Source organism: Cetorhinus maximus, unplaced genomic scaffold (assembly GCF_964194155.1).
Source record: "Cetorhinus maximus unplaced genomic scaffold, sCetMax3.hap1.1 HAP1_SCAFFOLD_616, whole genome shotgun sequence".
NCBI lineage: Eukaryota > Metazoa > Chordata > Chondrichthyes > Lamniformes > Cetorhinidae > Cetorhinus > Cetorhinus maximus.
This window is the reverse complement of record NW_027596558.1, coordinates 97,474-231,614: the sequence shown is the minus strand read 5'-3', so window position 1 is coordinate 231,614 and position 134,141 is coordinate 97,474. Positions and strand designations below refer to the sequence as shown.

Below are 134,141 nucleotides of genomic sequence, written 5' to 3'. Positions count from 1 at the left end.
AGAGAGAGAGAGACAGACAGAGAGAGAGAGAGACAGACAGAGAGAGAGAACAAGAGAGAGAGGAGAACAGATCAAGAGAAGAGAACAGATCAGAGAGAGAGAGAACAGATCAGAGAGAGAACAGATCAGAGAGAGAGAGAGAACAGATCAGAGAGAGAGAGAACAGATCAGAGAGAGAGAACAGATCAGAGAGAGAGAGAACAGATCAGAGAGAGAGAGAACAGATCAGAGAGAGAGAACAGATCAGAGAGAGAGAGAACAGATCAGAGAGAGAGAACAGATCAGAGAGAGAGAGAGAACAGATCAGAGAGAGAGAGAACAGATCAGAGAGAGAGAACAGATCAGAGAGAGAGAGAACAGATCAGAGAGAGAGAGAGAACAGATCAGAGAGAGAGAGAACAGATCAGAGAGAGAGAGAGAACAGATCAGAGAGATAGAGAGAACAGATCAGAGAGAGAGAACAGATCAGAGAGAGAGAGAACAGATCAGAGAGAGAGAGAGAACAGATCAGAGAGATAGAGAGAACAGATCAGAGAGAGAGAGAACAGATCAGAGAGAGAGAGAGAACAGATCAGAGAGAGAGAGAGAACAGATCAGAGAGAGAGAGAACAGATCAGAGAGAGAGAGAGAACAGATCAGAGAGATAGAGAGAACAGATCAGAGAGAGAGAACAGATCAGAAGAGAGAGAGAGAGAACAGATCAGAGAGAGAGAGAACAGATCAGAGAGAGAGAGAGAACAGATCAGAGAGAGAGAGAGAACAGATCAGAGAGAGAGAGAACAGATCAAGAGAGAGAGAGAACAGATCAGAGAGAGAGAGAGAACAGATCAGAGAGAGAGAGAACAGATCAGAGAGAGAGAGAACAGATCAGAGAGAGAGAGAGAACAGATCAGAGAGAGAGAGAACAGATCAGAGAGAGAGAGAACAGATCAGAGAGAGAGAGAACAGATCAGAGAGAGAGAGAACAGATCAGAGATAGAGAGAACAGATCAGAGAGAGAGAACAGATCAAGAGAGAGAGAGAACAGATCAGAGAGAGAGAGAGAACAGATCAGAGAGAGAGAGAACAGATCAGAGAGAGAGAGAACAGATCAGGAGAGAGAGAACAGATCAGAGAGAGAGAGAGAACAGATCAGAGAGGAGAGAGAACAGATCAGAGAGAGAGAGAGAACAGATCAGAGAGAGAGAGAGAACAGATCAGAGAGAGAGAGAACAGATCAGAGAGAGAGAACAGATCAGAGAGAGAGAGAGAACAGATCAGAGAGAGAGAGAGAACAGATCAGAGAGAGAGAGAGAACAGATCAGAGAGAGAGAGAGAACAGATCAGAGAGAGAGAGAGAACAGATCAGAGAGAGAGAGAACAGATCAGAGAGAGAGAGAGAACAGATCAGAGAGAGAGAGAGAACAGATCAGAGAGAGAGAGAACAGATCAGAGAGAGAGAGAACAGATCAGAGAGAGAGAGAACAGATCAGAGAGAGAGAGAGAACAGATCAGAGAGAGAGAGAGAACAGATCAGAGAGAGAGAGAACAGATCAGAGAGAGAGAACAGATCAGAGAGAGAGAGAGAACAGATCAGAGAGAGAGAACAGATCAGAGAGAGAGAGAGAACAGATCAGAGAGAGAGAGAGAACAGATCAGAGAGAGAGAGAACGAGATCAGAGAGAGAGAGAACAGATCAGAGAGAGAGAGAGAACAGATCAGAGAGAGAGAGAGAACAGATCAGAGAGAGAGAGAACAGATCAGAGAGAGAGAGAGAACAGATCAGAGAGAGAGAACAGATCAGAGAGAGAGAGAGAACAGATCAGAGAGAGAGAACAGATCAGAGAGAGAGAGAGAGAACAGATCAGAGAGAGAGAGAGAACAGATCAGAGAGAGAGAGAGAACAGATCAGAGAGAGAGAACAGATCAGAGAGAGAGAGAGAACAGATCAGAGAGAGAGAGAGAACAGATCAGAGAGAGAGAGAGAACAGATCAGAGAGAGAGAGAACAGATCAGAGAGAGAGAACAGATCAGAGAGAGAGAGAGAACAGATCAGAGAGAGAGAGAACAGATCAGACAGAGAGAGAACAGATCAGAGAGAGAGAACAGATCAGAGAGAGAGAGAGAACAGATCAGAGAGAGAGAATAGATCAGAGAGAGAGAACAGATCAGAGAGAGAGAGAACAGATCAGACAGAGAGAGAACAGATCAGAGAGAGAGAGAACAGAGAGAGAGAGAGAACAGATCAGAGAGAGAGAGAACAGATCAGAGAGAGAGAGAACAGATCAGAGAGAGAGAGAACAGAGAGAGAGAGAGAGAACAGAGAGAGAGAGAGAACAGATCAGAGAGAGAGAGAACAGATCAGAGAGAGAGAGAGAACAGATCAGAGAGAGAGAGAACAGATCAGAGAGAGAGAGAACAGAGAGAGAGAGAGAACAGATCAGAGAGAGAGAGAACAGATCAGAGAGAGAGAACAGATCAGAGAGAGAGAGAACAGATCAGAGAGAGAGAACAGATCAGAGAGAGAGAGAACAGATCAGAGAGAGAGAGAACAGATCAGAGAGAGAGAACAGAGAGAGAGAGAGAACAGATCAGAGAGAGAGAGAACAGATCAGAGAGAGAGAGAGAACAGATCAGAGAGAGAGAGAACAGATCAGAGAGAGAGAGAACAGATCAGAGAGAGAGAGAACAGATCAGAGAGAGAGAACAGATCAGAGAGAGAGAGAACAGATCAGAGAGAGAGAGAACAGAGAGAGAGAGAGAACAGATCAGAGAGAGAGAGAACAGATCAGAGAGAGAGAGAACAGATCAGAGAGAGAGAACAGATCAGAGAGAGAGAGAACAGATCAGAGAGAGAGAGAACAGATCAGAGAGAACAGAGAGAGAGAGAGAACAGATCAGAGAGAGAGAGAACAGATCAGAGAGAGAGAGAACAGATCAGAGAGAGAGAGAACAGATCAGAGAGAGAGAACAGATCAGAGAGAGAGAGAGAACAGATCAGAGAGAGAGAGAACAGATCAGAGAGAGAGAGAGAACAGATCAGAGAGAGAGAACAGATCAGAGAGAGAGAGAGAACAGATCAGAGAGAGAGAACAGATCAGAGAGAGAGAGAGAACAGATCAGAGAGAGAGAGAGAACAGATCAGAGAGAGAGAACAGATCAGAGAGAGAGAGAACAGATCAGAGAGAGAGAGAGAACAGATCAGAGAGAGAGAACAGATCAGAGAGAGAGAGAGAACAGATCAGAGAGAGAGAACAGATCAGAGAGAGAGAGAGAGAACAGATCAGAGAGAGAGAGAGAACAGATCAGAGAGAGAGAGAGAACAGATCAGAGAGAGAGAACAGATCAGAGAGAGAGAGAGAACAGATCAGAGAGAGACAGAGAACAGATCAGAGAGAGAGAGAGAACAGATCAGAGAGAGAGAGAACAGATCAGAGAGAGAGAACAGATCAGAGAGAGAGAGAGAACAGATCAGAGAGAGAGAGAACAGATCAGAGAGAGAGAACAGATCAGAGAGAGAGAACAGATCAGAGAGAGAGAGAGAACAGATCAGAGAGAGAGAACAGATCAGAGAGAGAGAGAACAGATCAGAGAGAGAGAGAACAGATCAGAGAGAGAGAACAGATCAGAGAGAGAGAGAGAACAGATCAGAGAGAGAGAACAGATCAGAGAGAGAGAGAGAACAGATCAGAGAGAGAGAACAGATCAGAGAGAGAGAACAGATCAGAGAGAGAGAGAGAATAGATCAGAGAGAGAGAACAGATCAGAGAGAGAGAGAACAGATCAGACAGAGAGAGAACAGATCAGAGAGAGAGAGAACAGATCAGAGAGAGAGAACAGAGAGAGAGAGAGAGAACAGAGAGAGAGAGAGAACAGATCAGAGAGAGAGAGAACAGATCAGAGAGAGAGAGAGAACAGATCAGAGAGAGAGAGAACAGATCAGAGAGAGAGAGAACAGAGAGAGAGAGAGAACAGATCAGAGAGAGAGAGAACAGATCAGAGAGAGAGAACAGATCAGAGAGAGAGAGAACAGATCAGAGAGAGAGAACAGATCAGAGAGAGAGAGAACAGATCAGAGAGAGAGAGAACAGATCAGAGAGAGAGAACAGAGAGAGAGAGAGAACAGATCAGAGAGAGAGAGAACAGATCAGAGAGAGAGAGAACAGATCAGAGAGAGAGAGAACAGATCAGAGAGAGAGAGAACAGATCAGAGAGAGAGAGAACAGATCAGAGAGAGAGAACAGATCAGAGAGAGAGAGAACAGATCAGAGAGAGAGAGAACAGAGAGAGAGAACAGATCAGAGAGAGAGAGAACAGATCAGAGAGAGAGAACAGATCAGAGAGAGAGAGAACAGATCAGAGAGAGAGAACAGATCAGAGAGAGAGAGAACAGATCAGAGAGAGAGAGAACAGATCAGAGAGAGAGAACAGAGAGAGAGAGAGAACAGATCAGAGAGAGAGAGAACAGATCAGAGAGAGAGAGAGAACAGATCAGAGAGAGAGAGAACAGATCAGAGAGAGAGAGAACAGATCAGAGAGAGAGAGAGAACAGATCAGAGAGAGAGAGAGAACAGATCAGAGAGAGAGAACAGATCAGAGAGAGAGAGAACAGATCAGAGAGAGAGAGAGAACAGATCAGAGAGAGAGAGAACAGATCAGAGAGAGAGAGAACAGATCAGAGAGAGAGAACAGATCAGAGAGAGAGAGAACAGATCAGAGAGAGAGAGAACAGATCAGAGAGAGAGAGAACAGATCAGAGAGAGAGAACAGATCAGAGAGAGAGAGAGAACAGATCAGAGAGAGAGAACAGATCAGAGAGAGAGAACAGATCAGAGAGAGAGAGAACAGATCAGAGAGAGAGAGAACAGATCAGAGAGAGAGAGAACAGATCAGAGAGAGAGAGAGAACAGATCAGAGAGAGAGAGAACAGATCAGAGAGAGAGAACTGATCAGAGAGAGAGAGAACAGTTCAGAGAGAGAGAACAGATCAGAGAGAGAGAGAACAGATCAGAGAGAGAGAGAGAACAGATCAGAGAGAGAGAACAGATCAGAGAGAGAGAACAGATCAGAGAGAGAGAACAGATCAGAGAGAGAGAGAGAACAGATCAGAGAGAGAGAGAGAACAGATCAGAGAGAGAGAGAGAGAACTGATCAGAGAGAGAGAGAACAGTTCAGAGAGAGAGAACAGTTCAGAGAGAGAGAACAGATCAGAGAGAGAGAGAACAGATCAGAGAGAGAGAGAACAGATCAGAGAGAGAGAGAACAGATCAGAGAGAGAGAGAACAGATCAGAGAGAGAGAACAGATCAGAGAGAGAGAACAGATCAGAGAGAGAGAGAACAGATCAGAGAGAGAGAACAGATCAGAGAGAGAGAGAGAACAGATCAGAGAGAAAGAGAGAACCGATCAGAGAGAGAGAGAACAGATCAGAGAGAGAGATCAGATCAGAGAGAGAGAGAGAACAGATCAGAGAGAGAGAACAGATCAGAGAGAGAGAGAGAGAGAACAGATCAGAGAGAGAGAGAGAACAGATCAGAGAGAGAGAACAGATCAGAGAGAGAGAGAGAACAGATCAGAGAGAGAGAGAGAACAGATCAGAGAGAGAGAGAACAGATCAGAGAGAGAGAGAACAGATCAGAGAGAGAGAGAACAGATCAGAGTGAGAGAACAGATCAGAGAGAGAGAGGGAGAACAGATCAGAGAGAGAGAGAACAGATCAGAGAGAGAGAGAGAACAGATCAGAGAGAGAGAACAGATCAGAGAGAGAGAGAGAACAGATCAGAGAGAGAGAGAGAACAGATCAGAGAGAGAGAACAGATCAGAGAGAGAGAACAGATCAGAGAGAGAGAACAGATCAGAGAGAGAGAGAACAATCAGAGAGAGAGAACAGATCAGAGAGAGAGAGAGAACAGATCAGAGAGAGAGAGAACAGATCAGAGAGAGAGAGAACAGATCAGAGAGAGTGAGAACAGATCAGAGAGAGAGAACAGATCAGAGAGAGAGAACAGATCAGAGAGAGAGAGAACAGATCAGAGAGAGAGAGAGAACAGATCAGAGAGAGAGAACAGATCAGAGAGAGAGAGAACAGATCAGAGAGAGAGAGAACAGATCAGAGAGAGAGGACAGATCAGAGAGAGAAGAGATCAGAGAGAGAGAGAGAACAGATCAGAGAGAGAGAACTGATCAGAGAGAGAGAACAGATCAGAGAGAGAGAACAGATCAGAGAGAGAGAGAGAACAGATCAGAGAGAGAGAACAGATCAGAGAGAGAGAGAGAACAGATCAGAGAGAGAGAGAACAGATCAGAGAGAGAACAGATCAGAGAGAGAGAACAGATCAGAGAGAGAGAGAGAACAGATCAGAGAGAGAGAGAACAGATCAGAGAGAGAGAACAGATCAGAGAGAGAGAACAGATCAGAGAGAGAGAACAGATCAGAGAGAGAGAGAGAACAGATCAGAGAGAGAGAGAGAACAGATCAGAGAGAGAGAACAGATCAGAGAGAGAGAACAGATCAGAGAGAGAACAGATCAGAGAGAGAGAACAGATCAGAGAGAGAGAGAACAGATCAGAGAGAGAGAACAGATCATAGAGAGAGAGAACAGATCAGAGAGAGAGAGAGAACAGATCAGAGAGAGAGAGAACAGATCAGAGAGAGAGAGAACAGATTAGAGAGAGAGAACAGATCATAGAGAGAGAACAGATCAGCGAGAGAGAGAACAGATCAGAGAGAGAGAACAGATCAGAGAGAGAGAGAGAACAGATCAGAGAGAGAGAGAACAGATCAGAGAGAGAGAGAGAACAGATCAGAGAGAGAGAGAACAGATCAGAGAGAGAGAGAACAGATCAGAGAGAGAGAGAGAACAGATCAGAGAGAGAGAGAACAGATCAGAGAGAGAGAGAGAACAGATCAGAGAGAGAGAACAGATCAGAGAGAGAGAGAACAGATCAGAGAGAGAGAACAGATCAGAGAGAGAGAGAACAGATCAGAGAGAGAGAGAACAGATCAGAGAGAGAGAGAACAGATCAGAGAGAGAGAACAAATCAGAGAGAGAGAGAGAACAGATCAGAGAGAGAGAGAGAACAGATCAGAGAAACTCAGTTGAAGGCTATTGAGATAGAAACTGGGCACAGTGACTGCAAAACGAATAAATACCTGTACAGTCGCCATCACTGGAGAGGATAAATAACAGCGTGAATCACTGCAGCTGCTAATTGGAATGGGTAGAGTGTACCCAGGAACACAGCGGGTATACTGTACCCAGACACACAGCGGGGACACTGTACCCAGACACACAGCGGGTACACTGTACCCAGACACACAGCGGGGACACTGTACCCAGACACACAGCGGGGACACTGTACCCAGACACACAGCGGGTACACTGTACCCAGACACACAGCGGGGACACTGTACCCAGACACACAGCGGGTACACTGTACCCAGACACACAGCGGGAACACTGTACCCAGATACGCAGCGGGTACACTGTACCCAGGAACACAGCGGGTATACTGTACCCAGACACACAGCGGGGACACTGTACCCAGACACACAGCGGGTACACTGTACCCAGACACGCAGCGGGGACACTGTACCCAGACACGCAGCGGGTACACTGTACCCAGACACGCAGCGGGGACACTGTACCCAGACACGCAGCGGGGACACTGTACCCAGACACGCAGCGGGTACACTGTACCCAGACACGCAGCGGGGACACTGTACCCAGACACACAGCGGGGACACTGTACCCAGACACACAGCGGGGACACTGTACCCAGACACACAGCGGGTACACTGTACCCAGTCACACAGCGGGTACACTGTACCCAGACACACAGCGGGGACACTGTACCGAGACACACAGCGGGGACTGTGTACCCAGACACACAGCGGGTACACTGTACCCAGACACACAGCGGGGACACTGTACCCAGACACGCAGCGGGGACACTGTACCCAGACACGCAGCGGGTACACTGTACCCAGACACGCAGCGGGTACACTGTACCCAGACACGCAGCGGGTACACTGTACCCAGACACGCAGCGGGTACACTGTACCCAGACACGCAGCGGGACACTGTACCCAGACACGCAGCGGGTACACTGTACCCAGGCACGCAGCGGGGACACTGTACCCAGGCACGCAGCGGGGACACTGTACCCAGACACGCAGCGGGGACACTGTACCCAGACACGCAGCGGGGACACTGTACACAGACACGCAGCGGGGACACTGTACCCAGACACGCAGCGGGGACACTGTACACAGACACGCAGCGGGGACACTGTACCCAGACACGCAGCGGGGACACTGTACCCAGACACGCAGCGGGTACACTGTACCCAGACACGCAGCGGGTACACTGTACCCAGACACGCAGCGGGGACACTGTACCCAGACACAAAGCGGGGACACTGTACCCAGACACGCAGCGGGGACACTGTACCCAGACACACAGCGGGGACACTGTACACAGACACACAGCGGGGACACTGTACCCAGACACACAGCGGGGACACTGTACCCAGAACACAGCGGGAACACTGTACCCAGACACACAGCGGGGACACTGTACCCAGACACACAGTGGATAAACTGAACCCAGACACACAGCGGGTACACTGTACCCAGACACACAGCGGGTACACTGTACCCAGGCACACAGCGGGGACACTGTACCCAGGCACACAGCGGGGACACTGTACCCAGGCACACAGCGGGTACTCTGCACAAACACTCACAGCGGGGACACTGTACCCAGGCACACGGCGGGTACTCTGCACAAACACTCACAGCGGGGACACTGTACCCAGGCACACAGCGGGTACACTGTACACAGACACACAGCAGGGACACTGTACCCAGACACGCAGCGGGTACACTGTACCCAGACACGCAGCGGGTACACTGTACCCAGACACGCAGCGGGGACACTGTACCCAGACACAAAGCGGGGACACTGTACCCAGACACGCAGCGGGGACACTGTACCCAGACACACAGCGGGGACACTGTACACAGACACACAGCGGGGACACTGTACCCAGACACACAGCGGGGACACTGTACCCAGAACACAGCGGGAACACTGTACCCAGACACACAGCGGGGACACTGTACCCAGACACACAGTGGATAAACTGAACCCAGACACACAGCGGGTACACTGTACCCAGACACACAGCGGGTACACTGTACCCAGGCACACAGCGGGGACACTGTACCCAGGCACACAGCGGGGACACTGTACCCAGGCACACAGCGGGTACTCTGCACAAACACTCACAGCGGGGACACTGTACCCAGGCACACGGCGGGTACTCTGCACAAACACTCACAGCGGGGACACTGTACCCAGGCACACAGCGGGTACACTGTACACAGACACACAGCAGGGACACTGTACCCAGACACACAGCGGGGACACTGTACCCAGACACAAAGCGGGGACACTGTACCCAGACACACAGCGGGGACACTGTACCCAGACACACAGTGGGTAAACTGAACCCAGACACACAGCGGGGACACTGTACCCAGACACACAGCGGGGACACTGTACCCAGACACGCAGCGGGGACACTGTACCCAGACACGCAGCGGGAACACTGTACCCAGACACACAGTGGGGACACTGTACCCAGACACACAGCGGGGACACTGTACCCAGAACACAGCGGCAACACTGTACCCAGACACACAGTGGGGACACTGTACCCAGACACACAGTGGGGACACTGTACCCAGGCACACAGCGGGGCCACAGCACCCAGACACACAGCGGGGACACTGTACCCAGACACACAGCGGGGACACTGTACCCAGGCACGCAGCGGGTACACTGTACCCAGACACGCAGCGGGTACACTGTACCCAGACACGCAGCGGGTACACTGTACCCAGACACGCAGCGGGGACACTGTACCCAGACACAAAGCGGGGACACTGTACCCAGACACGCAGCGGGGACACTGTACCCAGACACACAGCGGGGACACTGTACACAGACACACAGCGGGGACACTGTACCCAGACACACAGCGGGGACACTGTACCCAGACACACAGCGGGGACACTGTACCCAGAACACAGCGGGAACACTGTACCCAGACACACAGCGGGGACACTGTACCCAGACACACAGTGGATAAACTGAACCCAGACACACAGCGGGTACACTGTACCCAGACACACAGCGGGTACACTGTACCCAGGCACACAGCGGGGACACTGTACCCAGGCACACAGCGGGGACACTGTACCCAGGCACACAGCGGGTACTCTGCACAAACACTCACAGCGGGGACACTGTACCCAGGCACACGGCGGGTACTCTGCACAAACACTCACAGCGGGGACACTGTACCCAGGCACACAGCGGGTACACTGTACACAGACACACAGCAGGGACACTGTACCCAGACACACAGCGGGGACACTGTACCCAGACACACAGCGGGGACACTGTACCCAGACACAAAGCGGGGACACTGTACCCAGACACACAGCGGGGACACTGTACCCAGACACACAGTGGGTAAACTGAACCCAGACACACAGCGGGGACACTGTACCCAGACACACAGCGGGGACACTGTACCCAGACACACAGCGGGGACACTGTACCCAGACACGCAGCGGGGACACTGTACCCAGACACGCAGCGGGAACACTGTACCCAGACACACAGTGGGGACACTGTACCCAGACACACAGTGGGGACACTGTACCCAGACACACAGCGGGGACACTGTACCCAGAACACAGCGGCAACACTGTACCCAGACACACAGTGGGGACACTGTACCCAGACACACAGTGGGGACACTGTACCCAGGCACACAGCGGGGCCACAGCACCCAGACACACAGCGGGGACACTGTACCCAGACACACAGCGGGGACACTGTACCCAGGCACACAGCGGGGACACTGTACCCAGACACACAGCAGGTACACTGCACAAACACTCACAGTGGGTACACTGTACCCAGACACACAGCGGGGACACTGTACCCAGACACACAGCGGGTACACTGTACCCAGACACACAGCAGGTACACTGCACAAACACTCACAGTGGGTACACTGTACCCAGGCACACAGCGGGTACACTGCACAAACACTCACAGTGGGTACACTGTACCCAGGCACACAGCGGGTACACAGCACCAAGGCATGAACACAGCCGCAAGCACAGCTTAAATAAATGGTCCCGTCAAATCACAGAATTTATTTTAAAACCATAATCAGGCAGCAAACACAATCAAAATACAAACGGAATATTCCATCCCAATCAGAGTGCAAATATTAACTCTCAAAACAGATTCGACTCTGTTCACAAATTCTGTCCTTTAAATAAATACAATTCAAATGTATAGTCAGGTTATTACACTGTCCCCATCAAACACTCCCAGGACAGGTACAGCACGGGATTAGATACAGAGTAAATCTCCCTCTACACTGTCCCCATCAAACACTCCCAGGACAGGTACAGCACAGGGTTAGATACAGGGTAAAGCTCCCTCTACACTGTCCCCATCAAACACTCCCAGGACAGGTACAGCACGGGGTTAGATGCAGAGTAAATCTCCCTCTACACTGTCCCCATCAAACACTCCCAGGACAGGTACAGCACGGGGTTAGATACAGAGTAAAGCCCCCTCTACACTGTCCCCATCAATCACTCCCAGGACAGGTACAGCACGGGGTTAGATACAGAGTAAAGATCCCTCTACACTGTCCCCATCAAACAATCCCAGGACAGGTACAGCACAGGGTTAGATACAGAGTAAAGCTCCCTCTACACTGTCCCCATCAAACACTCCCAGGACAGGTACAGCAGAGGGTTAGATACAGAGTAAAGCTCCCTCTACACTGTCCCGATCAAACACTCCCAGGACAGGTACAGCACGGGGTTAGATACAGAGTAAAGCTCCCTCTATACTGTCCCCATCAAACACTCCCAGGACAGGTACAGCACGGGGTTAAATACAGAGTAAAGATCCCTCTACACTGTCCCCATCAAACACTCCCAGGACAGGTACAGCACGGGGTTAGATACAGAGTAAAGCTCAGTGTGATATTTTTGACCTTATAAAACTCTCTCCGTTGCACTGTAAGTTTGGGAGTGAATTGTGATGGTATCAGTCCAATGGGAGGTGCTTTGACAATTTACCAATGCAACCCTTGGGGCAGGGGACGAGATCTTATGTGTACCCATGTTCGCCAGCCTTTGTAACCACCTGTAACCACCTCCCACACACCCCCCTGCCCAGCTAGCATCCTCGCCCTGTCAATCCTGCTCTCCTGGGAACTCAGGTCTCTGCACTCCATCCCTGGTGTCCCTCCGCTGATCAAACACAGCTTGATGTTGAGAAACATCTTGGCCAAGAGATTCCAGGTCATCGTCCGCTCCCCACCGTCCTTGGGATGTTCTGGCAGGATAAGGTCGCTCTCCCTCTTTCTCTCGCTCTGTCTCGTCTGCTGTTTCTCTCACTCGATCTGTCTCTCTCTTCCACTCTGTCTCAGTCTCGGCTGCTGTTTCTCTCACTCTTTCTCTGTTTCTCTCTGTCTCTCTCTCTCTGCCTCTATCTGCCCACCTCCATCATCCACACTCAGTCTCTCTCCATCTCCCTCTCTGTCTGTCTGCTGGTGTCTCCCTCTCTCTCTCCATTTCCATTCTCCGTCTCTCTCTCTCTGTCTCACCATCTCCCTCTCTCAGTGTCTCTCTCTCTCTCTCGCCTTCTCTCTCTCGTTCCCCGTCTCCCTCTCTCACTCTCGCCATCTCCCTCTTTCTCTGTCTTGTTCTCCGTCTCCCCCTCTCTGTCTCTCTCTCGCCACCTCCCTCTCTCTTTCTGTCTCTCTTTCTGTCTCTCCATCTCCCACTCCCTCTCTCTGTCTTATTCCCAATTTCCCTCTCTCAGTCTGTCTCTTTCTCTCTCCATCTCCCTCTCTCCCAATCTTGTTCCCCATCTCCCTCTCTCTCGCCATCTCTCTCTCTCTGTCTCGTTCTCCGTCTCCCTCTCTCTCTGTCTCGTTCTCCGTCTCCCTCTCTCTCTGTCTCGTTCTCCGTCTCCCTCTCTCTCTGTCTCGTTCTCCGTCTCCCTCTCTCTCTGTCTCGTTCTCCGTCTCCCTCTCTCTCTGTCTCGTTCCCCGTCTCCCTCTCTCTCTGTCTCGTTCCCCGTCTCCCTCTCTCTGTCTTGTTGTCCGCCCTCTCTCTCTGTCTCGTTCTCCGTCTCCCTCTCTCTCTGTCTCGTTCCCCGTCTCCCTCTCTCTCTGTCTCCATCTCCCTCTCTCTCATTCTCCGTCTCCCTCTCTCTCTCTGTCTTGTTCTCCCTCTCTCTCTCTCTGCATTCCCCTTGGTGGACAGGGAGGTGATGAAGCCTCAGTCGCTGGGGGCTGGAGGTAGGACGTTGTTGACTGTGGTGTCCACCTGCTCACGGTGAAGGCTCTGGTGGGACTGCAGGCTTGCCCACTGCTGGAAGCTATCCCCGCACGTGTCACAGATGAAAGAGTTAGCGGGTTGAGGCTGGGGTTGGAGCTGGGGCTGGGGCTGGTGCGCCCTATCCAGCTCAGGCTCCCCCCGGTGCAGCCTCATGTGCCAGCGGAGGTAGTGAGGCCTGGCAAAGCCCTTCCGGCAGGTCGAGCAGGCGAAGGGCTCGGGCAGAGCTGGGCGGCTGCGCTGGTGCCTCTCGGAGCCAGGGAGCCCGCACCGGGGGCACCGGCGGGGGGTCTGCCCTGGGGGCCAGCCCTGCTGCCTGGACAGGGCCCAGGCGGCGCCGCACAGCTGGCAGCTGGGGGAGGGGCTGGGCGGGGGGTCCCGCTGGCCCACGTGGACTCGCTGGTGCTGCTGGAGGGCCTGGGTCCGGCTGAAGGAGTCTCCGCACACCTTGCACGACAGGCGCTGCCCCACGGCGGAGGAGGAGGGCCCCACGGCGGAGGAGGAGGGTCCAACAGCGGAGGAGGAGGGTCCAACGGTGGAGGACGAGGGTCCCACGGCGGAGGAGGAGGGCCCCACGGCGGAGGAGGAGGGCCCCACGGCGGAGGAGGAGGGCCCCACGGCGGAGGAGGAGGGCCCCACGGCGGAGGAGGAGGGCCCCACGGCGGAGGAGGAGGGCCCCACGGCGGAGGAGGAGGGCCCCACGGTGGAGGAGGAGGGCCCCACGGTGGAGGACGGCTCCACGGCAGAGGAAGGCCCCACTGTGGAGGACGACGACCCCACGATGGAGGATGACCCCACGGTGGAGGAAAGACCCACTGTGGAGGAGAGGGGTCCCACTGCAGAGGAGGAGGGAGGCTCCACGGTTGAAGAGAAGGGCCCCATGGTGGAGGAGGGCCCCATGGTGGAGGAGGGCCCCACGGTGGAGGAGGGCCCCACGGTGGAGGAGGGCCCCACGGTGGAGGAGGGCCCCAAGATGGAGGAGGAGGGCCCCACGGTGGAGGAGGAGGGCCCCACGGTGGAGGAGGGCCCCACGGTGGAGGAGGAGGGCCCCACAGTGGAGGGAGAGGTCCTGACGGTGGAGGCGATCGTGCTGGGCCTTGTGACGGGGTTGGCAGTGGAGCCGGGCTCTGTGGTGGAGGAGCTGGTGTGTCCAGCGACTGAGGAGTTTGAAGGCTCAGTGGCGGAGAAGTTGGAGAGCCCCACGGTGGAGGAGTTTGCAGGTCCACCGATGGAGCAATTATAGAGCCTGGCAGCGGAAAAGCCGGACTGACCAGCGATGGAGGAGTTTGAACATCCAACAATGGAGCAGCTGGAGAGTCCGGCACTGGGAGAGTTTGAAGGTCTGATGGTGGAAACATTAACAGCTCCATTGGTGGAGGAGTTAGGCGGCCTGGTGAATGCAGGGTTTGAAGATCCAGTGATCGCAGAATTTGATGATCCGGTGATTGCAAAGTCTGAAGATCTGGTGATCGCCGAATCTGAAGATCTGGTGATCGCCGAATCTGAAGATCTGGTGATCGCCGATTCTGAAGATCTGGTGATCGCTGAGTCTGAAGATCTGGTGATCGCCGAATCTGAAGATCTGGTGATCGCTGAGTCTGAAGATCTGGTGATCGCCGAATCTGAAGATCTGGTGATCGCCGATTCTGAAGATCTGGTGATCACTGAGTCTGAAGATCTGGTGATCGCCGATTCTGAAGATCTGGTGATCGCCGATTCTGAAGATCTGGTGATCACCGAGTTTGAAGATCTGGTGATCGCCGATTCTGAAGATCTGGTGCTCGCCGAGTTTGAAGATCTGGTGATCGCCGAGTCTGAAGATCTGGTGCTCGCCGAGTTTGAAGATCTGATGCTCGCCGAGTCTGAAGATCTGGTGCTCGCTGAGTTTGAAGATCTGATGCTCGCCGAGTCTGAAGATCTGGTGCTCGCCGAGTTTGAAGATCTGATGCTCGCCGAGTTTGAAGATCTGGTGATCGCCGAGTTGGAAGGTCCGTTGAGGGAAGATTTGGAAGTTCTGTTGGTAGATAGGTTTGAAGATCTGGCTATGGAGGCTTTGGCGTTGTCCAGTAGCTTCAGGCCGGCGTGAACGGGCATGTGCCACTGCAGGAACCGCTCCTGGGTGAACCCTTTGCCACACGCCTGGCAGATGAAGGACTCGCGGAGGCCGTGGCTGCGCTGGTGCTGCACCAGCTGCTCCTGCTGGACGAAGCAGCTCCCGCACTGGTCGCACCGGTATGTCTCCGCCGCAAAGTGCAACCGGCGGTGCTGCTGGTAGTTGGCGGCCAGGGCGAACGTCTTGCCACACAGGCCGCACTCGTGGGCCTCCTGGCCGGTGTGCGCCGCCTGGTGCCGAGCGAGCAGGGCTGCCACCGTGAAACCCTTGCCGCAGACGTCGCAGACGGCCAGGCGCTCGCCCCGGTTGCACTGCTCGTGGGAGGAGACGGCCGCCGAGCGGGTGAAGCTCATCTCCCCGAAGGCCCGCTGGCCGGCGTGGACTCGCAGGTGCTGCTGGAGGGCGTGCGAGCGGCTGAACTGGTCCCCGCACGTGGCACAGGTGAAGGCCCCCGTGGTCCGTGCAGCCGGGGTTGGAGGCGGCAGAGTCTGGCCAGCCCCCTCCATCTCCACTCGACTTCTCACCGCAACCTAGAAAGACCAAGCAGATCACTGACAGACTAACGTCGGCTCGCAGGTTAGGGCAGGCAGCGACACTGGAGTACAGTCCGAGAGGAACTGGCACAGTCAGCTGTTGTTGTATGACCACCCCGACCATCAGTTGTTGTTGTATGACCACCCCGACCATCAGTTGTTGTTGTATGACCACCCTGACCATCAGTTGTTGTTGTATGACCACCCCGACCATCAGTTGTTGTTGTATGACCACCCCGACCATCAGTTGTTGTGTGACCACCCCGACCATCAGTTGTTGTTGTATGACCACCCTGACCATCAGTTGTTGTTGTATGACCACCCCGACCATCAGTTGTTGTTGTATGACCACCCCGACCATCAGTTGTTGTGTGACCACCCCGACCATCAGTTGTTGTTGTATGACCACCCCGACCATCAGTTGTTGTTGTATGACCACCCCGACCATCAGTTGTTGCTGTGTGACCACCCCGACCATCAGTTGTTGTTGTATGACCACCCCGACCATCAGTTGTTGCTGTGTGACCACCCCGACCATCAGTTGTTGTTGTATGACCACCCTGACCATCAGTTGTTGTTGTATGACCACCCCGACCATCAGTTGTTGTTGTATGACCACCCCGACCATCAGTTGTTGTGTGACCACCCCGACCATCAGTTGTTGTTGTATGACCACCCCGACCATCAGTTGTTGTTGTATGACCACCCCGACCATCAGTTGTTGTGTGACCACCCCGACCATCAGTTGTTGTTGTATGACCACCCCGACCATCAGTTGTTGTTGTATGACCACCCCGACCATCAGTTGTTGTTGTGTGACCACCCTGACCATCAGTTGTTGTTGTGTGACCACCCCGACCATCAGTTGTTGTTGTGTGACCACCCCGACCATCAGTTGTTGTTGTGTGACCACCCCGACCATCAGTTGTTGTTGTGTGACCACCCCGACCATCAGTTGTTGTTGTGTGACCACCCTGACCATCAGTTGTTGTTGTCTGACCACCCCGACCATCAGTTGTTGTTGTATGACCACCCTGACCATCAGTTGTTGTTGTATGACCACCCTGACCATCAGTTGTTGTTGTATGACCACCCTGACCATCAGTTGTTATTGTATGACCACACTGACCATCAGTTGTTGTTGTGACCACCCTGCCCATCAGTTGTTGTTGTGTGACCACCCTGACCATCAGTTGTTGTATGACCACCATGACTGTCAGTTGTTGTTGTATGACCAACCTGACTATACGTTGTTGTTGTATGACCATCAGTTGTTGTTGTATGACCACCCTGACCATCAGTTGTTGTTGTGACCACCCTGCCCATCAGTTGTTGTTGTGTGACCACCCTGACCATCAGTTCTTGTTGTATGACCACCATGACTGTCAGTTGTTGTTGTGTGACCACCCCGACCATCAGCTGTTGTTGTGTGACCACCATGACTGTCAGTTGTTGTTGTAGGATCATCAGTTGTTGTTGTATGAACACCCCACCCATAAGTTGTTGTTGCATGACCACCCTACCCATAAGTTGTTGTTGTATGACCACCCTGACCATCAGTTGTTGTCATGTGACCACCCTGACCATCAGTTGTTGTTGTATGGCCATCAGTTGTTGTATGACCACCCTGACCATCAGTGGTTGTATGACCATCCGTTGTTGTTGTATGACCACCCTGACCATCACTTGTTGTTGTGTGACCACTCTGACCATCAGTTGTTGTTGTAGGGCCACACCATCAGTTGTTGTATGACCACCCTGACCATCAGTTGTTGTTGTATGAGCACCCTGGCCATCAGTTGTTGTTGTAAGGCCACCCTGACCATCAGTTGTTCCTGTATGACCACCCAGCCCATCAGTTGCTGCTGTATGACCACCCAGCCCATCAGTTGTTGTTGTATGACCATCAGATGGTGCTGTATGAACACCCTACCCAGCAGTTATTGTTGTGAGCACACTGCCATCAGTTGTTGTATGACCATCCTGAGCATCAGTTCTTGTTGTATGATCACCCTGACCATCAGTTGTTGTTGTATGACTACCCTGACCATCAGTTGTTGTATGACCACCATGCCCATCAGTTGTTGTTGTATGACCATTAGTTGTTGTATGACCACCCTGACCATCAGTTGTTGTTGTTTGACCACCCTGACCATCCGTTGTTGTTCTGTGACCACCCTGACCATCAGTTGTTGTTGTATGACCACCTGACCATCAGTTGTTGTTGTATGACCACCCTGACCATAAGTTGTTGTTGTATTACCACCCTGACCATCAGTTGTTGTTGTATGACCACCCTGACCATCAGTTGTTGTTGTATGACCACCCTGACCATAAGTTGTTGTTGTATGACCACCCTGACCATCAGTTATTGTTCTGTGACCACCCTGACCATCGGTTGTTGTTGTATGACTACCCTGACCATCAGTTGTTGTATGACCACCATGACTGTCAGTTGTTGTTGTATGACCACCCTGCCCATCAGTTGTTGTTGTATGACCACCCTGACCATCAGTTGTTGTTGTATGACTACCCTGACCATCAGTTGTTGTTGTATGACCACCCGACCATCAGTTGTTGTTGTATGACCACCCTGACCATAAGCTGTTGTTGTATGACTACCCTGACCATCAGTTGTTGTTGTATGACCACCATGACTGTCAGTTGTTGTTGTATGACCACCCTGACCATCAGTTGTTGTTCTATGATCACCCTCACAATCACTTGTTGTTGTATGACCACCCTGACCATCAGTTGTTGCTGTCTGACCATCAGTTGTTATTGTATGAGCACCCTGACCATCAGTTGTTGTTGTGTGACCACCCTGACCATCAGTTGTTGTTCTATGAACACCCTCACCATCAGTTGTTATTGTATAACCACCCTGACCATCAGTTGTTGTTGTATGATCACCCTGACCATCAGTTGTTGCTGTTTGACCATCAGTTGTTGTTGTATGACCACCCTGACCATCAGTTGTTGTTGTGTGACCACCCTGACCATCAGTTGTTGTTGTGTGACCATCCTGACCATCAGTTGTTGTTGTGACCACCCTGACCATCAGTTGTTGTTGTATGACCACCCTGACCATCAGTTGTTGTTCTATGACCACCCTCACAATCACTTGTTGTTGTATGACCACCCTGACCATCAGTTGTTGCTGTCTGACCATCAGTTGTTATTGTATGAGCACCCTGACCATCAGTTGTTGTTGTGTGACCACCCTGACCATCAGTTGTTGTTCTATGACCACCCTCACAATCACTTGTTGTTGTATGACCACCCTGACCATCAGTTGTTGCTGTCTGACCAACAGTTGTTATTGTATGAGCACCCTGACCATCAGTTGTTGTTGTATGACCACCCTAACCATCAGTAGTTGTTCTATGAACACCCTCACCATCAGTTGTTATTGTATAACCACCCTGACCATCAGTTGTTGTTGTATGACCACCCCGACCATCAGTTGTTGTTCTATGAACACCCTCACCATCAGTTGTTATTGTATAACCACCCTGACCATCAGTTGTTGTTGTATGACCACCCTGGCCATCAGTTGTTGTTGTATGATCACCCTGACCATCAGTTGTTGCTGTTTGACCATCAGTTGTTGTTGTATGACCACCCTGACCATCAGTTGTTGTTGTGTGACCACCCTGACCATCAGTTGTTGTTGTGTGACCACCCTGACCATCAGTTGTTGTTGTATGACCACCCTGACCATCAGTTGTTGTTGTATGACCACCCGGACCATCAGTTGTTGTTGTATGACCACCCTGACCATCAGTTGTTGTTGTATGACCACCCTGACCATCAGTTGTTGTTGTATGACCACCCTGACCATCAGTTGTTGTTGTGTCTGGGCCACCGCCTTCCTCAGACCCGCCTCCGTTCCTCCCGCCTACACCCCCGGGGTCTCCCCTGGCCTGTCCCCCTCCCTGACCCTCTCAAACCCCCTCCGGCCCCCGGGACCTACCGTCCGTCCACCGACTCGCCCTCCGCCGCCGCTCCGACTCCCACTCTCCGGCGCAGGCGCACCCACCGGCCCCGCCCCCTTCCGCACCAACGCATGCGCAACCCCAGTCCCCCTCTCTCTTCCCGTCAGGCGCATGCACCAGCTCGGGCCGCGCCCCCTTTCCGGAACGGCGCATGCGTGGGACTCGTCCCCTTCCCGTTCAGCCACACGCATGCGCAGCCCCCCAGAATGGGGGACAACCCCGCGCCCGGGGCAGTCTGGGTAACCACTACCGCCATTGACGGGCGGGGCCCAGCCCGTTACATTGAGGAGGAAGAGATGCGAAAGGGGTGAAAGGGGAAAGAAGGGATAAGGGGGAGAAAGAAGGGATAAGGGGGGAAAGAAGGGATAAGGGTGGAAAGAAGGGATAAGGGGGGGCAAGAAGCGATAAGGGGGGGAAAGAAGGTATAAGGGGGAGATGGGGAAGGGATTGGGGGGTAGATAAGGGGCCGGGGGGACAGAAGGGGCCAGGGGTGGCGAAGGGATCTGGGAGGTGAGGGGGGTAAGGGGTCGGGGTGGTAAGGGGTCGGGGTGGGAAGGGGTCGGGGTGGGAAGGGGTCGGGGGTAAGGGGTCGGGGGGGAAGGTTTCGGGGAAGTGGGGGTGGAAGGGGTCGGGGAAGTGGGGGGGGGAAGGGGTCGGGGAGGTGGGGGGGGAAGGGGTCGGGGAGGTGGGGGGTAAGGGGTCGGGGAGGTGGGGGGGGAAGGGGACGGGGAGGTGGGGGGTAAGGGGTCGGGGAGGTGGGGGGGGAAGGGGTCGGGGAGGTGGGGGGGAAGGGGTTGGGGAGGTGGGGGGGGGAAGGGGTCGGGGAGGTGGGGAGGGGAAGGGGTCGGGGAGGTTTGGGGGAAGGGGTCAGGGTTGGGGGGGAAGGGGACAGGTTTCCCCATGGGGACTGAACCCTTGATGTGGGGCCTGGTCTCCACAAAGGGATTGTCCCGTGGGGGGAGTGGGTCGGTTGCCATTCAATTTCCTCACATGTGGGCCCGTGGTTCCTGCATTCAATTCTGGGATGGACAGGAGGTTAGATACAGAGTAAATCTCCCTCTACACTTTCCCCATCAAACACTCCCAGGACAGGTACAGCACGGGGTTAGATACAGAGTAAAGCTCCCTCTACACTGTCCCCATCAAACACTCCCAGGACAGGTACAGCACGGGGTTAGATACAGAGTAAAGCTCCCTCTACACTGTCCACATCAAACACTCCCAGGACAGGTACAGCACGGGGTTAGATACAGAGTAAAGCTCCCTCTACACTGTCCCCATCAAACACTCCCAGGACAGGTACATCACGGGGTTAGATACAGAGTAAAGCTCCCTCTACACCGTCCCCATCAAACACTCCCAAGGCAGGTACAGCACGGGGTAAGATACAGAGTAAAGTTCCCTCTACACCGTCCCCATCAAACACTCCCAGGACAGGTACAGCACGGGGTTAGATACAGAGTAAAGCTCTCTCTACACCGTCCCCATCAAACACTCCCAGGACAGGTACAGCAGAGGGTTAGATACAGAGTAAATCTCCCTCTACACTGTCCCCATCAAACACTCCCAGGACACGTACAGCACGGGGTTAGATACAGAGTAATTATCTCCATCGCTTCACTCTGGTCTTTATTTGAGTCCTGCTCTTGAACATTTCAAACAGACAGCACACCCTTCTCCCCTCCAGCCTCCCAAACGTCCGGATGAGTCCCGTCGCACCAGCCTCTATATTCCTGAAGTGCCTCCTCTCGCGTTCGGCTGTGGTGGTGAAGTGTCAACGCCGAGCTTGACCAGCTGGTGAATGGTCCCGGCTTCAGTCTCCCTCTTCCTCTGGCACTTTCCGCTCGGCGCTGCCCCCCGCAGGCACTGAGCTAGCCCGGAGCTACAGCAGCCTCCGGCTCACTTGTCGGGGCTTCCGGCTGCTCCCTGCTCCCCTTCTGGCCGCCCGGTGGGATCAGGCTGTGCGCAGCGGTGCTGCCGGAGGCTGCACCAGCGGCTGAAACTGTCTCCGCAGAGGTGGCAGATGAAGGAGGCGGTGCCGGCAGCAGCAGCTGAGGCGGGCGCCGGGCCCTCGGGGGGAGGTGGCGCCCGCGGCGGCGTCGGCGTCGGCGGTTCAGCCTCGTGCAGCCGGGCGTGGCGGTCCAGGTAGTGGCTGCGGCTGAAGCCTTGGCCGCACTGCCGGCAGACGAAGGAGAACTGCAGGGCGTGCCGCCGGCAGTGCAGCTCCAGCTGCCGCCGGTCGCCGAAGCGGAGCTGGCAGACGCTGCAGCGGTGGGCGCCGCTGTGGCAGTGCGTGAGGCGGTGCCGCCGGTAGTTGGCGCCCAGGGCGAACGTCTGCCCGCAGCGGCCGCAGGAGAGCGGCTCCTCGCCGGTGTGCACCGCCTGGTGCCGAGCCAGCAGCGCCGCCACGGTGAAGCCCTTGCCGCAGACGTCGCAGACGGAGAAGCGCTCGCCGTTGTTGCACAGCTGGAAGGATCCCAGCGCCGCCGATCGAGTGAAGCTCATCTCGGGCAGCGCCCGCTGCCCCGCGTGGATGCGCTGGTGCTGCTGCAGGGCGTGAGGCCGCATGAAGTGGTCCCCGCAGGTTGGGCAGGTCAGGGGCTTTCCACCGCCGGCGGCTCCTGGCGTTAGCGTCTGGCCGGCGCGCTGCATCCCTGCTCCGACCTGCTCAAACTGGGAAAACACAAGTCAGTCAGGGTGACCGTCCTCCCACCACACTCACCTCATACAACTGCCTGCCCCCAAACGCAAACAGATAACCCTGAGCTCCACATGTCATACAGCACAGGAGGAGGCCATTCGGCCCCTCTACCGGGACTATCCAATGGGTGTCGGCCCTCCCACCACACTCACCTCATACAAACCGTCTGCCCCCGAACGCAAACAGATAACCCTGAGCTCCACACGTCATACAGCACAGGAGGAGGCCATTCGGCCCCTCTACCGGGACTATCCAATGCATCTCACTTCTCTGCTCCTCCCCCATCTCCCTCTTCCCTGAGGCAGAGTTTAAACCCCAAAATGAACAATTGTCAATTTAAATTCGATAAGATTGTGACTGATCTGATTGTGGTCTCAGCTCCGCTCTCCTGTCTGTCCCTCCATAACCCTTGCCTCCCCCCCTTTCGATCAGAAACCTGTCTAACTCAGCCTCGAATATATTCAGTGCCCCGGCCCCCCCACTGCTCTCTGGGCGGGGGGAGGGAGAGAATTCCACAGACTGACCACCCTCGGAGAGAAGAAATTCCCCCTCATCTCCGTCTTCAACAGGAGACCCCTCATTCTGAAACTGTGTATTTCCTCCCCAGCCCTCAGTTGTTGTTGTATTTCCTCCCCGGCCCTCAGTTGTTGTTGTATTTCCTCCCCAGGCCCTCAGTTGTTGTTGTATTTCCTCCCCTCGCCCCAGTTGTTGTTGTATTTGTTGTTGTATTTCCTCCCCTTGCCCCCAGTAGTTGTTGTATTTGTTGTTGTATTTCCTCCCCTTGCCCCCAGTAGTTGTTGTATTTGTTGTTGTATTTCCTCCCCTGGCCCCAGTAATTGTTGTATTTGTTGTTGTATTTCCTCCCCTGGCCCCAGTAGTTGTTGTATTTGTTGTTGTATTTCCTCCCCTGGCCCCAGTAGTTGTTGTATTTGTTGTTGTATTTCCTCCCCTTGCCCCCAGTAGTTGTTGTATTTGTTGTTGTATTTCCTCCCCTTGCCCCCAGTAGTTGTTGTATTTGTTGTTGTATTTCCTCCCCTTGCCCCCAGTAGTTGTTGTATTTGTTGTTGTATTCCCTCCCCTTGCCCCCAGTTGTTGTTATATTTGTTGTTGTATTTCCTCCCCTTGCCCCAGTAGTTGTTGTATTTGTTGTTGTATTTCCCCCCTTGCCCCAGTAGTTGTTGTATTTGTTGTTGTATTTCCGCCCCTTGCCCCCAGTTGTTGTTGTATTTGTTGTTGTATTCCTCCCCTTGCCCCCAGTAGTTGTTGTATTTGTTGTTGTATTTCCTCCCCTGGCCCCAGTTGTTGTTGTATTTGTTGTTGTATTTCCTCCCCTTGCCCCCAGTAGTTGTTGTATTTGTTGTTGTATTCCCTCCCCTTGCCCCAGTTGTTGTTATATTTGTTGTTGTATTTCCTCCCCTGGCCCCAGTAGTTGTTGTATTTGTTGTTGTATTCCCTCCCCTTGCCCCCAGTAGTTGTTGTATTTGTTGTTGTATTTCCTCCCCTGGCCCCAGTAGTTGTTGTATTTGTTGTTGTATTCCCTCCCCTTGCCCCCAGTAGTTGTTGTATTTGTTGTTGTATTTCCTCCCCTGGCCCCCAGTTGTTGTTATATTTGTTGTTGTATTTCCTCCCCTTGCCCCCAGTTGTTGTTATATTTGTTGTTGTATTTCCTCCACTGGCTCTCAGTTGTTGTTGTATTTCCTCCCCTTGCCCCAGTAGTTGTTGTATTTGTTGTTGTATTTCCTCCCCTTGCCCCAGTAGTTGTATTTGTTGTTGTATTTCCTCCCCTTGCCCCCAGTAGTTGTTGTATTTGTTGTTGTATTCCCTCCCCTTGCCCCCAGTTGTTGTTATATTTGTTGTTGTATTTCCTCCCCTTGCCCCAGTTGTTGTTGTATTTGTTGTTGTATTTGTTGTTGTTGTTGGGTGACTCTGCATTTCCGGTCTGCTGCTGCTGCTCCTTCCCCCACCGGATGTCCCGTCCTGTATTTCCCTCCCCCTCGCTACCTGCCCCCGGTTCAGTCCCGTGGGTTCCCCGGTCAAACTGGTCCCTCCCCCCACCCCCGCTCGCGGCCGCGGACAATCGTTCCCCCTGCCCCGCCCCCCCGCGGCCTCGCCCCGCCCCGCCCCCTTCGGCCCCGCCCCCTCCCCCGCCCCCTCCCCCGCCGCCCCGGGGTTTCTGACCTTCCCCCTGGAATCTCGGCTCCGGCTCCGCTGCGCCCGCCGCCGCTCCCAGTCGTACCGCGCATGCGTCCTCCCTGCCTCCCACACCCGCATGCGCAGTACACCCCGCCCGCCGCGGCCATAGGGCGCTTTCTGGCGCGCGCTGCACTCTGGGTATCCTGGCCCTCCATTGCTCCCGCCGGTCGTGTCGCATTCGTCCTTCAGCCGCCAGCACCTAGAAAACCGGGATTGAGGGTTGGGAGGGCTAATGCGGGAATGGGGGGGTATTGAGATGGTGGTGGTGGGGGGTAGTGGGGTGGGGGGTATGGGGTGGGGGGTGGGGGGTGGGGGTGCATTGTTGGGTCGGATTGGGTGGTGGGGGTCGGGGGTGGTGGGGGATGGGGTCGGGGGTTGGGTGGTGGCGGGTAGGGGGTGGGTTGGGTGGTGGGGGGTATGGGGTGGGTTGGGTGGTGGGGGGTAGGGGGTGGTGGGGTGGCGGGTGGGGGGTAGGGGGGTGGTGGGGGTAGGGGGGCCGTGGGTGGTGGGTGTGGTTGAGGGGAGAAACAAATCAACTGATTTCAGGGGAGGAATGGTGTGGCGATAATGTCACACAGAGTGCAGCCGCCTAACTGAGTGATGGCTTGGAGCTTGGTGAGAGGGGAGTCCGGTGAAGTGGGGTGGGGTGGGGGGGAGTTATTCATTTCCTCTTTCTATATTTCGCCCCCCCTAGAAATTGGTTCTTGCTCTACTACAGGTGAGGTATTTGGTGAGTATCTGGTAAGTAGGTAAGTCCTATTCTGTCCCTAATGTTTTTCATAGTACACAATTTGGTGGTAAAGTTATAAAAGATATAAGAAAGTAACGTAAATAAATGATTAATATAACTAAGTAATTATTTAAAACACATTAAGGATGGCAGGACAGGTGATGTATCAAGGCTGCAGCATGTGGGGGCTCCTGGATAACATTGTGATCCAGGACAAACACATCTGCAGTAAGTGTCTGCAGCTCGAGGAACTTCGGCCCAGAGTCATTGAGCTGGAGGCTGAGCTGCAGACACTGCGACACATCAGGGAGGGGGGAAGTTACCTGGATGCTCTGTAGCAGGAGGCAGTCACACCACTTAGGATAGAGTCTTCTAATCTGGTCAGTGGTCAGGGACAGGAGTGAGTGAGGCAGGTAAGGGGACCCAGAGGGCAGGAGTGTGAGCCTCAGCAATTGTCCAATAGGTTTGAGGTTACCTCAGCTTGTTTGGATGAGAGTGGGGGCTGCAGGATGGATGAGCAAATTGACCATGGCACCGTGGTACAGGAAGCCATTCAAGTGGGGGGATCAAAAAGGAATGTAGTGGTAGTGGGGACAGTATAGTGAGGGGGATTGACACTGTTCTCTGCAGCAAAGAGTGAGAGTCCAGGCAGCTGTGTTGCCTGCCCAGTGCCAGGGTTCGGGACATTTGCTCAGAGCTGGAGAGGAACTTGCAGTGGGAGGGGGAGGATCCAGTGGTCGTGGTCTATGTAGGCAGGATGAGGAATGATGCTCTGCATAGTCAGTATGAGGAGCTAGGCACCAAATTAAAAAGCAGAACCTCAAAGGTAATAATTTTTGCATTATTAGCAAATTGGCCTGGGATAAATAAGATTAGAGGAATGAATGTGTGGCTCAAAGACTGGTGTGGGAGAAGTGGGTTCCGGTTTGTGGGGCGCTGGCATCAGTATTGGGGAAAGCGGGATCTGTACCATTGAGACAGTCGACACCTGAGCCGTGCTGGGGCTGGTGTCTTCATGAGCTGCCTCACTAGAGAAGTAGAGAGGGTTTTAAACTGAATAGTGGGGGCAAGGGATCAAATTGGGAAGATGTGGTAAACCAAAGAGTAGAGACAAGACAAGAGAGACCAGTATTAATATGGGAAATGATAAACAGACTGTGACAGGAAGGGACAGAGATACAAATCTCAGAGTAAATCAGCAGGTAAGGCCAGATGCTACAAAAATAATAAAAGGACAAAACTAAAGACTCTGTAGCACAAAGTATTCAAAGCACAACAGATGAACTGATAGTGCAAATAGAAATAAATAAGTACAATCTGAAAGCCATTACAGAGATATGGCTGCAGGATGACAAAGATTGGGGCCTAAATATTGAAGGGTATGTGACTTTTAAGGAAATTAGGGAAGTTAGGGAAAGGTGGAGGGGTAGCTCTGTTAATTAATGATGGTATTAGCACATTAGAGAGGGATTGATCTAAGCTCAGGAAACCAGGATGTAGAAGCGGTTTGGGTTGAGATAAGGAATGGTAAAGGCAAGGAGTCACTTGTGTGAGTGGCGTACAAGCCCCCTAATTGTAACTACACAGTAGGACAGAGCATAAAAGAAGAGATAATGGGAGCTTGTCAGACAAATGCAGCAATAATCATGGGGGATTTTAATCTACATATAGACTGGAAAAATCAGATGAGCAAAGGTAGCGTAGATGAGGAGTTCATAGAATGTTTTTGGAGTAGTTTCTTAGAACAGCACATTCTGGAACCAATCAGGGAGCAGGCTTTACTAGGCCTGGTATTGAGCAACGAGACAGGATTAGTTGATAACCTCATAGTGAAGGCTCCCCTTGGTAGCAGCGATCATAATTTAATTGAATTTTACATTCATTTTGAGGGAGAAATGAGTGTGTCCAAGATGAGTGTTTTAAATGTAAATAAGGGCAAGTATGAGGGCATGAAAGCAGAGCTGGCTAAAGTGAACTGGCAAAGGAGGTTAAGGGATAGGTCAATAGAGGTTCACTGGCAGACAGTTAAAGGGATTTTCAGAATACACAGAATAGATACATTCCAATGAGAAAGACAAATCCCAAGGGGAGGGGCCACCATCCTTGGTTAACTAAAAAAGTTAAAGACAGTATCACACTTAAAGAAAAAGCATATAATTACACAAAGCAGGCCAGAAGATTGGAAAGAATATAAAGAACAGCAAAGCCTGAAAGGATTAATAAGGAGGGAAAAATTAGATGATGAGAGAAATCTAGCTGGTAATATAAAGACAGAGTCAGAGTTTCCAGAGATATTTAAATAAGAGTTAACAAAGTGAGCGTTGGTCCTATAGAGAGCGCGTCTGGGGAATTGATAATGGAAAGTAGGGAGATGGTGGATGAATGAAACAGGTATTCTGCTTCGTTCTACACTATAGAGGACACAAGTCACATCTCAGAAATAGCTGTAAATCAGGAAATGGAAGGGAGGGAGGAACTCGGGAAAATTACAATCACCAGGGAAGTGGTATTGAGCAAATTGTTGGGGCTGTGGGCTGGCAAATCTCCAGGTCCAGATGGACTTCACCGTAAGGTCTTGAAAGAAGTGGACAGTGAGATAGTTGATGCACTGGTTTTAATTTTCCCAAATTCCCTATATTTGGGGAAGGTTCTATTAGATTGGAAAATAGCAAATGTAACTCCTTTATTCAAAAAGGGTGGGGGACAGAGAGTAGGTAACTGCAGGCCAGTTAGCCTAATATCCATCATAGGGAAAATGTTAGAAGCTATTATTAAGGATGTTGTAGCAGAGCGCTTAGAAAAATTCAGGGCAATCAGGCAGATTGTGTTGAACCAATTTATTGGAGCTCTTTGAGGGAGTTACATGTGCTCTGGATAAAGGAGAACCAGTGGATTTACTGTACTTAGATTTCCAGAAGGGATTTTGTCAGGAAACAGAGATAGTTTAAGTAAGTTATATTGGTATTTCTGAGTGTTAGGAATGAGCTTAGCTTTAATGTTTACGTTTGATTTGTTTTTCTGTATCTGAGTGTTAAGAAAAGGTCAAGTTGAGTTTTAGTTTCATTTTAAATGGCACCTGCATTTCTAATGAGAGTTTACGACCATAGAGGAAGTTAAGCAAACACAAGGGTAGAAAAACTGGGTTGTTGCCTAGCAACATGGGTCCAGAGAGGCAGGTCCTTCCCACAGACACACACACACAAGAAACTAGAAACAGCGGTTTTTGAGTTCAGTTTTGATGACAGCTGCCAGGCAGAGGCAGCCTGGAAGGCTCAGATAGCCAGTCACAAGCTAAAGAAGAAAGCCCCTAAGAATCCAGGGAAGTGGAACAGGAGAAAGTCCCAAGCAGACCTTCCAGTCAAAGGAAAGACAGGAACCTGGAAAAGGTCCTGTTAAGTGAAGTTAAGAGTGAGGGGTGGAGAAAGGCTCCAAGCTTCAAGCTGCTGGAAGCAGAGTCAAAGCGAGATAAAGGCTTGTGAGAAGTCAGAAGGTCCAAAGAGGCAACTGAAGGTTTGTAACTCTTTGCTATGGGCATGTGAAGCAGTGGTGTACTGTTGACAGCTGAGTCAGTGAGAGAGAGTGCATGGAAGAAAGCTTGAATGCACGTGGTGACCCAGGGGAGAGGAACATCGGAAGGAGAGTTCGAAACCCCGGAGGCGAACCCTTGCGAAAGGTGTTTGAGAGAGAGCATCATTTTGGGAACAGATTCCAAGGCGCGTTCTTAGAAAATGGAGATTGGAAACCCTCATGTGAGACTGGGTTGCTCATGGTGTAACAAACATCTGGGGGGAGTTGAGGAGAGGTCCACAGCATCTGTCTGGGGTGGCATCTGTCGCTTGGGTTCAGTGTGCGGCGTGTCTGACCACAGGTCACCGGTTGGTTTACATGGACTGTACTTCCTGTGAACATTAGCTTTGTAACTTGTGTTATCCTTACAAATCTGTATCTATCTGTAACGGTATAGTTGTGGGTGAAGGAGTATTGTAGTATAGTTCATCTTTTCTTGTTTAATAAATGCTTTATGCTTTTGTTAAAAGTTGATTAGCTGACTCTGGTGACTCTGTTCAGTAGCCCCTCTCCACGTATCTAAACAAACAGATAAAAGTTACGATCTACCGAGCTGGGTTCCACCCTGGGATGAGACTTGTCCAGCGGTAACCCCAGCTGGGGATCATAGCAAAGTGGGGGCTCCTGCGGGATTTGAAATGTGGACAGCGGGTGATTGGATGCAGAATAATATTTTGTCCAGGATTATTGGTTTTAAGGTGGGATTGGAAATCCTTGACATTGGGACCTGTGAATCCTTTTCATGAATACTTGGATGTACACAGGTACTGGACATAGCAATCGGAGTTGCTGTGAGGTATGTTGTACGGGTTGGAATCCAAAATTGCTTTGGAGGCTACAAAGACTTTTCTATAGGTGGGAAATGCAACCGTGACTGGTTTACAGAAATTAACCAAGAGTAAACCGATGGAATTCGTGGATAAATTGGAGTTAGAATTACCCAAAGGGGTGAAGAAAGCAGACATAGTTGAGATAATAACACAGCATTTAAAACTGGAAGGGATGCTAGAAGGAGATACTAGGTAGGGAAAGTAGTGGAAAAAATTCTGAGGGACAGGATTAATCTCCACTTGGAGAGGCAGAGATTACTCAGGGATAGTCAGCATGGCTTTGTCAGGGGGAGGCCATGTCTAACAAATTGGATTGAATTTTTCGAGGAGGTGACTAGGTGTGTAGATGAGGGTAGTGCAGTTGATGTAGTCTACATAGACTTCAGTAAGGCTTTTGACAAGGTCTCGCATGGGAGACTGGTCAAGGTGATAAGAGCCCATGGGATCCAGGACAATTTGGATCCAAAATTGGGTTAGTGACAGGAGACAGAGGGTGATGGTCAAAGGTTGTATTTGAGATTGGAAGCCTGTGACGTGTGGTGTACCACAGGGATCGGTGCTGGGACCCTGGCTGTTTGTAGTGTACATTAATGATTTAGACGTGAATATAGCAGGTACGATCAGTAAGTTCACAGATGACATGAAATTTGGTGGGGGGTGTCGTAAATAGTGAGGAGGGAAGCCTTAGATTACAGGACGATACAGATGGGCTGGTAAGATGGGCAGAGCAGTGGCAAATGGAATTTAATCCTGAGAAGTGTGAGGTGATGCATTTTGGGAGGACTAACACAGCAAGGGAATACACAATGAATGGTCAGACCGTAGGAAGTACAGAGGATCAGAGGGACCTCGGTGTACATGTCCATAGATCCCTGAAGGCAGCAGCACAGATAGATAAGGTGGTTAAGAAGGCATATGGGATACTTGCCTTTATTAGCCAAGGCATAGAATATAAGGGCAGGGAGGTTATGCTGGAACTGTATAAAACGCTGGTCAGGCCACAGCTGGAGTACTGTGTGCAGTTCTGGTCACCACATTATAGGGAGGATGTGACTGCACCTGGAGAGGGTGCAGAGGAGATTCACCAGGATGTTGCCTGGGCTGGAGTATTTCAGCTATGAAGAGAGATTGGATAGACTGGGGTTGTTTTCCTCAGAGCAGAGAAGGCCGAGGGTGGGGGGCCTGATCGAGGTGTTCAAAATTATAAGGGACGTAGATAGGAAGAAACTTTTCCCCTTGGCGGAGGGATCAATAACCAGGGGGCATAGATTTAAGGTGAGGGGCAGGAAGTTTAGAGGGGATTTGAGGAGGGATTTTTTCACCCAGAGGGTGGTGGGAATCTGGAACACACTCCCTGAGGGGGTGGTAGAGGCAGGAACCCTCACAACATTGAAGAAGTATTTAGATGAGCACTTGCAACGCGGCAGCATACAGGGCTACGGGCCGAGTGCTGGGAAATGGGATTAGCTACTCGATGGCCAGCATAGACACAATGGGCCGAAGGGCTTGTTTCTGTGCTGTATAACTCTATGCCCCTATGAGCACGTTCTCGATGGGATGAGTCAGTTTAGTTGGCTAAGATCCAGTTGGGAATGAAGCAAGATGGAACATGGAAAGGAACTGAAAAGTGAGGTAAAGGGAAAGAAAGCGAAGAAAATAGAGAGAATGAAGGAAGCTGGAACTGGAATTTCAGACAAGAAAGACAGAACGAGAAAGGGGATATCAAGCTCAGAAGGCTGGAAGTTTAAAAATAGACACTGAGGAAAGTTCTGATGATGAAAAAAATCTTTCAACCCAAAACCTCGTGGGGAGGTGTTTAATTTTGTACAAACTCTCCCAGAGTCTGAGGAAAGGAATGTCGAGGCATTCTTTATCTGGTTTGAAAAGGTGGCTAAGCAAATGAAGTGGCCAAAAGAGATCTGGACATTGCTCCTACAGAGTAGGTTGGTGGGTAGAGCACATGAAGTTGACGCTAGAGTATGACGTCCTGTTCTGGTCACTCACACTTTCCAGAGGAAACCAGAGTTAACATTTTGAGTCCGTATGACTCTTCTCCAGAGCTCTGAAACTCTGAAGAAGAGTCATCAGGACTCGAAACGTTAACTCTGTATTTTTTCTCCCCTTCCACAGATACTGTTAGACCTGCTGAGTTTTTCCAGCATTTTCTGTTTCTGAAATGTGTGTACATGTTCTTTCTGCCTGCAAACAAAAGGGCCCCGTGTACTAATATATGAAGCTTCCAGTACATGCAAATAAACCACACTGTGAGGCGGAGTGACAATCTTAAATTGCTTGTCAGTGTAATTCTTAGCACACAGAGGAATATTTAGCAAATGTTGTCCAATCGCGGAATCACATTTAATGCTGGACACTGTGTTTTGAGTTTTACAAGCCCGGTCTGGTTGGGTCTGATCTGTACCCTGCCCATCGTGAACAGTGGCTGGAACATGCTATTTGATATGATCTGCCAGTCTTTGGGACATACGGCCTACATACCTAGCATCAGACTGGCACTGAAATACATATAGCACCTTACTCATTTGTGTGAGAGGCAGTATGTCTTTTTGACTTGACAGCAGCATCCTGTTAGTGGTGAGGACCACTCATGTTGCTACTGCATCGGAGCAGCATGAAACCTGTTGAGAAAAGTTTTGAGACACCTTGGCCCTTCCAGGGTAATCCATAAGAACATAAGACCATAAGACATAGGAGCAGAAATTAGGCCAATTGGCCCATCGAGTCTGCTCCGCCATTCAATCATGGCTGATAAGTTTCTCAACCCCATTCTCCCGCCTTCTCCCCGTAACCTTTGATCCCTTTACCTATCAAGAACCTATCTATCTCGGTCTTAAATACACTCAATGACCTGGCCTCCACTGCCTTCTGTGGCAATGAATTCCATAGATTCACCACTCTCTGGCTAAAGAAGTTTCTCCTCATCTCTGTTCTGAAAGGTCTTCCCTTTACTCTGAGGCTGTGCCCTCGGGTCCTAGTCTCTCCTACGAATGGAAACATCTTCCCCACGTCCACTCTATCCAGGCCTTTCAGTATTCTGTAAGTTTCGATCAGATACCCCCTCATCCTTCTAAACTCCATCGAGTATAGACCCAGAGTCCTCAAACGTTCCTCATATGTTAAGCCTTTCATTCCTGGGATCGTTCTCGTGAACCTCCTCTGGGACCCTCTCCAGGGCCAGAACATCCTTCCTGAGATACGGGGCCCAAAATTGCTCACAATATTCTAAATGTGGTCTGACCAGAGCCTTATAAAGCCTCAGCTTCACATCCCTGCTTTTACATTCTAGTCCTCTCGAAATAAATGCCAACATTGTATTTGCCTTCCTAACTACCGACTCAATCCGAGGTAGACTGGGCACGTTTCAGTGCCGAAGGTGACAGCCAAATGTCCATTCATAAGTTTGAGTGATATACAGAGTGAAATGATCCTATCAGCAAAGCCATTATCCCACAGGGTGTTGTTGATATGCCCTATTTCAGTATCAAACTTGCACAGTGAATAAATGGCTTGGGCCCTATTTATGAGGCTGCCAGGTGGATTGCTCTGAGATTGGCCACAGCTTGGCCGCTGTTAGGGAGGGAGTTCCAGGATTTTGTCCGTGTGGTGCAGGTACACCCACGGCGCTGTTAGGGAGTTCCAGGATTTTGTCCGTGTGGTGTAGGTACACCCACTGCGCTGTTAGGGAGGGAGTTCCAGGATTTTGTCCGTGTGGTGTAGGGACACCCATGGCGCTGTTAGGGAGGGAGTTCCAGGATTTTGTCCGTGTGGTGTAGGTACACCCACGGCGCTGTTAGGGAGGGAGTTCCAGGATTTTGTCCATGTGGTGTAGGTACACCCACGGCGCTGTTAGGGAGGGAGTTCCAGGATTTTGTCCGTGTGGTGTGGGTACACCCACGGCGCTGTTAGGGAGGGAGTTCCAGGAATTTGTCCGTGTGGTGTAGGTACACCCACGGCGCTGTTAGGGAGGGAGTTCCGGGATTTTGTCCCTGTGGTGTAGGTACACCCACGGCGCTGTTAGGGAGGGAGTTCCAGGATTTTGTCCGTGTGGTGTAGGTACACCCATGGTGCTGTTAGGGAGGGAGTTCCAGGATTTTGTCCGTGTGGTGTAGGTACACCCACGGCGCTGTTAGGGAGGGAGTTCCAGGATTTTGACCCAGCGACAGTGAAGGAACGGCCGATATATTTCCAAGTCAGGATGGTGAGTGACTGGGAGGGGAACTTCTAGGTGGGGGTTCCCATGTGTCTGCTGCCCTCGTCCTTCTGGATGGTAGTGGTCGTGGGTTTGGAAGGTGCTGTTGAAGAAGTGACCAAAGCCTTCACATCCTAACCCAAGTTGGTGCCTAGAACCGGACACAATACTCCAGCCGTGGCTGAACTAGAATCACACACAAGCTCAAAGTAATCATCTCCTCATGTGGGCTGGGGATCAGTTTGGGCGGTCAGGCCCTTGGGAGGTTGAAAAGACGCCAAACGGCATTTTGTTCCGGGCTCAGGGCAGCCCAGAGCCGCCGTCCGGCTGTTAAACAGTTGTTGGTGTTGTTGTTGCCGGACATGGCGGCGCGGATCCCGGCGGGCACCGCGGGCGTGCAACTCCCCAAGGCCGGCAGCGGCCGCGCGGGATTGTGGGACGTCGACGTCCCGCGCCTGCGCACTTACGGTCACCGCCCCCCAGGGAGTGGGGGAGTTAAAGCAGCCGCGGCGGATTGTGGGCCGGTGGCAGGAAGACGGAGGAGTCCAGAGGAGGAGGCGGAGGGTGAGAACCGGCGCTGGGGTCGCTGGGGGAGGGGCAGGGGGCCCCGGGGGTGGGGAACAAGGGGGAGGGGACCTGAGGGAGGCAGGGAGTCATTCCCAGCCCTTTGCCCCCGCCCTCTGTGACCCCCAAACTCTGACAGTGGGGCACCCCTATGTAAACATGTCACGCTGCAGTTCTAGCCTCCGACCACTGGGGGCGCTGCAACTGGAGGAACAGGTTAAACTCGAGGCTCCCAGCGTCAAATATAAACCTTTGAGGGGGAGAGGGTTGATTTACACAGTTTTACTCTGTATCTAACCCCGTGCTGTACCTGTCCTGGGAGTGTTTGATGGGGACAGTGTAGAGGGAGCTTTACTCTGTATCTAACCCCGTGCTGTACCTGTCCTGGGAGTGTTTGATGGGGACAGTGTAGAGGGAGCTTTACTCTGTATCTAACCCCGTGCTGTACCTGTCCTGGGAGTGTTTGATGGGGACAGTGTAGAGGGAGCTTTACTCTGTATCTAAGTCCGTGCTGTACCTGTCCTGGGAGTGTTTGATGGGGACGGTGTAGAGGGAGATTTACTCTGTATCTAACTCCGTGCTGTACCTGTCCTGGGAGTGTTTGATGGGGACGGTGTAGAGGGAGATTTACTCTGTATCTAACCCCGTGCTGTACCTGTCCTGGGAGTGTTCGATGGGGACAGTGTAGAGGGAGCTTTACTCTGTATCTAACTCCGTGCTGTACCTGTCCTGGGAGTGTTTGATGGGGACAGTGTAGAGGGAGCTTTACTCTGTATCTAACCCCGTGCTGTACCTGTCCTGGGAGTGTTTGATGGGGACAGTGTAGAGGGAGATTTACTCTGTATCTAACTCCGTGCTGTACCTGTCCTGGGAGTGTTTGATGGGGACAGTGTAGAGGGAGCTTTACTCTGTATCTAACCCCGTGCTGTACCTGTCCAGGGAGTGTTTGATGGGGAGACTGTGGAGGGAGATTTACTCTGTATCTAACCCCGTGCTGTACCTGTCCTGGGAGTGTTTGATGGGGAGACTGTGGAGGGAGATTTACTCTGTATCTATCCCCGTGCTATACCTGTCCTGGGAGTCTTTGATGGGGACAGTGTAGAGGGGGCTTTACTCTGTGTCTAACCCTGTGCTGTACCTGTCCTGGGAGTGTTTATTGGGGACAGTGTAGAGGGAACTTTACTCTGTATCTAACCCCATGCTGTACCTGTCCTGGGAGTGTTTGATGGGGACAGTGTAGAGGGAGCTTTACTCTGTATCTAACCCCGTGCTGTACCTGTCCTGGAAGTGTTTGATGGGGACAGTGTAGATGGAGCTTTACTCTGTATCTAACCCCGTGCTGTACCTGTCCTGGGAGTGTTTGATGGGGATAGTGTAGAGGGAGCTTTACTCTGTATCTATCCCCGTGCTGTACCTGTCCAGGGAGTGTTTGATGGGGAGACTGTGGAGGGAGATTTACTCTGTATCTCACCCTGTGCTGTATCTGTCCAGTGAGTGTTTGATGGAGACAATATGGAGGGAGCTTTACTCTGTATCTACCCCCGTACTATACCTGTCCTGGGAGTCTTTGATGGGGACGGTGTAGAGGGAGCTTTACTCTGTATCTAACCCCGTGCTGTACCTGTCCTGGGAGTGTTTGATGGGGACAGTGTAGAGGGAGATTTACTCTGTATCTAACCCCATGCTGTACCTGTCCTGGGAGTGTTTGATGGGGACAGTGTAGATGGAGCTTTGCTCTGTATCTAACCCTGTGCTGTACCTGTCCTGGAAGTGTTTGATGGGGACGGTGTAGATGGAGCTTTACTCTGTATCTAACCCCGTGCTGTGCCTGTCCTTGGAGTGTTTGATGGGGACAGTGAAGAGGGAGCTTTACTCTGTATCTAACCCCGTGCTGTACCTGTCCTGGGAGTGTTTGATGGGGACAGTGTAGAGGGAGCATTACTCCTGTATCTAACCCCGTGCTGTACCTGTCCTGGGAGTGTTTGTTGGGGACAGTGTAGTGGGAGCTTTACTCTGTATCTAACCCCGTGCTGTACCTGTCGTGGGAGTGTTTGATGGGTACAGTGTAGAGGGGGCTTTACTCTGTATCTAACCCCTTGCTGTAGTTGCCCTGGGAATGGTTGTCGGGGTCAGTGTAGAGGGAGTTTTACTCTGTACCTAACCCCATGCTGTACCTGACCTGGGAGTGTTTGATGGGGACAGTGTAGGGGGAGCTTTTCTCTGTATCTAACCACGTGCTGTACCTGTCTTGGGAGTGTTTGATGGGGACGGTGTAGAGGGAGCTTTACTCTGTATCTAACCCCGTGCTGTAGCTGTCCTGGGAGTGTTTGTTGGGGACAGTGTAGAGGGAGCTTTACTCTGTATCTAACCCCGTGCTGTAGCTGTCCTGGGAATGTTTGATGGGGACAGTGTAGAGGGAGCTTTACTCTGTATCTAACCCCGTGCTGTACCTGTCCTGGGAGTGTTTGATGGGGACAGTGTAGGGGTAGCCTTACTCTGTATCTAACCCCGTGTTGTACCTGTCCTGGGAGTGTTTGATGGGGACAGGGTAGACGGAGCTTTACTCTGTATCTCACCCTGTGCTGCACCTGTCCTGGGAGAATTTGAAAGGTACAGTGTAGAGGGAGCCTTACTCTGTATCTAACCCCGTGCTGTACCTGTCCTGGGACTGTTTGAAAGGGACAGTGTAGAGGGAGCTTTACTCTGTATCTAACCCCGTGCTGTACCTGTCCTGGGGGTGTTTGATCGGGACGGTGTAGAGTGAGCTTTACTCTGTATCTAACTCTGTGCTGTACCTGTCCTGGGAGTGTTTGATGGGGACGGTGTAGAGGGAGCTTTACTCTGTTTCTAACTCCGTGCTGTACCCGTCCTGGGAGTGTTTGATGGGGACAGTGTAGACGGAGCTTTACTCTGTATCTAACCCCGTGCTGTACCTGTCCTGGGAGTGTTTGATGGGGATGGTGTAGAGGGAGCTTTACTCTGTATCTAACCCCGTGCTGTACCTGTCCTGGGAGTGTTTGATAGGGACGGTGTAGATGGAGCTTTATTCTGTATCTAACCCCGTGCTGTACCTGTCCTGGGAGTGTTTGATGGGGACAGTTTAGAGGGAGCTTTACTCTGTATCTAACCCCGTGCTGTACCTGTCCAGTGAGTGTTTGATGGGGACGGTGTAGAGGGAGCTTTACTCTGTATCTAGCCCCGTGCTGTACCTGTCCTGGGAGTGTTTGATGGGGAGTGTAGAGGGAGCTTTACTCTGTATCTAACCCCTTGCTGTACCTGTCCTGGGAGTGTTTGAAAGGGACAGTGTAGAGGGAGCTTTACTCAGTATCTAACTGCGTGCTGTACCTGTCCTGGGAGTGTTTGATGGGGACAGTGTAGAGGGAGCTTTACTCTGTATCTAACCCCGTGCTGTACCTGTCCTGGGAGTGTTTGATGGGGACAGTGTAGAGGGAGCTTAACTCTGTATGTAATCCCATGCTGTACCTGTCCTGGAAGTGTTTGATGGGGACGGTGTTGATGGAGATTTACTCTGTATCTAACCCCGTGCTGTACCTGTCCTGGGAGTGTTTGATGGGGATAGTGTAGTGGGAGATTTACTCTGTATCTAACCCTGTGCTGTACCTGTCCTGGGAGTGTTTGATGGGGACGGTGTAGAGGGAGCTTTACTCTGTATCTAACCCCGTGCTGTACCTGTCCTGGGAGTGTTTGATGGGGAGTGTAGAGGGAGCTTTACTCTGTATCTAACCCCTTGCTGTACCTGTCCTGGGAGTGTTTGAAAGGGACAGTGTAGAGGGAGCTTTACTCTGTATCTAACTGCATGCTGTACCTGTCCTGGGAGTGTTTGATGGGGACGGTGTAGAGGGAGCTTTACTCTGTATATAACCCCGTGCTGTACCTGTCCTGGGAGTGTTTGATGGGGACAGTGTAGAGGGAGCTTAACTCTGTATGTAATCCCATGCTGTACCTGTCCTGGAAGTGTTTGATGGGGACGGTGTTGATGGAGATTTACTCTGTATCTAACCCCGTGCTGTACCTGTCCTGGGAGTGTTTGATGGGGATAGTGTAGTGGGAGATTTACTCTGTATCTATCCCCGTGCTGTACCTGTCCTGTGAGTGTTTGATGGGGACAGTGTCGAGGGAGATTTACTCTGTATCTAACCCCGTGCTGTAGCTGTCCTGGTAGTTTTTGATGGGGACAGTGTAGAGGGAGCTTTACTCTGTATCTAACCCTGTGCTGTACCTGTCCTGGGAGTGTTTATTGGGGACAGTGTAGAGGGAGCTTTACTCTGTATCTAACCCCATGCTGCACCTGTCCTGGGAGTGTTTGATGGGGACAGTGTAGATGGAGCTTTATTCTTTATCTAACCCCGTGCTGTACCTGTCCTGGGAGTGTTTGATGGGGACAGTGTAGATGGAGCTTTGATATGTATCTAACCCCGTGCTGTACCTGTCCTGTGAGTGTTTGATGGGGACGGTGTAGAGGGAGCTTTACTCTGTGTCTAACCCCGTGCTGTCCCTGCCCTGGGAGTGTTTGATGGGGACAGTGTAGAGGGAGCATTACTCTGAATCTAACCCCTTGCTGTACCTGCCCTGGGAGTGTTTAATGGGTACAGTGTAGAGGGGGCTTTACTCTGTGTCTAACCCCGTGCTGTAGTTGCCCTGGGAATGGTTGTTGGCGTCAGTGTAGAGGGACTTTTACTCTGAATCTAACTCCGTGCTGTAACTGCCCTGGGAGCGTTTGATGGGGACGGTGTAGAGGGAGATTTACTCTGTATCTAACCCCGTGCTGTACCTGTCCTGGGAGGGTTTGATGGGGACGGTGTAGAGGGAGCTTTACTCTGTATCTATCCCCGTGCTGTACCTGTCCTGGGAGTGTTTGATGGGGAGACTGTGGAGGGAGATTTACTCTGTATATAACCCCGTGCTGTACCTGTCCTGGGAGTGTTTGATGGGGATAGTGTAGAGGGAGATTTACTCTGTATCTAACCCCGTGTTGTACCTGTCCTGGGAGTGTTTGATGGGGAGACTGAGGAGGGAGATTGACTCTGTCTCTCACTCTGTGCTGTGTCTGTCCAGTGAGCGTTTGATGGAGAAAATATGGAGGGAGCTTTACTCTGTATCTATCCCCGTGCTATTCCTGTCCTGGGAGTCTTTGATGGGGATGGTGTAGAGGGAGATTTACTCTGTATCTAACCCCGTGCTTTACCTGTCCTGGGAGTGTTTGATGGGGATGGTGTAGAGGGAGCTTTACTCTGTATCTAACCCCGTGCTTTACCTGTCCTGGGAGTGTTTGATGGGGACACTGTGGAGGGAGATTTACTCTGTATCTAACCCCGTGCTGTAGTTGCCCTGGGAATGGTTGTTGGGGTCAGTGTAGAGGGAGCTTTACTCTGTATCTAACTCTGTGCTGTACCTGTCCTGGGAGTGTTTGATGGGGACAGTGTAGAGGGAGCTTTACTCTGTATCTAACCCCGTGTTGTACCTGTCCTGGGAGTGTTTGATGTGGACAGTGTAGTGGGAGCTTTACTCTGTATCTAACTCTGTGCTGTACCTGTCCTGGGAGTGTTTGATGTGGACAGTGTAGAGGGAGCTTTACTCTGTATCTAACCCCGTGCTGTAGTTGCCCTGGGAATGGTTGTTGGGGTCAGTGTAGAGGGAGCTTTACTCTGTATCTAATGCCGTGCTGTACCTGTCCGGGGAGTGTTTGATGGCGACAGTGTAGAGGGAGCTTTACTCTGTATCTAACCACGTGCTGTTCCTGTCCTGGGAGTGTTTGATGGGGACGGTGTAGAGGGAGCATTACTCTGTATCTAACTCCGTGCTTACCCGTCCTGGGTGTGTTTGATGGGGACAGTGTAGAGGGAGCTTTACTCTGAATGTAACCCGTGTTGTACCTGTCCTGGGAGTGTTTGATGGGTGCAGTGTAGAGGGAGCTTTACTCTGTATCTAACCCCGTGCTGTACCTGTCCTGGGAGCGTTTGATGGAGACAGTGTAGAGGGAGCTTTACTCTGTATCTAACTCTGTGCTGTACCTGTCCTGGGAGTGTTTGATGTGGACACTGTGGATGGAGCTTTACTCTGTATCTAACTCCGTGCTGTACCTGTCCTGGGAGTGTTTGATGGGGACGGTGTAGAGGGAGCTTTACTCTGTATCTAACCCTGTGCTGTACCTGTCCTGGGAGTGTTTGTTGGGGACAGTGTAGAGGGAGCTTTACTCTGTATCTAACCCCGTGCTGTAGTTGCCCCGGGAATGGTTGTTGGGGTCAGTGTGGAGGAAGCTTTACTCTGTATCCAACCCCGTGCTGTACCTGTCCTGGGAACGTTTGATGGGGACCATGTAGACAGTGATTTACTCTGTATCTAACCCCGTGCTGTGCCTGTCCTGGGAGTGTTTGATGCGGACAGTGTCGAGGGTGATTTACTCTGTATCTAACCCCGTGCTGTACCTGTCCTGGGAGTGTTTGATGTGGACAGTGTAGAGGGAGATTTACTCTGTATCTAACCCCGTGCTATACCTGTCCTGGGAGTGTTTGATGCGGACAGTGTCGAGGGTGATTTACTCTGTATATAACCCCGTGCTGTACCTGTCCTGGGAGTGTTTGATGGGGACGGTGTAGAGGGAGCTTTACTCTGTATCTAACCCCGTGCTGTACCTGTCCTGGGAGTGTTTGATGGGGACAGTGTAGAGGGGGCTTTACTCTGTATCTAACCCCGTGCTGTAGTTGCCCTGGGAATGGTTGTTGCGGTCAGTGTAGAGGGAGATTTACTCAGTATCTAATGCCGTGCTGTACCTGTCCGGGGAGTGTTTGATGGGTGCAGCGTAGAGGGAGCTTTACTCTGTATCTAACCCCGTGCTGTACCTGTCCTGGGAGTGTTTGATGGGGATAGTGTAGAGGGAGATTTACTCTGTATCTAACCCCGTGTTGTACCTGTCCTGGGAGTGTTTGATGGGGAGACTGAGGAGGGAGATTGACTCTGTCTCTCACTCTGTGCTGTGTCTGTCCAGTGAGTGTTTGATGGAGACAATATGGAGGGAGCTTTACTCTGTATCTATCCCCGTGCTATACCTGTCCTGGGAGTCTTTGATGGGGATGGTGTAGAGGGAGCTTTACTCTGTATCTAACCCCGTGCTGTACCTGTCCTGGGAGTGTTTGATGGGGACAGTGTAGAGGGAGCTTTACTCTGTATCTAACCCTGTGCTGTACCTGTCCTGGGAGTGTTGGATTGGGACAGTGTAGAGGGAGATTTACTCTGTATCTAACCCCGTGCTGTACTTGCCCTGGGAATGGTTGTTGGGGACAGTGTAGAGGGAGCTTTACTCTGTATCTCACCCCTTGCTCTACCTGTCCTTGGAGTGTTTGATGGGGGCAGTGTAGAGGGAGCTTTACTCTGTATCTCACCCCTTGCTCTACCAGTCCTTGGAGTATTTGATGGGGACGGTGTAGATGGAGCTTTACTCTGTATCTAACCCCGTGCTGTACCTGTCCTGGGAGTGTTTGATGGGGACGGTGTAGAGGGAGCCTTACTCTGTATCTAACTCCGTGCTGTACCTGTCCTGGGAGTGTTTGATGGGGACAGTGTAGAGGGAGCTTTACTCTGTATCTAACCCCGTGCTGTACCTGTCCTGGGAGTGTTTGATGGGGACACTGTGGAGGGAGATTTACTCTGTATCTAACCCCGTGCTGTAGTTGCCCTGGGAATGGTTGTTGGGGTCAGTGTAGAGGGAGCTTTACTCTGTATCTAACCCCGTGCTGTACCTGTCCTGGGAGTGTTTGATGTGGACAGTGTAGAGGGAGCTTTACTCTGTATCTAACCCCGTGCTGTAGTTGCCCTGGGAATGGTTGTTCGGGTCAGTGTAGAGGGAGCTTTACTCTGTATCTAATGCCGTGCTGTTCCTGTCCTGGGAGTGTTTGATGGGGACGGTGTAGAGGGAGCATTACTCTGTATCTAACTCCGTGCTTACCCGTCCTGGGTGTGTTTGATGGGGACAGTGTAGAGGGAGCTTTACTCTGAATGTAACCCCGTGTTGTACCTGTCCTGGGAGTGTTTGATAGGGACAGTGTAGAGGGAGCTTTACTCTGTATCTAACTCTGTGCTGTACCTGTCCTGGGAGTGTTTGATGGGGACAGTGTAGAGGGAGCTTTACTCTGTATTTAACCCCGTGCTGTACCTGTCCTGGGAGTGTTTGATGGGTGCAGCGTAGAGGGAGCTTTACTCTGTATCTAACCCCGTGCTGTACCTGTCCTGGGAGTGTTTGATGGGTGCAGTGTAGAGGGAGCTTTACTCTGTATCTAACCCCGTGCTGTACCTGTCCTGGGAGCGTTTGATGGAGACAGTGTAGAGGGAGCTTTACTCTGTATCTAACTCTGTGCTGTACCTGTCCTGGGAGTGTTTGATGTGGACACTGTGGAGGGAGCTTTACTCTGTATCTAACTCCGTGCTGTACCTGTCCTGGGAGTGTTTGATGGGTACAGTGTAGAGGGAGCTTTACTCTGTATCTAACCCTGTGCTGTACCTGTCCTGGGAGTGTTTGTTGGGGACAGTGTAGAGGGAGCTTTACTCTGTATCTAACCCCGTGCTGTAGTTGCCCCGGGAATGGTTGTTGGGGTCAGTGTAGAGCGAGCTTTACTCTGTATCTAATGCCGTGCTGTACCTGTCCGGGGAGTGTTTGATGGCGACAGTGTAGAGGGAGCTTTACTCTGTATCTAACCACGTGCTGTTCCTGTCCTGAGAGGGTTTGATGGGGACGTTGTAGAGGGAGCATTACTCTGTATGTAACTCCGTGCTGTACCCGTCCTGGGAGTGTTTGATGGGGACAGTGTAGAGGGAGCTTTACTCTGAATCTAACCCCGTGTTGTACCTGTTCTGGGAGTGTTTGATGGGGACAGTGTAGAGGGAGCTTTACTCTGTATCTAACCCCGTGCTGTACCTGTCCTGGGAGTGTTTGATGTGGACAGTGTAGAGGGAGCTTTACTCTGTATCTAACTCCGTGCTGTTCCTGTCCTGAGAGTGTTTGATGGGGACGGTGTAGAGGGAGCATTACTCTGTATCTAACTCCGTGCTGTACCCGTCCTGGGAGTGTTTGATGGGGACAGTGTAGAGGGAGCTTTACTCTGAATCTAACCCCGTGTTGTACCTGTCCTGGGAGTGTTTGATGTGGACAGTGTAGAGGGAGCTTTACTCTGTATCTTACCCTGTGCTGTACCTGTCCTGGGAGTGTTTGATGGGGACAGTGTAGAGTGGGCTTTACTCTGTATCTAACCCCGTGCTGTACCTGTCCTGGGAATGTTTGATGAGGACAGTGTCGAGGGTGATTTACTCTGTATATAACCCCGTGCTGTACCTGTCCTGGGAGTGTTTGATGGGGACAGTGTAGAGGGGGCTTTACTCTGTATCTAACCCCGTGCTGTAGTTGCCCTGGGAATGGTTGTTGCGGTCAGTGTAGAGGGAGCTTTACTCTGTATCTAACCCCGTGCTGTACATGTCCTGGGAGTGTTTGATGGGGACGGTGTAGAGGGAGCTTTACTCTGTATCTAACCCTGTGCTGTACCTGTCATGGGAGTGTTTGATGGGGACAGTGTAGAGGGAGCTTTACTCTGTAACTAACCTCATGCTGTACCTGTCCTGGGAATGTTTGATGGGGACAGTGTAGAGGGAGCTTTACTCTGTATCTAACCCCGTGCTGTACCTGTCCTGGGCGTGTTTGATGGGGACAGTGTAGAGGGAACATTACTCTGTATCGAACTCTGTGCTGTACCTGTCCTGGGAGTGTTTGATGGTGACGGTGTAGAAGGAGATTTACTCTGTATCTAACCCCGTGCTGTACCTGTCCTGGAGTATATGATTGGGACGGTGTAGATGGAGCTTTACTCTGTATCTAACCCCGTGCTGTAGTTGCCCCGGGAATGGTTGTTGGGGTCAGTGTGGAGGAAGCTTTACTCTGTATCCAACCCCGTGCTGTACCTGTCCTGGGAACGTTTGATGGGGACCATGTAGACAGTGATTTACTCTGTATCTAACCCCGTGCTGTGCCTGTCCTGGGAGTGTTTGATGCGGACAGTGTCGAGGGTGATTTACTCTGTATCTAACCCCGTGCTGTACCTGTCCTGGGAGTGTTTGATGTGGACAGTGTAGAGGGAGATTTACTCTGTATCTAACCCCGTGCTATACCTGTCCTGGGAGTGTTTGATGCGGACAGTGTCGAGGGTGATTTACTCTGTATATAACCCCGTGCTGTACCTGTCCTGGGAGTGTTTGATGGGGACGGTGTAGAGGGAGCTTTACTCTGTATCTAACCCCGTGCTGTACCTGTCCTGGGAGTGTTTGATGGGGACAGTGTAGAGGGGGCTTTACTCTGTATCTAACCCCGTGCTGTAGTTGCCCTGGGAATGGTTGTTGCGGTCAGTGTAGAGGGAGATTTACTCAGTATCTAATGCCGTGCTGTACCTGTCCGGGGAGTGTTTGATGGGTGCAGCGTAGAGGGAGCTTTACTCTGTATCTAACCCCGTGCTGTACCTGTCCTGGGAGTGTTTGATGGGGATAGTGTAGAGGGAGATTTACTCTGTATCTAACCCCGTGTTGTACCTGTCCTGGGAGTGTTTGATGGGGAGACTGAGGAGGGAGATTGACTCTGTCTCTCACTCTGTGCTGTGTCTGTCCAGTGAGTGTTTGATGGAGACAATATGGAGGGAGCTTTACTCTGTATCTATCCCCGTGCTATACCTGTCCTGGGAGTCTTTGATGGGGATGGTGTAGAGGGAGCTTTACTCTGTATCTAACCCCGTGCTGTACCTGTCCTGGGAGTGTTTGATGGGGACAGTGTAGAGGGAGCTTTACTCTGTATCTAACCCTGTGCTGTACCTGTCCTGGGAGTGTTGGATTGGGACAGTGTAGAGGGAGATTTACTCTGTATCTAACCCCGTGCTGTACTTGCCCTGGGAATGGTTGTTGGGGACAGTGTAGAGGGAGCTTTACTCTGTATCTCACCCCTTGCTCTACCTGTCCTTGGAGTGTTTGATGGGGGCAGTGTAGAGGGAGCTTTACTCTGTATCTCACCCCTTGCTCTACCAGTCCTTGGAGTATTTGATGGGGACGGTGTAGATGGAGCTTTACTCTGTATCTAACCCCGTGCTGTACCTGTCCTGGGAGTGTTTGATGGGGACGGTGTAGAGGGAGCCTTACTCTGTATCTAACTCCGTGCTGTACCTGTCCTGGGAGTGTTTGATGGGGACAGTGTAGAGGGAGCTTTACTCTGTATCTAACCCCGTGCTGTACCTGTCCTGGGAGTGTTTGATGGGGACACTGTGGAGGGAGATTTACTCTGTATCTAACCCCGTGCTGTAGTTGCCCTGGGAATGGTTGTTGGGGTCAGTGTAGAGGGAGCTTTACTCTGTATCTAACCCCGTGCTGTACCTGTCCTGGGAGTGTTTGATGTGGACAGTGTAGAGGGAGCTTTACTCTGTATCTAACCCCGTGCTGTAGTTGCCCTGGGAATGGTTGTTCGGGTCAGTGTAGAGGGAGCTTTACTCTGTATCTAATGCCGTGCTGTTCCTGTCCTGGGAGTGTTTGATGGGGACGGTGTAGAGGGAGCATTACTCTGTATCTAACTCCGTGCTTACCCGTCCTGGGTGTGTTTGATGGGGACAGTGTAGAGGGAGCTTTACTCTGAATGTAACCCCGTGTTGTACCTGTCCTGGGAGTGTTTGATAGGGACAGTGTAGAGGGAGCTTTACTCTGTATCTAACTCTGTGCTGTACCTGTCCTGGGAGTGTTTGATGGGGACAGTGTAGAGGGAGCTTTACTCTGTATTTAACCCCGTGCTGTACCTGTCCTGGGAGTGTTTGATGGGTGCAGCGTAGAGGGAGCTTTACTCTGTATCTAACCCCGTGCTGTACCTGTCCTGGGAGTGTTTGATGGGTGCAGTGTAGAGGGAGCTTTACTCTGTATCTAACCCCGTGCTGTACCTGTCCTGGGAGCGTTTGATGGAGACAGTGTAGAGGGAGCTTTACTCTGTATCTAACTCTGTGCTGTACCTGTCCTGGGAGTGTTTGATGTGGACACTGTGGAGGGAGCTTTACTCTGTATCTAACTCCGTGCTGTACCTGTCCTGGGAGTGTTTGATGGGTACAGTGTAGAGGGAGCTTTACTCTGTATCTAACCCTGTGCTGTACCTGTCCTGGGAGTGTTTGTTGGGGACAGTGTAGAGGGAGCTTTACTCTGTATCTAACCCCGTGCTGTAGTTGCCCCGGGAATGGTTGTTGGGGTCAGTGTAGAGCGAGCTTTACTCTGTATCTAATGCCGTGCTGTACCTGTCCTGGGTGTGTTTGATGGCGACAGTGTAGAGGGAGCTTTACTCTGTATCTAACCACGTGCTGTTCCTGTCCTGAGAGGGTTTGATGGGGACGTTGTAGAGGGAGCATTACTCTGTATGTAACTCCGTGCTGTACCCGTCCTGGGAGTGTTTGATGGGGACAGTGTAGAGGGAGCTTTACTCTGAATCTAACCCCGTGTTGTACCTGTTCTGGGAGTGTTTGATGGGGACAGTGTAGAGGGAGCTTTACTCTGTATCTAACCCCGTGCTGTACCTGTCCTGGGAGTGTTTGATGTGGACAGTGTAGAGGGAGCTTTACTCTGTATCTAACTCCGTGCTGTTCCTGTCCTGAGAGTGTTTGATGGGGACGGTGTAGAGGGAGCATTACTCTGTATCTAACTCCGTGCTGTACCCGTCCTGGGAGTGTTTGATGGGGACAGTGTAGAGGGAGCTTTACTCTGAATCTAACCCCGTGTTGTACCTGTCCTGGGAGTGTTTGATGTGGACAGTGTAGAGGGAGCTTTACTCTGTATCTTACCCTGTGCTGTACCTGTCCTGGGAGTGTTTGATGGGGACAGTGTAGAGTGGGCTTTACTCTGTATCTAACCCCGTGCTGTACCTGTCCTGGGAATGTTTGATGAGGACAGTGTCGAGGGTGATTTACTCTGTATATAACCCCGTGCTGTACCTGTCCTGGGAGTGTTTGATGGGGACAGTGTAGAGGGGGCTTTACTCTGTATCTAACCCCGTGCTGTAGTTGCCCTGGGAATGGTTGTTGCGGTCAGTGTAGAGGGAGCTTTACTCTGTATCTAACCCCGTGCTGTACATGTCCTGGGAGTGTTTGATGGGGACGGTGTAGAGGGAGCTTTACTCTGTATCTAACCCTGTGCTGTACCTGTCATGGGAGTGTTTGATGGGGACAGTGTAGAGGGAGCTTTACTCTGTAACTAACCTCATGCTGTACCTGTCCTGGGAATGTTTGATGGGGACAGTGTAGAGGGAGCTTTACTCTGTATCTAACCCCGTGCTGTACCTGTCCTGGGCGTGTTTGATGGGGACAGTGTAGAGGGAACATTACTCTGTATCGAACTCTGTGCTGTACCTGTCCTGGGAGTGTTTGATGGTGACGGTGTAGAAGGAGATTTACTCTGTATCTAACCCCGTGCTGTACCTGTCCTGGAGTATATGATTGGGACGGTGTAGATGGAGCTTTACTCTGTATCTACCCCGTGCTGTACCTGTCCTGGGAGTGTTTGATGGGGACAGTGTTGAGGGAGGTTTACTCTGTATCTAACTCCGTGCTGTACCTGTCCTGGGAGTGTTTGATGTGGACAGTGTCGAGGGAGCTTTACTCTGTATCTAACTCTGTGCTGTACCTGTACTGGGAGTGTTTGATGGGGTCAGTGTAGAGGGAGCTTTACTCTGTATCTAACCCCGTGCTGTAGTTGCCCTGGGAATGGTTGTTGGGGTCAGTGTAGAGGGAGCTTTACTCAGTATCTAATGCCGTGCTGTACCTGTCCGGGGAGTGTTTGATGGCGACAGTGTAGAGGGAGCTTTACTCTGTATCTAACTCCGTGCTTACCCTTCCTGGCAGTGTTTGATGGGGATAGTGTAGAGGGAGCTTTACTCTGAATCTAACCCCGTGTTGTACCTGTCCTGGGAGTGTTTGATAGGGACAGTGTAGAGGGAGCTTTACTCTGTATCTAACTCTGTGCTTTACCTGTCCTGGGAGTGTTTGATGTGGACAGTGTAGAGGGAGCTTTACTCTGTATCTAACTCTGTGCTGTACCTGTCCTGGGAGTGTTTGATGGGGACAGTGTAGAGGGAGCTTTACTCTGTATCTAACCCCGTGCTGTACCTGTCCTGGGAGTGTTTGATGGGGACAGTGTAGAGGGAGCTTTAATCTGTATCTAACCCCGTGCTGTACCTGTCCTGGGAGTGTTTGATGGGTGCAGTGTAGAGGGAGCTTTACTCTGTATCTTACCCCGTGCTGTACCTGTCCTGGGAGTGTTTGATGGGTGCAGTGTAGAGGGAGCTTTACTCTGTATCTAACCCCGTGCTGTACCTGTCCTGGGAGTGTTTGATGGAGACAGTGTAGAGGGAGCTTTACTCTGTATCTAACCCCGTGCTGTACCTGTCCTGGGAGTGTTTGATGGGGACAGTGTAGAGGGAGATTTACTCTGTATCTAACCCCGTGCTGTACCTGTCCTGGGAGTGTTTGATGGGTACAGTGTAGAGGGAGCTTTACTCTGTATCTAACTCTGTGCTGTACCTGTCCTGGGAGTGTTTGATGGGGACAGTGTAGTGGGAGCTTTACTCTGTATCTAACCCTGTGCTGTACCTGTCCTGGGAGTGTTTGATGGGGACAGTGTAGAGTGGGCTTTACTCTGTATCTAACCCCGTGCTGTACCTGTCCAGGGAGTGTTTGATGGGGACGGTGTGGAGGGAGCTTTATTCTGTATCTAACCCCGTGCTGTACCTGTCCTGGGAGTGTTTGATGGGGACAGTGTAGAGGGAGCTTTACTCTGTATCTAACCTCGTTCTGTAGTTGCCCTGGGAATGGTTGTTGGGGTCAGTGTAAAGGGAGCTTTACTCTGTATCTAACCCCATGCTGTACCTGTCCTGGGAGTGTTTGATGGGGACAGTGTAGATGGAGCTTTGCTCTGTATCTAACCCCGTGCTGTACCTGTCCTGGGAGTGTTTGATGGGGACAGTGTAGAGGGGCCTTTACTCTGTATCTAACCCCGTGCTGTAGTTAACCTGGGAATGTTTGTTGGGGTCAGTGTGGAGGGAGCTTTACTCTGTATCTAACCCTGTGGTGTACCTGTCCTGGGAGTGTTTGATGGGGACTGTGTAGAGGGAGTTTTACTCTGTATCTAACCCCGTGCTGTACCTGTCCTGGGAGTGTTTGATGGGGACAGTGTAGAGGGAGATTTACTCTGTATCTAACCCCGTGCTGTACCTGTCCTGGGAGTGTTTGATGGGGACAGTGTAGAGGGAGCTTTACTCTGTATCTAACTCCGTGCTGTACCCGTCCTGGGAGTGTTTGATGGGGACAGTGTAGAGGGAGCTTTACTCTGTATCTAACCCCGTGCTGTACCTGTCCTGGGAGTGTTTGATGGGTGCAGTGTAGAGGGAGCTTTACTCTGTATCTAACCCCGTGCTGTACCTGTCCTGGGAGTGTTTGATGGGTGCAGTGTAGAGGGAGCTTTACTCTGTATCTAACCCCGTGCTGTACCTGTCCTGGGAGTGTTTGATGGAGACAGTGTAGAGGGAGCTTTACTCTGTATCTAACCCCGTGCTGTACCTGTCCTGGGAGTGTTTGATGGGGACAGTGTAGAGGGAGCTTTACTCTGTATCGAACTCTGTGCTGTACCTGTCCTGGGAGTGTTTCATGGGGACGGTGTAGAAGGACATTTACTCTGTGTCTAACCCCGTGCTGTACCTGTCCTGGAGTATTTGATTGGGACGGTGTTGATGGAGCTTTACTCTGTATCTAACCACGTGCTGTAACTGTCCTGGGAGTGTTTGAATGGGACAGTGTTGAGGGAGCTTTACTCTGTATCTAACTCCGTGCTGTACCTGTCCTGGGAGTGTTTGATGGGGACAGTGTAGTGGGAGCTTTACTCTGTATCTAACCCTGTGCTGTACCTGTCCTGGGAGTGTTAGTTGGGGACAGTGTAGAGGGAGCTTTACTCTGTATCTAACCCCGTGCTGTAGTTGCCCTGGGAATGGTTGTTGGGGTCAGTGTAGAGCGAGCTTTACTCTGTATCTAATGCCGTGCTGTACCTGTCCGGGGAGTGTTTGATGGCGACAGTGTAGAGGGAGCTTTACTCTGTATATAACCCCGTGCTGTACCTGTCCTGGGAGTGTTTGATGGGGACGGTGTAGAGGGAGCTTTACTCTGTATCTAACACCGTGCTGTACCTGTCCTGGGAGTGTTTGATGGGAACAGTGTAGAGGGGGCTTTACTCTGTATCTAACCCCGTGCTGTAGTTGCCCTGGGAATGGTTGTTGCGGTCAGTGTAGAGGGAGCTTTACTCTGTGTCTAACCCCGTGCTGTACCTGTGCTGGGAGTGTTTGATGGGGACGGTGTAGAGGGAGCTTTACTCTGTATCTAACCCTGTGCTGTACCTGTCCTTGGAGTGTTTGATGGGGACAGTGTAGAGGGAGCTTTACTCTGTATCTAACCTCGTGCTGTACCTGTCTTGGGAATGTTTGATGGGGACAGTGTAGAGGGAGCTTTACTCTGTATCTAACCCCGTGCTGTACCTGTCCTGGGAGTGTTTGATGGGGACAGTGTAGAGGGAGCTTTACTCTGTATCGAACTCTGTGCTGTACCTGTCCTGGGAGTGTTTGATGGGGACGGTGTAGAAGGAGATTTACTCTGTATCTAACCCCGTGCTGTACCTGTCCTGGAGTATTTGATTGGGACGGTGTAGATGGAGCTTTACTCTGTATCTAACCCCGTGCTGTACCTGTCCTGGGAGTGTTTGATGGGGACAGTGTTGAGGGAGGTTTACTCTGTATCTAACTCCGTGCTGTACCTATCCTGGGAGTGTTTGATGGGGACAGTGTCGAGGGAGCTTTTCTCTGTATTTAACTCTGTGCTGTACCTGTCCTGGGAGTGTTTGATGGGGTCAGTGTAGAGGGAGCTTTACTCTGTATCTAACCCCGTGCTGTAGTTGCCCTGGGAATGGTTGTTGGGGTCAGTGTAGAGGGAGCTTTACTCAGTATCTAATGCCGTGCTGTACCTGTCCGGGGAGTGTTTGATGGCGACAGTGTAGAGGGAGCTTTACTCTGTATCTAACTACGTGCTGTTCCTGTCCTGGGAGTGTTTGATGGGGACGGTGAAGAGGGAGCATTACTCTGAATCTAACTCCGTGCTTACCCTTCCTGGGAGTGTTTGATGAGGACAGTGTAGAGGGAGCTTTACTCTGAATCTAACCCCGTGTTGTACCTGTCCTGGGAGTGTTTGATAGGGACAGTGTAGAGGGAGCTTTACTCTGTATCTAACTCTGTGCTGTACCTGTTCTGGGAGTGTTTGATGTGGACAGTGTAGAGGGAGCTTTACTGTGTATCTAACTCTGTGCTGTACCTGTCCTGGGAGTGTTTGATGGGGACAGTGTAGAGGGAGCTTTACTCTGTATCTAACCCCGTGCTGTACCTGTCCTGGGAGTGTTTGATGGGGACAGTGTAGAGGGAGCTTTACTCTGTATCTAACCCCGTGCTGTACCTGTCCTGGGAGTGTTTGATGGGTGCAGCGTAGAGGGAGCTTTACTCTGTATCTAACCCCGTGCTGTACCTGTCCTGGGAGTGTTTGATGGGTGCAGTGTAGAGGGAGCTTTACTCTGTATCTAAACCCGTGCTGTACCTTTCCTGGGAGTGTTTGATGGAGACAGTGTAGAGGGAGCTTTACTCTGTATCTAACTCTGTGCTGTACCTGTCCTGGGAGTGTTTGATGTGGACAGTGTAGAGGGAGCTTTACTCTGTATCTAACTCTGTGCTGTTCCTGTCCTGGGAGTGTTTGATGGGGACAGTGTAGAGGGAGCTTTACTCTGAATCTAACCCCGTGTTGTAACTGTCCTGGGAGTGTTTGATGGGGACAGTGTAGAGGGAGCTTTACTCTGTATCTAACCCCGTGCTGTACCTGTCCTGGGAGTGTTTGATGGGTGCAGTGTAGAGGGAGCTTTACTCTGTATCTAACCCCGTGCTGTACCTGTCCTGGGAGTGTTTGATGGGTGCAGTGTAGAGGGAGCTTTACTCTGTATCTAACCCCGTGCTGTACCTGTCCTGGGAGTGTTTGATGGGGACGGTGTAGAAGGAGATTTACTCTGTATCTTACCCCGTGCTGTACCTGTCCTGGGCGTGTTTGATGGGGACAGTGTAGAGTGGGCTTTACTCTGTATCTAACCCTGTGCTGTACCTGCCCTGGGAGTGTTTGATGGGGACAGTGTAGAGGAAGCTTTACTCTGTATCTTACTCTGTGCTGTACCTGTCCTGGGAGTGTTTGATGGGGACAGTGTAGAGGGAGCTTTACTCTGTATCTAACCCCGTGCTGTACCTGTCCTGGGAGTGTTTGATGGGGATGGTGTAGAGGGAGCTTTACTCTGTATCTAACCCTGTGCTGTACCTGTCCTGGGAGTGTTTGATGGGGACAGTGTAGAGGGAGCTTTACTCTGTATCTAACCTGGTGCTGTACCTGTCCTGGGAATGTTTGATGGGGACAGTGTAGAGGGAGCTTTACTCTGTATCTAACCCCGTGCTGTACCTGTCCTGGGAGTGTTTGATGGGGACGGTGTAGAGGGAGCTTTACTCTGTATCTAACCCTGTGTTGTACCTGTCCTGGGAGTGTTTGATGGGGACAGTGTAGAGGGAGCTTTACTCTGTATCTAACCCCGTGCTGTACCTGTCCTGGGAGTGTTTGATGGGTGCAGTGTAGAGGGAGCTTTACTCTGTATCTAACCCCGTGCTGTACCTGTCCTGGGAGTGTTTGATGGGTGCAGTGTAGAGGGAGCTTTACTCTGTATCTAACCCCGTGCTGTACCTGTCCTGCGAGTGTTTGATGGAGACAGTGTAGAGGGAGCTTTACTCTGTATCTAACCCCGTGCTGTACCTGTCCTGGGAGTGTTTGATGGGGACAGTGTAGAGGGAGCTTTACTCTGTATCGAACTCTGTGCTGTACCTGTCCTGGGAGTGTTTCATGGGGACGGTGTAGAAGGACATTTACTCTGTGTCTAACCCCGTGCTGTACCTGTCCTGGAGTATTTGATTGGGACGGTGTTGATGGAGCTTTACTCTGTATCTAACCACGTGCTGTAACTGTCCTGGGAGTGTTTGAATGGGACAGTGTTGAGGGAGCTTTACTCTGTATCTAACTCCGTGCTGTACCTGTCCTGGGAGTGTTTGATGGGGACAGTGTAGTGGGAGCTTTACTCTGTATCTAACCCTGTGCTGTACCTGTCCTGGGAGTGTTAGTTGGGGACAGTGTAGAGGGAGCTTTACTCTGTATCTAACCCCGTGCTGTAGTTGCCCTGGGAATGGTTGTTGGGGTCAGTGTAGAGCGAGCTTTACTCTGTATCTAATGCCGTGCTGTACCTGTCCGGGGAGTGTTTGATGGCGACAGTGTAGAGGGAGCTTTACTCTGTATATAACCCCGTGCTGTACCTGTCCTGGGAGTGTTTGATGGGGACGGTGTAGAGGGAGCTTTACTCTGTATCTAACACCGTGCTGTACCTGTCCTGGGAGTGTTTGATGGGAACAGTGTAGAGGGGGCTTTACTCTGTATCTAACCCCGTGCTGTAGTTGCCCTGGGAATGGTTGTTGCGGTCAGTGTAGAGGGAGCTTTACTCTGTGTCTAACCCCGTGCTGTACCTGTGCTGGGAGTGTTTGATGGGGACGGTGTAGAGGGAGCTTTACTCTGTATCTAACCCTGTGCTGTACCTGTCCTGGGAGTGTTTGATGGGGACAGTGTAGAGGGAGCTTTACTCTGTATCTAACCTCGTGCTGTACCTGTCTTGGGAATGTTTGATGGGGACAGTGTAGAGGGAGCTTTACTCTGTATCTAACCCCGTGCTGTACCTGTCCTGGGAGTGTTTGATGGGGACAGTGTAGAGGGAGCTTTACTCTGTATCGAACTCTGTGCTGTACCTGTCCTGGGAGTGTTTGATGGGGACGGTGTAGAAGGAGATTTACTCTGTATCTAACCCCGTGCTGTACCTGTCCTGGAGTATTTGATTGGGACGGTGTAGATGGAGCTTTACTCTGTATCTAACCCCGTGCTGTACCTGTCCTGGGAGTGTTTGATGGGGACAGTGTTGAGGGAGGTTTACTCTGTATCTAACTCCGTGCTGTACCTATCCTGGGAGTGTTTGATGTGGACAGTGTCGAGGGAGCTTTTCTCTGTATTTAACTCTGTGCTGTACCTGTCCTGGGAGTGTTTGATGGGGTCAGTGTAGAGGGAGCTTTACTCTGTATCTAACCCCGTGCTGTAGTTGCCCTGGGAATGGTTGTTGGGGTCAGTGTAGAGGGAGCTTTACTCAGTATCTAATGCCGTGCTGTATCTGTCCGGGGAGTGTTTGATGGCGACAGTGTAGAGGGAGCTTTACTCTGTATCTAACCACGTGCTGTTCCTGTCCTGGGAGTGTTTGATGGGGACGGTGAAGAGGGAGCATTACTCTGAATCTAACTCCGTGCTTACCCTTCCTGGGAGTGTTTGATGAGGACAGTGTAGAGGGAGCTTTACTCTGAATCTAACCCCGTGTTGTACCTGTCCTGGGAGTGTTTGATAGGGACAGTGTAGAGGGAGCTTTACTCTGTATCTAACTCTGTGCTGTACCTGTTCTGGGAGTGTTTGATGTGGACAGTGTAGAGGGAGCTTTACTGTGTATCTAACTCTGTGCTGTACCTGTCCTGGGAGTGTTTGATGGGGACAGTGTAGAGGGAGCTTTACTCTGTATCTAACCCTGTGCTGTACCTGTCCTGGGAGTGTTTGATGGGGACAGTGTAGAGGGAGCTTTACTCTGTATCTAACCCCGTGCTGTACCTGTCCTGGGAGTGTTTGATGGGTGCAGCGTAGAGGGAGCTTTACTCTGTATCTAACCCCGTGCTGTACCTGTCCTGGGAGTGTTTGATGGGTGCAGTGTAGAGGGAGCTTTACTCTGTATCTAAACCCGTGCTGTACCTTTCCTGGGAGTGTTTGATGGAGACAGTGTAGAGGGAGCTTTACTCTGTATCTAACTCTGTGCTGTACCTGTCCTGGGAGTGTTTGATGTGGACAGTGTAGAGGGAGCTTTACTCTGTATCTAACTCTGTGCTGTTCCTGTCCTGGGAGTGTTTGATGGGGACAGTGTAGAGGGAGCTTTACTCTGAATCTAACCCCGTGTTGTAACTGTCCTGGGAGTGTTTGATGGGGACAGTGTAGAGGGAGCTTTACTCTGTATCTAACCCCGTGCTGTACCTGTCCTGGGAGTGTTTGATGGGTGCAGTGTAGAGGGAGCTTTACTCTGTATCTAACCCCGTGCTGTACCTGTCCTGGGAGTGTTTGATGGGTGCAGTGTAGAGGGAGCTTTACTCTGTATCTAACCCCGTGCTGTACCTGTCCTGGGAGTGTTTGATGGGGACGGTGTAGAAGGAGATTTACTCTGTATCTTACCCCGTGCTGTACCTGTCCTGGGCGTGTTTGATGGGGACAGTGTAGAGTGGGCTTTACTCTGTATCTAACCCTGTGCTGTACCTGCCCTGGGAGTGTTTGATGGGGACAGTGTAGAGGAAGCTTTACTCTGTATCTTACTCTGTGCTGTACCTGTCCTGGGAGTGTTTGATGGGGACAGTGTAGAGGGAGCTTTACTCTGTATCTAACCCCGTGCTGTACCTGTCCTGGGAGTGTTTGATGGGGACGGTGTAGAGGGAGCTTTACTCTGTATCTAACCCAGTGCTGTACCTGTCCTGGGAGTGTTTGATGGGGACAGTGTAGAGGGAGCTTTACTCTGTATCTAACCTGGTGCTGTACCTGTCCTGGGAATGTTTGATGGGGACAGTGTAGAGGGAGCTTTACTCTGTATCTAACCCCGTGCTGTACCTGTCCTGGGAGTGTTTGATGGGGACGGTGTAGAGGGAGCTTTACTCTGTATCTAACCCTGTGTTGTACCTGTCCTGGGAGTGTTTGATGGGGACAGTGTAGAGGGAGCTTTACTCTGTATCTAAGCTCGTGCTGTACCTGTCCTGGGAGTGTTTGATGGGGACAGTGTAGAGAGGGCTTTACTCTGTCTCTAATCCCGTGCTGTAGTTGCCCTGGGAATGGTTGTTGGGGTCAGTGTAAAGGGAGCTTTACTCTGTATCTAACCCCATGCTGTACCTGTCCTGGGAGTGTTTGATGGGGACAGTGTAGATGGAGCTTTGCTCTGTATCTAACCCCATGCTGTACCTGTCCTTGGAGTGTTTGATGGGGGCAGTGCAGCGGGGGCTTTCCTCTGTATCTGACCCCGTGCTGTCCCTACCCTGGGAGTGTTTGATGGGGACAGTGTTGAGGGAGCTTTACTCTGTATGTAAGTCCGTGCTGTACCTGTCCTGGGAGTGTTTGATGGGGACAGTGTAGAGGGGGATTTACTCTGTATCTAACCCCGTGCTGTACGTGTCCTGGGAGTGTTTGATGGGGACAGTGTAGAGGGGCCTTTACTCTGTATCTAACCCCGTGCTGTAGTTAACCTGGGAATGTTTGTTGGGGTCAGTGTGGAGGGTGCTTTACTCTGTATCTAACCCTGTGGTGTACCTGTCCTGGGAGTGTTTGATGGGGACAGTGTAGAGGGAGTTTTACTCTGTATCTAACCCCGTGCTGTACCTGTCCTGGGAGTGTTTGATGGGGACAGTGTAGAGGGAGATTTACTCTGTATCTAACCCCGTGCTGTACCTGTCCTGGGAGTGTTTGATGGGGACAGTGTAGAGGGAGCTTTACTCTGTATCTAACCACGTGCTGTTCCTGTCCTGAGAGTGTTTGATGGGGACGGTGTAGAGGGAGCATTACTCTGTATCTAACTCCGTGCTGTACCCGTCCTGGGAGTGTTTGATGGGGACAGTGTAGAGGGAGCTTTACTCTGAATCTAACCCCGTGTTGTACCTGTCCTGGGAGTGTTTGATGTGGACAGTGTAGAGGGAGCTTTACTCTGTATCTAACTCTGTGCTGTACCTGTCCTGGGAGTGTTTGATGTGGACAGTGTAGAGGGAGCTTTACTCTGTATCTAACTCTGTGCTGTACCTGTTCTGGGAGTGTTTGATGGGGACAGTGTAGAGGGAGCTTTACTCTGTATCTAACCCCGTGCTGTACCTATCCTGCGAGTGTTTGATGGGGACAGTGTAGAGGGAGCTTTACTCTGTATCTAACTCTGTGCTGTACCTGTCCTGGGAGTGTTTGATGGGGACAGTGTAGAGGGAGCTTTACTCTGTATCTAACCCCGTGCTGTAGTTGCCCTGGGAATGGTTGTTGGGGTCAGTGTAGATGGAGCTTTACTCTGTATCTAATGCCGTGCTGTACCTGTCCGGGGAGCGTTTGATGGCGACAGTGTAGAGGGAGCTTTACTCTGTATCTAACCACATGCTGTTCCTGTCCTGGGTGTGTTTGATGGGGACAGTGTAGAGGAAGCTTTACTCTGTATCTAACCCCGTGCTGTAGTTGCCCTGGGAATGGTTGTTGGGGTCAGTGTAGATGGAGCTTTACTCTGTATCTAACTCCGTGTTGTACCCGTCCTGGGAGTGTTTGATGGGGACAGTGTAGAGGGAGCTTTGCTCTGTATCTAACCCCGTGCTGTACCTGTCCTGGGAGTGTTTGATGGGTGCAGTGTGGAGGGAGCTTTACTCTGTATCTAACCCCGTGCTGTACCTGTCCTGGGAGTGTTTGATGGGTGCAGTGTAGAGGGAGCTTTACTCTGTATCTAACCCCGTGCTGTACCTGTCCTGGGATTGTTTGATGGAGACAGTGTAGAGGGAGCTTTACTCTGTATGTAACTCTGTGCTGTACCTGTCCTGGGAGTGTTTGATGGGGACGGTGTAGAAGGAGATTTACTCTGTATCTTACCCCGTGCTGTACCTGTCCTGGGCGTGTTTGATGGGGACAGTGTAGAGTGGGCTTTACTCTGTATCTAACCCTGTGCTGTACCTGCCCTGGGAGTGTTTGATGGGGACAGTGTAGAGCAAGCTTTACTCTGTATCTTACTCTGTGCTGTACCTGTCCTGGGAGTGTTTGATGGGGACAGTGTAGAGGGAGCTTTACTCTGTATCTAACCCCGTGCTGTACCTGTCCTGGGAGTGTTTGATGGGGACGGTGTAGAGGGAGCTTTACTCTGTATCTAACCCTGTGCTGTACCTGTCCTGGGAGTGTTTGATGGGGACAGCGTTGAGGGAGCTTTACTCTGTATCTAACCTGGTGCTGTACCTGTCCTGGGAATGTTTGATGGGGACGGTGTAGAGGGAGCTTTACTCTGTATCTAACCCCGTCCTGTACCTGTCCTGGGAGTGTTTGATGGGGACGGTGTAGAGGGAGCTTTACTCTGTATCTAACCCTGTGCTGTACCTGTCCTGGGAGTGTTTGATGGGGACAGTGTAGAGGGAGCTTTACTCTGTATCTAACCTCGTGCTGTACCTGTCCTGGGAGTGTTTGATGGGGACAGTGTAGAGAGGGCTTTACTCTGTCTCTAATCCCGTGCTGTAGTTGCCCTGGGAGTGTTTGATGGGGACAGTGTAGAGGGAGATTTACTCTGTATCTAACCCCGTGCTGTACCTGTCCTGGGAGTGTTTGATGGGGACAGTGTAGAGGGAGCTTTACTCTGTATCTAACCACGTGCTGTTCCTGTCCTGAGAGTGTTTGATGGGGACGGTGTAGAGGGAGCATTACTCTGTATCTAACTCCGTGCTGTACCTGTCCTGGGAGTGTTTGATGGGGACAGTGTAGAGGGAGCTTTACTCTGAATCTAACCCCGTGTTGTACCTGTCCTGGGAGTGTTTGATGTGGACAGTGTAGAGGGAGCTTTACTCTGTATCTAACTCTGTGCTGTACCTGTCCTGGGAGTGTTTGATGTGGACAGTGTAGAGGGAGCTTTACTCTGTATCTATCTCTGTGCTGTACCTGTTCTGGGAGTGTTTGATGGGGACAGTGTAGAGGGAGCTTTACTCTGTATCTAACCCCGTGCTGTACCTGTCCTGGGAGTGTTTGATGGGGACAGTGTAGAGGGAGCTTTACTCTGTATCTAACTCTGTGCTGTACCTGTCCTGGGAGTGTTTGATGGGGACAGTGTAGAGGGAGCTTTACTCTGTATCTAACCCCGTGCTGTACCTGTCCTGGGAGTGTTTGATGGGGACAGTGTAGAGGGAGCTTTACTCTGTATCTAACCCCGTGCTGTAGTTGCCCTGGGAATGGTTGTTGGGGTCAGTGTAGATGGAGCTTTACTCTGTATCTAATGCCGTGCTGTACCTGTCCGGGGAGCGTTTGATGGCGACAGTGTAGAGGGAGCTTTACTCTGTATCTAACCACATGCTGTTCCTGTCCTGGGTGTGTTTGATGGGGACAGTGTAGAGGAAGCTTTACTCTGTATCTAACCCCGTGCTGTAGTTGCCCTGGGAATGGTTGTTGGGGTCAGTGTAGATGGAGCTTTACTCTGTATCTAACTCCGTGCTGTACCCGTCCTGGGAGTGTTTGATGGGGACAGTGTAGAGGGAGCTTTACTCTGTATCTAACCCCGTGCTGTACCTGTCCTGGGAGTGTTTGATGGGTGCAGTGTGGAGGGAGCTTTACTCTGTATCTAACCCCGTGCTGTACCTGTCCTGGGAGTGTTTGATGGGTGCAGTGTAGAGGGAGCTTTACTCTGTATCTAACCCCGTGCTGTACCTGTCCTGGGATTGTTTGATGGAGACAGTGTAGTGGGAGCTTTACTCTGTATCTAACCCCGTGCTGTACCTGTCCTGGGAGTCTTTGATGGGGACAGTGTAGAGGGAGCTTTACTCTGTATGTAACTCTGTGCTGTACCTGTCCTGGGAGTGTTTGATGGGGACGGTGTAGAAGGAGATTTACTCTGTATCTTACCCCGTGCTGTACCTGTCCTGGGAGTGTTTGATGGAGACAGTGCAGTGGGAGCTTTACTCTGTTTCTAACCCCGTGCTGTACCTGTCCTGGGAGTGTTTGATGGGGACAGTGTAGAGGGAGCTTTACTCTGTATCGAACTCTGTGCTGTACCTGTCCTGGGAGTGTTTGATGGGGACGGTGTAGAAGGAGATTTACTCTGTATCTAACCCCGTGGTGTACCTGTCCTGGAGTATTTGATTGGGATGGTGTAGATGGAGCTTTACTCTGTATCTAACTCCGTGCTGTACCTGTCCTGGGAGTGTTTGAATGGGACAGTGTTGAGGGAGCTTTACTCTGTATCTAACTCCGTGCTGTACCTGTCCTGGGAGTGTTTGATGGGGACAGTGTAGAGGGAGCTTTACTCTGTATCTAACCCTGTGCTGTACCTGTCCTGGGAGTGTTTGTTGGGGACAGTGTAGAGGGAGCTTTACTCTGTATCTAACCCCGTGCTGTAGTTCCCCTGGGAATGGTTGTTGGGGTCAGTGTAGAGCGAGCTTTACTCTGTATCTAATGCCGTGCTGTACCTGTCCGGGGAGTGTTTGATGGCGACAGTGTAGAGGGAGCTTTACTCTGTTTCCAACCACGTGCTGTTCCTGTCCTGAGAGTGTTTGATGGGGACGGTGTAGAGGGAGCATTACTCTGTATCTAACTCTGTGCTGTACCTGTCCTGGGAGTGTTTGATGGGTGCAGTGTAGAGGGAGCTTTACTCTGTATCTAACCCCGTGCTGTACCTGTCCTGGGAGTGTTTGATGGGTGCAGTGTAGAGGGAGCTTTACTCTGTATCTAACCCCGTGCTGTACCTGTCCTGGCAGTGTTTGATGGGGACGGTGTAGAAGGAGATTTACTCTGTATCTTGCCCCGTGCTGTACCTGTCCTGGGCGTGTTTGATGGGGACAGTGTAGAGTGGGCTTTACTCTGTATCTTACCCTGTGCTGTACCTGCCCTGGGAGTGTTTGATGGGGACAGTGTAGAGGAAGCTTTACTCTGTATCTTACTCTGTGCTGTACCTGTCCTGGGAGTGTTTGATGGGGACAGTGTAGAGGGAGCTTTACTCTGTATCTAACTCTGTGCTGTACCTGTCCTGGGAGTGTTTGATGGGGACAGTGTAGAGGGAGCTTTACTCTGTATCTAACCCCGTGCTGTACCTGTCCTGGGAGTGTTTGATGGGGACGGTGTAGAGGGAGCTTTACTCTGTATCTAACCTGGCGCTGTACCTGTCCTGGGAATGTTTGATGGGGACAGTGTAGAGGGAGCTTTACTCTGTATCTAACCCCGTTCTGTACCTGTCCTGGGAGTGTTTGATGGGGACGGTGTAGAGGGAGCTTTACTCTGTATCTAACCCTGTGCTGTACCTGTCCTGGGAGTGTTTGATGGGGACAGTGTAGAGGGAGCTTTACTCTGTATCTACCCTCGTGCTGTACCTGTCCTGGGAGTGTTTGATGGGGACAGTGTAGAGAGGGCTTTACTCTGTCTCTAACCCCGTGCTGTAGTTGCCCTGGGAATGGTTGTTGGGGTCAGTGTAATGGGAGCTTTACTCTGTATCTAACCCCATGCTGTACCTGTCCTGGGAGTGTTTGATGGGGACAGTGTAGATGGAGCTTTGCTCTGTATCTAACCCCGTGCTGTACCTGTCCTTGGAGTGTTTGATGGGGGCAGTGTTGAGGGAGCTTTACTCTGTATCTAACTCCGTGCTGTACCTGTCCTGGGAGTGTTTGATCGGGACAGTGTAGAGGGGGATTTACTCTGTATCTAACCCTGTGCTGTACCTGTCCTGGGAGTGTTTGATGGGGACGGTGTAGAGGGAGCTTTACTCTGTATCTAACCCTGTGCTGTACCTGTCCTGGGAGTGTTTGATGGGGACAGTGTAGAGGGAGCTTTACTCTGTATCTAACCTCGTGCTGTACCTGTCCTGGGAGTGTTTGATGGGGACAGTGTAGAGAGGGCTTTACTCTGTCTCTAACCCCGTGTTGTAGTTGCCCTGGGAATGGTTGTTGGGGTCAGTGTAAAGGGTGCTTTACTCTGTATCTAACCCCATGCTGTACCTGTCCTGGGAGTGTTTGATGGGGACGGTGTAGAGGGAGCATTACTCTGTATCTAACTCCGTGCTGTACCCGTCCTGGGAGTGTTTGATGGGGACAGTGTAGAGGGAGCTTTACTCTGAATCTAACCCCGTGTTGTACCTGTCCTGGGAGTGTTTGATGTGGACAGTGTAGAGGGAGATTTACTCTGTATCTAACTCTGTGCTGTACCTGTTCTGGGAGTGTTTGATGGGGACAGTGTAGAGGGAGCTTTACTCTGTATCTAACCCCGTGCTGTATCTGTCCTGGGAGTGTTTGATGCGGACAGTGTAGAGGGAGCTTTACTCTGTATCTAACTCTGTGCTGTACCTGTCCTGGCAGTGTTTGATGGGGACAGTGTAGAGGGAGCTTTACTCTGTATCTAACCCCGTGCTTTAGTTGCCCTGGGAATGGTTGTTGGGGTCAGTGTAGATGGAGCTTTACTCTGTATCTAACTCCGTGCTGTACCCGTCCTGGGAGTGTTTGATGGGGACAGTGTAGAGGGAGCTTTACTCTGTATCTAACCCCGTGCTGTACCTGTCCTGGGAGTGTTTGATGGGGACGGTGTAGAGGGAGCTTTACTCTGTATCTAACCCTGTGCTGTACCTGTCCTGGGAGTGTTTGATGGGGACAGTGTAGAGGGAGCTTTACTCTGTATCTAACCTGGTGCTGTACCTGTCCTGGGAATGTTTGATGGGGACAGTGTAGAGGGAGCTTTACTCTGTATCTAACCCCGTGCTGTACCTGTCCTGGGAGTGTTTGATGGGGACGGTGTAGAGGGAGCTTTACTCTGTATCTAACCCTGTGCTGTACCTGTCCTGGGAGAGTTTGATGGGGACAGTGTATAGGGAGCTTTACTCTGTATCTAACCTCGTGCTGTACCTGTCCTGGGAGTGTTTGATGGGGACAGTGTAGATGGAGCTTTACTCTGTCTCTAACCCCGTGCTGTAGTTGCCCTGGGAATGGTTGTTGGGGTCAGTGTAAAGGGAGCTTTACTCTGTATCTAACCCCATGCTGTACCTGTCCTGGGAGTGTTTGATGGGGACAGTGTAGATGGAGCTTTGCTCTGTATCTAACCCCGTGCTGTACCTGTCCTGGGAGTGTTTGATGGGGACAGTGTAGAGGGAGCTTTACTCTGTATCTAACCCTGTGCTGTACCTGTCCTGGCAGTGTTTGTTGGGGACAGTGTAGAAGGAGCTTTACTCTGTATCTAACCCCGTGCTGTAGTTCCCCTGGGAATGGTTGTTGGGGTCAGTGTAGAGCGAGCTTTACTCTGTATCTAATGCCGTGCTGTACCTGTCCGGGGAGTGTTTGATGGCGACAGTGTAGAGGGAGCTTTACTCTGTATCTAACTACGTGCTGTTCCTGTCCTGAGAGTGTTTGATGGGGACGGTGTTGAGGGAGCATTACTCTGTATCTAACTCTGTGCTGTACCTGTTCTGGGAGTGTTTGATGGGGACAGTGTAGAGGGAGGTTTACTCTGTATCTAACCCCGTGCTGTACCTGTCCTGGGAGTGTTTGATGGGGACATTGTAGAGGGAGCTTTACTCTGTATCTAACTCTGTGCTGTACCTGTCCTGGGTGTGTTTGATGGGGACAGTGTAGAGGGAGCTTTACTCTGTATCTAACCCCGTGCTGTAGTTGCCCTGGGAATGGTTGTTGGGGTCAGTGTAGATGGAGCTTTACTCTGTATCTAACTCCGTGCTGTACCCGTCCTGGGAGTCTTTGATGGGGACAGTGTAGAGGGAGCTTTACTCTGTATCTAACCCCGCGCTGTACCTGTCCTGGGAGTGTTTGATGGGTGCAGTGTAGAGGGCGCTTTACTCTGTATCTAACCCCGTGCTGTACCTGTCCTGGGAGTGTTTGATGGGTGCAGTGTAGAGGGAGCTTTACTCTGTATCTAACCCCGTGCTGTACCTGTCCTGGGAGTGTTTGATGGACACAGTGTAGAGGGAGCTTTACTCTGTATCTAACCCCGTGCTGTACCTGTCCTGGGAGTCTTTGATGGGGACAGTGCAGAGGGAGCTTTACTCTGTATCTAACTCTGTGCTGTACCTGTCCTGGGAGTGTTTGATGGGGACGGTGTAGAAGGAGATTTACTCTGTATCTTACCCCGTGCTGTACCTGTCCTGGGAGTGTTTGATGGAGACAGTGTAGTGGGAGCTTTACTCTGTATCTAACCCTGTGCTGTACCTGTCCTGGGAGTGTTTGATGGGGACAGTGTAGATGGAGCTTTACTCTGTATCGAACTCTGTGCTGTACCTGTCCTGGGAGTGTTTGATGGGGACGGTGTAGAAGGAGATTTACTCTGTATCTAACCCCGTGCTGTACCTGTCCTGGAGTATTTGATTGGGACGGTGTAGATGGAGCTTTACTCTGTATCTAACCCCGTGCTGTACCTGTCCTGGGAGTGTTTGATGGGGACAGTGTAGAGAGGGCTTTACTCTGTCTCTAATCCCGTGCTGTAGTTGCCCTGGGAATGGTTGTTGGGGTCAGTGTAAAGGGAGCTTTACTCTGTATCTAACCCCATGCTGTACCTGTCCTGGGAGTGTTTGATGGGGACAGTGTAGATGGAGCTTTGCTCTGTATCTAACCCCATGCTGTACCTGTCCTTGGAGTGTTTGATGGGGGCAGTGCAGCGGGGGCTTTCCTCTGTATCTGACCCCGTGCTGTCCCTACCCTGGGAGTGTTTGATGGGGACAGTGTTGAGGGAGCTTTACTCTGTATCTAACTCCGTGCTGTAGTTAACCTGGGAATGTTTGTTGGGGTCAGTGTGGAGGGTGCTTTACTCTGTATCTAACCCTGTGGTGTACCTGTCCTGGGAGTGTTTGATGGGGACAGTGTAGAGGGAGTTTTATTCTGTATCTAACCCCGTGCTGTACCTGTCCTGAGAGTGTTTGATGGGGACAGTGTAGAGGGAGATTTACTCTGTATCTAACCCCGTGCTGTACCTGTCCTGAGAGTGTTTGATGGGGACAGTGTAGAGGGAGCTTTACTCTGTATCTAACCACGTGCTGTTCCTGTCCTGAGAGTGTTTGATGGGGACGGTGTAGAGGGAGCATTACTCTGTATCTAACTCCGTGCTGTACCCGTCCTGGGAGTGTTTGATGGGGACAGTGTAGAGGGAGCTTTACTCTGAATCTAACCCCGTGTTGTACCTGTCCTGGGAGTGTTTGATGTGGACAGTGTAGAGGGAGCTTTACTCTGTATCTAACTCTGTGCTGTACCTGTCCTGGGAGTGTTTGATGTGGACAGTGTAGAGGGAGCTGTACTCTGTATCTATCTCTGTGCTGTACCTGTTCTGGGAGTGTTTGATGGGGACAGTGTAGAGGGAGCTTTACTCTGTATCTAACCCCGTGCTGTACCTGTCCTGGGAGTGTTTGATGGGGACAGTGTAGAGGGAGCTTTACTCTGTATCTAACTCTGTGCTGTACCTGTCCTGGCAGTGTTTGATGAGGACAGTGTAGAGGGAGCTTTACTCTGTATCTAACCCCGTGCTGTAGTTGCCCTGGGAATGGTTGTTGGGGTCAGTGTAGATGGAGCTTTACTCTGTATCTAATGCCGTGCTGTACCTGTCCGGGGAGCGTTTGATGGCGACAGTGTAGAGGGAGCTTTACTCTGTATCTAACCACATGCTGTTCCTGTCCTGGGTCTGTTTGATGGGGACAGTGTAGAGGAAGCTTTACTCTGTATCTAACCCCGTGCTGTAGTTGCCCGGGGAATGGTTGTTGGGGTCAGTGTAAAGGGAGCTTTACTCTGTATCTAACCCCATGCTGTACCTGTACTGGGAGTGTTTGATGGGGACAGTGTAGATGGAGCTTTGCTCTGTATCTAACCCCGTGCTGTACCTGTCCTGGGAGTGTTTGATGGGGACAGTGTAGAGGGAGCTTTACTCTGTATCTAACTCTGTGCTGTACCTGTCCTGGCAGTGTTTGATGGGGACAGTGTAGAGGGAGCTTTACTCTGTATCTAACCCCGTGCTGTAGTTGCCCTGGGAATGGTTGTTGGGGTCAGTGTAGATGGAGCTTTACTCTGTATCTAATGCCGTGCTGTACCTGTCCGGGGAGCGTTTGATGGCGACAGTGTAGAGGGAGCTTTACTCTGTATCTAACCACATGCTGTTCCTGTCCTGGGTGTGTTTGATGGGGACAGTGTAGAGGGAGCTTTACTCTGTATCTAACCCCGTGCTGTAGTTGCCCTGGGAATGGTTGTTGGGGTCAGTGTAGATGGAGCTTTACTCTGTATCTAACTCCGTGCTGTACCCGTCCTGGGAGTGTTTGATGGGGACAGTGTAGAGGGAGCTTTACTCTGTATCTAACCCCGTGCTGCACCTGTCCTGGGAGTGTTTGATGGGTGCAGTGTAGAGGGAGCTTTACTCTGTATCTAACCCCGTGCTGTACCTGTCCTGGGAGTGTTTGATGGGTGCAGTGTAGAGGGAGCTTTACTCTGTATCTAACCCCGTGCTGTACCTGTCCTGGGAGTGTTTGATGGAGACAGTGTAGAGGGAGCTTTACTCTGTATCTAACCCCGTGCTGTACCTGTCCTTGGAGTCTTTGATGGGGACAGTGTAGAGGGAGCTTTACTCTGTATCTAACTCTGTGCTGTACCTGTCCTGGGAGTGTTTGATGGGGACGGTGTAGAAGGAGATTTACTCTGTATCTTACCCCGTGCTGTACCTGTCCTGCGAGTGATTGATGGAGACAGTGTAGTGGGAGCTTTACTCTGTTTCTAACCCCGTGCTGTACCTGTCCTGGGAGTGTTTGATGGGGACAGTGTAGAGGGAGCTTTACTCTGTATCGAACTCTGTGCTGTACCTGTCCTGGGAGTGTTTGATGGGGACGGTGTAGAAGGAGATTTACTCTGTATCTAACCCCGTGCTGTACCTGTCCTGGAGTATTTGATTGGGACGGTGTAGATGGAGCTTTACTCTGTATCTAACCCCGTGCTGTACTTGTCCTGGGAGTGTTTGATGGGGACAGTGTAGAGAGGGCTTTACTCTGTCTCTAATCCCGTGCTGTAGTTGCCCTGGGAATGGTTGTTGGGGTCAGTGTAAAGGGAGCTTTACTCTGTATCTAAACCCATGCTGTACCTGTCCTGGGAGTGTTTGATGGGGACAGTGTAGATGGAGCGTTGCTCTGTATCTAACCCCATGCTGTACCTGTCCTTGGAGTGTTTGATGGGGGCAGTGCAGCGGGGGCTTTCCTCTGTATCTGACCCCGTGCTGTCCCGACCCTGGGAGTGTTTGATGGGGACAGTGTTGAGGGAGCATTACTCTGTATCTAACTCCGTGCTGTACCTGTCCTGGGAGTGTTTGATGGGGACAGTGTAGAGGGGCCTTTACTCTGTATCTAACCCCGTGCTGTAGTTAACCTGGGAATGTTTGTTGGGGTCAGTGTGGAGGGTGCTTTACTCTGTATCTAACCCTGTGGTGTACCTGTCCTGGGAGTGTTTGATGGGGACAGTGTAGAGGGAGTTTTACTCTGTATCTAACCCCGTGCTGTACCTGTCCTGGGATTGTTTGATGGGCACAGTGTAGAGGGCGATTTACTCTGTATCTAACCCCGTGCTGTACCTGTCCTGGGAGTGTTTGATGGGGACAGTGTAGAGGGAGCTTTACTCTGTATCTAACCACGTGCTGTTCCTGTCCTGAGAGTGTTTGATGGGGACGGTGTAGAGGGAGCATTACTCTGTATCTAACTCCGTGCTGTACCCGTCCTGGGAGTGTTTGATGGGGACAGTGTAGAGGGAGCTTTACTCTGAATCTAACCCCGTGTTGTACCTGTCCTGGGAGTGTTTGATGTGGACAGTGTAGAGGGAGCTTTACTCTGTATCTAACTCTGTGCTGTACCTGTCCTGGGAGTGTTTGATGTGGACAGTGTAGAGGGAGCTTTACTCTGTATCTATCTCTGTGCTGTACCTGTTCTGGGAGTGTTTGATGGGGACAGTGTAGAGGGAGCTTTACTCTGTATCTAACCCCGTGCTGTACCTGTCCTGGGAGTGTTTGATGGGGACAGTGTAGAGGGAGCATTACTCTGTATCTAACTCTGTGCTGTACCTGTCCTGGCAGTGTTTGATGGGGACAGTGTAGAGGGAGCTTTACTCTGTATCAAACCCCGTGCTGTTGTTGCCCTGGGAATGGTTGTTGGGGTCAGTGTAGATGGAGCTTTACTCTGTATCTAATGCCGTGCTGTACCTGTCCGGGGAGCGTTTGATGGCGACAGTGTAGAGGGAGCTTTACTCTGTATCTAACCACATGCTGTTCCTGTCCTGGGTGTGTTTGATGGGGACAGTGTAGAGGAAGCTTTACTCTGTATCTAACCCCGTGCTGTAGTTGCCCTGGGAATGGTTGTTGGGGTCAGTGTAGATGGAGCTTTACTCTGTATCTAACTCCGTGCTGTACCCGTCCTGGGAGTGTTTGATGGGGACAGTGTAGAGGGAGCTTTACTCTGTATCTAACCCCGTGCTGTACCTGTCCTGGGAGTGTTTGATGGGTGCAGTGTAGAGGGAGCTTTACTCTGTATCTAACCCCGTGCTGTACCTGTCCTGGGATTGTTTGATGGAGACAGTGTAGTGGGAGCTTTACTCTGTATCTAACCCCGTGCTGTACCTGTCCTGGGAGTCTTTGATGGGGACAGTGTAGAGGGAGCTTTACTCTGTATGTAACTCTGTGCTGTACCTGTCCTGGGAGTGTTTGATGGGGACGGTGTAGAAGGAGATTTACTCTGTATCTTACCCCGTGCTGTACCTGTCCTGGGAGTGTTTGATGGAGACAGTGCAGTGGGAGCTTTACTCTGTTTCTAACCCCGTGCTGTACCTGTCCTGGGAGTGTTTGATGGGGACAGTGTAGAGGGAGCTTTACTCTGTATCGAACTCTGTGCTTTACCTGTCCTGGGAGTGTTTGATGGGGACGGTGTAGAAGGAGATTTACTCTGTATCTAACCCCGTGGTGTACCTGTCCTGGAGTATTTGATTGGGATGGTGTAGATGGAGCTTTACTCTGTATCTAACTCCGTGCTGTACCTGTCCTGGGAGTGTTTGAATGGGACAGTGTTGAGGGAGCTTTACTCTGTATCTAACTCCGTGCTGTACCTGTCCTGGGAGTGTTTGATGGGGACAGTGTAGAGGGAGCTTTACTCTGTATCTAACCCTGTGCTGTACCTGTCCTGGGAGTGTTTGTTGGGGACAGTGTAGAGGGAGCTTTACTCTGTATCTAACCCCGTGCTGTAGTTCCCCTGGGAATGGTTGTTGGGGTCAGTGTAGAGCGAGCTTTACTCTGTATCTAATGCCGTGCTGTACCTGTCCGGGGAGTGTTTGATGGCGACAGTGTAGAGGGAGCTTTACTCTGTATCCAACCACGTGCTGTTCCTGTCCTGAGAGTGTTTGATGGGGACGGTGTAGAGGGAGCATTACTCTGTATCTAACTCTGTGCTGTACCTGTCCTGGGAGTGTTTGATGGGTGCAGTGTAGAGGGAGCTTTACTCTGTATCTAACCCCGTGCTGTACCTGTCCTGGGAGTGTTTGATGGGTGCAGTGTAGAGGGAGCTTTACTCTGTATCTAACCCCGTGCTGTACCTGTCCTGGGCGTGTTTGATGGGGACAGTGTAGAGTGGGCTTTACTCTGTATCTTACCCTGTGCTGTACCTGCCCTGGGAGTGTTTGATGGGGACAGTGTAGAGGAAGCTTTACTCTGTATCTTACTCTGTGCTGTACCTGTCCTGGGAGTGTTTGATGGGGACAGTGTAGAGGGAGCTTTACTCTGTATCTAACTCTGTGCTGTACCTGTCCTGGGAGTGTTTGATGGGGACTGTGTAGAGGGAGCTTTACTCTGTATCTAACCCCGTGCTGTACCTGTCCTGGGAGTGTTTGATGGGGACGGTGTAGAGGGAGCTTTACTCTGTATCTAACCTGGTGCTGTACCTGTCCTGGGAATGTTTGATGGGGACAGTGTAGAGGGAGCTTTACTCTGTATCTAACCCCGTTCTGTACCTGTCCTGGGAGTGTTTGATGGGGACGGTGTAGAGGGAGCTTTACTCTGTACCTAACCCTGTGCTGTACCTGTCCTGGGAGTGTTTGATGGGGACAGTGTAGAGGGAGCTTTACTCTGTATCTAACCTCGTGCTGTACCTGTCCTGGGAGTGTTTGATGGGGACAGTGTAGAGAGGGCTTTACTCTGTCTCTAACCCCGTGCTGTAGTTGCCCTGGGAATGGTTGTTGGGGTCAGTGTATAGGGAGCTTTACTCTGTATCTAACCCCATGCTGTACCTGTCCTGGGAGTGTTTGATGGGGACAGTGTAGATGGAGCTTTGCTCTGTATCTAACCCCGTGCTGTACCTGTCCTGGGAGTGTTTGATGGGGACAGTGTAGAGGGGGATTTACTCTGTATCTAACCCCGTGCTGTACCTGTCCTGGGAGTGTTTGATGGGGACGGTGTAGAGGGAGCTTTACTCTGTATCTAACCCTGTGCTGTACCTGTCCTGGGAGTGTTTGATGGGGACAGTGTAGAGGGAGCTTTACTCTGTATCTAACTCTGTGCTGTACCTGTTCTGGGAGTGTTTGATGGGGACAGTGTAGAGGGAGCTTTACTCTGTATCTAACCCCGTGCTGTATCTGTCCTGGGAGTGTTTGATGGGGACAGTGTAGAGGGAGCTTTACTCTGTATCTAACTCTGTGCTGTACCTGTCCTGGCAGTGTTTGATGGGGACAGTGTAGAGGGAGCTTTACTCTGTATCTAACCCCGTGCTGTAGTTGCCCTGGGAATGGTTGTTGGGGTCAGTGTAGATGGAGCTTTACTCTGTATCTAATGCCGTGCTGTACCTGTCCGGGGAGCGTTTGATGGGGACAGTGTAGAGGGAGCTTTACTCTGTATCTAACCACATGCTGTTCCTGTCCTGGGTGTGTTTGATGGGGACAGTGTAGAGGGAGCTTTACTCTGTATCTAACCCCGTCCTGTAGTTGCCCTGGGAATGGTTGTTGGGGACAGTGTAGAGGGAGCTTTACTCTGTATCTAACCCCGTGCTGTACCTGTCCTGGGAGTGTTTGATGGGGACGGTGTAGAGGGAGCTTTACTCTGTATCTAACCCTGTGCTGTACCTGTCCTGGGAGTGTTTGATGGGGACAGTGTAGAGGGAGCTTTACTCTGTATCTAACCTGGTGCTGTACCTGTCCTGGGAATGTTTGATGGGGACAGTGTAGAGGGAGCTTTACTCTGTATCTAACCCCGTGCTGTACCTGTCCTGGGAGTGTTTGATGGGGACGGTGTAGAGGGAGCTTTACTCTGTATCTAACCCCGTGCTGTACCTGTCCTGGGAGTGTTTGATGGGGACAGTGTATAGGGAGCTTTACTCTGTATCTAACCTCGTGCTGTACCTGTCCTGGGAGTGTTTGATGGGGACAGTGTAGATGGAGCTTTACTCTGTCTCTAACCCCGCGCTGTAGTTGCCCTGGGAATGGTTGTTGGGGTCAGTGTAAAGGGAGCTTTACTCTGTATCTAACCCCATGCTGTACCTGTCCTGGGAGTGTTTGATGGGGACAGTGTAGATGGAGCTTTGCTCTGTATCTAACCCCGTGCTGTACCTGTCCTGGGAGTGTTTGATGGGGACAGTGTAGAGGGAGCTTTACTCTGTATCTAACTCTGTGCTGTACCTGTCCTGGCAGTGTTTGATGGGGACAGTGTAGAGGGAGCTTTACTCTGTATCTAACCCCGTGCTGTAGTTGCCCTGGGAATGGTTGTTGGGGTCAGTGTAGATGGAGCTTTACTCTGTATCAAATGCCGTGCTGTACCTGTCCGGGGAGCGTTTGATGGCGACAGTGTAGAGGGAGCTTTACTCTGTATCTAACCACATGCTGTTCCTGTCCTGGGTGTGTTTGATGGGGACAGTGTAGAGGGAGCTTTACTCTGTATCTAACCCCGTGCTGTAGTTGCCCTGGGAATGGTTGTTGGGGTCAGTGTAGATGGAGCTTTACTCTGTATCTAACTCCGTGCTGTACCCGTCCTGGGAGTGTTTGATGGGGACAGTGTAGAGGGAGCTTTACTCTGTATCTAACCCCGTGCTGCACCTGTCCTGGGAGTGTTTGATGGGTGCAGTGTAGAGGGAGCTTTACTCTGTATCTAACCCCGTGCTGTACCTGTCCTGGGAGTGTTTGATGGGTGCAGTGTAGAGGGAGCTTTACTCTGTATCTAACCCCGTGCTGTACCTGTCCTGGGAGTGTTTGATGGAGACAGTGTAGAGGGAGCTTTACTCTGTATCTAACCCCGTGCTGTACCTGTCCTTGGAGTCTTTGATGGGGACAGTGTAGAGGGAGCTTTACTCTGTATCTAACTCTGTGCTGTACCTGTCCTGGGAGTGTTTGATGGGGACGGTGTAGAAGGAGATTTACTCTGTATCTTACCCCGTGCTGTACCTGTCCTGGAGTATTTGATTGGGACGGTGTAGATGGAGCCTTACTCTGTATCTAACCCCGTGCTGTACCTGTCCTGGGAGTGTTTGAATGGGACAGTGTTGAGGGAGCTTTACTCTGTATCAAATCCGTGCTGCACCTGTCCTGGGAGTGTTTGATGGGGACAGTGTAGAGGGAGCTTTACTCTGTATCTAACCCCGTGCTGTACCTGTCCTGGGAGTGTTTGATGGGGACGGTGTAGAAGGAGATTTACTCTGTATCTTACCCCGTGCTGTACCTGTCCTGGGAGTGTTTGATGGAGACAGTGTAGTGGGAGCTTTACTCTGTATCTAACCCCGTGCTGTACCTGTCCTGGGAGTGTTTGATGGGGACAGTGCAGAGGGAGCTTTACTCTGTATCGAACTCTGTGCTGTACCTGTCCTGGGAGTGTTTGATGGGGACGGTGTAGAAGGAGATTTACTCTGTATCTAACCCCGTGCTGTACCTGTCCTGGAGTATTTGATTGGGACGGTGTAGATGGAGCTTTACTCTGTATCTAACCCCGTGCTGTACCTGTCCTGGGAGTGTTTGAATGGGACAGTGTTGAGGGAGCTTTACTCTGTATCTAACTCCGTGCTGTACCTGTCCTGGGAGTGTTTGATGGGGACAGTGTAGAGGGAGCTTTACTCTGTATCTAACCCTGTGCTGTACCTGTCCTGGGAGTGTTTGTTGGGGACAGTGTAGAGGGAGCTTTACTCTGTATCTAACCCCGTGCTGTAGTTGCCCTGGGAATGTTTGTTGGGGTCAGTGTAGAGCGAGCTTTACTCTGTATCTAATGCCGTGCTGTACCTGTCCGGGGAGTGTTTGATGGCGACAGTGTAGAGGGAGCTTTACTCTGTATCTAACCACGTGCTGTTCCTGTCCTGAGAGTGTTTGATGGGGACGGTGTAGAGGGAGCTTTACTCTGTATCTAACTCCGTGCTGTACCCGTCCTGGGAGTGTTTGATGTGGACAGTGTAGAGGGAGCTTTACTCTGTATCTAACTCTGTGCTGTACCTGTCCTGGGAATGTTTGATGTGGACAGTGTCGAGGGAGCTTTACTCTGTATCTAACTCTGTGCTGTACCTGTCCTGGGAGTGTTTGATGGGGACAGTGTAGAGGGAGCTTTACTCTGTATCTAACTCCGTGCTGTACCTGTCCTGGGAGTGTTTGATGTGGACAGTGTAGAGGGAGCTTTACTCTGTATCTAACCACGTGCTGTTCCTGTCCTGGGAGTGTTTGATGGGGACGGTGTAGAGGGAGCATTACTCTGTATCTAACTCCGTGCTGTACCCGTCCTGGGAGTGTTTGATGGGGACAGTGTAGAGGGAGCTTTACTCTGAATCTAACCCCGTGTTGTACCTGTCCTGGGAGTGTTTGATGTGGACAGTGTAGAGGGAGCTTTACTCTGTATCTAACTCTGTGCTGTACCTGTCCTGGGAATGTTTGATGTGGACAGTGTCGAGGGAGCTTTACTCTGTATCTAACTCTGTGCTGTACCTGTCCTGGGAGTGTTTGATGGGGACAGTGTAGAGGGAGCTTTACTCTGTATCTAACCCCGTGCTGTACCTGTCCTGGGAGTGTTTGATGGGGACAGTGTAGAGGGAGCTTTACTCTGTATCTAACCCCGTGCTGTAGTTGCCCTGGGAATGGTTGTTGGGGTCAGTGTAGAGGGAGCTTTACTCTGTATCTAATGCCGTGCTGTACCTGTCCGGGGAGTGTTTGATGGCGACAGTGTAGAGGGAGCTTTACTCTGTATCTAACCACGTGCTGTTCCTTTCCTGGGAGTGTTTGATGGGGACGGTGTAGAGGGAGCATTACTCTGTATCTAACTCTGTGCTGTACCCGTCCTGGGAGTGTTTGATGGGGACAGTGTAGAGGGAGCTTTACTCTGAATCTAACCCCGTGTTGTACCTGTCCTGGGTGTGTTTGATGGGTGCAGTGTAGAGGGAGCTTTACTCTGTATCTAACCCCGTGCTGTACCTGTCCTGGGAGTGTTTGATGGGGACAGTGTAGAGGGAGCTTTACTCTGTATCTAACTCTGTGCTGTACCTGTCCTGGGAGAGTTTGATGGGGACGGTGTAGAAGGAGATTTACTCTGTATCTAACCCCGTGCTGTACCTGTCCTGGGAATGTTTGATGGGGACCGTGTAGATGGAGATTTACTCTGTATCTAACCCCTTGCTGTACCTGTCCTGGGAATGTTTGATGTGGACAGTGTCGAGGGAGCTTTACTCTGTATCTAACTCTGTGCTGTACCTGTCCTGGGTGTGTTTGATGGGGACAGTGTAGAGGGAGCTTTACTCTGTATCTAACTCCGTGCTGTACCTGTCCTGGGAGTGTTTGATGGGGACGGTGTAGAGGGAGCATTACTCTATATCTAACTCTGTGCTGTACCCGTCCTGGGAGTGTTTGATGGGGACAGTGTAGAGGGAGCTTTACTCTGAATCTAACCCCGTGTTGTACCTGTCCTGGGATTGTTTGATGGGTGCAGTGTAGAGGGAGCTTTACTCTGTATCTAACCCCGTGCTGTACCTGTCTCGGGAGTGTTTGATGGGGACGGTGTAGAAGGAGATTTACTCTGTATCTAACCCCGTGCTGTAGTTGCCCTGGGAATGGTTGTTGGGGTCAGTGTAGAGGGAGCTTTACTCTGAATCTAACCCCGTGTTGTACCTGTCCTGGGAGTGTTTGATGGGTGCAGTGTAGAGGGAGCTTTACTCTGTATCTAACCCCGTGCTGTACCTGTCCTGGGAGTGTTTGATGGGGACAGTGTAGAGGGAGCTTTACTCTGTATCTAACTCTGTGCTGTACCTGTCCTGGGAGTGTTTGATGTGGACGGTGTAGAAGGAGATTTACTCTGTATCTAACCCCGTGCTGTACCTGTCCTGGGAATGTTTGATGGGGACCGTGTAGAGGGAGATTTACTCTGTATCTAACCCCTTGCTGTACCTGTCCTGGGAGTGTTGGATGGCGACAGTGTAGAGGGAGATTTACTCTGTGTGTTTTTTGAGTTATAGGGGTCTACAGCACAGAAACATCGAGGTCTTCGGCCCATCGAGTCTGCGCCGGTTGAATAAGTGCCTAACTATTCTAATCCCATTTCCCAGCACTAGGCCCATAGCCTTTTATGCCGTGGGCATCGCAAGTGCACATCCAAATACTTCTTCAATGTTATGAGGGTTTCTGCCTCTCCCACCCTTTCAGGCCGTGAGTTCCAGATTCCCACCACCCTCTGGGTGAAAATATTCTTCCTCACATCCCCTTTAAACCTCCTGCCCCTTACCTTAAATCTATGCCCTCTGGTTATTGATCCCTCCACCAAGGGGAAAAGTTCCTTCCTGTCTACCCTATCCACGCCCCTTATAATTTTATACACCTCAATCATGTCCCCCCCTCAATCTCCTCTGCTCCAGGGAAAATAACCCCAGCCTATCCAATCTCTCCTTATAACTAAAACTCTCCAGCCCAGACCACATCCTGGTGAATCTCCTCTGCACTCTCTCTAGTACAATCACATCCTTCCTATAATGCGGATTCCAGAACTGTACGCAATACTCTAGCTGTGGCCTAACCAGCGTTTTATACAGTTCCAGCATAACCTCCCTGCTCTTATATTCTATGCCTTGACTAATAAAGGCTAGTATCCCATATACCTTCTTAACCACCTTATCTACCTGTCCCACTGCTTTAAGGGACCGGTGGACATGCACACCAAGGTCCCTCTGATCCTCGGTACTTCCCAGGGTCCTACTGTTCATCGTGTATTCCCGTGCCTTGATTGTTCTTCCCAAGTGCATCACCTCACACTTATCCGGTTTAAATTCCATTTGCCACTGATCAACCCATCTGACCAGCCCGTCTATATCCTCCTGTAATCTAAGGCTAAACTCCTCACTATTTATCACCCCACCAATTTTCGTGTCATCCGCGAACTCACTGATCAACCCTCCTACATTCAAGTGTAAATTGTTTATATATACCACAAACAGCAAGGGACCCAACACTGATCCCTGTGGAACCCCACTGGACACAGGCATCCAGTCACAAAAACACCCCTCGACCATCACCCTCTGCTTCCTGCCACTCAGCCAATTCTGGATCCAATTTGCCAAATTGCCTTGGATCCCATGGGCTCTTACCTTCGTTCTCAGTCTCCCATGCAGGACCTTATCAAAAGCCTTGCTGAAGTCCAAGTAGACTATATCAAATGCATTGCCTTCATCTACACACCTGGTCATCTCTTCGAAAAATTCAATCAAATTGGTCAGACATGTCCTCCCCTTAACAAAACCATGCTGACTGTCCTCGATTAATCCCTGTCTCTCCAAGTGTAGATTAATTCTGTCCCTCAGGATTGCTTCCAATAGTTTCCCCACCACTGAGGTCAGACTGACTGGCCTGTAGTTCCCTGGTTTATCCCTTCCTCCCTTCTTGAATTGACCCACATTGGCTGTCCTCCAGTCCCCTGGCACCTCTCCTGTGGCCAGAGAGGTATCGAAAATTATTGCCAGCGCCCCTGTTATCTCTTCCCTTGCCTCACTCAACAGCCTGGGATACATTTCATCCTGGCCTGGAGATTGATCTATTTTTAAGCCTGCCAGACCACTTAGAACCTCCTCCCTTTCCATGCTAATTTCTTTAATGATATCCCAGTCCTTCTGCCTGATTTCCACCTCTGCACAGTCAGGACATCCGACAGATTCACCTGTATCCTCCCAGACCCCACCTCCCTTCATCGGTTCAAACTGCAGAGGGAGATTTACTCTGTATCTAACCCCGTGCTGTACCTGTCCTGGGAGTGTTTGATGGGGACAGTGTAGAGGGAGCTTTACTCTGTATCTAACCCCGTGCTGTACCTGTCCTGGGAGGGTTCGATGGGGACGGTGTAGAGGGAGCTTTACTCTGTATCTAACCCCGTGCTATACCTGTCCTGGGAGTGTTTGATGGGGACAGTGTAGAGGGAGATTTACTCTGTATCTGACCCCGTGCTGTACCTGTCCTGGGAGTGTTTGATGGGGACAGTGTCGAGGGAGATTTACTCTGTATCTAACCCCGTGCTGTACCTGTCCTGGGAGTGTTTGATGGGGTCAGTGTAGAGGGGGTCTTCACTCTGTATCTAACCCCGTGCTGTACCTGTCCTGGGAGTGTCTGATGGGGACGGTGCAGAGGGAGATTTACTCTGTATCTAACCTCGTGCTGTACCTGTCCTGGGAGTGTCTGATGGGGACGGTGCAGAGGGAGATTTACTCTGTATCTAACCTCGTGCTGTACCTGTCCTGGGAGTGTTTGATGGGGACAGTGTAGAGGGAGCTTTACTCTGTATCTAACCCCGTGCTGTACCTGTCCTGGGAGTGTTTGATGGGGACAGTGTGGAGGGAGATTTACTCTGTATCTAAGCCTGTGCTGTACCTGTCCTGGGAGTGTTTGATGGGGACAGTGTAGAGGGAGATTCACTCTGTATCTAACCCCGTACTGTACCTGTCCTGGGAGTGTCTGATGGGGACAGTGTAGAGGGAGCTTTACTCTGTATCTAACCCCGTGCTGTACCTGTCCTGGGAGTGTTTGATGGGGACAGTGTAGAGGGAGCTTTACTCTGTATCTAACCCCGTGCTGTACCTGTCCTGGGTGTGTTTGATGGGGACAGTGTAGAGGGAGATTTACTCTGTATCTAACCCCGTGCTGTACCTGTCCTGGGAGTGTTTGATGGGGACAGTGTAGAGGGAGCTTTACTCTGTATCTAACCCCGTGCTGTACCTGTCCAGGTAGTGTTTGATGGGGACAGTGTAGAGGGAGCTTTACTCTGTATCTAACCCCGTGCTGTACCTGTCCTGGGAGTGTTTGATGGGGACGGTGTAGAGGGAGCTTTACTCTGTATCTAACCCCGTGCTGTACCTGTCCTGGGAGTGTTTGATGGGGACAGTGTAGAGGGAGCTTTACTCTGTATCTAACCCCGTGCTGTACCTGTCCTGGGAGGGTTCGATGGGGACGGTGTAGAGGGAGCTTTACTCTGTATCTAACCCCGTGCTATACCTGTCCAGGTAGTGTTTGATGGGGACAGTGTAGAGGGAGCTTTACTCTGTATCTAACCCCGTGCTGTACCTGTCCTGGGAGTGTTTGATGGGGACAGTGTAGAGGGAGCTTTACTCTGTATCTAACCCCGTGCTGTACCTGTCCTGGGAGTGTTTGATGGGGACAGTGTAGAGGGAGCTTTACTCTGTATCTAACCCCGTGCTGTACCTGTCCTGGGAGTGTCTGATGGGGACGGTGTAGATGGAACTCTGTTTCCTCTCCCCTCCGGTGATGGTGACGTTTTCTTGGACATTCGGAGTTGCTGCTGTCCAGATGCCTGGACTTTCTCCCTTTCCTGACCCTTGTTGTGTGTTTTTGTGCAGGAGGCTGCTCCTGGAGTGACCGGCTCTCCTGGCGAGATGCTGCAGAATTCCCCGGGATTTCTCTGGACGCTGGTGGGAGCAGAGCCGCTGGGCAGTAGGATCCCGGAGCTGGAGGACGAGCTGGTTTCCCCACCGGAGTCTTCCGGAGCTGCCGAATTCCCATCGGAGGGAGAGGGGACGCCCCAGAGGCAGACGGCTGCCTGCATTTCGCACAGCCAGGAGCTGATGGCTGACTACACTGGGGCTCCCGTCTCTCTCTCAGACGAGGTTGAGACGGCTGCCAGACACAGAGACGCTCCCTCAGACGATGAGGAGACGGCTTCCAGACACGGAGACGCTCCCTCAGACGATGAGGAGACGGCTGCCAGACACGGAGACGCTCCCTCAGACGACGAGGAGACGGCTGCCAGACAGGGAGACGCTCCCTCTGACGATGAGGAGACGACTGTCAGACGGGGAGACGTTTCTTCAGATGAGGCAGATGAGACAGATCTCAGACGGGGAGTCGCTGCCTCAGACGAGGATGACGAGACTGTTTTCAGACGGGGAGACGCTCTCTCGGACGAGGAGGAGACGGATCTGAGACGGGGAGACGCTCCCTCAGATGAAGACGACGAGACGGGTGTCAGACGGGGAGTCGCCGCCTCAGACGAGGACGACGAGACGGGTCTCAGACGGGGAGTCGCTGCCTCAGACGAGGACGACGAGACGGGTCTCAGACGGGGAGACGCTCCCTCAGACGAGGAGGAGACGGATCTGAGACGGGGAGACGTTCCCTCAGACGAGGAGGAGACGGATCTGAGACGGGGAGTCGCCACCTCAAACGAGGAGGAGGAGACGGGCCTCAGACGGGGAGACGCTCCCTCAGACGGGGAGGAGGAGGTGTCTGGCCGCCGAGGGGCCACTGCCTCTCGCTCGGACGAGGAGGGTCGAGGACGTTTCGCCTTTGTGTCCACCCCGGGGGGCTTCATCGGGCCCTCGGGCTTGCTGGAGCCCCGGTACACGCCGGCGGCCGGCTGTTCCTCTGCAGGAGGCGGCGCGGGGAAGCCCTTCCGCTGCACGGTCTGCGACAAGGCCTTCTCGCGGTCCAACGCTCTGCTGGTCCACCAGCGGGTGCACACGGGGGAGAGGCCCTACTCCTGCCCTGTCTGCTCCAAGCGCTTCTCCCAGTCCTCCTCCCTCATCCAACACCAGCGCATCCACACGGGCGCCAAGCCCTACCGCTGCGGCGTCTGTGACCGCCACTTCCGCTTCTCCTCGGACCTGTCCAGCCACCGGCGCACCCACACCGGCGAGAAGCCCTACCGCTGCAGCGTCTGCGAGAAGAGCTTCCGTCTGCCCTCCCACCTGTCCAGCCACCTGCGCACCCACACCGGGGAGAAGCCCTTCCTCTGCAGCCTCTGCGGGAAGAGCTTTGGCATCTCCGCCAAGCTGGTGCAGCACTGGCGCATCCACTCGGGCGAGAGGCCCTTCAAGTGCTCCTTCTGCCACAAGAGCTTCATCCAGTCCTACTCGCTGGTCTACCACGAGCGGGTCCACACGGGCGAGCGGCCCTACCACTGCGGCCTCTGCTCCAAGAGCTTCACCCTGGCCTCGCTGCTGAAGACCCACCAGCGGGTGCACAGCGGCGAGCGACCCTACCACTGCACCGTCTGCAGCAGGGAGTTCGCCACCTCCTCCAACCTCAAGTCCCACCAGCGGGTGCACACGGGCGAGAAGCCCTACGCCTGTGGGGTGTGCGGCCGCCGCTTCACCAAGTCCTCGCACGTCAAGAAGCACCAGAGAGTCCACGGGGCCGGCCGGCAGGAGGAGGAGATGGTGGTCGTGACTGACCACTGCCCCAGCCAGGCCATCAACTTCAATGCCTGAGGATCCCCCAACCTCTGACCCTTCACCCTGGGCAGTGACCCCTGAGAAGCTCCCTCCAACCTCTGACCCTTCACCCCGGGCAGTGACCCCTGAGAACCTCCCTCCAACCTCTGACCCTTCACCCCGGGCAGTGATCCCTGAGAACCTCCCTCCAACCTCTGACCCATCACCCCAGGCAGTGACCACTGAGAACCTCCCTCCAACCTCTGACCCTTCACCCCGGGCGGTGACCCCCGAGAAGCTCCCTCCAACCTCTGACCCTTCACCCCGGGCAGTGACCCCTGAGAACCTCCCTCCAACCTCTGACCCTTCACCCCGGGCGGTGACCCCCGAGAAGCTCCCTCCAACCTCTGACCCTTCACCCCGGGCAGTGACCCCTGAGAACCTCCCTCCAACCTCTGACCCTTCACCCCAGGCAGTGACCCCTGAGAACCTCCCTCCAACCTCTGACCCATCACCCCAGGCAGTGACCACTGAGAACCTCCCTCCAACCTCTGACCCTTCACCCCGGGCAGTGGCCCCTGAGAACCTCCCTCCAACCTCTGACCCTTCACCCCGGACAGTGACCCCTGAGATCCTCCCTCCAACCTCTGACCCTTCACCCCAGGCAGTGACCCCTGAGACCCAACCCCCAACTTCTGAGCCTTCACCTTGGGCAGTGACCCCTCCTCAGTCCTCCCTTCTTGACCTCTGACCCCTCTCCCCTGGCAATGACTCCTGAGACCTTCCACCCCAACTTCTGACCCCTCACCCCGGGGCAGTGACCCCCTGAGACCGCCCCCTCCACACCTTCTGTGACCCCTCACCCCGGGCAGTGACCCCCTGAGACCGCCCCCTCCACACCTTCTGTGACCCCTCACCCTGGGCAGTGACCCCCTGAGACCGCCCCCTCCACACCTTCTGTGACCCCTCACCCCGGGCAGTGACCCCGTGAGACCTTCCACCTGAAAGCCGCATTTCCCCATTGGTCAGACTCTGCACATATCACCCCCTGTTGGTGGGGGGGGGAGAAAGGACAGGGAGCTGGTGGCGATGGAGTCGGAGAGCAGGAGGCGTGGGGCAATGGGGATCGAGGGACAGGAAATCACTGCAGACCCTGTAGTGGGAAGGAGAAGGAAGGACCCAGACCACCTCTGTTGGGCGAGTTGACCCGGAGGGGTCAGCCCCGATGGCCCTACCTCAAGGACTAGCTCCTGGAGGGAGCAGAATCGACAGAAACAAAAGAGTTAAATCACAGAGAGAGGGTTGGAGGGGGAGGAGGATGAGGAGGAGCGGCACTGTCGCTGGGCTGGTCATCCAGAAGGGCCCAGGTTAACGCCCTGGGGACCTGGGTTCAATCCCCACCCCCGGCCGCTGGTGGGGTTTAAATCCGATGAATAAAATCGGGAGTTGAAAACCAGTCTGGGTAATGGGGACCGTAAAACTATCATCGAGAGTCATAAAGACTCATTGGGGTCAATCATGTCCCTTTAAACTATCATTGAGAGTCATAAAGACTCATGAGGGTCACTCGTGTCCCTTTAAACTATCATCGAGAGACATAAAGATTCATCAGGGTCACTCGTGTCCCTTTAAACTATCATCGAGAGTCGTAAAGACTCATTAGGTTTCACTCATGTCCCTTTAAACTATCATCGAGAGTCGTAAAGACTCATTAGGTTTCACTCATGTCCCTTTAAACTATCATCGAGAGTCGTAAAGACTCATTGGGGTCAATCATGTCCCTTTAAACTATCATTGAGAGTCATAAAGACTCATGAGGGTCACTCGTGTCCCTTTAAACTATCATCGAGAGACATAAAGACTCATTAGGTTTCACTCATGTCCCTTTAAACTATCATCGAGAGTCGTAAAGACTCAATAGGTTTCACTCATGTCCCTTTAGGGAGGGAAATCTGCCGTCCTTACCCACTCTGGCCCTACACATGACTCCAGACCCCACAGCCATTGCTGTTGGCTCTGAAACTGCCCATGGGGATTGGCCGAGCTCAGTTCAGGGGGCAGTTAGGGACAGCAGCAAACACGGGCCTTATAAGCGGAAGAATAAATTTAAAAATGACGAAGACAGGTTGCAGGGATGAGGGTTGTGTCTTCCAGAGTCTTGAAGATTAAGAGGAATCTAATCGAGGGGTTTGGGATGATTCAGTGGGGTCACCAGAAGCTGTGTTCTCTGATTGGGGGGGCGGTGGGTGCAGGGAGCCAAGCGCTTCGGGTGGGGGGGGTGGGGGGGTGATGTCAGCAACCAGGAGCTGGGGGGGGGGGGATGGGTCTCCCCGTGGGGACTGAGCCCTCACTGGGGGAGGGGGAATGGTCTCCCCATGGGGACTGAGCCCTCACTGGGGGAGGGGGAAGGGTCTCCCCATGAGGACTGACACCTCGCTTCACACGTTTCCTCCCTAACAGCGCCGTGGGTGTACCTACACCACACGGACAAAATCCCGGAACTCCCTCCCTAACAGCGCCGTGGGTGTACCTACACCACACGGACAAAATCCTGGAACACCCTCCCTAACAGCGCCGTGGGTGTACCTACACCACACGGACAAAATCCTGGAACTCCCTCCCTAACAGCGCCGTGGGTGTACCTACACCACATGGTCAAAATCCTGGAACTCCCTCCCTAACAGCGCTGTGGGTGTACCTACACCACACGGACAAAATCCTGGAACTCCCTCCCTAACAGCGCCGTGGATGTACCTACACCACATGGACAAAATCCTGGAACTCCCTCCCTAACAGCGCCGTGGGTGTACCTACACCACAGGGACAAAATCCTCGAACTCCCTCCCTAACAGCGCCGTGGGTGTAACTACACCACAGGGACTACAGCGGTTCAGGAAGGCAGCTCACCCACCACCTTCTCAAGGAGTAATTAGGGATGGGTAATAAATGCTGGGCCTGGCCAGCGACGCTCACATCCCATGAACAAATAGGTAGAAATTCTGCCTCAGTTGAGATTGACGTTGTACTGCGAGGATAGAGGGTCACCATCAGTGGTGTCCATGATGGACGGACCCAGATGTGCTGAGCAGAGGACAGACTCGGACACAGGGATAGATAGAAGCCAGACAGAGACGGCATTTCCACTGGCCCAGCGGTATCAGACTGGGGGAAATTCGAGTCAGACCTTGGAAATGAGGAACCGTGGCCGGAGTTCCGGAGTTTTCCGTCCCCATCCTCCCAGTGAACCAGTCTAAACTCCTTTCAATTTGGCCGGACAGTAAAATTGTGCCCCAGGTCTACATACAGAGGGTGGTCGGTATTCGCAACTCTGGTCTGGAATTGGCCATCGCTCCTGGAATAACTCGAAAATGTGGGATTGATGAGATTTTTGCTGGTCGGGTTATTCAGGAAGACGGTGTAAAGGTGGGTCAATAGAGTTAGGTCACAGATCAGACACAATCTCATTGAATGTCTGAATGGGCCTCCTCCTGTTCCTGTGTAACAGGCTCGAGGGGCCGAATGGGATCCTCCTGTTCCTGTGTAACAGGCTCGAGGGGCTGAATGGCCTCCTCCTGTTCCTGTGTAACAGGCTGAATGGGCCTCCTCCTGTTCCTGTGTAACAGGCTGGAGGGGCAGAATAGCCTCCTGTTCCTGTGTAACAGGCTCGAGGAGGGGCTGAATGGCCTCCTCCTGTTCCTGTGTAACAGGGTCAAGGGGCCGAATGGCCTCCTCCTGTTCCTCTGTAACAGGGTCAAGGGGCCGAATGGCCTCCTCCTGTTCCTGTGTAACAGGCTCGAGGGGCAGAATGCCCTCCTGTTCCTGTGTAACAGGCTCGAGGAGGGGCTGAATGGCCTCCTCCTGTTCCTGTGTAACAGGCTCGAGGAGGGGCCGAATGGCCTCCTCCTGTTCCTGTGTAACAGGGTCAAGGGGCCGAATGGCCTCCTCCTGTTCCTGTGTAACAGGCTCGAGGGGCTGAATGGCCTCGTCCTGTTCCTGTGTAACAGGCTCGAGGGGCCGAATGGGCCTCCTCCTGTTCCTGTGTAACAGGCTTGAGGAGGGGCTGAATGGCCTCCTGTTCCTGTGTAACAGGCTCGAGGAGGGGCTGAATGGCCTCCTGTTCCTGTGTAACAGGCTCGAGGAGGGGCTGAATGGCCTCCTCCTGTTCCTGCGTAACAGGCTCGAGGGGCTGATTGGGCCTCCTCCTGTTCCTGTGTAACAGGCTTGAGGGGCTGAATGGCCTCCTCCTGTTTCTGTGTAACAGGCTCGAGGGGCCGAATGGGCCTCCTCCTGTTCCTGTGTAACAGGCTCGAGGGGCTGAATGGCCTCCTCCTGTTCCTGTGTAACAGGCTCGAGGGGCTGAATGGCCTCCTCCTGTTCCTGTGTAACAGGCTCGAGGGGCTGAATGGGCCTCCTCCTGTTCCTGTGTAACAGACTCGAGGGGCTGAATGGGATCCTCCTGTTCCTGTGTAACAGGCTCGAGGGGCTGAATGGCCTCCTCCTGTTCCTGTGTAACAGACTCGAGGGGCTGAATGGGATCCTCCTGTTCCTGTGTAACAGCCTCGAGGGGCTGAATGGCCTCCTGTTCCTGTGTAACAGGCTCGAGGGGCCGAATGGGCCTCCTCCTGTTCCTGTGTAACAGGCTCGAGGGGGCTGGGGGTGTTGAGTGTTGCTGTTCCCCTGTCCGTATAGACAGTGTAGGGGTTAGTGTTTGGTGTGTGGTTGCTCCGATTGTGCCAGGATGATTTTTGTCCCCTGCCCACTATCTCAGTGAGCTGGGAGCTGGGAGGCAGGCGCTGGAGGTCTCTGAGCTTTTACTGAGTCCAATCAGATCAATTGACCAATTAACGAAACCCAGCTCCACCCCCCCACACCCAGGAGCGGAGCGGAGCAGCCATTGAGGAGAAGGTTGCATGTCCCTGATCGGGAAGTTGGTTGCATATCATTGTCTCTGTTTACCCGGCATGTGTGTGAATTCAAATAAAGTTTAATGCTGAACAACAACCAGGATGAATGTGTCTGTACCTGTCTCCGATCCTGCTTGCTCAGGAGAGTTTGTCAGAGAACCCTGCAGCGCCTGGAGGAGGCCATTCAGCCCCTCATTCCCATGCTGGCCCTGTGAACAAGTGATCCAATTACTCTCCCCCTCTCTCTCTCCCTCCCTCCCCCTCTCTCTCCCTCCCTCTCTCCCTCCATCTCCCTGTCAATGTTCCCCCTTCGAGTATTTATCCGATTTCCCCTTTTTGAAAATGCCGATTGAATCTGCTTCCGATGCCCTTTCGGGCAGCGCCTTCCAGATCACAACAACTCGCTGTGTTTAAACCTAAATCTTTCCCCCATCTCCCCCCCTCCCTCCCCACCCCCACTCACCCCCACCCAACCCCGTCCCCCTCTGGTCCTTTCCCCCGATCGCCCTCAATCTGTGTGTCCCTCTGGTTCCTGACCCTCCAGCCACCGGGAACAGTTTCTCCTCATTGACCCCCCCTCCCCCATCACAGACCCTTCCCGATTCCGAACACCTCGATTCAATCGCCCCCTTAACCCTCTCCACTCCGAGGAGAACGAGGACCCCCAGCTCCTCCCAGCCTCTCTCTCTCTCTCTCTCTGCGCGGACTGAAGCCCCTCGTCCGCTGGAAACACCAGCACTGAAATTCAGCTTAAAGACAACGGGAGCGTCAAGAGATTAAAATTAAATTGTACAAAACAAACTCATTTGTAACTCTTTTTGAGTTAAAACAATTAACTAAAGTAACAAAAACAAGGGATAAATCAGGCACAGCCCCTAAGTCAGGTCAGCTGTAAAACCAAGGACAAAGTTTAAAGGAAATTACAAACATTAAACCAGGATGTGAGTTAAAGGGGTCAACAAACCACCCCAGTCCCCGCGGTGCCCACCGGGCATGGAAGGCCCCGAGAGTGCCAGCAAACACCGCGTGCTCCCTCTCCAGGGACATCTGGCCGCGAACGTAGCCGCGGAAGAGGGACAAACAATGGGGCGGGACTCCCCCCTCGGTCGCCCACTGCCTGGACCTGTTAATGGCAAACTTGGCCAGGCCCAGGAGCAGGTTCACGAGGAGGTCCTCCTCCTTCCCGACCCCCCTCCGCACCGGGTGTCCGTAGATCAGGAGCGTGGGACTGAAGTGCAAACAAAGCAACAACAAAAGGTTTTTTAAATAACTAAAAAGGGAGTGCAGCCTAAGACACCCTATATACACGTGGTCCACGGACTCCACAAGACCACAGAAAGAGCAGGTGTCCTGGGAGTCCGTGAACCTAAACATCCTTCGATTGTATGGGACTGCTGCATGCAACACCCTCCAACCCAGGTCCCCGATAGAGAGCAGGAGGACACCTCCGTAGAGGGCCTCCCATCGGGGTCCTCCGCCGCCGGACAGCAACAAGGCACGCCAGGGCGTGTCCGGGCGCCGGACCAGGGCGAGAAAATGGAAGGTGTGCAGCAGCAGTCCGTACAGGAAACTTCTCCGCGCCGTGCCAAATGGCATGGAGGGCATGTCCCCGAGGCGGCTCATATTATTGCGGGGCACCGGCACCCGAGGGAGGGTTCGGGGCTTGGGGCCAATGTGGAATTCTGTCCGAACAGGGGAACGTTCAGACGGAAGACCACCGCGCACCTGGGCCATCTCGAGACCTAAAATGACATCGGGTCCGAGCACGACCGTCCTTAGGTCTCGGATGGCATCGGCTGTGACCTGGACACTCACTGACGCGCATTGCGCCAACTCCTGCGGGAGCATCCAGCCCAGTCCTCCGCCACCCAGCACGTCCCCGATCCTGGTCACCCCGGCAGACACAGCCCTCCTCTCCGCCAGCCACCGAAAGGGACGGAGGGGCGGATTCCTGAGCAGCGGCTCTCTGACGATAGCCGCTACTCCTGACGGGGGAGAGCTGCGTCGCGAGGCGACCACGTTCCAGACTTTGATCAGGTCCTGGTAAAAGACGGGCAACGCCTGGAAGGAGCCACCAAGGCCCCTCTGTTCTATAAACAGGAGCTGCACGTCATAATTCAGGCTGTGCACCTGGCAGAAGAAATACGTCGCCAGGACACACCATCTCGGAGGGGGCTCGACGTAAAGGTATCGCTGCAGGGTCTGAAGACGGAAAGTCGCCACCTGTGTGTGTAGGCACGCTAGCGCCTGACCGCCCTCCACATCAGCCCCTGACCGCACTCCACACTAGCGCCTGATCGCACTCCACACTAGCGCCTGACCGCCCTCCCTAAGCGGGAGACTCAGAACCTCAGCAGTGACCCAGTGCAATCTTTTGTCCCAGAAGAAGTCGACTAACATTCTCTGGATTTTCGCGACAAAGTCCGGGGGAGGGGTCAAAGTGACCAGCCGATACCACAACATGGCGGCGATCAGCTGATTTATGACGAGAACACGACCCCGGTAAGACAGCACTCGGAGCAGTCCTGTCCAGCGCCGGAGGCGAGCGGTGACTTTCCTCTCCAGTTCCTGTCAGTTCTCCGGCCAGGATTCCTCGGCAGGGCAGAGATGGACCCCCAGGTAGAGGAGGCTGGTCCTGCTCCAGGTGAAAGGCCTGAGCTCCTCGGGTAGGGGATCCATCTGCCACGGGCCGACCAGGAGTCCAGAACATTTCTCCCAGTTAATCCTAGCAGAAGAAGCGGCAGAGTAGACCTCCTGGCACTCGCGCATCCTCCGCAGGTCAGCTGGGTCGGTGAACATAAGGAGCACGTCATCGGCGTAAGCCGAAGGGACCACCTCGATGCCCGGCCTGCGCAGAACCAACCCCGACAACCTCCTCCGCAAGAGGCGCAGGAAAGGCTCCACGCAAATAGAATACATCTGGCCCAAACTCATTTGTAAAAACTTCTATAAAAGGCCATTGTTTTGAAATAAGGGGGTATTGGCAGCGAGCAGTAAACAGGCAGAAGCAGAGGACAGGGAATGAATTGGGGCAAGTCCCGGGCTGCCCGGTAAAAGCGTGTGAAAGATATCTGCAGGCTGAGAGCAGCGACATGGGACTCGGACCATGTTCGGGTCCACCAGGTAAAACCTCCTCTGAAAGGGGCTGTTCCTCTGCCCAGCTGGTCAATCGCCATGTTTCCAGGTGCCCGGCTCTCTGCCTGTCGTCCACAGGGTTGTCTTACTCCGTGACACTGAAGTACGAACGTACAAGTTAGGAATAGGGCCACTCCACCTCTCCTCATTCACTCCACCTCTCCTCATTCACTCCACCTCTCCTCATTCACTCCACCTCTCCCTCACTACACCTCTCCTCATTCACTCCACCTCTCCCTCACTCCACCTCTCCTCATTCACTCCACCTCTCCCTCACTCCGCCTCTCCCTCACTCCGCCTCTCCTCATTCACTCCACCTCTCCCTCACTCCACCTCTCCTCATTCACTCCACCTCTCCCTCACTCCACCTCTCCTCATTCACTCCACCTCTCCCTCACTCCACCTCTCCCTCACTCCGCCTCTTCTCCCTCACTCCACCTCGCCCTCACTCCACCTCTCCTCATTCACTCCACCTCTCCCTCAATCCACCTCTCCTCATTCACTCCACCTCTCCCTCACTCCGCCTCTCCCTCACTCCGCCTCTTCTCCCTCACTCCACCTCTCCCTCACTCCACCTCTCCTCATTCACTCCACCTCTCCCTCACTCCACCTCTCCTCATTCACTCCACCTCTCCCTCACTCCACCTCTCCCTCACTCCACCTCTCCCTCACTCCACCTCTCCCTCACTCCACCTCTCCCTCACTCCACCTCTCCCTCACTCCACCTCACCCTCACTCCACCTCTCCTCATTCACTCCACCTCTCCCTCACTCCGCCTCTCCCTCATTCCGCCTCTTCTCCCTCACTCCACCTCTCCTCATTCACTCCACCTCTCCCTCACTCCACCTCTCCCTCACTCCACCTCTCCCTCACTCCACCTCACCCTCACTCCACCTCTCCTCATTCACTCCACCTCTCCCTCACTCCGCCTCTCCCTCATTCCGCCTCTTCTCCCTCACTCCACCTCTCCTCATTCACTCCACCTCTCCCTCACTCCACCTCTCCTCATTCACTCCACCTCTCCCTCACTCCACCTCTCCCTCACTCCACCTCTCCTCATTCACTCCACCTCTCCCTCACTCCACCTCTCCTCATTCACTCCACCTCTCCTCACTCCACCTCTCCCTCACTCCACCTCTCCCTCACTCCCGCCTCTCCCTCACTCCACCTCACCCTCACTCCACCTCTCCCTCACTCCGCCTCTTCTCCCTCACTCCACCTCTCCTCATTCACTCCACCTCTCCCTCACTCCACCTCTCCTCATTCATTCCACCTCTCCCTCACTCCACCTCTCCTCATTCACTCCACCTCTCCCTCACTCCACCTCTCCTCATTCACTCCACCTCTCCCTCACTCCTCCTCTCCTCATTCACTCCACCTCTCCCTCAATCCACCTCTCCTCATTCACTCCACCTCTCCCTCACTCCACCTCTCCTCATTCACTCCACCTCTCCCTCACTCCTCCTCTCCTCATTCACTCCACCTCTCCCTCAATCCACCTCTCCTCATTCACTCCACCTCTCCCTCAATCCACCTCTCCTCATTCACTCCACCTCTCCCTCACTCCACCTCTCCTCATTCACTCCACCTCTCCCTCAATCCACCTCTCCTCATTCACTCCACCTCTCCCTCACTCCACCTCTCCCTCACTCTCCTCTCCCCTCACTCCGCCTCTTCTCCCTCACTCCACCTCTCCTCATTCATTCCACCTCTCCCTCACTCCACCTCTACTCATTCACTCCACCTCTCCCTCACTCCACCTCTCCTCATTCACTCCACCTCTCCCTCACTACACCTCTCCTCATTCATTCCACCTCTTCCTCACTCCACCTCTCCTCATTCACTCCAACTCCCCCTCACTCCACCTCTCCTCATTCACTCCACCTCTCCCTCACTCCACCTCTCCTCATTCACTCCACCTCTCCCTCACTCCACCTCTCCTCATTTACTCCACCTCTCCCTCACTCCACCTCTCCTCATTCACTCCACCTCTCCCTCACTCCTCCCTCCTCCAGCGTTCACTCCGCCTCTCCTCCATCACTCCGCCTCTCCTCCGGCACTCACTCCGCCTCTCCTCCTGCACACACTCTGCCTCTCCTCCCGCACTCACTCCGCCTCTCCTCCCGCACTCACTCCGCCTCCCGCACTCACTCCGCCTCCCGCACTCACTCTGCCTCTCCTCCCGCACTCACTCCGCCTCCCGCACTCACTCCGCCTCTCCTCCCGCACTCACTCCGCCTCTCCTCCCGCACTCACTCCGCCTCCTGCACTCACTCCGCCTCTCCTCCCGCACTCACTCCGCTTCTCCTCCCGCACTCACTCCGCCTCCCGCACTCACTCCACCTCTCCTCATTCACTCCACCTCTTCCTCACTCCACCTCTCCTCATTCACTCCACCTCTCCCTCACTCCACCTCTCCTCATTCACTCCACCTCTCCCTCAATCCACCTCTCCTCATTCACTCCACCTCTCCCTCACTCCACCTCTCCCTCACTCTGCCTCTCCCTCACTCCGCCCCTTCTCCCTCACTCCACCTCTCCTCATTCATTCCACCTCTCCCTCACTCCACCTCTCCTCATTCACTCCACCTCTCCCTCACTCCACCTCTCCTCATTCACTCCACCTCTCCTCATTCACTCCACCTCTCCCTCACTCCACCTCTCCTCATTCACTCCACCTCTCCCTCACTACACCTCTCCTCATTCATTCCACCTCTCCCTCACTCCACCTCTCCCTCACTCCACCTCTCCCTCACTACACCTCTCCTCATTCATTCCACCTCTCCCTCACTCCACCTCTCCCTCACTCCACCTCTCCCTCACTACACCTCTCCTCATTCACTCCAACTCCCCCTCACTCCACCTCTCCTCATTCACTCCACCTCTCCCTCACTCCACCTCTCCTCATTCACTCCACCTCTCCCTCACTCCACCTCTCCTCATTCACTCCACCTCTCCCTCACTCCTCCTCTCCTCCAGCGTTCACTCCGCCTCTCCTCCATCACTCCGCCTCTCCTCCGGCACTCACTCTGCCTCTCCTCCCGCACTCACTCTGCCTCTCCTCCCGCACTCACTCCGCCTCCCGCACTCACTCCGCCTCCCGCACTCACTCCGCCTCTCCTCCCGCACTCACTCCGCCTCCCGCACTCACTCCGCCTCTCCTCCCGCACTCACTCCGCCTCCTGCACTCACTCCGCCTCTCCTCCCGCACTCACTCCGCCTCTCCTCCCGCACTCACTCCGCCTCTCCTCCCGCACTCACTCCGCCTCTCCTCCCGCACTCACTCCGCCTCTCCTCCCGCACTCACTCCCCCTCTCCTCCCGCACTCACTCCCCCTCTCCTCCCGCACTCACTCCGCCTCTCCTCCCGCACTCACTCCGCCTCTCCTCCCGCACTCACTCCGCCTCTCCTCCCGCACTCACTCCGCCTCTCCTCCCGCACTCACTCCGCCTCTCCTCCCGCACTCACTCCGTGTCCGGGTGTAGGTGGTGTGTGTGTGTCTGGGTGTGGGTGGTGTGTGTGTGTCTGGGTGTGGGTGGGGTGTGTGTGTCTGGGTGAGGGTGGGGTGTGTGTGTCTGGGTGTGGGTGGGGTGTGTGTGTCTGGGTGTGGGTGGTTTGTGTGTGAGTGGGTGTGGGTGGGGTGTGTGTGTCTGGGTGTGGGAGGCGTGTGTGTGTCTGGGTGTGGGTGGTTTGTGTGTGAGTGGGTGTGGGTTGGATGTGTGTGTCTGGGTGTGGGTGGGGTGTGTGTGTCTGGGTGTGGGTGGGGTGTGTGTGTCTTTGTGTGTGTGGTTTGTGTGTGGCTGGGTGTGGGTGGGGTGTCTGGGTGTTGGTGGGGTGTGTGTGTCTGGGTGTGGGTGGGGAGTGTGTGACTGGGTGTGGGTGGGGTGTGCGTGTCTGGGTGTGGGTGGGGTGTGGGTGGGGTGTCTGGGTGTGGGTGGGGTTTCTGGGTGTGGGTTGGGTGTGTGTGTCTGGGTGTGGGTGGTTTGTGTGTGAGTGGGTGTGGGTGGGGTGTGTGTGTCTGGGTGTGGGTGGGGTGTGTGTGTCTGGGTGTGGGTGGGGTGTGTGTGTCTGGGTGTGGGTGGTTTGTGTGTGAGTGGGTGTGGGTGGGGTGTGTGTGTCTGGGTCTGGGTGGGGTGTGTGTGTCTGGGTGTGGGTGGGGTGTGTGTGTCTGGGTGTGGGTGGGTTGTGTGTGTCTGCGTGTGGGTGGGGTGTGTGTGTCTGGGTGTGGGTGGGTTGTGTGTGTCTGGGTGTGGGTGGGGTGTGTGTGTCTTTGTGTGTGTGGTTTGTGTGTGGCTGGGTGTGGGTGGGGTGTCTGGGTGTTGGTGGGGTGTGTGTGTCTGGGTGTGGGGGGGTGTGTGTGACTGGGTGTGGGTGGGGTGTGCGTGTCTGGGTGTGGGTGGGGTGTGGGTGGGGTGTCTGGGTGTGGGTGGGGTTTCTGGGTGTGGGTTGGGTGTGTGTTTCTGGGTGTGGGTGGGGTGTGCGCGCGTGGGTGTGGATGGGGTGTGTGTGTCTAGGTGTGGGTGGGGTGTGTGGGTGTGGGTTGGGTGTGTGTGTCTGGGTGTGGGTGGGGTGTGTGTGTCTGGGTGTGGGTGGGGTGTGTGGGTGTGGGTTGGGTGTGTGTGTCTGGGTGTGGGTGGGGTGTGTGTGACTGGGTGTGGGTGGGGTGTGCGTGTCTGGGTGTGGGTGGGGTGTGGGTGGGGTGTCTGGGTGTGGGTTGGGTGTGTGTGTCTGGGTGTGGGTGGGGTGTGCGCGCGTGGGTGTGGATGGGGTGTGTGTGTCTAGGTGTGGGTGGGGTGTGTGGGTGTGGGTGGGATGTGTGTGTCTGGGTGTGGGTGGAGTGTGTGTGTCTGGGTGTGGGTGGGGTGTGTGTGACTGGGTGAGGGTGAGGTATGTGTGTCTGAGTGTGGGTGGGGTGTGTGTGACTGGGTGTGGGTGGGGTGTGTATCTGGGTGTGGGTGAGGTGTGTGTGTCTGGGTGTGGGTGGGGTGGGCGTGTCTGGGTGTGGGTGGGGTGTGCGTGTCTGGGTGTGGGTGGGGTGTGCGTGTCTGGGTGTGGGTGGGGTGTGCGTGTCTGGGTGTGGGTGGGGTGTATGTGACTGGGTGTGGGTGGGATTTGCGTGACTGGGTGTGGGTGGGGTGTGCGTGTCTGGGTGTGGGTGGGGTGTGCGTGTCTGGGTGTGCGTGGGGTGTGTGACTGGGTGTGTCTGGGGTGTGTGTGTCTGGGTGTGTGTGTCTGGGTGTGGGTGGGGTGTGTGTGTCTGGGTGTGGGTGGGGTTCCTGGGTGAGGGTGGGGTGTGTGTGTCTGGGTGTGGGTGTGGTGTATGTGACTGGGTGTGGGTGCGGTGTGTATGTTTGGGTGTGGGTGGGGGTGTGTGTGACTGGGTGTGGGTGAGGTGTGTGTGACTGGGTGAGTGTGGGTTGTGCGTGTCTGGGGTGTGGGTGGGGTGTGTGTGTCTGGGTGTGGGTGGGGTGTGTGTGTGGGTGGGGTGTGTGTGTCTGTGTGTGGGTGGGGTGTGTGTGTCTGGGTGTGGGTGGGGGTGTCTGGGTGTGGGTGGGGTGTGCGTGTCTGGTTGTGGGTGGAGTGTGTGTGTCTGGGTGTGGGTGGGGTCAGTGTGTCTGGGTGTGGGTGGGGTGTGTGTCTGGGTGTGGGTGGGGTGTGTCTGGGTGTGGTTGGGTTGTCTGGGTGGGGGTGAGGTATGCGGGTGTGGGTGGGGTGTGTCTGAGGGTGGGTGAAGTGTGTGTGTCTGGATGTGGGTGGGGGGAGTGTGTCTGGGTGTGGGTGGGGTGTGTGTGTCTGGGTCTGGGTGGGGTCTATGTGTCTGGGTGTGAATGGGGTGTGTGTGTCTGGGTGTGGGTGGTGTGTGTGTGCCTGGGTGTGGGTGCATTGTCTGGGTGTGGGTGGGGTGTGTGTGTCTGGGTGTGGGTGGGGTGTGTGTCTGGGTGTGGGTGGGGTGTGTGTGTCTGGGTGTGGGTGGGTTGTGTGTGTCTGGGTGTGGGTGGGTTGTGTGTGACTGGGTGTGGGTGGGGTGTGTGTCTGGGTGTGGGTGGGGTGTGTGTGTCTGGGAGTGGGTGGTTTGTGTGTTTCTGGGTGTGGGTGGGTTGTGTGTGACTGGGTGTGGGTGGGGTGTGCGTGTCTGGGTGTGGGTGGGGTGTGTGTGTCTGGGTGTGGGTGGGGTGTGTGTGTCTTTGTGTGTGTGGTTTGTGTCTGTCTGGGTGTGGGTGGGGCGTCTGGGTGTTGGTGGGGTGTGTTTGTCTGGGTGTGGGTGGGGTGTGTGTGACTGGGTGTGGGTGGGGTGTGCGTGTCTGGGTGTGGGTGGGGTGTGGGTGGGGTGTCTGGGTGTGGGTGGGGTTTCTGGGTGTGGGTTGCGTGTGTGTGTCTGGGTGTGGGTGGGGTGTGTGGGTGTGGGTGGGGGTGTGTGTGTCTGGGTGTGGGTGGGGTGTGTGTGTCTGGGTGTGGGTGGAGTGTGTGTGTCTGGGTGTGGGTGGGGTGTGTGTGACTGGGTGAGGGTGAGGTGTGTGTGTCTGAGTGTGGGTGGGGTGTGTGTGACTGGGTGTGTGTGGGGTGTGTGTGTCTGGGTGTGTGTGTCTGGGTGTGGGTGGGGTGTGTGTGTCTGGGTGTGGGTGGGGTGTGCGTGACTGGGTGTGGGTGGGGTGTGCGTGACTAGGTGAGGGTGGGGTGTGTGTGACTGGGTGAGGGTGGGGTGTGTGTCTGGGTGTGGTTGGGAGGTGTGTGTCTGGGTGTGGGTGGGGTGTGTGTGTCTGGGTGTGGGTTGGGTGTACATGTCAGGGTGTGGTGGGGTGTGCGTGTCTGGGTGTGGGTGGGGTGTGCGTGTCTGGGTGTGGGTGGGGTGTGTGTGTCTGGGTGTGGGTGTGGTGTGTGTGACTGGATGTGGGTGTGTGTGTCTGGGTGTGGGTGGGGTGTGTGTGACTGGGTGTGGGTGGGGTGTGTGTGACTGGGTGTGGGTGGGGTGTATGTGTTTGGGTGTGGGTGGGGTGTCTGGGTGTGGGTAAGGTGTGTGTCTGGGTGTGGGTGGGGTGTGTGTGTCTGGGTGTGGGTGGTATGTGTGTGTCTGGGTGTGGGTGGGGTGTGTGTGTCTGGGTGTGGATGGGGTGTGTGTGTCTGAGTGGGGTTGGGGGGTGTGTGTCAGGGTGTGGGTGGGGTGTCTGGGTGTGGGTGGGGTGTGTGTGTCTGGGTGTGTGTGTGTGTGGACTGGATGTGGGTGTGTGTGTCTGGGTGTGGGTGGGGTGTCTGGGTGTGGGTGGGGTGTGTGTGACTGGGTGTGGGTGGGGTGTGTGTGACTGGGTGTGGGTGGGGTGTGTGTGACTGGGTGTGGGTGGGGTGTGTGTGACTGGGTGTGGGTGGGGTGTGTGTGTGTGGTTGGTGGTGGGTATCTGGGTGTGGGTGGGGTGTGTGTGTCTGGGTTCTGGGTGGGGTGTGTGTGACTGGGTGTGGGTGAGGTGTGTGTGTCTGGGTATGGGTGGGGTGTGTGTGTTTGGGTGTGGGTGGGGTGTCTGGGTGTGGGTGGGGTGTGTGTGTCTGTGTTATGGGTGGGGTGTGTGTGACTGGGTGTGGGTGAGGTGTGTGTGTCTGGGTGTGGGTGAGGTGTGTGTGACTGGGTGTGGCTGGGGTGTGTGTGGGGTGCATGTCTGTGTGTGGGTGGGGTGTGTGTGTCTGGGTGGTGGATGGGGTGTGTGTGCGGTGCGTGTCTGGGTGTGGGTGGGGTGTGTGTGTCTGGGTGTGGGTGGGGTGTGTGTGTCTGGGTGTGGGTGGGGTGTGTGTGTCTGGGTGTGGGTGGGGTGTGTATGTCTGGGTGTGGGTGGTCTGTGAGTGTCAGGGTGTGTGTGGGGTTTGTGTCTGGGTGTGTGTGGGTTGTGTGTCTGGGTGTGGGTGAAGTGTGTGTGTCTGGGTGTGGGTGAAGTGTGTGTGTCTGGATGTGGTTGGGGTGTGTGTGTCTGGGTGAGGGTGGGGTGTGTCTGTCTGCGTGCGGGTGGGGTACTTGTGTCTAGGTGTGGGTGGGGTGTGTGTGTCTCGGTGTGGGTGGGGTGTGTGTGTCTGGGTGTGGGTAGTCTGTGTGTGTCAGGGTGTGTGTGGGGTTTGTGTCTGGGTGTGTGTGGGTTGTGTGTCTGAGGGTGGGTGAAGTGTGTGTGTCTGGATGTGGGTGGGGTGTGTGTGTCTGGGTGTGGGTGGGGTGTGTGTGTCTGGGTCTGGGTGGGGTCTATGAGTCTGGGTGTGGGTGGGGTGTGTGTGTCTGGGTGTGGGTGGTGTGTGTGTGCCTGGGTGTGGGTGCATTGTCTGGGTGTGGGTGGGGTGTGTGTGTCTGGGTGTGGGTGGGGTGTGTGTCTGGGTGTGGGTGGGGTGTGTGTGTCTGGGTGTGGGTGGGTTGTGTGTGTCTGGGTGTGGGTGGGCTGTGTGTGTCTGGGTGTGGGTGGGGTGTGTGTGCGGTGCGTGTCTGGGTGTGGGTGGGGTGTGTGTGACTGGGTGTGGCTGGGGTGTGTGTGGGGTGCATGTCTGTCTGTGGGTGGGGTGTGTGTGTCTTCGTGTGGGTGGGGTGTGTGTGTCTCGGTGTGGGTGGGGTGTGTGTGTCTGGGTGTGGGTGGTCTGTGTGTGTCAGGGTGTGTGTGGGGTTTGTGTCTGGGTGTGTGTGGGTTGTGTGTCTGAGGGTGGGTGAAGTGTGTGTGTCTGGATGTGGGTGGGGTGTGTGTGTCTGGGTGTGGGTGGGGTGTGTGTGTCTGGGTCTGGGTGGGGTCTATGTGTCTGGGTATGTGTGGGGTGTGTGTGTCTGGGTGTGGGTGGGGTGTGTGTCTCGGGGAGGGTGGGGTGTGTGTGTCTGGGTGTGGGTGGTGTGTGTGTGTCTGGGTGTGGGTGGGGTTCCTGGGTGAGGGTGGGGTGTGTGTGTCTGGGTGTGGGTGTGGTGTATGTGACTGGGTGAGTGTGGGTTGTGCGTGTCTGGGTGTGGGTGGGGTGTGTGTGTCTGGGTGTGGGTGGGGTGTGTGTGTGGGTGGGGTGTGTGTGTCTGTGTGTGGGTGGGGTGTGTGTGTCTGGGTGTGGGTGGGGGTGTCTGGGTGTGGGTGGGGTGTGCGTGTCTGGTTGTGGGTGGAGTGTGTGTGTCTGGGTGTGGGTGGGGTCAGTGTGTCTGGGTGTGGGTGGGGTGTGTGTCTGGGTGTGGGTGGGGTGTGTCTGGGTGTGGTTGGGTTGTCTGGGTGGGGGTGAGGTATGCGGGTGTGGGTGGGGTGTGTCTGAGGGTGGGTGAAGTGTGTGTGTCTGGATGTGGGTGGGGGGAGTGTGTCTGGGTGTGGGTGGGGTGTGTGTGTCTGGGTCTGGGTGGGGTCTATGTGTCTGGGTGTGAATGGGGTGTGTGTGTCTGGGTGTGGGTGGTGTGTGTGTGCCTGGGTGTGGGTGCATTGTCTGGGTGTGGGTGGGGTGTGTGTGTCTGGGTGTGGGTGGGGTGTGTGTCTGGGTGTGGGTGGGGTGTGTGTGTCTGGGTGTGGGTGGGTTGTGTGTGTCTGGGTGTGGGTGGGTTGTGTGTGACTGGGTGTGGGTGGGGTGTGTGTCTGGGTGTGGGTGGGGTGTGTGTGTCTGGGAGTGGGTGGTTTGTGTGTTTCTGGGTGTGGGTGGGTTGTGTGTGACTGGGTGTGGGTGGGGTGTGCGTGTCTGGGTGTGGGTGGGGTGTGCGTGTCTGGGTGTGGGTGGGGTGTGTGTGTCTTTGTGTGTGTGGTTTGTGTCTGTCTGGGTGTGGGTGGGGCGTCTGGGTGTTGGTGGGGTGTGTTTGTCTGGGTGTGGGTGGGGTGTGTGTGACTGGGTGTGGGTGGGGTGTGCGTGTCTGGGTGTGGGTGGGGTGTGGGTGGGGTGTCTGGGTGTGGGTGGGGTTTCTGGGTGTGGGTTGCGTGTGTGTGTCTGGGTGTGGGTGGGGTGTGTGCGCGTGGGTGTGGATGGGGTGTGTGTGTCTAGGTGTGGGTGGGGTGTGTGGGTGTGGGTGGGGTGTGTGTGTCTGGGTGTGGGTGGAGTGTGTGTGTCTGGGTGTGGGTGGGGTGTGTGTGACTGGGTGAGGGTGAGGTGTGTGTGTCTGAGTGTGGGTGGGGTGTGTGTGACTGGGTGTGGGTGGGGTGTGTATCTGGGTGTGGGTGGCGTGTGTCTGTCTGGGTGTGGGTGGGGTGGGCGTGTCTGGGTGTGGGTGGGGTGTGCGTGTCTGGGTGTAGGTGGGGTGTGCGTGTCTGGGTGTGGGTGGGGTGTATGTGACTGGGTGTGGGTGGGATGTGCGTGACTGGGTGTGGGTGGGGTGTGCGTGTCTGGGTGTGGGTGGGGTGTGCGTGTCTGGGTGTGGGTGGGGTGTGTGACTGGGTGTGTGTGGGGTGTGTGTGTCTGGGTGTGTGTGTCTGGGTGTGGGTGGGGTGTGTGTCTGGGTGTGGGTGGGGTGTGCGTGACTGGGTGTGGGTGGGGTGTGCGTGACTGGGTGAGGGTGGGGTGTGTGTGACTGGGTGAGGGTGGGGTGTGTGTCTGGGTGTGGTTGGGAGGTGTGTGTCTGGGTGTGGTTGGGGTGTGTGTGTGTCTGGGTGTCGGTGGGGTGTGCGTGTCTGGGTGTGGGTTGGGTGTGTGTGTCTGGGTGTGGGTGTGGTGTGTGTGACTGGATGTGGGTGTGTGTGTCTGGGTGTGGGTGGGGTGTGTGTGACTGGGTGTGGGTGAGGTGTGTGTGACTGGGTGTGGGTGGGGTGTGTGTGACTGGGTGTGGGTGGGGTGTGTGTGTTTGGGTGTGGGTGGGGTGTCTGGGTGTGGGTGAGGTGTGTGTCTGGGTGTGGGTGAGGTCTGTGTGTTTGGGTGTTGGTGAGGTGTGTGTGACTGTGTGTGGCTGGGGTGTGTGTGGGGTGCATGTCTGTGTGTGGGTGGGGTGTGTGTGTCTGGGTGTGGGTGGGGTGTGTGTGCGGTGCGTGTCTGGGTGTGGGTGGGGTGTGTGTGTCTGGGTGTGGGTGGGGTGTGTGTGTTTGGGTGTGGGTGGGGTGTGTATGTCTGGGTGTGGGTGGTCTGTGTGTGTCAGGGTGTGTGTGGGGTTAGTGTATGGGTGTGTGTGGGTTGTGTGTCTGGGTGTGGGTGAAGTGTGTGTGTCTGGATGTGGGTGGGGTGTGTGTGTCTGGGTGAGGGTGGGGTGTGTCTGTCTGCGTGTGGGTGGGGTACTTGTGTCTAGGTGTGGGTGGGGTGTGTGTGTCTCGGTGTGGGTGGGCTGTGTGTGTCTGGGTGTGGGTAGTCTGTGTGTGTCAGGGTGTGTGTGGGGTTTGTGTCTGGGTGTGTGTGGGTTGTGTGTCTGGGTGTGGGTGAAGTGTGTGTGTCTAGGTGTGGGTGAAGTGTGTGTGTCTGGATGTGGTTGGGGTGTGTGTGTCTGGGTGAGGGTGGGGTGTGTCTGTCTGCGTGCGGGTGGGGTACTTGTGTCTAGGTGTGGGTGGGGTGTGTGTGTCTCGGTGTGGGTGGGGTGTGTGTGTCTGGGTGTGGGTAGTCTGTGTGTGTCAGGGTGTGTGTGGGGTTTGTGTCTGGGTGTGTGTGGGTTGTGTGTCTGAGGGTGGGTGAAGTGTGTGTGTCTGGATGTGGGTGGGGTGTGTGTGTCAGGGTGTGGGTGGGGTGTGTGTGTCTGGGTCTGGGTGGGGTCTATGAGTCTGGGTGTGGGTGGGGTGTGTGTGTCTGGGTGTGGGTGGTGTGTGTGTGCCTGGGTGTGGGTGCATTGACTGGGTGTGGGTGGGGTGTGTGTGTCTGGGTGTGGGTGGGGTGTGTGTGTCTGGGTGTGGGTGGGGTGTGTGTGTCTGGGTGTGGGTGGGTTGTGTGTGTCTGGGTGTGGGTGGGCTGTGTGTGTCTGGGTGTGGGTGGGGTGTGTGTGCGGTGCGTGTCTGGGTGTGGGTGGGGTGTGTGTGACTGGGTGTGGCTGGGGTGTGTGTGGGGTGCATGTCTGTCTGTGGGTGGGGTGTGTGTGTCTTCGTGTGGGTGGGGTGTGTGTGTCTCGGTGTGGGTGGGGTGTGTGTGTCTGGGTGTGGGTGGTCTGTGTGTGTCAGGGTGTGTGTGGGGTTTGTGTCTGGGTGTGTGTGGGTTGTGTGTCTGAGGGTGGGTGAAGTGTGTGTGTCTGGATGTGGGTGGGGTGTGTGTGTCTGGGTGTGGGTGGGGTGTGTGTGTCTGGGTCTGGGTGGGGTCTATGTGTCTGGGTATGTGTGGGGTGTGTGTGTCTGGGTGTGGGTGGGGTGTGTGTCTCGGGGAGGGTGGGGTGTGTGTGTCTGGGTGTGGGTGGTGTGTGTGTGTCTGGGTGTGGGTGGGGTTCCTGGGTGAGGGTGGGGTGTGTGTGTCTGGGTGTGGGTGTGGTGTATGTGACTGGGTGTGGGTGCGGTGTGTATGTTTGGGTGTGGGTGGGGTGTGTGTGACTGGGTGTGGGTGAGGTGTGTGTGACTGGGTGAGTGTGGGTTGTGCGTGTCTGGGTGTGGGTGGGGTGTGTGTGTCTGGGTGTGGGTGGGGTGTGTGTGTGGGTGGGGTGTGTGTGTCTGTGTGTGGGTGGGGTGTGTGTGTCTGGGTGTGGGTGGGGGTGTCTGGGTGTGGGTGGGGTGTGCGTGTCTGGTTGTGGGTGGAGTGTGTGTGTCTGGGTGTGGGTGGGGTCAGTGTGTCTGGGTGTGGGTGGGGTGTGTGTCTGGGTGTGGGTGGGGTGTGTCTGGGTGTGGTTGGGTTGTCTGGGTGGGGGTGAGGTATGCGGGTGTGGGTGGGGTGTGTCTGAGGGTGGGTGAAGTGTGTGTGTCTGGATGTGGGTGGGGGGAGTGTGTCTGGGTGTGGGTGGGGTGTGTGTGTCTGGGTCTGGGTGGGGTCTATGTGTCTGGGTGTGAATGGGGTGTGTGTGTCTGGGTGTGGGTGGTGTGTGTGTGCCTGGGTGTGGGTGCATTGTCTGGGTGTGGGTGGGGTGTGTGTGTCTGGGTGTGGGTGGGGTGTGTGTCTGGGTGTGGGTGGGGTGTGTGTGTCTGGGTGTGGGTGGGTTGTGTGTGTCTGGGTGTGGGTGGGTTGTGTGTGACTGGGTGTGGGTGGGGTGTGTGTCTGGGTGTGGGTGGGGTGTGTGTGTCTGGGAGTGGGTGGTTTGTGTGTTTCTGGGTGTGGGTGGGTTGTGTGTGACTGGGTGTGGGTGGGGTGTGCGTGTCTGGGTGTGGGTGGGGTGTGTGTGTCTGGGTGTGGGTGGGGTGTGTGTGTCTTTGTGTGTGTGGTTTGTGTCTGTCTGGGTGTGGGTGGGGCGTCTGGGTGTTGGTGGGGTGTGTTTGTCTGGGTGTGGGTGGGGTGTGTGTGACTGGGTGTGGGTGGGGTGTGCGTGTCTGGGTGTGGGTGGGGTGTGGGTGGGGTGTCTGGGTGTGGGTGGGGTTTCTGGGTGTGGGTTGCGTGTGTGTGTCTGGGTGTGGGTGGGGTGTGTGCGCGTGGGTGTGGATGGGGTGTGTGTGTCTAGGTGTGGGTGGGGTGTGTGGGTGTGGGTGGGGTGTGTGTGTCTGGGTGTGGGTGGAGTGTGTGTGTCTGGGTGTGGGTGGGGTGTGTGTGACTGGGTGAGGGTGAGGTGTGTGTGTCTGAGTGTGGGTGGGGTGTGTGTGACTGGGTGTGTGTGGGGTGTGTGTGTCTGGGTGTGTGTGTCTGGGTGTGGGTGGGGTGTGTGTGTCTGGGTGTGGGTGGGGTGTGCGTGACTGGGTGTGGGTGGGGTGTGCGTGACTAGGTGAGGGTGGGGTGTGTGTGACTGGGTGAGGGTGGGGTGTGTGTCTGGGTGTGGTTGGGAGGTGTGTGTCTGGGTGTGGGTGGGGTGTGTGTGTCTGGGTGTGGGTTGGGTGTACATGTCAGGGTGTGGTGGGGTGTGCGTGTCTGGGTGTGGGTGGGGTGTGCGTGTCTGGGTGTGGGTGGGGTGTGTGTGTCTGGGTGTGGGTGTGGTGTGTGTGACTGGATGTGGGTGTGTGTGTCTGGGTGTGGGTGGGGTGTGTGTGACTGGGTGTGGGTGGTGTGTGTGTGACTGGGTGTGGGTGGGGTGTATGTGTTTGGGTGTGGGTGGGGTGTCTGGGTGTGGGTAAGGTGTGTGTCTGGGTGTGGGTGGGGTGTGTGTGTCTGGGTGTGGGTGGTATGTGTGTGTCTGGGTGTGGGTGGGGTGTGTGTGTCTGGGTGTGGATGGGGTGTGTGTGTCTGAGTGGGGTTGGGGGGTGTGTGTCAGGGTGTGGGTGGGGTGTCTGGGTGTGGGTGGGGTGTGTGTGTCTGGGTGTGGGTGTGTGTGTGTGACTGGATGTGGGTGTGTGTGTCTGGGTGTGGGTGGGGTGTCTGGGTGTGGGTGGGGTGTGTGTGACTGGGTGTGGGTGGGGTGTGTGTGACTGGGTGTGGGTGGGGTGTGTGTGACTGGGTGTGGGTGGGGTGTGTGTGACTGGGTGTGGGTGGGGTGTGTGTGTTTGGGTGTGGGTGGGGTATCTGGGTGTGGGTGGGGTGTGTGTGTCTGGGTTCTGGGTGGGGTGTGTGTGACTGGGTGTGGGTGAGGTGTGTGTGTCTGGGTGTGGGTGGGGTGTGTGTGTTTGGGTGTGGGTGGGGTGTCTGGGTGTGGGTGGGGTGTGTGTGTCTGTGTTATGGGTGGGGTGTGTGTGACTGGGTGTGGGTGAGGTGTGTGTGTCTGGGTGTGGGTGAGGTGTGTGTGACTGGGTGTGGCTGGGGTGTGTGTGGGGTGCATGTCTGTGTGTGGGTGGGGTGTGTGTGTCTGGGTGTGGATGGGGTGTGTGTGCGGTGCGTGTCTGGGTGTGGGTGGGGTGTGTGTGTCTGGGTGTGGGTGGGGTGTGTGTGTCTGGGTGTGGGTGGGGTGTGTATGTCTGGGTGTGGGTGGTCTGTGTGTGTCAGGGTGTGTGTGGGGTTTGTGTCTGGGTGTGTGTGGGTTGTGTGTCTGGGTGTGGGTGAAGTGTGTGTGTCTGGGTGTGGGTGAAGTGTGTGTGTCTGGATGTGGTTGGGGTGTGTGTGTCTGGGTGAGGGTGGGGTGTGTCTGTCTGCGTGCGGGTGGGGTACTTGTGTCTAGGTGTGGGTGGGGTGTGTGTGTCTCGGTGTGGGTGGGGTGTGTGTGTCTGGGTGTGGGTAGTCTTTGTGTGTCAGGGTGTGTGTGGGGTTTGTGTCTGGGTGTGTGTGGGTTGTGTGTCTGAGGGTGGGTGAAGTGTGTGTGTCTGGATGTGGGTGGGGTGTGTGTGTCTGGGTGTGGGTGGGGTGTGTGTGTCTGGGTCTGGGTGGGGTCTATGAGTCTGGTTGTGGGTGGGGTGTGTGTGTCTGGGTGTGGGTGGTGTGTGTGTGCCTGGGTGTGGGTGCATTGTCTGGGTGTGGGTGGGGTGTGTGTGTCTGGGTGTGGGTGGGGTGTGTGTCTGGGTGTGGGTGGGGTGTGTGTGTCTGGGTGTGGGTGGGTTGTGTGTGTCTGGGTGTGGGTGGGCTGTGTGTGTCTGGGTGTGGGTGGGGTGTGTGTGCGGTGCGTGTCTGGGTGTGGGTGGGGTGTGTGTGACTGGGTGTGGCTGGGGTGTGTGTGGGGTGCATGTCTGTCTGTGGGTGAGGTGTGTGTGTCTTCGTGTGGGTGGGGTGTGTGTGTCTCGGTGTGGGTGGGGTGTGTGTGTCTGGGTGTGGGTGGTCTGTGTGTGTCAGGGTGTGTGTGGGGTTTGTGTCTGGGTGTGTGTGGGTTGTGTGTCTGAGGGTGGGTGAAGTGTGTGTGTCTGGATGTGGGTGGGGTGTGTGTGTCTGGGTGTGGGTGGGGTGTGTGTGTCTGGGTCTGGGTGGGGTCTATGTGTCTGGGTATGTGTGGGGTGTGTGTGTCTGGGTGTGGGTGGGGTGTGTGTCTCGGGGAGGGTGGGGTGTGTGTGTCTGGGTGTGGGTGGTGTGTGTGTGTCTGGGTGTGGGTGGGGTTCCTGGGTGAGGGTGGGGTGTGTGTGTCTGGGTGTGGGTGTGGTGTATGTGACTGGGTGAGTGTGGGTTGTGCGTGTCTGGGTGTGGGTGGGGTGTGTGTGTCTGGGTGTGGGTGGGGTGTGTGTGTGGGTGGGGTGTGTGTGTCTGTGTGTGGGTGGGGTGTGTGTGTCTGGGTGTGGGTGGGGGTGTCTGGGTGTGGGTGGGGTGTGCGTGTCTGGTTGTGGGTGGAGTGTGTGTGTCTGGGTGTGGGTGGGGTCAGTGTGTCTGGGTGTGGGTGGGGTGTGTGTCTGGGTGTGGGTGGGGTGTGTCTGGGTGTGGTTGGGTTGTCTGGGTGGGGGTGAGGTATGCGGGTGTGGGTGGGGTGTGTCTGAGGGTGGGTGAAGTGTGTGTGTCTGGATGTGGGTGGGGGGAGTGTGTCTGGGTGTGGGTGGGGTGTGTGTGTCTGGGTCTGGGTGGGGTCTATGTGTCTGGGTGTGAATGGGGTGTGTGTGTCTGGGTGTGGGTGGTGTGTGTGTGCCTGGGTGTGGGTGCATTGTCTGGGTGTGGGTGGGGTGTGTGTGTCTGGGTGTGGGTGGGGTGTGTGTCTGAGTGTGGGTGGGGTGTGTGTGTCTGGGTGTGGGTGGGTTGTGTGTGTCTGGGTGTGGGTGGGTTGTGTGTGACTGGGTGTGGGTGGGGTGTGTGTCTGGGTGTGGGTGGGGTGTGTGTGTCTGGGAGTGGGTGGTTTGTGTGTTTCTGGGTGTGGGTGGGTTGTGTGTGACTGGGTGTGGGTGGGGTGTGCGTGTCTGGGTGTGGGTGGGGTGTGCGTGTCTGGGTGTGGGTGGGGTGTGTGTGTCTTTGTGTGTGTGGTTTGTGTCTGTCTGGGTGTGGGTGGGGCGTCTGGGTGTTGGTGGGGTGTGTTTGTCTGGGTGTGGGTGGGGTGTGTGTGACTGGGTGTGGATGGGGTGTGCGTGTCTGGGTGTGGGTGGGGTGTGGGTGGGGTGTCTGGGTGTGGGTGGGGTTTCTGGGTGTGGGTTGCGTGTGTGTGTCTGGGTGTGGGTGGGGTGTGTGCGCGTGGGTGTGGATGGGGTGTGTGTGTCTAGGTGTGGGTGGGGTGTGTGGGTGTGGGTGGGGTTTGTGTGTCTGGGTGTGGGTGGAGTGTGTGTGTCTGGGTGTGGGTGGGGTGTGTGTGACTGGGTGAGGGTGAGGTGTGTGTGTCTGAGTGTGGGTGGGGTGTGTCTGACTGGGTGTGGGTGGGGTGTGTATCTGGGTGTGGGTGGCGTGTGTCTGTCTGGGTGTGGGTGGGGTGGGCGTGTCTGGGTGTGGGTGGGGTGTGCGTGTCTGGGTGTAGGTGGGGTGTGCGTGTCTGGGTGTGGGTGGGGTGTATGTGACTGGGTGTGGGTGGGATGTGCGTGACTGGGTGTGGGTGGGGTGTGCGTGTCTGGGTGTGGGTGGGGTGTGCGTGTCTGGGTGTGGGTGGGGTGTGTGACTGGGTGTGTGTGGGGTGTGTGTGTCTGGGTGTGTGTGTCTGGGTGTGGGTGGGGTGTGTGTCTGGGTGTGGGTGGGGTGTGCGTGACTGGGTGTGGGTGGGGTGTGCGTGACTGGGTGAGGGTGGGGTGTGTGTGACTGGGTGAGGGTGGGGTGTGTGTCTGGGTGTGGTTGGGAGGTGTGTGTCTGGGTGTGGTTGGGGTGTGTGTGTGTCTGGGTGTCGGTGGGGTGTGCGTGTCTGGGTGTGGGTTGGGTGTGCGTGTCTGGGTGTGGATGGGATGTGCAAGTCTGGGTGTGGGTGGGGTGTGTGTGTCTGGGTGTGGGTGTGGTGTGTGTGACTGGATGTGGGTGTGTGTGTCTGGGTGTGGGTGGGGTGTGTGTGACTGGGTGTGGGTGAGGTGTGTGTGACTGGGTGTGGGTGGGGTGTGTGTGACTGGGTGTGGGTGGGGTGTGTGTGTTTGGGTGTGGGTGGGGTGTCTGGGTGTGGGTGAGGTGTGTGTCTGGGTGTGGGTGAGGTCTGTGTGTTTGGGTGTTGGTGAGGTGTGTGTGACTGTGTGTGGCTGGGGTGTGTGTGGGGTGCATGTCTGTGTGTGGGTGGGGTGTGTGTGTCTGGGTGTGGGTGGGGTGTGTGTGCGGTGCGTGTCTGGGTGTGGGTGGGGTGTGTGTGTCTGGGTGTGGGTGGGGTGTGTGTGTTTGGGTGTGGGTGGGGTGTGTATGTCTGGGTGTGGGTGGTCTGTGTGTGTCAGGGTGTGTGTGGGGTTAGTGTATGGGTGTGTGTGGGTTGTGTGTCTGGGTGTGGGTGAAGTGTGTGTGTCTGGGTGTGGGTGAAGTGTGTGTGTCTGGATGTGGGTGGGGTGTGTGTGTCTGGGTGAGGGTGGGGTGTGTCTGTCTGCGTGTGGGTGGGGTACTTGTGTCTAGGTGTGGGTGGGGTGTGTGTGTCTCGGTGTGGGTGGGCTGTGTGTGTCTGGGTGTGGGTAGTCTGTGTGTGTCAGGGTGTGTGTGGGGTTTGTGTCTGGGTGTGTGTGGGTTGTGTGTCTGAGGGTGGGTGAAGTGTGTGTGTCTGGATGTGGGTGGGGTGTGTGTGTCTGGGTGTGGGTGGGGTGTGTGTGTCTGGGTCTGGGTGGGGTCTATGTGTCTGGGTATGTGTGGGGTGTGTGTGTCTCGGTGTGGGTGGGGTGTGTGTCTCGGTGTGGGTGGGGTGTGTGTGTCTGGGTATGGGTGGTGTGTGTGTGTCTGGGTGTGGGTGGGGTTCCTGGGTGAGGGTGGGGTGTGTGTGTCTGGGTGTGGGTGTGGTGTGTGTGACTGGGTGTGGGTGCGGTGTGTATGTTTGGGTGTGGGTGGGGTGTGTGTGACTAGGTGTGGGTGAGGTTTGTGTGACTGGGTGAGTGTGGGTTGTGCGTGTCTGGGTTTGGGTGGGGTGTGTGTGTCTGGGTGTGGGTGGGGTGTGTGTGTGGGTGGGGTGTGTGTGTCTGTGTGTGGGTGGGGTGTGTGTGTCTGGGTGAGGGTGGGGGTGTCTGGGTGTGGGTGGGGTGTGCGTGTCTGGTTGTGGGTGGAGTGTGTGTGTCTGGGTGTGGGTGGGGTCAGTATGTCTGGGTGTGGGTGGGGTGTGTGTCTGGGTGTGGGTGGGGTGTGTCTGGGTGTGGTTGGGTTGTCTGGGTGGGGGTGGGGTTTCTGGTTGTGTGTTGGGTGTGTGTGTCTGGGTGTGGGTGGGGTGTCTGGGTGTGGGTGAGGTGTGTGTGACTGGATGTGGGTGTGTGTGTCTGGGTGTGGGTGGGGTGTCTGGGTTTGGGTGGGGTGTGTGTGACTGGGTGTGGGTGGGGTGTGTGTGACTGGGTGTGGGTGGGGTGTGTGTGACTGGGTGTGGGTGGGGTGTGTGTGTTTGGGTGTGGGTGGGGGATCTGGGTGTGGGTGGGGTGTGTGTGTCTGGGTTCTGGGTAGGGTGTGTGTGACTGGGTGTGGGTGAGGTGTGTGTGTCTGGGTGTGGGTGAGGTGTGTGTGTCTGTGTGTGGGTGGGGTGTGTGTGTCTGGTTGTGGGTGGAGTGTGTGTGACTGGGTGTGCGTGGGGTGTGTGTGTCTGGGTGTGTGTGTCTGGATGTGGGTGGGGTGTGTGTGTCTGGGTGTGGGTGGAGTGTGTGTGACTGGGTGTGCGTGGGGTGTGTGTGTCTGGGTGTGTGTGTCTGGATGTGGGTGGGGTGTGTGTGTCTGGGTGTGGGTGGGGTGTGTGTGTCTGTGTGTGGGTGGGGTGTGTGTGTCTGGGTGTGGGTGGGGTGTGTGTGACTGGGTGTGGGTGGGGTGTGTGTGACTGGGTGTGGGTGGGGTGTGTGTGACTGGGTGTGGGTGGGGTGTGTGTGTTTGGGTGTGGGTGGGGGATCTGGGTGTGGGTGGGGCGTGTGTGTCTGGGTTCTGGGTGGGGTGTGTGTGACTGGGTGTGGGTGAGGTGTGTGGTGTGGGTGGGGTGTGTGTGTGGGTGGGGTGTGTGTGTCTGTGTGTGGGTGGGATGTGTGTGACTGGGTGTGGGAGGGGTGTGTGTGTCTGAGTGTGGGTGGGGTGTGCGTGTCTGGGTGTGGGTGAGGTGTGTGTCTGGGTGTGGGTGGGATGTGTGTGTTTGGATGTGGGTGGGGTGTCTTGATGTGGATGGGGTGTGTGTGTCTGGGTGTGGGTGTGGTGTGTGTTTCTGGGTGTGGATGGGGTGTGTGTGTCTGAGTGGGGTTGGGGGGTGTGTGTCAGGGTGTGGGTGGGATGTCTGGGTGTGGGTGGGGTGTCTGGGTATGGGTGGGGTGTGTGTGTCTGGGTGTGGGTGGGGTGTGTGTGACTGGGTGTGGGTGGGGTGTCTGGGTGTTGGTGGGGTGTGTGTGTCTGGGAGTGGGTGGTTTGTGTGTTTCTGGGTGTGGGTGGGTTGTGTGTGACTGGGTGTGGGTGGGGTGTGCGTGTCTGGGTGTGGGTGGGGTGTGCGTGTCTGGGTGTGGGTGGGGTGTGTGTGTCTTTGTGTGTGTGGTTTGTGTCTGTCTGGGTGTGGGTGGGGCGTCTGGGTGTTGGTGGGGTGTGTTTGTCTGGGTGTGGGTGGGGTGTGTGTGACTGGGTGTGGGTGGGGTGTGCGTGTCTGGGTGTGGGTGGGGTGTGGGTGGGGTGTCTGGGTGTGGGTGGGGTTTCTGGGTGTGGGTTGCGTGTGTGTGTCTGGGTGTGGGTGGGGTGTGTGCGCGTGGGTGTGGATGGGGTGTGTGTGTCTAGGTGTGGGTGGGGTGTGTGGGTGTGGGTGGGGTGTGTGTGTCTGGGTGTGGGTGGAGTGTGTGTGTCTGGGTGTGGGTGGGGTGTGTGTGACTGGGTGAGGGTGAGGTGTGTGTGTCTGAGTGTGGGTGGGGTGTGTGTGACTGGGTGTGGGTGGGGTGTGTATCTGGGTGTGGGTGGCGTGTGTCTGTCTGGGTGTGGGTGGGGTGGGCGTGTCTGGGTGTGGGTGGGGTGTGCGTGTCTGGGTGTAGGTGGGGTGTGCGTGTCTGGGTGTGGGTGGGGTGTATGTGACTGGGTGTGGGTGGGATGTGCGTGACTGGGTGTGGGTGGGGTGTGCGTGTCTGGGTGTGGGTGGGGTGTGCGTGTCTGGGTGTGGGTGGGGTGTGTGACTGGGTGTGTGTGGGGTGTGTGTGTCTGGGTGTGTGTGTCTGGGTGTGGGTGGGGTGTGTGTCTGGGTGTGGGTGGGGTGTGCGTGACTGGGTGTGGGTGGGGTGTGCGTGACTGGGTGAGGGTGGGGTGTGTGTGACTGGGTGAGGGTGGGGTGTGTGTCTGGGTGTGGTTGGGAAGTGTGTGTCTGGGTGTGGTTGGGGTGTGTGTGTGTCTGGGTGTCGGTGGGGTGTGCGTGTCTGGGTGTGGGTTGGGTGTGCATGTCTGGGTGTGGATGGGATGTGCAAGTCTGGGTGTGGGTGGGGTGTGTGTGTCTGGGTGTGGGTGTGGTGTGTGTGACTGGATGTGGGTGTGTGTGTCTGGGTGTGGGTGGGGTGTGTGTGACTGGGTGTGGGTGAGGTGTGTGTGACTGGGTGTGGGTGGGGTGTGTGTGACTGGGTGTGGGTGGGGTGTGTGTGTTTGGGTGTGGGTGGGGTGTCTGGGTGTGGGTGAGGTGTGTGTCTGGGTGTGGGTGAGGTCTGTGTGTTTGGGTGTTGGTGAGGTGTGTGTGACTGTGTGTGGCTGGGGTGTGTGTGGGGTGCATGTCTGTGTGTGGGTGGGGTGTGTGTGTCTGGGTGTGGGTGGGGTGTGTGTGCGGTGCGTGTCTGGGTGTGGGTGGGGTGTGTGTGTCTGGGTGTGGGTGGGGTGTGTGTGTTTGGGTGTGGGTGGGGTGTGTATGTCTGGGTGTGGGTGGTCTGTGTGTGTCAGGGTGTGTGTGGGGTTAGTGTATGGGTGTGTGTGGGTTGTGTGTCTGGGTGTGGGTGAAGTGTGTGTGTCTGGGTGTGGGTGAAGTGTGTGTGTCTGGATGTGGGTGGGGTGTGTGTGTCTGGGTGAGGTTGGGGTGTGTCTGTCTGCGTGTGGGTGGGGTACTTGTGTCTAGGTGTGGGTGGGGTGTGTGTGTCTCGGTGTGGGTGGGCTGTGTGTGTCTGGGTGTGGGTAGTCTGTGTGTGTCAGAGTGTGTGTGGGGTTTGTGTCTGGGTGTGTGTGGGTTGTGTGTCTGAGGGTGGGTGAAGTGTGTGTGTCTGGATGTGGGTGGGGTGTGTGTGTCTGGGTGTGGGTGGGGTGTGTGTGTCTGGGTCTGGGTGGGGTCTATGTGTCTGGGTATGTGTGGGGTGTGTGTGTCTGGGTGTGGGTGGGGTGTGTGTCTCGGTGTGGGTGGGGTGTGTGTGTCTGGGTATGGGTGGTGTGTGTGTGTCTGGGTGTGGGTGGGGTTCCTGGGTGAGGGTGGGGTGTGTGTGTCTGGGTGTGGGTGTGGTGTGTGTGACTGGGTGTGGGTGCGGTGTGTATGTTTGGGTGTGGGTGGGGTGTGTGTGACTAGGTGTGGGTGAGGTTTGTGTGACTGGGTGAGTGTGGGTTGTGCGTGTCTGGGTGTGGGTGGGGTGTGTGTGTCTGGGTGTGGGTGGGGTGTGTGTGTGGGTGGGGTGTGTGTGTCTGTGTGTGGGTGGGGTGTGTGTGTCTGGGTGAGGGTGGGGGTGTCTGGGTGTGGGTGGGGTGTGCGTGTCTGGTTGTGGGTGGAGTGTGTGTGTCTGGGTGTGGGTGGGGTCAGTATGTCTGGGTGTGGGTGGGGTGTGTGTCTGGGTGTGGGTGGGGTGTGTCTGGGTGTGGTTGGGTTGTCTGGGTGGGGGTGGGGTTTCTGGTTGTGTGTTGGGTGTGTGTGTCTGGGTGTGGGTGGGGTGTCTGGGTGTGGGTGAGGTGTGTGTGACTGGATGTGGGTGTGTGTGTCTGGGTGTGGGTGGGGTGTCTGGGTTTGGGTGGGGTGTGTGTGACTGGGTGTGGGTGGGGTGTGTGTGACTGGGTGTGGGTGGGGTGTGTGTGACTGGGTGTGGGTGGGGTGTGTGTGACTGGGTGTGGGTGGGGTGTGTGTGTTTGGGTGTGGGTGGGGGATCTGGGTGTGGGTGGGGTGTGTGTGTCTGGGTTCTGGGTAGGGTGTGTGTGACTGGGTGTGGGTGAGGTGTGTGTGTCTGGGTGTGGGTGAGGTGTGTGTGTCTGTGTGTGGGTGGGGTGTGTGTGACTGGTTGTGGGTGGAGTGTGTGTGACTGGGTGTGCGTGGGGTGTGTGTGTCTGGGTGTGTGTGTCTGGATGTGGGTGGGGTGTGTGTGTCTGGGTGTGGGTGGAGTGTGTGTGACTGGGTGTGCGTGGGGTGTGTGTGTCTGGGTGTGTGTGTCTGGATGTGGGTGGGGTGTGTGTGTCTGGGTGTGGGTGGGGTGTGTGTGTCTGTGTGTGGGTGGGGTGTGTGTGTCTGGGTGTGGGTGGGGTGTGTGTGACTGGGTGTGGGTGGGGTGTGTGTGACTGGGTGTGGGTGGGGTGTGTGTGACTGGGTGTGGGTGGGGTGTGTGTGTTTGGGTGTGGGTGGGGGATCTGGGTGTGGGTGGGGCGTGTGTGTCTGGGTTCTGGGTGGGGTGTGTGTGACTGGGTGTGGGTGAGGTGTGTGGTGTGGGTGGGGTGTGTGTGTGGGTGGGGTGTGTGTGTCTGTGTGTGGGTGGGATGTGTGTGACTGGGTGTGGGAGGGGTGTGTGTGTCTGAGTGTGGGTGGGGTGTGCGTGTCTGGGTGTGGGTGAGGTGTGTGTCTGGGTGTGGGTGGGATGTGTGTGTTTGGATGTGGGTGGGGTGTCTTGATGTGGATGGGGTGTGTGTGTCTGGGTGTGGGTGTGGTGTGTGTTTCTGGGTGTGGATGGGGTGTGTGTGTCTGAGTGGGGTTGGGGGGTGTGTGTCAGGGTGTGGGTGGGATGTCTGGGTGTGGGTGGGGTGTCTGGGTATGGGTGGGGTGTGTGTGTCTGGGTGTGGGTGGGGTGTGTGTGACTGGGTGTGGGTGGGGTGTGCGTGTCTGGGTGTGGGTGGGGTGTGGGTGTGGTGTCTGGGTGTGGGTGGGGTTTCTGGGTGTGGGTGGGGGGTGCGTGTCTGGTTGTGGGTGGAGTGTGTGTGTCTGGGTGTGGGTGGGGTGTTTGTGACTGGGTGTGGGTGGGGTGTGTGTGTCTGGGTGTGGATGGGGTGTGTGTGTCTGAGTGGGGTTGGGGGGTGCGTGTCAGGGTGTGGGTGGGGTGTCTGGGTGTGGGTGGGGTGTGTGTGTCTGGCCCAAACACGCACACCCCACCCACACCCAGACACACACACCCCACCCACACCCAGACACACACCTCACCCACACCCAGACAGCCCACCCACACCCAAACACACACACCCCACCCACACCCAGTCACACACACCCCACCCAAAACCAGACACCCCACCCACACCCAGTCACACACACCCCACCCACACCCAGACACCCCACCCACACCCAGACACGCACACCCCACCCACACCCAGACACCCCACCCACACCCAGACACCACACCCACACCCCACCCACACCCAGACACGCACACCCCACCCACACCCAGTCACACACACCCCACCCACACCCACACACCCCACCCACACCCAGACACACACACCCCACCCACACTCAGACACACACACCCCACCCACACCCAGACACCCCACCCACACCCAAACACACACACTCCACCCACACCCAGATACACACCTCAGCCACACCCAGTCACACACACACCGCACCCACACCCAGACACGCACACCACACCCACACCCAGTCACACACACCCCACCCACACTCAGACACACACACCCCACCCACACCCAGACACCCCACCCACACCCTGACACACACCCCCCAACCCCACTCAGACACACACACCCCACCCACACCCAGTCACACACACCCCACCCACACTCAGACACACACACCCCACCCACACCCAGTCACACACACCCCACCCACACCCAGAAACACACACTCCACCCACACCCAGACACACACACCCATATCCAGTCACACACACCACACCCACACCCAGACACACACACCCCACCCACACCCAGACACCCCACCCACACCCAAACACACACACCCCACCCACACCCAGACACACACACCCCACCCACATCCAGACACCCCACCCACACCCTGACACACAACCCCCCATCCCCACTCAGACACACACACCCCATCCACACCCAGACACACACACCCCACCCACACCCAGACACACACATCCCACCCACACCCAGTCACACACACCCCACCCACACCCAATCACACACACCACCCACACCTAGACACACACACCCCACCCACACCCAGACACACACCTCACCCACACCCAGACACGCACACCCCACCCACACCCAGACACACACAGACCACCCAAACCCAGACACACACAGACCACCCACACCCAGACACACACACCCCACCCACACCCAGACACACACACCCAGACACACACACCCCACGCACACCCAGTCACACACCCCACCCACACGCAGACACACACAACCCACCCACACACAGACATGCACCCCACACACACCCCAGCCACACCCAATCACACACACCCCACCCACACCCAGACACGCACCGCACACACACCCCACCCACACCCAGACACACACATCCCACCCACACACAGACATGCACCCCACACATACCCCAGCCAAGCCCAGTCACACACACCTCACCCACACCCAGACACACACACCTCACCCACACCCAGTCACACACACCCCACCCAGAACCCAGGCACACACACCCCACCCACACCCAGATACCCCACCCACACCCAAACACACACACCCCACCCACACCCAGTCACACACACCCCACCCACACCCAGTCACACACACCCCACCCATAACCCAGTCACACACACCCCACCCACACCCAGTCACACACACCCCACCCACACCCAGACACCCCACCCACACCCAGACACACACACCCACATCCAGTCACACACACCACACCCACACCCAGACACACACACCCCACCCAGACCCAGACACCCCACCCACACCCTGACACACACCCCCCAACCCCACTCAGAAACAGACACCCCATCCACACCCAGACACATAGACCCCACCCACAACCAGACACACACATCCCACCCACACCCAGACACACACATCCCACCCACACCCAGACACACACACCCCACCCACACCCAGACACACACCTCACCCACACCCAGACACCCCACCCACACACAAACACACACACCCCACCCACACCCAGTCACACACACCCCACCCACACCCAGTCACACACACACCACCCACACCCAGACACACACACCCACATCCAGTCACACACACCACACCCACACCCAGACACACACACCCCACCCACATCCAGACACCCCACCCACACCCTGACACACACCCCCCAACCCCACTCAGACACACACACCCCATCCACACCCAGACACACACACCCCACCCACACCCAGACACACACATCCCACCCACACACAATCACACACACCACCCACACCTAGACAAACACATCTCACCCACACCCAGACACACACCTCACCCACACCCAGACACGCACACCCCACCCACACACGCACACCCCACCCACACCCAGACACACACACCCCACCCTCACCCAGACACACACACCCCACCCTCACCCAGACACACACACCCCACCCACACCCAGACACACACACCCCACGCACACCCAGTCACACACCCCACCCACACCCAGACACACACACCCCACCCACACCCAGATACGCACACCCCACCCACACCCAGTCACGGACACCCCTCCCACACCCAGTCACACACACCCCACCCACACCCAGACATGCACACCCCACCCACACCCAGACACGCACACCCCACCCACACCCAGACACGCACACCCCACCCAAACCCAGACACGCACACCCCACCCACACCCAGACACACACACCCTTGGGTGTGGGTGGGGGATCTGGGTGTGGGTGGGGTGTGTGTGTCTGGGTTCTGGGTGGGGTGTGTGTGACTGGCTGTGGGTGAGGTGTGTGTGTCTGGGTGTGGGTGAGGTGTGTGTGACTGGGTGTGGCTGGGGTAAGTGTGGGGTGCATGTCTGTGTATGGGTGGGGTGTGTGTGTCTGGGTGTGGGTGGGGTGTGTGTGTGGTGTGTGTCTGGGTGTGGGTGGGGTGTGTGTGATTGGGTGTGGCTGGGGTGTGTGTGGGGTGCATGTCTGTGTGTGGGTGGGGTGTGGGTGTCTGCGTGTGGGTGGGGTGTGTGTGTCTCGGTGTGGGTGGGGTGTGTGTGTCTGGGTTTGGTTGGTCTGTGTGTGTCAGGGTGTGTTTGGGGTTTGTGTCTGGGTGTGTGTGGGTGGTGTGTCTGGGTGTGGGTGAAGTGTGTGTGTCTGGGTGTGGGTGAAGTGTGTGTGTCTGGATGTGGGTGGGGTGTGTGTGTCTGGGTGAGGGTGGGGTGTGTCTGTCTGCGTGTGGGTGGGGTATTTGTGTCTAGGTGTGGGTGGGGTGTGTGTGTCTGGGTGTGGGTGGGGTGTGTGTGTCTGGGTGTGGGTAGTCTGTGTGTGTCAGGGTGTGTGTGGGGTTTGTGTCTGGGTGTGTGTGGGTTGTGTGTCTGCGGGTGGGTGAAGTGTGTGTGTCTGGATGTGGGTGGGGTGTGTGTGTCTGGGTGTGGGTGGGGTGTGTGTGTCTGGGTCTGGGTGGGGTGTGTGTGTCTGGGTGTGGGTGGTTTGTGCGTGTCTGGGTGTGGGTGGGGTGAGCGTGTCTGGGTGTGGGTGGGGTGTGCGTGTCTGGGTGTGGGTGGGTGTGTGTGTCTCGGTGTGGGTGGGGTGTGTGTGTCTGGGTGTGGGTGGTCAGTGTGTGTCAGGGAGTGTGTGGGGTTTGTGTCAGGTTGTGTGTGGGTTGTGTGTCTGGGTGTGGGTGAAGTGTGTGTGTCTGGGTGTGGGTGGGGTGTGTGTGTCTGGATGAGGGTGGGGTGTGTGTGTCTGGGTGTGGGTGGGGTGTGTGTGTCTGAATGAGGGTGGGGTGTGTGTGTCTGGGTGTGGGTGGGGTGTGTGTGTCTGGGTGTGGGTGGGGTGTGTGTGTCTGCGTGTGGGTGGGGTGTGTGTGTCTCGGTGTGGGTGGGGTGTGTGTGTCTGGGTGTGGGTGGGGCGTGTGTGTCTGGGTCTGGGTGGGGTCTGTGTGTCTGGGTATGTGTGGGGTGTGTGTGTCTGGGTGTGGGTGGGGTGTGTGTCTCGGTGTGGGTGGGGTGTGTGTGTCTGGGTGTGGGTTGTGTGTGTGTGTCTGGGTGTGGGTGGGGTGCCTGGGTGTGGGTGGGGTGTGTGTGTCTGGTGTGGGTGTGGTGTGTGTGACTGGGTGTGGGTGCGGTGTGTATGTCTGGGTGTGGGTGGGGTGTGTGTGACTGGGTGTGGATGAGGTGTGTGTGACTGGGTGAGTGTGGGGTGTGCGTGTCTGGGTGTGGGTGGGGTGTGTGTGTCTGGGTGTGGGTGGGGTGTGTGTGTCTTTGTGTGTGTGGTTTGTGTGTGTCTGGGTGTGGGTGGGGCGTCTGGGTGTTGGTGGGGTGTGTGTGTGTGGGTGTGGGTGGGGTGTCTGGGTATGGGTGGGGTGTGTGTGTCTGGGTGTGGGTGGGGTGTGTGTGACTGGGTGTGGGTGGGGTGTGCGTGTCTGGGTGTGGGTGGGGTGTGGGTGGGGTGTCTGGGTGTGGGTGGGGTGTGTATCTGGGTGTGGGTGGGGTGTGTGTGTCTGGGTGTGGGTGAGGTGTGTGTGTCTGAGTGTGGGTGCGGTGGGTGTGACTGGGTGTGGGTGGGGTGTGTATCTGGGTGTGGGTGGGGTGTGTGTGTCTGGGTGTGGGTGGGGTGGGCGTGTCTGGGTGTGGGTGGGGTGTGTGTGTCTGGGTGTGGGTGGGGTGTGTGTGACTGGGTGTGGGTGGGGTGTGCGTGACTGGGTGTGGGTGGGGTGTGCGTGTCTGGGTGTGGGTGGGGTGTGCGTGTCTGGGTGTGGGTGGGGTGTGTGACTGGGTGTGTGGGGTGTGTGTGTCTGGGTGTGTATGTCTGGGTGTGGGTGGGGTGTGTGTGTCTGGGTGTGGGTGGGGTGTGCGTGACTGGGTGTGGGTGGGGTGTGCGTGACTAGGTGAGGGTGGGGTGTGTGTGACTGGGTGAGGGTGGGGTGTGTGTCTGGGTATGGTTGGGAGGTGTGTGTCTGGGTGTGGGTGGTGTGTGTGTGTCTGGGTGTGGGTGGGGTGTGCGTGTCTGGGTGTGGGTGGGGTGTGCGTGTCTGGGTGTGGGTGGGGTGTGCGTGTCTGGGTGTGGGTGGGGTGTGTGTGTGTGGGTGTGGTGTGTGTGACTGGATGTGGGTGTGTGTGTCTGGGTGTGGGTGGGGTGTGTGTGACTGGATGTGGGTGGGGTGTGTGTGACTGGGTGTGGGTAGGGTGTGTGTGACTGCGTGTGGGTGGGGAGTATGTGTTTGGGTGTGGGTGGGGTGTCTGGGTGAGGGTGAGGTGTGTGTCTGGGTGTGGGTGGGGTGTGTGGATCTGGGTGTGGGTGGGGTGTGTGTGTCAGGGTGTGGGTGGGGTGTGTGTGTCAGGGTGTGGGTGGGATGTGTGTGTCTGGGTGTGGGTGGGGTGTGTGCGTCTGGGTGTGGATGGGGTGTGTGTGTCTGAGTGGGGTTGGGGGGTGTGTGTCAGGGTGTGGGTGGGGTGTGTGTGTCTGGGTGTGGGTGTGATGTGTGTGACTGGATGTGGGTGTGTGTGTCTGGGTGTGGGTGGGGTGTCTGGGTGTGGGTGGGGTGTGCGTGACTGGGTGTGGGTGGGGTGTGCGTGACTGGGTGTGGGTGGGGTGTGCGTGACTGGGTGTGGGTGGGGTGTGCGTGACTGGGTGTGGGTGGGGTGTGTGTGTTTGGGTGTGGGTGGGGTATCTGGGTGTGGGTGGGGTGTGTGTGTCTGGGTTCTGGGTGGGGTGTGTGTGACTGGGTGTGGGTGAGGTGTGTGTGTCTGGGTGTGGGTGAGGTGTGTGTGACTGGGTGTGGCTGGGGTGTGTGTGGGGTGCATGTCTGTGTGTGGGTGGCGTGTGTGTGTCTGGGTGTGGGTGGGGTGTGTGTGCGGTGCGTGTCTGGGTGTGGGTGGTGTGTGTGTGACTGGGTGTGGCTGGGGTGTGCGTGGGGTGCATGTCTGTGTGTGGGTGGGGTGTGTGTGTCTGCGTGTGGGTGGGGTTTGTGTGACTCGGTGTGGGTGGGGTGTGTGTGTCTGGGTTTTGGGTGGTCTGTGTGTGTCAGGGTGTGTGTGGGGTTTGTGTCTGGGTGTGTGTGGGTTGTGTGTCTGGGTGTGGGTGAAGTGTGTGTGTCTGGGTGTGGGTGGGGTGTGTGTGTCTGGGTGTGGGTGGGGTGTGCGTGTCTGGGTGTGGGTGGGGTGAGCGTGTCTGGGTGAGGGTGGGGTGTGCGTGTCTGGGTGTGGGTGGGGTGTGTGTGACTGGTTGTGGGTGGGGTGTGCGTGACTGGGTGAGGGTGGGGTGTGCTTGTCTGTGTGTGGGTGGGGTGTTTGTGTCTGGGTGTGGGTGGGGTGCGTGACTGGGTGTGCGTGGGGTGTGTGTGTCTGGGTGTGTGTGTCTGGATGTGGGTGGGGTGTGTGTGTCTGGGTGTGGGTGGGGTGTGTGTGTCTGGGTGTGGGTGGGGTGTGTGTGTCTGGGTGTGGGTGGGATGTGCGTGTCTGGGTGTGGGTGAGGTGTGTGTCTGGGTGTGGGTGGGGTGTGTGTATTTGGGTGTGGGTGGGGTGTCTGGGTGTGGGTGGGGTGTGTGTGTCTGGGTTCTGGGTGGGGTGTGTGTGACTGAGTTTGGGTAAGGTGTGTGGTTCTGGGTGTGGGTGAGGTGTGTCTGACTGGGTGTGGCTGGGGTGTGTGTGGGGTGCATGTCTGTGTGTGGGTGGGGTGTGTGTGTCTGGGTGTGGGTGGGGTGTGTGTGCGGTGCGTGTCTGGGTGTGGCTGGGGTGTGTGTGTCTGGGTGTGGGTGGGGTGTGTGTGTCTGGGTGTGGGTGAAGTGTGTGTGTCTGGGTGTGGGTGAAGTGTGTGTGTCTGGGTGTGGGTGAAGTGTGTGTGTCTGGATGTGGGTGGGGTGTGTGTGTCTGGGTGAGGGTGGGGTGTGTCTGTCTGCGTGTGGGTGGGTTACTTGTGTCTAGGTGTGGGTGGGGTGTGTGTGACTGGATGTGGGTGTGTGTGTCTGGGTGTGGGTGGGGTGTGTGTGACTGGGTGTGGGTGAGGTGTGTGTGACTGGGTGTGGGTGGGGTGTGTGTGACTGGGTGTGGGTGGGGTGTGTGTGTTTGGGTGTGGGTGGGGTGTCTGGGTGTGTGTGAGGTGTGTGTCTGGGTGTGGGTGAGGTCTGTGTGTTTGGGTGTTGGTGAGGTGTGTGTGACTGTGTGTGGCTGGGGTGTGTGTGGGGTGCATGTCTGTGTGTGGGTGGGGTGTGTGTGTCTGGGTGTGGGTGGGGTGTGTGTGCGGTGCGTGTCTGGGTGTGGGTGGGGTGTGTGTGTCTGGGTGTGGGTGGGGTGTGTGTGTTTGGGTGTGGGTGGGGTGTGTATGTCTGGGTGTGGGTGGTCTGTGTGTGTCAGGGTGTGTGTGGGGTTAGTGTATGGGTGTGTGTGGGTTGTGTGTCTGGGTGTGGGTGAAGTGTGTGTGTCTGGGTGTGGGTGAAGTGTGTGTGTCTGGATGTGGGTGGGGTGTGTGTGTCTGGGTGAGGGTGGGGTGTGTCTGTCTGCGTGTGGGTGGGGTACTTGTGTCTAGGTGTGGGTGGGGTGTGTGTGTCTCGGTGTGGGTGGGCTGTGTGTGTCTGGGTGTGGGTAGTCTGTGTGTGTCAGGGTGTGTGTGGGGTTTGTGTCTGGGTGTGTGTGGGTTGTGTGTCTGAGGGTGGGTGAAGTGTGTGTGTCTGGATGTGGGTGGGGTGTGTGTGTCTGGGTGTGGGTGGGGTGTGTGTGTCTGGGTCTGGGTGGGGTCTATGTGTCTGGGTATGTGTGGGGTGTGTGTGTCTGGGTGTGGGTGGGGTGTGTGTCTCGGTGTGGGTGGGGTGTGTGTGTCTGGGTATGGGTGGTGTGTGTGTGTCTGGGTGTGGGTGGGGTTCCTGGGTGAGGGTGGGGTGTGTGTGTCTGGGTGTGGGTGTGGTGTGTGTGACTGGGTGTGGGTGCGGTGTGTATGTTTGGGTGTGGGTGGGGTGTGTGTGACTAGGTGTGGGTGAGGTTTGTGTGACTGGGTGAGTGTGGGTTGTGCGTGTCTGGGTGTGGGTGGGGTGTGTGTGTCTGGGTATGGGTGGGGTGTGTGTGTGGGTGAGGTGTGTGTGTCTGTGTGTGGGTGGGGTGTGTGTGTCTGGGTGAGGGTGGGGGTGTCTGGGTGTGGGTGGGGTGTGCGTGTCTGGTTGTGGGTGGAGTGTGTGTGTCTGGGTGTGGGTGGGGTCAGTATGTCTGGGTGTGGGTGGGGTGTGTGTCTGGGTGTGGGTGGGGTGTGTCTGGGTGTGGTTGGGTTGTCTGGGTGGGGGTGGGGTTTCTGGTTGTGTGTTGGGTGTGTGTGTCTGGGTGTGGGTGGGGTGTCTGGGTGTGGGTGAGGTGTGTGTGACTGGATGTGGGTGTGTGTGTCTGGGTGTGGGTGGGGTGTCTGGGTTTGGGTGGGGTGTGTGTGACTGGGTGTGGGTGGGGTGTGTGTGACTGGGTGTGGGTGGGGTGTGTGTGACTGGGTGTGGGTGGGGTGTGTGTGTTTGGGTGTGGGTGGGGGATCTGGGTGTGGGTGGGGTGTGTGTGTCTGGGTTCTGGGTAGGGTGTGTGTGACTGGGTGTGGGTGAGGTGTGTGTGTCTGGGTGTGGGTGAGGTGTGTGTGTCTGTGTGTGGGTGGGGTGTGTGTGTCTGGTTGTGGGTGGAGTGTGTGTGACTGGGTGTGCGTGGGGTGTGTGTGTCTGGGTGTGTGTGTCTGGATGTGGGTGGGGTGTGTGTGTCTGGGTGTGGGTGGAGTGTGTGTGACTGGGTGTGCGTGGGGTGTGTGTGTCTGGGTGTGTGTGTCTGGATGTGGGTGGGGTGTGTGTGTCTGGGTGTGGGTGGGGTGTGTGTGTCTGTGTGTGGGTGGGGTGTGTGTGTCTGGGTGTGGGTGGGGTGTGTGTGACTGGGTGTGGGTGGGGTGTGTGTGACTGGGTGTGGGTGGGGTGTGTGTGACTGGGTGTGGGTGGGGTGTGTGTGTTTGGGTGTGGGTGGGGGATCTGGGTGTGGGTGGGGCGTGTGTGTCTGGGTTCTGGGTGGGGTGTGTGTGACTGGGTGTGGGTGAGGTGTGTGGTGTGGGTGGGGTGTGTGTGTGGGTGGGGTGTGTGTGTCTGTGTGTGGGTGGGATGTGTGTGACTGGGTGTGGGAGGGGTGTGTGTGTCTGAGTGTGGGTGGGGTGTGCGTGTCTGGGTGTGGGTGAGGTGTGTGTCTGGGTGTGGGTGGGATGTGTGTGTTTGGATGTGGGTGGGGTGTCTTGATGTGGATGGGGTGTGTGTGTCTGGGTGTGGGTGTGGTGTGTGTTTCTGGGTGTGGATGGGGTGTGTGTGTCTGAGTGGGGTTGGGGGGTGTGTGTCAGGGTGTGGGTGGGATGTCTGGGTGTGGGTGGGGTGTCTGGGTATGGGTGGGGTGTGTGTGTCTGGGTGTGGGTGGGGTGTGTGTGACTGGGTGTGGGTGGGGTGTGCGTGTCTGGGTGTGGGTGGGGTGTGGGTGTGGTGTCTGGGTGTGGGTGGGGTTTCTGGGTGTGGGTGGGGGGTGCGTGTCTGGTTGTGGGTGGAGTGTGTGTGTCTGGGTGTGGGTGGGGTGTTTGTGACTGGGTGTGGGTGGGGTGTGTGTGTCTGGGTGTGGATGGGGTGTGTGTGTCTGAGTGGGGTTGGGGGGTGCGTGTCAGGGTGTGGGTGGGGTGTCTGGGTGTGGGTGGGGTGTGTGTGTCTGGCCCAAACACGCACACCCCACCCACACCCAGACACACACACCCCACCCACACCCAGACACACACCTCACCCACACCCAGACAGCCCACCCACACCCAAACACACACACCCCACCCACACCCAGTCACACACACCCCACCCAAAACCAGACACCCCACCCACACCCAGTCACACACACCCCACCCACACCCAGACACCCCACCCACACCCAGACACGCACACCCCACCCACACCCAGACACCCCACCCACACCCAGACACCACACCCACACCCCACCCACACCCAGACACGCACACCCCACCCACACCCAGTCACACACACCCCACCCACACCCACACACCCCACCCACACCCAGACACACACACCCCACCCACACTCAGACACACACACACCACCCACACCCAGACACCCCACCCACACCCAAACACACACACCCCACCCACACCCAGTCACACACACCCCACCCACACTCAGACACACACACCCCACCCACACCCACACACCCCACCCACACCCAGACACACACACCCCACCCACACTCAGACACACACACCCCACCCACACCCAGACACCCCACCCACACCCAAACACACACACTCCACCCACACCCAGATACACACCTCAGCCACACCCAGTCACACACACACCGCACCCACACCCAGACACGCACACCACACCCACACCCAGTCACACACACCCCACCCACACTCAGACACACACACCCCACCCACACCCAGACACCCCACCCACACCCTGACACACATCCCCCAACCCCACTCAGACACACACACCCCACCCACACCCAGTCACACACACCCCACCCACACTCAGACACACACACCCCACCCACACCCAGTCACACACACCCCACCCACACCCAGAAACACACACTCCACCCACACCCAGACACACACACCCATATCCAGTCACACACACCACACCCACACCCAGACACACACACCCCACCCACACCCAGACACCCCACCCACACCCAAACACACACACCCCACCCACACCCAGTCACACACACCCCACCCACACCCAGTCACACACACCCCACCCACACCCAGACACACACACCCACATCCAGTCACACACACCACACCCACACCCAGACACACACACCCCACCCACATCCAGACACCCCACCCACACCCTGACACACAACCCCCCATCCCCACTCAGACACACACACCCCATCCACACCCAGACACACACACCCCACCCACACCCAGACACACACATCCCACCCACACCCAGTCACACACACCCCACCCACACCCAATCACACACACCACCCACACCTAGACACACACACCCCACCCACACCCAGACACACACCTCACCCACACCCAGACACGCACACCCCACCCACACCCAGACACACACAGACCACCCAAACCCAGACACACACAGACCACCCACACCCAGACACACACACCCCACCCACACCCAGACACACACACCCAGACACACACACCCCACGCACACCCAGTCACACACCCCACCCACACGCAGACACACACAACCCACCCACACACAGACATGCACCCCACACACACCCCAGCCACACCCAATCACACACACCCCACCCACACCCAGACACGCACCGCACACACACCCCACCCACACCCAGACACACACACCCCACCCACACACAGACATGCACCCCACACATACCCCAGCCAAGCCCAGTCACACACACCTCACCCACACCCAGACACACACACCTCACCCACACCCAGTCACACACACCCCACCCAGAACCCAGGCACACACACCCCACCCACACCCAGATACCCCACCCACACCCAAACACACACACCCCACCCACACCCAGTCACACACACCCCACCCACACCCAGTCACACACACCCCACCCATAACCCAGTCACACACACCCCACCCACACCCAGTCACACACACCCCACCCACACCCAGACACCCCACCCACACCCAGACACACACACCCACATCCAGTCACACACACCACACCCACACCCAGACACACACACCCCACCCAGACCCAGACACCCCACCCACACCCTGACACACACCCCCCAACCCCACTCAGAAACAGACACCACATCCACACCCAGACACATAGACCCCACCCACAACCAGACACACACATCCCACCCACACCCAGACACACACATCCCACCCACACCCAGACACACACACCCCACCCACACCCAGACACACACCTCACCCACACCCAGACACCCCACCCACACACAAACACACACACCCCACCCACACCCAGTCACACACACCCCACCCACACCCAGTCACACACACACCACCCACACCCAGACACACACACCCACATCCAGTCACACACACCACACCCACACCCAGACACACACACCCCACCCACATCCAGACACCCCACCCACACCCTGACACACACCCCCCAACCCCACTCAGACACACACACCCCATCCACACCCAGACACACACACCCCACCCACACCCAGACACACACATCCCACCCACACCCAATCACACAAACCACCCACACCTAGACAAACACATCTCACCCACACCCAGACACACACCTCACCCACACCCAGACACGCACACCCCACCCACACACGCACACCCCACCCACACCCAGACACACACACCCTACCCTCACCCAGACACACACACCCCACCCTCACCCAGACACACACACCCCACCCACACCCAGACACACACACCCCACGCACACCCAGTCACACACCCCACCCACACCCAGACACACACACCCCACCCACACCCAGATACGCACACCCCACCCACACCCAGTCACGGACACCCCTCCCACACCCAGTCACACACACCCCACCCACACCCAGACACGCACACCCCACTCACACCCAGACACGCACACCCCACCCACACCCAGACACGCACACCCCACCCACACCCAGACACACACACCCTTGGGTGTGGGTGGGGGATCTGGGTGTGGGTGGGGTGTGTGTGTCTGGGTTCTGGGTGGGGTGTGTGTGACTGGGTGTGGGTGAGGTGTGTGTGTCTGGGTGTGGGTGAGGTGTGTGTGACTGGGTGTGGCTGGGGTAAGTGTGGGGTGCATGTCTGTGTATGGGTGGGGTGTGTGTGTCTGGGTGTGGGTGGGGTGTGTGTGTGGTGTGTGTCTGGGTGTGGGTGGGGTGTGTGTGATTGGGTGTGGCTGGAGTGTGTGTGGGGTGCATGTCTGTGTGTGGGTGGGGTGTGGGTGTCTGCGTGTGGGTGGGGTGTGTGTGTCTCGGTGTGGGTGGGGTGTGTGTGTCTGGGTTTGGTTGGTCTGTGTGTGTCAGGGTGTGTTTGGGGTTTGTGTCTGGGTGTGTGTGGGTGGTGTGTCTGGGTGTGGGTGAAGTGTGTGTGTCTGGGTGTGGGTGAAGTGTGTGTGTCTGGATGTGGGTGGGGTGTGTGTGTCTGGGTGAGGGTGGGGTGTGTCTGTCTGCGTGTGGGTGGGGTATTTGTGTCTAGGTGTGGGTGGGGTGTGTGTGTCTGGGTGTGGGTGGGGTGTGTGTGTCTGGGTGTGGGTAGTCTGTGTGTGTCAGGGTGTGTGTGGGGTTTGTGTCTGGGTGTGTGTGGGTTGTGTGTCTGCGGGTGGGTGAAGTGTGTGTGTCTGGATGTGGGTGGGGTGTGTGTGTCTGGGTGTGGGTGGGGTGTGTGTGTCTGGGTCTGGGTGGGGTGTGTGTGTCTGGGTGTGGGTGGTTTGTGCGTGTCTGGGTGTGGGTGGGGTGAGCGTGTCTGGGTGTGGGTGGGGTGTGCGTGTCTGGGTGTGGGTGGGTGTGTGTGACTGGGTGAGGGTGGGGTGTGCGTGACTGGGTGTGGGTGGGGTGTGTGACTGGGTGTGCGTGGGGTGTGTGTGTCTGGGTGTGTGTCTGGATGTGGGTGGGGTGTGTGTGTCTGGGTGTGGGTGGGGTGTGTGTGTCTGGGTGTGGGTGGGGTGTGTGACTGGGTGTGCGTGGGGTGTGTGTGTCTGGGTGTGTGTCTGGATGTGGGTGGGGTGTGTGTGTCTGGGTGTGGGTGGGGTGTGTGTGTCTGGGTGTGGGTGGGGTGTGTGTGTCTGTGTGTGGGTGGGGTGTGTGTGTCTGGGTGTGGGTGGGGTGTGTGTCTGGGTGTGTGTGGGGTGTGTGTCTGGGTGTGGGTGAAGTGTGTGTGTCTGGGTGTGGGTGAAGTGTGTGTGTCTGGATGTGGGTGGGGTGTGTGTGTCTGGGTGAGGGTGGGGTGAGTCTGTCTGTGTGTGGGTGGGGTACTTGTGTCTAGGTGTGGGTGGGGTGTGTGTGTCTCGGTGTGGGTGGGGTGTGTGTGCGGTGCGTGTCTGGGTGTGGGTGGGGTGTGTGTGTCTGTGTCTGGGTGGGGTGTGTGTGTCTCGGTGTGGGTGGGGTGTGTGTGTCTGGGTGTGGGTGGTCAGTGTGTGTCAGGGAGTGTGTGGGGTTTGTGTCAGGTTGTGTGTGGGTTGTGTGTCTGGGTGTGGGTGAAGTGTGTGTGTCTGGGTGTGGGTGGGGTGTGTGTGTCTGGATGAGGGTGGGGTGTGTGTGTCTGGGTGTGGGTGGGGTGTGTGTGTCTGAATGAGGGTGGGGTGTGTGTGTCTGGGTGTGGGTGGGGTGTGTGTGTCTGGGTGTGGGTGGGGTGTGTGTGTCTGCGTGTGGGTGGGGTGTGTGTGTCTCGGTGTGGGTGGGGTGTGTGTGTCTGGGTGTGGGTGGGGCGTGTGTGTCTGGGTCTGGGTGGGGTCTGTGTGTCTGGGTATGTGTGGGGTGTGTGTGTCTGGGTGTGGGTGGGGTGTGTGTCTCGGTGTGGGTGGGGTGTGTGTGTCTGGGTGTGGGTTGTGTGTGTGTGTCTGGGTGTGGGTGGGGTGCCTGGGTGTGGGTGGGGTGTGTGTGTCTGGTGTGGGTGTGGTGTGTGTGACTGGGTGTGGGTGCGGTGTGTATGTCTGGGTGTGGGTGGGGTGTGTGTGACTGGGTGTGGATGAGGTGTGTGTGACTGGGTGAGTGTGGGGTGTGCGTGTCTGGGTGTGGGTGGGGTGTGTGTGTCTGGGTGTGGGTGGGGTGTGTGTGTCTTTGTGTGTGTGGTTTGTGTGTGTCTCGGTGTGGGTGGGGCGTCTGGGTGTTGGTGGGGTGTGTGTGTGTGGGTGTGGGTGGGGTGTCTGGGTATGGGTGGGGTGTGTGTGTCTGGGTGTGGGTGGGGTGTGTGTGACTGGGTGTGGGTGGGGTGTGCGTGTCTGGGTGTGGGTGGGGTGTGGGTGGGGTGTCTGGGTGTGGGTGGGGTGTGTATCTGGGTGTGGGTGGGGTGTGTGTGTCTGGGTGTGGGTGGGGTGGGCGTGTCTGGGTGTGGGTGAGGTGTGTGTGTCTGAGTGTGGGTGCGGTGGGTGTGACTGGGTGTGGGTGGGGTGTGTATCTGGGTGTGGGTGGGGTGTGTGTGTCTGGGTGTGGGTGGGGTGGGCGTGTCTGGGTGTGGGTGGGGTGTGTGTGTCTGGGTGTGGGTGGGGTGTGTGTGACTGGGTGTGGGTGGGGTGTGCGTGACTGGGTGTGGGTGGGGTGTGCGTGTCTGGGTGTGGGTGGGGTGTGCGTGTCTGGGTGTGGGTGGGGTGTGTGACTGGGTGTGTGGGGTGTGTGTGTCTGGGTGTGTATGTCTGGGTGTGGGTGGGGTGTGTGTGTCTGGGTGTGGGTGGGGTGTGCGTGACTGGGTGTGGGTGGGGTGTGCGTGACTAGGTGAGGGTGGGGTGTGTGTGACTGGGTGAGGGTGGGGTGTGTGTCTGGGTATGGTTGGGAGGTGTGTGTCTGGGTGTGGGTGGTGTGTGTGTGTCTGGGTGTGGGTGGGGTGTGCGTGTCTGGGTGTGGGTGGGGTGTGCGTGTCTGGGTGTGGGTGGGGTGTGCGTGTCTGGGTGTGGGTGGGGTGTGTGTGTGTGGGTGTGGTGTGTGTGACTGGATGTGGGTGTGTGTGTCTGGGTGTGGGTGGGGTGTGTGTGACTGGATGTGGGTGGGGTGTGTGTGACTGGGTGTGGGTAGGGTGTGTGTGACTGCGTGTGGGTGGGGAGTATGTGTTTGTGTGTGGGTGGGGTGTCTGGGTGTGGGTGAGGTGTGTGTCTGGGTGTGGGTGGGGTGTGTGGGTCTGGGTGTGGGTGGGGTGTGTGTGTCAGGGTGTGGGTGGGGTGTGTGTGTCAGGGTGTGGGTGGGATGTGTGTGTCTGGGTGTGGGTGGGGTGTGTGCGTCTGGGTGTGGATGGGGTGTGTGTGTCTGAGTGGGGTTGGGGGGTGTGTGTCAGGGTGTGGGTGGGGTGTGTGTGTCTGGGTGTGGGTGTGATGTGTGTGACTGGATGTGGGTGTGTGTGTCTGGGTGTGGGTGGGGTGTCTGGGTGTGGGTGGGGTGTGCGTGACTGGGTGTGGGTGGGGTGTGCGTGACTGGGTGTGGGTGGGGTGTGCGTGACTGGGTGTGGGTGGGGTGTGTGTGACTGGGTGTGGGTGGGGTGTGTGTGTTTGGGTGTGGGTGGGGTATCTGGGTGTGGGTGGGGTGTGTGTGTCTGGGTTCTGGGTGGGGTGTGTGTGACTGGGTGTGGGTGAGGTGTGTGTGTCTGGGTGTGGGTGAGGTGTGTGTGACTGGGTGTGGCTGGGGTGTGTGTGGGGTGCATGTCTGTGTGTGGGTGGCGTGTGTGTGTCTGGGTGTGGGTGGGGTGTGTGTGCGGTGCGTGTCTGGGTGTGGGTGGTGTGTGTGTGACTGGGTGTGGCTGGGGTGTGCGTGGGGTGCATGTCTGTGTGTGGGTGGGGTGTGTGTGTCTGCGTGTGGGTGGGGTTTGTGTGACTCGGTGTGGGTGGGGTGTGTGTGTCTGGGTTTTGGGTGGTCTGTGTGTGTCAGGGTGTGTGTGGGGTTTGTGTCTGGGTGTGTGTGGGTTGTGTGTCTGGGTGTGGGTGAAGTGTGTGTGTCTGGGTGTGGGTGGGGTGTGTGTGTCTGGGTGTGGGTGGGGTGTGCGTGTCTGGGTGTGGGTGGGGTGAGCGTGTCTGGGTGAGGGTGGGGTGTGCGTGTCTGGGTGTGGGTGGGGTGTGTGTGACTGGTTGTGGGTGGGGTGTGCGTGACTGGGTGAGGGTGGGGTGTGCTTGTCTGTGTGTGGGTGGGGTGTTTGTGTCTGGGTGTGGGTGGGGTGCGTGACTGGGTGTGCGTGGGGTGTGTGTGTCTGGGTGTGTGTGTCTGGATGTGGGTGGGGTGTGTGTGTCTGGGTGTGGGTGGGGTGTGTGTGTCTGGGTGTGGGTGGGGTGTGTGTGTCTGGGTGTGGGTGGGATGTGCGTGTCTGGGTGTGGGTGAGGTGTGTGTCTGGGTGTGGGTGGGGTGTGTGTATTTGGATGTGGGTGGGGTGTCTGGGTGTGGGTGGGGTGTGTGTGTCTGGGTTCTGGGTGGGGTGTGTGTGACTGAGTTTGGGTAAGGTGTGTGGTTCTGGGTGTGGGTGAGGTGTGTCTGACTGGGTGTGGCTGGGGTGTGTGTGGGGTGCATGTCTGTGTGTGGGTGGGGTGTGTGTGTCTGGGTGTGGGTGGGGTGTGTGTGCGGTGCGTGTCTGGGTGTGGCTGGGGTGTGTGTGTCTGGGTGTGGGTGGGGTGTGTGTGTCTGGGTGTGGGTGAAGTGTGTGTGTCTGGGTGTGGGTGAAGTGTGTGTGTCTGGGTGTGGGTGAAGTGTGTGTGTCTGGATGTGGGTGGGGTGTGTGTGTCTGGGTGAGGGTGGGGTGTGTCTGTCTGCGTGTGGGTGGGTTACTTGTGTCTAGGTGTGGGTGGGGTGTGTGTGTCTCGGTGTGGGTGGGGTGTGTGTGTCTGGGTGTGGGTAGTCTGTGTGTGTCAGGGTGTGTGTGGGGTTTGTGTCTGGCTGTGTGTGGGTTGTGTGTCTGAGGGTGGGTGAAGTGTGTGTGTCTGGATGTGGGTGGGGTGTGTGTGTCTGGGTGTGGGTGGGGTGTGTGTGTCTGGGTGTGGGTGGGGTGTGTGACTGGGTGTGGGTGGGGTGTGTGTGTCTGGGTGTGGGTGGGGTGTGTGTGTCTGGGTCTGGGTGGGGTCTATGTGTCTCGGTATGTGTGGGTTGTGTGTGTCTGGGTGTGGGTGGGGTCTGTGTCTCAGTGTGGGTGGGGTGTGTGTGTCTGGGTGTGGGTGGTGTGTGTGTGTCTGGGTGTGGGTGGGGTTCCTGGGTGTGGGTGGGGTGTGTGTGTCTGGGTGTGGGTGCGGTGTGTGTGACTGGGTGTGGGTGCGGTGTGTATGTTTGGGTGTGGGTGGGGTGTGTGTGACTGGGTGTGGGTGAGGTGTGTGTGACTGGGTGAGTGTGGGTTGTGCGTGTCTGGGTGTGGGTGGGGTGTGTGTGTCTGGGTGTGGGTGGGGTGTGTGTGTGGGTGGGGTGTGTGTGTCTGTGTGTGGGTGGGGTGTGTGTGTCTGGGTGTGGGTGGGGGAGTCTGGGTGTGGGTGGGGTGTGCGTGTCTGGTTGTGGGTGGAGTGTGTGTGTCTGGGTGTGGGTGGGGTCAGTGTGTCTGGGTGTGGGTGGGGTGTGTGTCTGGGTGTGGGTGGGGTGTGTCTGGGTGTGGTTGGGTTGTCTGGGTGGGGGTGAGGTATGTGGGTGTGGGTGGGGTGAGTCTGAGGGCGGGTGAAGTGTGTGTGTCTGGATGTGGGTGGGGTGTGTGTGTCTGGGTGTGGGTGGGGTGTGTGTATCTAGGTCTGGGTGGGGACTATGTGTCTGGGTGTGGGTGGTGGATGTGTGTATGGGTGAGGGTGGTGTGTGTGTGCCTGGGTGTGGGTGCATTGTCTGGGTGTGGGTGGGGTGTGTGTGTCTGGGTGTGGATGGGGTGTGTGTCTGGGTGTGGGTGGGGTGTGTGTGTCTGGGTGTGGGTGGGTTGTGTGTGTCTGGGTGTGGGTGGGCTGTGTGTGTCTGGGTGTGGGTGGTTTGTGTGTGTCTGGGTGTGGGTGGTTTGTGTGTGTCAGGGTGTGGGTGGGGTGTCTGGGTGTGGGTGGGGGGTGTGTGTCTGGGTGTGCGTGGGGTGTGTGTGTCTGGGTGTGGGTGGGGTGTCTGGGTATGGGTGGGGTGTATATGTCTGGGAGTAGGTGGGGTTTGTGTGTCTGGGTGTGGGTGGGGTGTGTGTGTCTGGGTGTGGATGGGGTGTGTGTCTGGGTGTGGGTGGGGTGTGTGTGTCTGGGTGTGGGTGGGTTGTGTGTGTCTGGGTGTGGGTGGGCTGTGTGTGTCTGGGTGTGGGTGGTTTGTGTGTGTCTGGGTGTGGGTGGTTTGTGTGTGTCAGGGTGTGGGTGGGGTGTCTGGGTGTGGGTGGGGGGTGTGTGTCTGGGTGTGCGTGGGGTGTGTGTGTCTGGGTGTGGGTGGGGTGTCTGGGTATGGGTGGGGTGTATATGTCTGGGAGTAGGTGGGGTTTGTGTGTCTGGGTGTGGGTGGGGTGTGTGTGTCTGGGTGTGGGTGGGGTGTGTGTTTGCGTGTGGGTGCGGTGTGTGTGTCTGGGTGTGGATGGGTTGTCTGGGTGTGGGTTAGGTGTGTGTCTGGTTGTGGGTGGGTTGTGTGGGTGTGGGTGGGGTGTGTGTGTCTGGGTGTGAGTGGGGTGTGTGTGTCTGGGAATGGGAGGGGTGTGTGTGTCTGTGTGTGGGTGGGCTGTGTGTGTCTGGGTGTGGGTGGGGTGTGTGTCTGGGTTTGGATGGGGTGTGCGTGTCTGGGTGTGGGTGGGGTCTTTGTGTCTGGGTGTGGGTGGGGCATGTGTGTCTGTGTGTGGGTGGGGTGTGTGTGTCTGGGTATGGGTGTGGTGTGTGTGTCTGGGTGTGGGTGGGGTGTGTGTCCGGTTGTGGTTGGGGTGTGTGTCTGGGTGTGGGTGGGAGGTGTGTGTCTGGATGTGGGTGGGGTGTGCGTGACTGGGTGAGGGTGGGGTGTGCGTGTCTGTGTGTGGGTGGGGTGTGTGTGTCTGGGTGTGGGTGGGGTGTGTGACTGGGTGTGCGTGGGGTGTGTGTGTCTGGGTGTGTGTGTCTGGATGTGGGTGGCGTGTGTGTCTGGGTGTGGGAGGGGTGTTTGTGACTGGATGTGGGTGGGATATGTGTGTCTGGGTGTGGGTGGGGTGACTGGGTGTGGGTGGGGTGTGTGTGACTGGGTGTGGGTGGGGTGTGTGTGTCTGGGTGTGGGTGGGGTGTATGTGTCTGGGTGTGGGTGGGGTGTCTGGGTGTGGGTGGGGTGTGTGTGTCTGGGTTCTGGGTGGGGTGTGTGTGACTGTGTGTGGGTAAGGTGTGTGTGTCTGGGTGTGGGAGGGGTGTTTGTGCGGTGCGTGTCTGGGTGTGGGTGGGGTGTGTGTGTCTGTGTCTGGGTGGGGTGTGTGTGTCTCGGTGTGGGTGGGGTGTGTGTGTCTGGGTGTGGGTGGTCAGTGTGTGTCAGGGAGTGTGTGGGGTTTGTGTCAGGGTGTGTGTGGGTTGTGTGTCTGGGTGTGGGTGAAGTGTGTGTGTCTGGGTGTGGGTGGGGTGTGTGTGTCTGGATGAGGGTGGGGTGTGTGTGTCTGGGTGTGGGTGGGGTGTGTGTGTCTGGATGAGGGTGGGGTGTGTGTGTCTGGGTGTGGGTGGGGTGTGTGTGTCTGGGTGTGGGTGGGGTGTGTGTGTCTGCGTGTGGGTGGGGTGTGTGTGTCTCGGTGTGGGTGGGGTGTGTGTGTCTGGGTGTGGGTGGGGTGTGTGTGTCTGGGTCTGGGTGGGGTCTGTGTGTCTGAGTATGTGTGGGGTGTGTGTGTCTGGGTGTGGGTGGGGTGTGTGTCTCGGTGTGGGTGGGGTGTGTGTGTCTGGGTGTGGGTGGTGTGTGTGTATCTGGGTGTGGGTGGGGTGCCTGGGTGTGGGTGGGGTGTGTGTGTCTGGGTGTGGGTGGGGTGTGTGTGACTGGGTGTGGGTGCGGTGTGTATGTCTGGGTGTGGGTGGGGTGTGTG

At 55.3% G+C, this 134,141-nt stretch overlaps 2 protein-coding genes across 2 annotated transcripts; one reads left to right on the top strand and one right to left on the bottom strand.

Moving 5' to 3' along the window:
• Positions 1-13,331: 13,331 nt before the first annotated feature.
• LOC144674292 (uncharacterized) lies at positions 13,332-20,097 on the bottom strand. The gene is made up of 2 exons (XM_078535719.1): positions 20,051-20,097; positions 13,332-16,071 (listed from the first exon to the last, which is right to left on the bottom strand). The coding sequence occupies exon 2, from the start codon at positions 16,045-16,047 to the stop codon at positions 13,372-13,374; it is 2,676 nt and encodes an 891-aa protein (XP_078391845.1). The 5' UTR covers positions 16,048-16,071; positions 20,051-20,097; the 3' UTR covers positions 13,332-13,371.
• Positions 20,098-34,803: 14,706 nt separating this feature from the next.
• On the top strand, positions 34,804-82,168 carry LOC144674293 (uncharacterized). The gene is made up of 2 exons (XM_078535720.1): positions 34,804-34,864; positions 79,649-82,168. Exon 2 carries the CDS (start codon positions 79,685-79,687, stop codon positions 81,515-81,517), a length of 1,833 nt encoding a protein of 610 aa, XP_078391846.1. The 5' UTR covers positions 34,804-34,864; positions 79,649-79,684; the 3' UTR covers positions 81,518-82,168.
• The last annotated feature ends 51,973 nt before the right edge of the window (positions 82,169-134,141 follow it).

Excerpts from the sequence above, each read along its gene's own strand:
- LOC144674293 (XM_078535720.1), top strand. The coding sequence starts at position 79,685 with ATGCTGCAGAATTCCCCGGGATTTCTCTGGACGCTGGTGGGAGCAGAG.
- LOC144674292 (XM_078535719.1), bottom strand. The coding sequence starts at position 16,047 with ATGGAGGGGGCTGGCCAGACTCTGCCGCCTCCAACCCCGGCTGCACGG.